Raw genomic sequence first — 144179 nt, 5'->3', positions numbered from 1 at the left:
TCCTGGTCCCTTACCAGACATATTGACTGAATTACTCATGAATAGATGGAGAGGTTCAGGTACTAAGCTAATTAAAGAAATTCTAGAATCAAGAAAGCAGTATATTCTTTTTGTATGTTCAGAACATGTCTCATTGCCCATCAAGGAAAGAACCACGTATTACATGGATAGACAGAATCCCTTACGAGAAGTGCACCCAATAAAAGGCGAGGACAATGAGTTTAAACGCGTATTTGTATATACGCCCATATCAAAAATAGAATTGTTAGAAATGAAGAAAGTGGTACCCAGTCATGACAAAGACCCAGCGGGTTTCCACCGAGAAATTAAAGACATGTTACTCATGGGAGAGTATACCTATCCCGACATTATGACCATATTAAAGGTATTGATGCCTGCTGGCATTTATGAAAAACTCAAGGAAAAAGAATGGGAGGTGGGAGACCAAAAGATAGATTGGACAGCATTAGAAAATGAAGAAAAGGCCCGAGGTCCAGGTTCGGGGCTTGGGGACAAAACTAAAGCACTACCAGGTTTACTAGTACAGGTACTGCCACGTTTATTAACTACGAAAAAGGAAGATTGGGGTACAATTTCAGCCTGTAAACAGAAGCAAGATGAAGACACTAGCGATTACTATGCCCGATTTGAAAAATGTTTTGGTATAAACAGTGGCATAAAAGCAAGTAGCGAATCATACCCACATCTGTTTGTGACCAAATTAGTAGAAAATGCCTTGCCTCAAGTGAAGAATAGAGTATTAAAATTCGAGAGTACCTGGCAAGGTAACACCCCATCACAAATGTTACAAATGTTACAGTACCATCACAATAGAATTAGAGAGGAACAAGAACATGAACATAGACGTATGAAAGACACGAAAATGAAAATGCTAGTTTCCCAGACAGTTCCAGCTGAAGGACATAAAAAGGGTATGACACATTCCAGTGACTCAACAGGACCTATAAAAGGGACATGCAATTATTGTAAAAAGCCAGGTCATTACGTACACGATTGTCCAGTCTTGAAACATAATATCGCCATAGGTAATACAAAAGAAAGACCACGGCCACCTAGACAGGATCAGAATGAACAAGGAGCCCCGCAGCATGCACAGTCCATGCCAGCTCCACCACAGTCTATACAATTTGTGCCAGCTGCACCAGCGCTGCCCGTTGCTGCCACACAAACCACGACAAGACAACTGTACCAGACCGCACAGTACGACTATCCTGATTACCAGCGATACGCATGAACCAGCCTAGAGAGGGAAGTTGACTTACCCCTTATCGAGATCCCTGTAGATCAAGAAGGACCTTATGTACATAGTGAATTATTAGGCCAAGACAGAAAATTTTTACTCGATACAGGGGCAAGTCGAACAACCATAAAACGTAGTGAAGTTCCAGGGGCACCCCTCTCAGGCTCTCAGAATATTTCCCTTGGTTTTTCAGGAAAACCTATTGTTAATGAAGTGTCACAACCTCTTCCACTTACGATAGGACCTTTGACCCGAACTACAGACTTATTGCTTACTAAATCATGTCCAGAAAACCTGTTAGGAATAAAAACACTGAAAGCTCTAGGAGCTATAATATGTTGTTCTCCGGAAGGAGTAAGATTGTTTTTACGTGATTTTAAAGGTCATTATGTGTCTAGAGACATGGATCCCCGATTGCAGACTTTACCTACACATCTATGGGCACAAGGCCCTACTGATGTTGGTTGCATGAATATTACACCATATCGAGTCACACTAAAGGCAGGAGTGGTACTACCACGAATGCGACAATACAAGTTACCACCAGATGCTGTAGTGGCTTTACTGCAAATCATTGACGAACTCATTGCCCAAGGAGTGGTTGTAGAAACAGACTCCAATGTATGTAATTCACCGATAATTCCGATTCTTAAACGAACAGATCCGAAGGCCCCACCAGTATATCGATTGGTTATTGATCTGCGCGAATTGAACAAATGCATTGTGCCACAATTCCCTGTGGTCCCAGATATCTCATCATTACTGACAGCTATTGATTCCGAAGCAACATTCTTTACTGTAATTGATCTCAAGAATGCCTTTTTCAGCGTCCCAATAGATCCGGAAAGCCAATATTTGTTCGGATTTAGTTTAAATGGACGTAGCTTTAAATTCTCACGCGCACCTCAAGGATTTACAGAAAGCCCCAGCATCTATAGCCAAGCACTGAAACGAGAACTCGACAGTATCCACATGCCAGTTAACACTGCTTTGCTTCAATATGTCGATGATCTGCTGATCACCGCTAGAAGCGAACCCGAATGTGAGAAAGCATCACTGACAGTTTTACAATTTCTAGCCGAAAAGGGGCACAAGGTGTCCCCTTCTAAGCTGCAATTCTGTGTCCAGCGAGTTGTTTATCTTGGACACTCGCTGTCCAAGGAGGGAAGGCAGCTTACACCCGACCGCATTCAGTTGATAGCTAACATGCCAATACCCAAGACACAAAAGGAGGTGCGGGCTTTCATAGGCCTCACTTCATATTGTAGGCAGTGGATCCCTCAGTATGCATTTCTAGCAAAACCACTCATTCAGTTGACAACGCAGGAGGCAGCCACATCGACTGTTCTCCCTTGGACTCAGGAACATACACAAGCTTTTGAAAGCTTAAAGAAAGCTTTATGTCAAGCGCCTGTTTTAGCAACGCCATGTTACAGAAAACAGTTTACACTTTTTGTTACAGAACGAGAAGGTACTGCCCAGTCAGTACTCACACAGGAACAAGCAGGAGCACACAAACCATGTGCTTATTTTTCTAGTACATTAGACCCCGTAGCTCAGGCTTTGCCTGCGTGTCTGAAATCAGTGGCAGCGACAGCTTTAGCAATCAGACAAAGCGATGCCATAGTGTTAGGACATCCATTGACAGTTCAAGTACCACATGCAGTAGAGGTTCTTGTAAATAGAACACAAACACAACACTTGACTATAGCACGACTTACAGGGTATGAACTAACATTGTTTCAGCCACATATAGAAATCAGACGCTGTAACACATTGAATCCTGCCACACTTTTACCTGTGATTGGAACAGACCCATTAGCTCATGACTGTATTGAAGTTATTACAATCACGACGAAACCCAGACAAGACTTAACCGATGTCCCATTGTCAGATCCAGACCTGACATTGTATGTAGATGGTTCATGTATGAGAACAAATACAGGAGAGTTAGTGGCTGCTTACGCAGTCACAAAAGATACTGAAGTCATTGAAACAAATCGTATAAATACTTTGTCAGCTCAAGCCGCAGAACTCATCGCTCTGACACAAGCCTGTATTCAAGCCACAAATAAAAAAGTCAACATATACACTGATTCACGTTATGCATTCGGAGTTGTACATGACTTCGGCGTGCTGTGGCGAGAGAGAGGTTATTTAACTTCCCACGGTGCCCACATTCAGCATGGACCCCTCATTCATGCCTGTTAGACCTGGCATCATTGGCATGAGTCTCTCCTCCATTTTTTTCTGTTTGCCTCCTCTGTTTACGATGTTTTTGCTGGATTATTGCTTTGGGCACTGTGCCACTGCTGATCAGTGCCACAGTGCAAGTGCTCCCTATGTTAAATTGTTACATGGATTGGTGTTACCATGATTGGCTTGGTTGACTTACTGTTCAGACCCTAGTCTAGTGCACTGCGTGTGCCAAGGGCGTGTAAGTTAACTGCTGCTGGTGGGCTTGCAGCACTGGTTGTGCCACCCACAGAAGCAGCGTGTAAAATGTGTCTCAGGCCTGCCACCGCAGCGCCTGCATGCAGTCCCTGACTGCCATGTCGACTTGGTAAGGAAACCTACTTACCAGTCTCTAAACCTTCCCTTTGCCACATTTCAGACACCTCTATGGTAGGCCCTAGGGCAGGGTGCATTGTTGGTAAAAGGTAGGTCATGCCCTGATGTGTGTGGCATGACCTAATAGTGAATTACAGCCATTTTCGTTTTTCACTATTGAAGGGCTACCTGCCTCCAATAGGCCAGACTGGGCAGACTGATTATTAACTCCATTATAATCTATCTGACTCAGGGAGCATGGTAGCAAGTCGAGTTTAGTATCCCTGAACTCAGAATTTAATAACACACCCTTTAGGATGGATGGTTTTTAAATTCTATGTTTGAAAATAGCACTTTTAGAAAGTGGCTATTTTCTTGTCCAACTATCTACCGGTCTCTGCTGGTTTGGTGTGTGTGTCAGGGGCTGGGTGGCTCCAGAGGTCTGAGTGAGTCAGTGTGGGGTGAATGGGGCGTTTACACATAGAGGGAGGGAAGAGTAGCCTGCCCTGCCTGACACAATACTGGCTCCGCCTCCTGCTGGGCGACTGATAGCCCTGCTCCTGCCAGTGACAATACTGGCTCCGCCTCCTGCTGGGCGGCTGAGGACTCTGCCCTGCTCAGTGAATAGGCCAGGTGCCTCTGCCTGGCAACACCCACAACAAACCTGAGCTGGTGGGAATCTCCCTGCTTGGACAAAGGGAACAAAGGGAAAAAGGGGTATAAGAGAAGGACCCCTGAACCAAGGACTGAGATCACTTCTGACAAGGAAACCTGTACCAAGGACAAGAAGCCTGCTGATCTAAGGACTTGCCTCCCCTTTCTGCCAGAGTGCTGTTTTGCTGTGGAGGAACCTGAAAGCTGCTTCTTTATTTTTGCCAAGGAACAAGGAGAGAGGAACTTGGTGTGTACTCTCTGAACACTTGCTAGGAAATCTCCAAGGACTGGAAGAGTGCCAGTCTCCTGCTGAAGTCACAGGGCCAAAGGACTTCACCATTTGCTGAATTGCTGGAAAGTGTTGTTTCCAGTACACAAGGGAAAATCTGCAGTCTCGACGCCGCCGACGCCGCCGAATCCAGCTCGACATCGTGAGTAACGGCTCCAGTGTCCCGAGCCTTCGACGCCGGCCGCCGGGCCCGATCGACGCCAGCAGCAACAGCAGTGAGCAGTGGGTATCGGCCCCGGCTCCAAGTGACCCCGTCTCGACGCCGGTATCAACGCCAGTGAGGAGTGAGTATCGGCTCTACCTCCAAGCGACCCCGTCCCGACGCCGCTGCTGATCGCATCGACTCGACGCCCATCTCGACGCCGTGAGCGCTGCTCCGGCCCGACATCCCTCGACACCGCTGCGGATTGACCCGACTCCGAGGCACGATCGACGCCGACCTCGGCGCCGACATCTCGACGCCGTGGAGCATCGTTTTCTTCATTTCTCAAGGTACTGTACTTGTGGGGTCTGTTGCAACTCCAGGCTCGACGTAGCGCTCCTCGCGGTCGACGCCGAACCTTGGGAATCTTGTAGACTCGACGTCGTGTGACTCCTGTGGGGGTTACATTGTTGCCAAAGAACTGTGCTCAGAAGAATACTTTGCTAAAGAACTAATTGCCAAGAAGAAACCTTACTTGAACTATTATTTTTCCTTCCAAAGAGTATTTATTAAGACTGTGGTATATTTTTGTCGTTATTTGGTCTTGTGCTAAGCCTTATATAAAAATACTATTTTTATAATAACTTCTGTGTCGTGTCCATCTGTAGTGTATTCACTTTATTACTGTATGTGGTCATAAATGCTTAACACACTGCCTCTGAGATAAGCCTGTCTGCTCTGCCAAGCTACCAAGGGGGTAGCAGGGGTTATCTGAGTGTGTAATCCCCTCTCCCTGACTAGAGTTGGTTGGTCCCTATTTGTCAGAAGTGTATACCTCTGCCAACTAGAGACCGCCGGTTCTAACATTGGTGGTCAGCGGTGAGGATTTGAACTTTGCATTTATGACTCATGTGCAGTGATTAGTGTACGCTACATAGTGAAAGCAGACCATAACGCAGCCACAGTCTGTTTGGTAGGATATCCTATTTTTGTTCTCCGCTTTCCTGGATCTGATTTTTCTAAACACTGCCAGTTTTGACCATGGAGAATGCCAGAGCTGCTACACCTGTGGAGATTGTTGTGGGGGAATTTGATAAGGAGAAGATAGATTCCTACGTGCTAAAGGATCTAAAAGGATTTTGCAAGCAGTTTAAAGTTCCTACCACAGGTCTCACAAGGAAAGACGACTTCCTCAAAGCGCTGAAGGCCTGGTTAGAGGCCAGAAATCCCTCTGATCCGGTGGTGGTACCGGAAGAGGAAGAAGAGGAGGAAGAGCCCGCAGATGGGCCAGTGTCATCTCCAGGCAGTAGTGCGTCCTCTAGGAGCCTTTCCCCCGAAGAATTAGAAGACAGGGAGAAGGAGAGGGGGTACAAGTTAGAAATGGCAAAACTTAAATTAGGAGGGCAGTTGGAATTAGAGAATGCAAGAAGCAAGAGAGAAGCTGAAATGGAGAGCAAAAGATTAGATTTTGAGAGAGAGAAATTAGCGTTTGAACGTGAGAAGATGGTGAGGGAGATGGAGCTTAAAACTAAGAGTTTAGAGTTGAATCCCTCTGGTGGCAGCACTCCATCTGTGCCTGCAGAAAGTAGGTTTTATTTTCCTAAAGATGTGATCAAGGATTACAGTAAGAATGAAGATATTAGCCAATGGTTTAAAGCATATGAGTTAGCATTGTTGGCCCACCGGGTCCCTGAGAAGGATTGGGGAACGGGGTTGTGGAGCCGCTTTACAAACGAGGGGAGAGATACCTTGTTGAGCCTTCCTGCTGAGGATAGGATGTCTTATACTCATATGAAAGATGCTTTAATGCTGAGATATGGCTTAACTCCAGAAAAGTACAGACAAACCTTTAGAGAATGTAAGAAGTTGCCTGGTACTACGTGGGTTGAATATGTGTCTTTTTTCTGCAGAACCATGGATGGTTGGATAAAGGGTAGCAAGGTTGATAGTTATGATGCTCTTTATGATTTGTTTGCTTGGGAGCACTTGTCTAATAACTGTTTTCCAGAGCTACGCCAGCACCTTGTTGATAGCAAGCTATCTAACCCTAGAAAACTTGCTGAGGAGGCGGACCGCTGGGTCAGTACCAGGGTCCACAAGGGTCCAGTGGGAGACTCAGCCAAAGGTGGGCAGGGTCCCCAGCAGAAGAGTGGGGGGGACAGGGGTAAACAGAGGGAGTTTCAGAAAGGGCCCCAAAGTAGTCCCCAAGGGAACCAAGGGAAGGGTTCCCAGCCTCCCCCTGTAAAGAAGCCAGAGGCCCCGACAGGTAAACCTGTTCACAGGGGCCCCATGACCTGCTATGCCTGTAAGCAGGTGGGACACCGTTATTATGATCCCCAGTGTCCCATGAAGGATTCGAATGCACCGCCGCGTGCACCCCCTCGTCAGGTAGCGAGTGTAGCCCTGGGAGGGGAGGAGATGGGTGCCCCCGGTGGGTGGGGTCCCGCAGAAATGTCCCTGGTCTCTTTAGGAGACGTGGAAATGGTCCCTCCAACCCCTCTGCCTAGTAACACTAAGAAATATAGGCAGTGGGTGACCATTAATGGCCATAGGGTGGAAGCTCTCAGAGACACCGGAGCGAGTGTGACAGCTGTCAAGTGTCACTTGGTGTCCAGAGAGCAGGTGGTCCCTCATGCATTCTACCCCGTTGTAGCTGCCGACAACTCACAGAGTCAGTGTGAGGTAGCTCAAGTTCCCTTTGAGTGGGGGGGGTCTCAGGTACTCTTCAGGTTGCTGTGAGGCCCGCCATGCCTGTTGATTGTCTCTTGGGCAATGATTTGGAGGACTCCCCTTGGGCTAAGGTGGAGAGAAAAGCGCATCTGGAAATGTTGGGTCTGCCTGAGTGGGTGTGTGCGACCACCCGGTCCATGTCAGTCAGTAAGGGTGTTGATGGGGGCCCGGAGACTGAAAGTATGGCCCAGGTCCCAACCGTGAAGAGAAGAGGCAGGGGGCGCGGGAAACCGTCCCCCATCGTTCCCGCGGTCCAGGAGGGAGCAGACCCTGAGGGGGATGCCCTGGAACCGACAGGAGAACAAGTGGCCGAACTGGGAGACCTGCCCGAGCTGACCCATTGGCAGCAGGATGGTGGTCCCTCCAGGGAGGAATTTTGTGCTGAGCAGAAAGTGTGCCCTTCTCTTGTGGGTATGAGGCAGCAGGCCTCAGCCCAAACGACAGGTGATCAGTCAGGATCACATTGGGTCTACTGGGAGAACGATCTCCTGTATAGCGAGCCTAAGGCTGCTGAACCTGGGTCAGCCCGTGTGCTGGTGGTACCCCAGCGCTTCAGAGCCTTCCTACTGGGGTTGGCTCATGACGTTCCGTTAGCTGGACATCTGGGGCAGGACAAGACCTATGACAGGCTTGTCACCCATTTTTATTGGCCCCAGATGAGAAGGGATTCAGATATCCATTGTAGGACCTGTCAAACTTGCCAGGCAAGTGGGAAAAGTGGGCGGAAGCAGAAGGCTCCCCTCCAACCTTTTCCCGTCGTCAGTACCCCCTTTGAGCGAGTGGGAATTGACATTGTGGGGCCACTGGACCCCAAGACAGCCATGGGCAACAGGTTTATCCTGGTCTTGGTGGACCATGCCACCCGGTACCCGGAAGCCATCCCTCTCCGAACAGTGACGGCCCCCGTGGTGGGACGGGCACTGATGGGTGTTTTCTCCCGCATGGGGTTCCCCAGAGAGGTGGTGTCAGACCAGGGCACCAACTTCATTTCGAATTATATGAAGTCTCTGTGGAAGGAGTGTGGGGTAACCTACAAGTTTACCACTCCTTACCACCCTCAAGGTAATGGGCTGGTTGAGAGATTCAACCGGACCCTAAAAGGCATGATCATGGGTCTTGAAGAACCAATGAGGCGTAAATGGGACGTCCTCTTGCCATGCCTGCTGTTTGCTTACCGTGAGGTGCCACAGAAGTCTCTAGGGTTCAGCCCCTTTGAGCTTTTGTATGGTCACCCGGTAAGAGGACCTTTGAGTCTGGTTAAAGAAGGCTGGGAGCAATCTCCCAGGAAACCTCCCCAGGATGTATATAGTTACATGCTGGCCTTTAGGAACCAGACTCGGCGCTTCAGAGATCTTGCTCAGGCAAATCTGGAGGCCAGCCAGGAAGAGATGAAGCGGTGGTACGATCAGAATGCCACTCTGGTTGAGCTTCAACCTGGTCAGAAAGTTTGGGTCATGGCCCCTGTGGAACCTTGTGCGCTCAAGGACAGGTGGACTGGACCATTTGAGGTTGTGGAGAAAAAGAGCGATGTCACCTACTTGGTGGACTTGAAGTCTCCCAGGAACCCCTTAAGGGTCCTGCATGTCAACCGGTTAAAGCCCCACTTAGAAAGGTCCGAAGTGGGCATGCTCCTTGCCACAGATGCTGGGATGGAGGAGGAGAGTGAGCCTCTTCCTGACCTCCTGTGTGCAAAAGAAAAAGATGGGTCAGTGGATGGTGTTGTCCTCTCTGACACACTGACCCCTGAGCAGCAGCAAGATTGTCGCCATCTGTTGGTACAATTCCCTGATCTGTTCTCCTTAATCCCTGGTGTCACTCAGTGGTGTGTCCATGATGTGGACACTGGGGACAGCACTCCTGTGAGGCACATGGCCTACAGAGTGACTGACAAGGTCAGAGCATACATCAAGGAGGAGGTCTCCAAGATGTTTGCCTTAGGGGTGGTTGAGTCCTCTAGCAGTCCTTGGGCCAGCCCAGTGGTCTTGGTCCCAAAGGCTGCAGCGCCCGGTGCTTCACCAGAACTTCGGTTCTGTGTGGATTACCGAGGACTCAATTCGGTCACCAAGACTGACGCGCACCCCATCCCCAGAGCTGATGAGCTCATCGATCGGTTGGGGGCTGCCCGGTACCTTAGTACGTTTGATCTAACGTCTGGGTACTGGCAGATCGCCTTAACTGATGGGGCAAAAGAGAGGTCTGCATTCTCCACACCAGATGGGCACTACCAGTTCCGTGTGATGCCCTTTGGGATGAAGAATGCCCCTGCCACATTCCAGAGGTTGGTTAACCAGGTATTGGCCGGGCTGGAAGATTTCAGCGCCGCCTACCTGGACGATATAGCCGTGTTCAGCGCCAGCTGGGAGGAACACTTGCACCACCTCCAGGAAGTGTTGTTGGCCCTGCGCAGAGCAGGCCTCACAATCAAGGCTAGTAAGTGCCAGATTGGGCAGGGTTCAGTGGTGTACTTGGGGCACCAAGTAGGGAGCGGCAAGGTGGCCCCCCTGCAACCCAAGATAGATACCATCCTGGCTTGGGAACCGCCCAAAACCCAGACTCAGGTGAGAGCCTTCTTGGGTCTCACGGGTTACTACAGGAGGTTTGTCAAGGGGTATGGCAACATTGTGCACCCCTTGACCTCGCTGACTTCCAGGAAGCAGCCGAGACTTGTGATCTGGACTGACGCCTGTCAGAAAGCCTTTGACACCCTGAAAACTGCAATGTGTACAGCACCGGTCCTCCAGGCACCCGACTTTTCAAAAGAATTCATTGTCCAGACGGACGCTTCAGAGCATGGTGTGGGGGCTGTTCTAGCACAGATGAATGAGGAGGGCCGAGACTTACCTGTAGCCTTCATCAGCCGGAGGTTACTTCCCAGGGAACAAAGGTGGAGTGCGATAGAGCGTGAGGCATTTGCTGTGGTCTGGGCGCTGAAGAAGCTAAGACCCTACTTGTTTGGGTCTCACTTCCGGGTTCAGACAGACCACAGGCCCCTCAGATGGTTAATGCAGATGAGGGGTGAGAACCCAAAACTGTTGAGGTGGTCCATTTCCCTACAGGGGATGGACTTTACGGTGGAACACCGCCCTGGTACAGATCACGCCAATGCTGATGGTCTGTCCAGATTTTTCCGCCTTAGTGATGAGGACTCCCTGGGTGAAGGGTAGTTCTCCCCACATTTCAGCTGGAGGGGACACGTGTTAGACCTGGCATCATTGGCATGAGTCTCTCCTCCATTTTTTTCTGTTTGCCTCCTCTGTTTACGATGTTTTTGCTGGATTATTGCTTTGGGCACTGTGCCACTGCTGATCAGTGCCACAGTGCAAGTGCTCCCTATGTTAAATTGTTACATGGATTGGTGTTACCATGATTGGCTTGGTTGACTTACTGTTCAGACCCTAGTCTAGTGCACTGCGTGTGCCAAGGGCGTGTAAGTTAACTGCTGCTGGTGGGCTTGCAGCACTGGTTGTGCCACCCACAGAAGCAGCGTGTAAAATGTGTCTCAGGCCTGCCACCGCAGCGCCTGCATGCAGTCCCTGACTGCCATGTCGACTTGGTAAGGAAACCTACTTACCAGTCTCTAAACCTTCCCTTTGCCACATTTCAGACACCTCTATGGTAGGCCCTAGGGCAGGGTGCATTGTTGGTAAAAGGTAGGTCATGCCCTGATGTGTGTGGCATGACCTAATAGTGAATTACAGCCATTTTCGTTTTTCACTATTGAAGGGCTACCTGCCTCCAATAGGCCAGACTGGGCAGACTGATTATTAACTCCATTATAATCTATCTGACTCAGGGAGCATGGTAGCAAGTCGAGTTTAGTATCCCTGAACTCAGAATTTAATAACACACCCTTTAGGATGGATGGTTTTTAAATTCTATGTTTGAAAATAGCACTTTTAGAAAGTGGCTATTTTCTTGTCCAACTATCTACCGGTCTCTGCTGGTTTGGTGTGTGTGTCAGGGGCTGGGTGGCTCCAGAGGTCTGAGTGAGTCAGTGTGGGGTGAATGGGGCGTTTACACATAGAGGGAGGGAAGAGTAGCCTGCCCTGCCTGACACAATACTGGCTCCGCCTCCTGCTGGGCGACTGATAGCCCTGCTCCTGCCAGTGACAATACTGGCTCCGCCTCCTGCTGGGCGGCTGAGGACTCTGCCCTGCTCAGTGAATAGGCCAGGTGCCTCTGCCTGGCAACACCCACAACAAACCTGAGCTGGTGGGAATCTCCCTGCTTGGACAAAGGGAACAAAGGGAAAAAGGGGTATAAGAGAAGGACCCCTGAACCAAGGACTGAGATCACTTCTGACAAGGAAACCTGTACCAAGGACAAGAAGCCTGCTGATCTAAGGACTTGCCTCCCCTTTCTGCCAGAGTGCTGTTTTGCTGTGGAGGAACCTGAAAGCTGCTTCTTTATTTTTGCCAAGGAACAAGGAGAGAGGAACTTGGTGTGTACTCTCTGAACACTTGCTAGGAAATCTCCAAGGACTGGAAGAGTGCCAGTCTCCTGCTGAAGTCATAGGGCCAAAGGACTTCACCATTTGCTGAATTGCTGGAAAGTGTTGTTTCCAGTACACAAGGGAAAATCTGCAGTCTCGACGCCGCCGACGCCGCCGAATCCAGCTCGACATCGTGAGTAACGGCTCCAGTGTCCCGAGCCTTCGACGCCGGCCGCCGGGCCCGATCGACGCCAGCAGCAACAGCAGTGAGCAGTGGGTATCGGCCCCGGCTCCAAGTGACCCCGTCTCGACGCCGGTATCAACGCCAGTGAGGAGTGAGTATCGGCTCTACCTCCAAGCGACCCCGTCCCGACGCCGCTGCTGATCGCATCGACTCGACGCCCATCTCGACGCCGTGAGCGCTGCTCCGGCCCGACATCCCTCGACACCGCTGCGGATTGACCCGACTCCGAGGCACGATCGACGCCGACCTCGGCGCCGACATCTCGACGCCGTGGAGCATCGTTTTCTTCATTTCTCAAGGTACTGTACTTGTGGGGTCTGTTGCAACTCCAGGCTCGACGTAGCGCTCCTCGCGGTCGACGCCGAACCTTGGGAATCTTGTAGACTCGACGTCGTGTGACTCCTGTGGGGGTTACATTGTTGCCAAAGAACTGTGCTCAGAAGAATACTTTGCTAAAGAACTAATTGCCAAGAAGAAACCTTACTTGAACTATTATTTTTCCTTCCAAAGAGTATTTATTAAGACTGTGGTATATTTTTGTCGTTATTTGGTCTTGTGCTAAGCCTTATATAAAAATACTATTTTTATAATAACTTCTGTGTCGTGTCCATCTGTAGTGTATTCACTTTATTACTGTATGTGGTCATAAATGCTTAACACACTGCCTCTGAGATAAGCCTGTCTGCTCTGCCAAGCTACCAAGGGGGTAGCAGGGGTTATCTGAGTGTGTAATCCCCTCTCCCTGACTAGAGTTGGTTGGTCCCTATTTGTCAGAAGTGTATACCTCTGCCAACTAGAGACCGCCGGTTCTAACAATGCCTTATTAGATGCAATACATCTACCCACTGCAATATCAATCATGAAATGTAAAGCTCATACGAAAGTTACTGATATCATTTCTCAAGGCAATGATCTAGCTGACAGAACAGCTAAACAGACTGCTCAAACTCAAACACCCGACATGACAAAGACAATAGTCCCGCCGCCAACACATTGCATGACAGTTAAAGATCCTACTCTTGACGTAATTGACATACAGACACATGCTACACCAGACGAAATAAAGAAATGGACTGAATTAGGAGGGATCCAAACGGATCAAGGATGGATGATGAAGGAAAAGTCTGTGTGGTTCCTTCCTGATTCAATGGTCCAGGTTATAATTAACACTGTACATAGTCCCGCACATCTAGGAGAAAAAGCTATGCTAGATAGCATTCAACACATTTGGTTCAATAAACATTTACGAGCTGCAGCCAAACAAAAAGTTCGTACCTGTATGATCTGTTGCCAGTTCAACCCAGGAAAAAGCGTTCCCGTAGAACAGGGTGGATTTCATCCTCCTGATCATCCTTTTGAAGTCCTCCAGATGGATTATATCCAGATGGAACGATGTAGAGGATACAAATATGTTCTCGTAGTTGTATGTGCTCTTTCCCGTTGGACGGAGGCATACCCGGTTTCAGATTACACTGCCCCGACTACTGCCAAACAGTTGGTTCGAGAATTCTTCCCACGATACGGTTTACCACGTGTTGTTCACTCAGATAACGGCCAGCCGTTCTCATCCGAATTAATGAAACACGTTTCACTTTTGTTAGGCTATCAGTGGAAATCCCACTGTGTCCGACACCCCGAAGCAGCAGGTCTCGTAGAAAGACATAATCAGACTCTGAAAATAAGATTATCCAAAATATGCAGAGAGAAAGGTGTCGACTGGGTAGTAGCATTACCAGTTGCACTCTTTTACACAAGAATGGTAGCACACTCTCGAACAGGGCTATCCCCGTATGAAGTGATCTTCGGCAGACCACCAAATATGTGGGGGACGCCTATACCACGCAAAATAACTGATATTGACTGTAACATGCTGACAGATTACTTGGCTTCCTTGATGTCTGCACTACAATCTTGTCGTTCACAGGTAGCTGCAGCTTTTCCTGACAACACTGAGGTGAAACCCCATGACGTAGTTCCGGGAGACTTGGTCCTCGTGAGGAACTTTGATCGAAAGACTCAGCTGGAACCTAGGTGGAGGACGCCCCAGCTGGTGTTGCTCACCACAAGAACAGCCGTGAAGATCGAGGGCAGGAAAGGCTGGATTCATTCAAGTCATATCAAGAAATTTCATGGACTAAAATCAGATGTGAATACCACACCTTGTGTGACTTCACCCATTGACTCAAAACTTCCTTTTGTTGAACAAAGTAATTCTGAACATTATAAATTAAAGCTCAGGCCCAATCAGTCGAGCAATTTGATTGTTTAAGTCCTCTCCAAGGTGAAGCGGTTGAATTGTCTCTGACATGTATCCCTTGGACCTGAATAGAGAAAGCACCCGAAAAATGTTGAAACGACAGGCGTACTGTAAATCACTGCGTAGTCATTGCATAGTGACGTTATTAATTTTGTTTTTCTCAAGTCTTTTAATAATTACTGCAAGTATATTGTTGCACATATATTATCCTATTTCTAGACATGTTTACAATGTTACTGCTGAACATTCTTTTAGTGAATTACCTCCGCTTGAGTTGTCTTATAGATTTGCGCTGCGCAATAACACGTTTATTAATATGTTACATCATTCCCATCAGGTCAGTAATGCTACCAATTGTTGGATATGTGGCCGACTCCCTCCCTATCAGAATTATAAAGGAATTCTACCTCTCTTTCCATACCCGTTCACACACAACGGCTCCTGTGGAGCATGGTTTAGTCTACTTAATTCTCTAGATTCGAGTTCTGCAGTTTATCAAGATAACTGGGTATGGGGAAATTTGAACTTAGTTTTGCTTAAAGTCTGCCACCCTAACAAGGAGGGACTTCCTCAGAGAACAGGTACTGATCTAGAAAATGAAGTGTATGGATTAGGTAATTTTACGCTTAATCTTATGATCCTAAATGTCGAATCCGAAGCTACTCCAATTTTGCCCGCTATGTCAATATTTCCAGTAAAAGGTGAATTATGTATAAAAAAGAATGGTTCCATACACATGGGCCATAGTAAATGCACCACTGTAGTAGAATTTAGTGATCAAGGCAAGTCTACATTTAGAACTTCCCGCCATTCCTATTTCATATGTGGTCAGACGGCATATGTACGTTTACCTCTAGATTGGGATGGTACTTGCTACATTGGATTTCTTTTGCCACCTGTTTTTCTAGCTCCTCCTGATTATCACAGAAACACTCATTTAGTATATAATAGAGTAAGGAGAGATCTCCCAATAGTCGATTACACTGAAACAGCATGGGAAAAATACACAGATTTCAATAAAGGTCTCTTTCCCTATATAGGTACCGTTACTAATAGTAAGCTGATACGTAGATTAACTAGAACCCTTGAAGCAGTAGTGAATGAAACTATTTCCGCCTTAGGCAATTTAACAGAAGAACAGTCTGCTATGCGGATTGTTGTGCTTCAAAATCGTCTTGTCCTTGACGTCATCTTGGCCGATAGGGGCGGAGCTTGTAGGGTCATCGGATCAAGCTGTTGCATTTTCATACCAGAAAATTCGCCATCTGTATATAAAGCCATAACTCGCCTTCATAAGATTGTAAGCCAGATACACCAGAATCCAGGCACCTGGACTTGGTCCAGTTGGTTTTGGAGTATATTATCTACCTTTGGATGGAAGGTCCTATCTTTCCTAGGTATTGGCCTTCTCATACTATTCAGTTGCTGTCTATGTCTACAATGTGGACCAGCGATTTGTGGTCTGTGTGCCACATCGTGCATTCCACATCAAGATTGTCATTCAAGATTCCGGAAGAAGAAAGAAGAACAAATGATGCTATATGAACAGATCAATGGATTAATGAAGATTGATATCTCTTGACGGGCAAGTAGGGGACAAGGAGGGAATGTGGAAATATGGATTTTTTCTGATCAGTTATGTCCCCTATCTTGGACCCCAACGGTTCTATGTGCATGTTACAAATACATGTATGTTCCCTCCAGTTCCAGTTATGAAGACGCAAACACATGTGCGTCCACCGTCAACATGTCCTCTGTCAGATCCGCCATGAACAGGCCGGATATTCCATTCTTAAGTATGAAAGGCCACCGGCTTTATATGGTTCACTTATGCCATTTTACAGTCCAGGCAAGTAGGCCCTGATTCTGTCTTCGAACTCTTCTTGCCTTCTGCCTCTGAAAGCTCCAGTCTGAGCCTGCATCTGTGGCCATGAACTTTGTCTCATTCTCTGCGCGGCTCACGAAGCCTGCTGCCTGCCAAAAAAACTGTATTTCACCTTCGAAATTATCTGCTCCGTTCCCTGCCCGATGCATTCCTGTCTAGTAGTTTAAGTAAACATTCTTCTAGCTACCGAGCAAAGGCCCGGCTTCTCTGTCTTTATGCAAGTAATTCATAGCCCTATTACTATGGAAGATTCCGCCCTCGCATCTAGTGTAGACACTTAGACGCTTGTACACGCACTAACAGTCAGTATAGTCAGTATAGAATAAGATTCTACTCTAAGAGACCTCTCTTTTGGATAACATAGTTCGTTAAACATAGGATGTTAGATATGATTTGGGATTAGGTTGACTTGACCCTCCAGACTTCTGTCGCCACATGTAGAGCTAAATGTCAAGTCCCCTTCACCCCCTAGTTGCACGTCAATTACACGTCATACTGCTGCGCGCGCATATCTGCCAAGTATTTCTGCTGACATTGCGAAATTCTTTCATGTAACCACCCTCTTATGACATCACATCTGATGACGTTCTTTCATCATTCCCAGTTACGCCTATTTTTGCTACGTATGAATATATTATCACCACTATCAATTGTTACGCCTCTTGTATTGGCCTCACTGTAATGCCTATTGTATAAAAGTAATTGATTGTCAATAACGTATGTACTTCACTTCCTGAACCTTCGTGGTGATGGAACTTGGAGCAACCGATTATAATCGACCACTGGAATAAAGCCTATTCCGAACCTCTAATACCACGGATTCTGCCTCTTATTTACTGAGCTATTTTATTATGTTTCTGTATCAAATTAAGTCCCGGTAATTAAATTATTTACCACAACACCTCAATTTCGCAGTGAAAAATGACCCTTTTTTGGACAAATGACTAGCTGTAGTTTTTGAACCCTAGCTCTGCGGGCACCTGGGGAAACCTAGCAAACCTATACATTTTTGAAAACTAGACACCCAGGGGAATCCAGGATGGGGTGACTTGACTGCCTCCCACCAGGGTCTGTTACCCAGAATCCCTTGCAAACCTAAACAATTGGCAAAAAAAACACATTTTCCCCACATTTCGGTCGTGGAAAGTTCCGGAATCTGCGTGGATCCACAAATTTCCACCCACCCCGCGTTCCCCAGAGTCTTACGAGAAAAACGGTACCTCACTTGTGTGGCTCGGCCTAGTGCCCGCGACAGGAAACGGCGCAAAACGCAACCTGGTCACACCTCAATTTCGCAGTGAAAAATGACCCTTTTTTGGAAAAATGACTAGCTGTAGTTTTTGAACCCTAGCTCTGCGGGCACCTGGGGAAACCTAGCAAACCTATACATTTTTGAAAACTAGACACCCAGGGGAATCCAGGATGGGGTGACTTGACTGCCTCCCACCAGGGTCTGTTACCCAGAATCCCTTGCAAACCTAAAAAATTGGCAAAAAAAACACATTTTCCCCACATTTCGGTCGTGGAAAGTTCCGGAATCTGTGTGGATCCACAAATTTCCACCCACCCCGCGTTCCCCAAAGTCTTACGAGAAAAACGGTACCTCACTTGTGTGGCTCGGCCTAGTGCCCGCGACAGGAAACGGCGCAAAACGCAACCTGGTCACACCTCAATTTCGCAGTGAAAAATGACCCTTTTTTGGAAAAATGACTAGCTGTAGTTTTTGAACCCTAGCTCTGCGGGCACCTGGGGAAACCTAGCAAACCTATACATTTTTGAAAACTAGACACCCAGGGGAATCCAGGATGGGGTGACTTGACTGCCTCCCACCAGGGTCTGTTACCCAGAATCCCTTGCAAACCTAAAAAATTGGCAAAAAAAACACATTTTCCCCACATTTCGGTCGTGGAAAGTTCCGGAATCTGTGTGGATCCACAAATTTCCACCCACCCCGCGTTCCCCAAAGTCTTACGAGAAAAACGGTACCTCACTTGTGTGGCTCGGCCTAGTGCCTGCAACAGGAAACGGCGCAAAACGCAACCTGGTCACACCTCAATTTCGCAGTGAAAAATGACCCTTTTTTGGAAAAATGACTAGCTGTAGTTTTTGAACCCTAGCTCTGCGGGCACCTGGGGAAACCTAGCAAACCTATACATTTTTGAAAACTAGACACCCAGGGGAATCCAGGATGGGGTGACTTGACTGCCTCCCACCAGGGTCTGTTACCCAGAATCCCTTGCAAACCTAAAAAATTGGCAAAAAAAACACATTTTCCACACATTTCTGTTGTGGAAAGTTCCTGAATCTGCGTGGTTCCACAAATTTCCACCCACCCCGCATTCCCCAAAGTCTTACAAGAAAAACGGTACCTCACTTGTGTGGGTCGGCCTAGTGCCCGCGACAGGAAACGGCGCAAAACGCAACCTGGTCACACCTCAATTTCGCAGTGAAAAATGACCCTTTTTTGGACAAATGACTAGCTGTAGTTTTTGAACCCTAGCTCTGCGGGCACCTGGGGAAACCTAGCAAACCTATACATTTTTGAAAACTAGACACCCAGGGGAATCCAGGATGGGGTGACTTGACTGCCTCCCACCAGGGTCTGTTACCCAGAATCCCTTGCAAACCTAAAAAATTGGCAAAAAAAACACATTTTCCCCACATTTCGGTCGTGGAAAGTTCCGGAATCTGCGTGGATCCACAAATTTCCACCCACCCCGCGTTCCCCAAAGTCTTACGAGAAAAACGGTACCTCACTTGTGTGGATCGGCCTAGTGCCCGCGACAGGAAACGGCGCAAAACGCAACCTGGTCACACCTCAATTTCGCAGTGAAAAATGACCCTTTTTTGGAAAAATGACTAGCTGTAGTTTTTGAACCCTAGCTCTGCGGGCACCTGGGGAAACCTAGCAAACCTATACATTTTTGAAAACTAGACACCCAGGGGAATCCAGGATGGGGTGACTTGACTGCCTCCCACCAGGGTCTGTTACCCAGAATCCCTTGCAAACCTAAAAAATTGGCAAAAAAAACACATTTTCCACACATTTCTGTCGTGGAAAGTTCCGGAATCTGCGTGGTTCCACAAATTTCCACCCACCCCGCATTCCCCAAAGTCTTACGAGAAAAACGGTACCTCACTTGTGTGGATCGGCCTAGTGCCCGCAACAGGAAACGGCGCAAAACGCAACCTGGTCACACCTCAATTTCGCAGTGAAAAATGACCCTTTTTTGGACAAATGACTAGCTGTAGTTTTTGAACCCTAGCTCTGCGGGCACCTGGGGAAACCTAGCAAACCTATACATTTTTGAAAACTAGACACCCAGGGGAATCCAGGATGGGGTGACTTGACTGCCTCCCACCAGGGTCTGTTACCCAGAATCCCTTGCAAACCTAAAAAATTGGCAAAAAAAACACATTTTCCCCACAAATCTGTCGTGGAAAGTTCCGGAATCTGCGTGGATCCACAAATTTCCACCCACCCCGCGTTCCCCAAAGTCTTACTAGAAAAACGGTACCTCACTTGTGTGGATCGGCCTAGTGCCCGCGACAGGAAACGGCGCAAAACGCAACCTGGTCACACCTCAATTTCGCAGTGAAAAATGACCCTTTTTTGGACAAATGACTAGCTGTAGTTTTTGAACCCTAGCTCTGCGGGCACCTGGGGAAACCTAGCAAACCTATACATTTTTGAAAACTAGACACCCAGGGGAATCCAGGATGGGGTGACTTGACTGCCTCCCACCAGGGTCTGTTACCCAGAATCCCTTGCAAACCTAAAAAATTGGCAAAAAAAACACATTTTCCCCACATTTCTGTCGTGGAAAGTTCCGGAATCTGCGTGGATCCACAAATTTCCACCCACCCCGCGTTCCCCAAAGTCTTACGAGAAAAACGGTACCTCTTTTGTGTGGGTCGGCCTAGTGCCCGCAACAGGAAACGGCGCAAAACGCAACCTGGTCACACCTCAATTTCGCAGTGAAAAATGACCCTTTTTTGGACAAATGACTAGCTGTAGTTTTTGAACCCTAGCTCTGCGGGCACCTGGGTAAACCTAGCAAACCTATACATTTTTGAAAACTAGACACCCAGGGGAATCCAGGATGGGGTGACTTGACTGCCTCCCACCAGGGTCTGTTACCCAGAATCCCTTGCAAACCTAAAAAATTGGCAAAAAAACCACATTTTCCCCACATTTCTGTCGTGGAAAGTTCCGGAATCTGCGTGGATCCACAAATTTCCACCCACCCTGCGTTCCCCAAAGTCTTTCGAGAAAAACGGTACCTCACTTGTGTGGCTCGGCCTAGTGCCCGCGACAGGAAACGGCGCAAAACATAGTGAGGTGACATCAAAATTGCCTATCTCAAAACCACCTGGTTTTGCAAGGGGGGTCTCTTGGCTTTTTGGCCCTGGGCACGGCGGCCATCTAGGGAAACCTACCAAACCCATGCATTTCTGAAAACTAGACACCCGGCGGCTTCCAGGGAGGTATGGCTTGCGTGGATCCCCCAACGTTTCCTTACCCAGAATCCCCAGCAAACCTCAATTTTTGCTGAAAAAATCACTTTTTTCACACATTTTGGGGTGGGAAAGTAGTGGCATCACCGGGCTCACACAAATTTACCACCACCCAGCGTTCCCCCAGGTCTCCCGGTAAAAATGGTGCCTCACTTGTGTGGGAGGCCCAAGTACCCGCCGCAGGCAAGGGCCCAAAACGCAGTGAGGCGACATCAAAAGGGCCTGTCGCAAAACCACCTGGTTTTGCAAGGGGGGTCACTTGTGTTTTTGGCCCGGTGCTCGGCGGCCATCTAGGGAAACCTACCAAACCCACACATTTCTGAAAACTAGACACCCGGCGGCTTCCAGGGAGGTATGGCATGCGTGGATCCCCCAACGTTTCCTTACCCAGAATCCCCTGCAAACCTCAATTTTTGCTGGAAAAAGCACTTTTTTCACACATTTTGGGGTGGGAAAGTAGTGGCATCACCGGGCTCACACAAATTTACCACCACCCAGCGTTCCCCCAGGTCTCCCGGTAAAAATGGTGCCTCACTTGTGTGGGAGGCCCAAGTACCCGCCGCAGGCAAGGGCCCAAAACGCAGTGAGGCGACATCAAAAGGGCCTGTCGCAAAACCACCTGGTTTTGCAAGGGGGGTCACTTGGGTTTTTGGCCCGGTGCTCGGCGGCCATCTAGGGAAACCTACCAAACCAACGCATTTTTGAAAACTAGACACCCGGCGGCTTCCAGGGAGGTATGGCTTGCGTGGATCCCCCAACGTTTCCTTACCCAGAATCCCCTGCAAACCTCAATTTTTGCTGGAAAAAGCACTTTTTTCACACATTTTGGGGTGGGAAAGTAGTGGCATCACCGGGCTCACACAAATTTACCACCACCCAGCGTTCCCCCAGGTCTCCCGGTAAAAATGGTGCCTCACTTGTGTGGGAGGCCCAAGTACCCGCCGCAGGCAAGGGCCCAAAACGCAGTGAGGCGACATCAAAAGGGCCTGTCGCAAAACCACCTGGTTTTGCAAGGGGGGTCACTTGTGTTTTTGGCCCGGTGCTCGGCGGCCATCTAGGGAAACCTACCAAACCCACACATTTCTGAAAACTAGACACCCGGCGGCTTCCAGGGAGGTATGGCTTGCGTGGATCCCCCAACGTTTCCTTACCCAGAATCCCCTGCAAACCTCAATTTTTGCTGGAAAAAGCACTTTTTTCAAACATTTTGGGGTGGGAAAGTAGTGGCATCACCGGGCTCACACAAATTTACCACCACCCAGCGTTCCCCCAGGTCTCCCGGTAAAAATGGTGCCTCACTTGTGTGGGAGGCCCAAGTACCCGCCGCAGGCAAGGGCCCAAAACGCAGTGAGGCGACATCAAAAGGGCCTGTCGCAAAACCACCTGGTTTTGCAAGGGGGGTCACTTGGGTTTTTGGCCCGGTGCTCGGCGGCCATCTAGGGAAACCTACCAAACCCACGCATTTCTGAAAACTAGACACCCGGCGGCTTCCAGGGAGGTATGGCTTGCGTGGATCCCCCAACGTTTCCTTACCCAGAATCCCCTGCAAACCTCAATTTTTGCTGGAAAAAGCACTTTTTTCACACATTTTGGGGTGGGAAAGTAGTGGCATCACCGGGCTCACACAAATTTAACACCACCCAGCGTTCCCCCAGGTCTCCCGGTAAAAATGGTGCCTCACTTGTGTGGGAGGCCCAAGTACCCGCCGCAGGCAAGGGCCCAAAACGCAGTGAGGCGACATCAAAAGGGCCTGTCGCAAAACCACCTGGTTTTGCAAGGGGGGTCACTTGGGTTTTTGGCCCAGTGCTCGGCGGCCATCTAGGGAAACCTACCAAACCCACGCATTTCTGAAAACTAGACACCCGGCGGCTTCCAGGGAGGTAGGGCTTGCGTGGATCCCCCAACGTTTCCTTACCCAGAATCCCCTGCAAACCTCAATTTTTGCTGGAAAAAGCACTTTTTTCACACATTTTGGGGTGGGAAAGTAGTGGCATCACCGGGCTCACACAAATTTACCACCACCCAGCGTTCCCCCAGGTCTCCCGGTAAAAATGGTGCCTCACTTGTGTGGGAGGCCCAAGTACCCGCCGCAGGCAAGGGCCCAAAACGCAGTGAGGCGACATCAAAAGGGCCTGTCGCAAAACCACCTGGTTTTGCAAGGGGGGTCACTTGGGTTTTTGGCCCGGTGCTCGGCGGCCATCTAGGGAAACCTACCAAACCCACACATTTCTGAAAACTAGATACCCGGCGGCTTCCAGGGAGGTATGGCTTGCGTGGATCCCCCAACGTTTCCTTACCCAGAATCCCCTGCAAACCTCAATTTTTGCTGGAAAAATTACTTTTTTCACACATTTTAGGGTGGGAAAGTAGTGGCATCACCGGGCTCACACAAATTTACCACCACCCAGCGTTCCCCCAGGTTTCCCGGTAAAAATGGTGCCTCACTTGTGTGGGAGGCCCAAGTACCCGCCGCAGGCAAGGGCCCAAAACGCAGTGAGGCTACATCAAAAGGGCCTGTTGCAAAACCACCTGGTTTTGCAAGGGGGGTCACTTGGGTTTTTGGCCCGGTGCTCGGCGGCCATCTAGGGAAACCTACCAAACCCACACATTTCTGAAAACTAGACACCCGGCGGCTTCCAGGGAGGTATGGCTTGCGTGGATCCCCCAACGTTTCCTTACCCAGAATCCCCTGCAAACCTCAATTTTTGCTGGAAAAATTACTTTTTTCACACATTTTGGGGTGGGAAAGTAGTGGCATCACTGGGCTCACACAAATTTACCACCACCCAGCGTTCCCCCAGGTCTCCCGGTAAAAATGGTGCCTCACTTGTGTGGGAGGCCCAAGTACCCGCGGCAGGCAAGGACAACAAACGTAGTGAGGCGACATTTGGGATAGGCAATGTTGATGTCGCCTCACTACGTTTGTTGTCCTTGCCTGCCGCGGGTACTTGGGCCTCCCACACAAGTGAGGCACCATTTTTACCGGGAGACCTGGGGGAACGCTGGGTGGTGGTAAATTTGTGTGAGCCCGGTGATGCCACTACTTTCCCACCCCAAAATGTGTGAAAAAAGTGATTTTTCCAGCAAAAATTGAGGTTTGCAGGGGATTCTGGGTAAGGAAACGTTGGGGGATCCACGCAAGCCATACCTCCCTGGAAGCCGCCGGGTGTCTAGTTTTCAGAAATGTGTGGGTTTGGTAGGTTTCCCTAGATGGCCGCCGAGCACCGGGCCAAAAACCCAAGTGACCCCCCTTGCAAAACCAGGTGGTTTTGCGACAGGCCCTTTTGATGTCGCCTCACTGCGTTTTGGGCCCTTGCCTGCGGCGGGTACTTGGGCCTCCCACACAAGTGAGGCACCATTTTTACCGGGAGACCTGGGGGAACGCTGGGTGGTGGTAAATTTGTGTGAGCCCGGTGATGCCACTACTTTCCCACCCCAAAATGTGTGAAAAAAGTGATTTTTCCAGCAAAAATTGAGGTTTGCAGGGGCTTCTGGGTAAGGAAACGTTGGGGGATCCACGCAAGCCATACCTCCCTGGAAGCCGCCGGGTGTCTAGTTTTCAGAAATGTGTGGGTTTGGTAGGTTTCCCTAGATGGCCGCCGAGCACCGGGCCAAAAACCCAAGTGACCCCCCTTGCAAAACCAGGTGGTTTTGCGACAGGCCCTTTTGATGTCGCCTCACTGCGTTTTGGGCCCTTGCCTGCGGCGGGTACTTGGGCCTCCCACACAAGTGAGGAACCATTTTTACCGGGAGACCTGGGGGAACGCTGGGTGGTGGTAAATTTGTGTGAGCCCGGTGATGCCACTACTTTCCCACCCCAAAATGTGTGAAAAAAGTAATTTTTCCAGCAAAAATTGAGGTTTGCAGGGGATTCTGGGTAAGGAAACGTTGGGGGATCCACGCAAGCCATACCTCCCTGGAAGCCGCCGGGTGTCTAGTTTTCAGAAATGTGTGGGTTTGGTAGGTTTCCCTAGATGGCCGCCGAGCACCGGGCCAAAAACCCAAGTGACCCCCCTTGCAAAACCAGGTGGTTTTGCGACAGGCCCTTTTGATGTCGCCTCACTGCGTTTTGGGCCCTTGCCTGCGGCGGGTACTTGGGCCTCCCACACAAGTGAGGCACCATTTTTACCGGGAGACCTGGGGGAACGCTGGGTGGTGGTAAATTTGTGTGAGCCCGGTGATGCCACTACTTTCCCACCCCAAAATGTGTGAAAAAAGTGATTTTTCCAGCAAAAATTGAGGTTTGCAGGGGATTCTGGGTAAGGAAACGTTGGGGGATCCACGCAAGCCATACCTCCCTGGAAGCCGCCGGGTGTCTAGTTTTCAGAAATGTTTGGGTTTGGTAGGTTTCCCTAGATGGCCGCCGAGCACCGGGCCAAAAACCCAAGTGACCCCCCTTGCAAAACCAGGTGGTTTTGCGACAGGCCCTTTTGATGTCGCCTCACTGCGTTTTGGGCCCTTGCCTGCGGCGGGTACTTGGGCCTCCCACACAAGTGAGGCACCATTTTTACCGGGAGACCTGGGGGAACGCTGGGTGGTGGTAAATTTGTGTGAGCCCGGTGATGCCACTACTTTCCCACCCCAAAATGTGTGAAAAAAGTGATTTTTCCAGCAAAAATTGAGGTTTGCAGGGGATTCTGGGTAAGGAAACGTTGGGGGATCCACGCAAGCCATACCTCCCTGGAAGCCGCCGGGTGTCTAGTTTTCAGAAATGTGTGGGTTTGGTAGGTTTCCCTAGATGGCCGCCGAGCACCGGGCCAAAAACCCAAGTGACCCCCCTTGCAAAACCAGGTGGTTTTGCGACAGGCCCTTTTGATGTCGCCTCACTGCGTTTTGGGCCCTTGCCTGCGGCGGGTACTTGGGCCTCCCACACAAGTGAGGCACCATTTTTACCGGGAGACCTGGGGGAACGCTGGGTGGTGGTAAATTTGTGTGAGCCCGGTGATGCCACTACTTTCCCACCCCAAAATGTGTGAAAAAAGTGATTTTTCCAGCAAAAATTGAGGTTTGCAGGGGATTCTGGGTAAGGAAACGTTGGGGGATCCACGCAAGCCATACCTCCCTGGAAGCCGCCGGGTGTCTAGTTTTCAGAAATGTGTGGGTTTGGTAGGTTTCCCTAGATGGCCGCCGAGCACCGGGCCAAAAACACAAGTGACCCCCCTTGCAAAACCAGGTGGTTTTGCGACAGGCCCTTTTGATGTCGCCTCACTGCGTTTTGGGCCCTTGCCTGCGGCGGGTACTTGGGCCTCCCACACAAGTGAGGCACCATTTTTACCGGGAGACCTGGGGGAACGCTGGGTGGTGGTAAATTTGTGTGAGCCCGGTGATGCCACTACTTTCCCACCCCAAAATGTGTGAAAAAAGTGATTTTTCCAGCAAAAATTGAGGTTTGCAGGGGATTCTGGGTAAGGAAACGTTGGGGGATCCACGGAAGCCATACCTCCCTGGAAGCCGCCGGGTGTCTAGTTTTCAGAAATGCGTGGGTTTGGTAGGTTTCCCTAGATGGCCGCCGAGCACCGGGCCAAAAACCCAAGTGACCCCCCTTGCAAAACCAGGTGGTTTTGCGACAGGCCCTTTTGATGTCGCCTCACTGCGTTTTGGGCCCTTGCCTGCGGCGGGTACTTGGGCCTCCCACACAAGTGAGGCACCATTTTTACCGGGAGACCTGGGGGAACGCTGGGTGGTGGTAAATTTGTGTGAGCCCGGTGATGCCACTACTTTCCCACCCCAAAATGTGTGAAAAAAGTGCTTTTTCCAGCAAAAATTGAGGTTTGCAGGGGATTCTGGGTAAGGAAACGTTGGGGGATCCACGCAAGCCATACCTCCCTGGAAGCCGCCGGGTGTCTAGTTTTCAGAAATGTGTGGGTTTGGTAGGTTTCCCTAGATGGCCGCCGAGCACCGGGCCAAAAACACAAGTGACCCCCCTTGCAAAACCAGGTGGTTTTGCGACAGGCCCTTTTGATGTCGCCTCACTGCGTTTTAGGCCCTTGCCTGCGGCGGGTACTTGGGCCTCCCACACAAGTGAGGCACCATTTTTACCGGGAGACCTGGGGGAACGCTGGGTGGTGGTAAATTTGTGTGAGCCCGGTGATGCCACTACTTTCCCACCCCAAAATGTGTGAAAAAAGTGATTTTTTCAGCAAAAATTGAGGTTTGCTGGGTATTCAGGGTAAGGAAACGTTGGGGGATCCACGCAAGCCATACCTCCCTGGAAGCCGCCGGGTGTCTAGTTTTCAGAAATGGTGGATTTGGTAGGTTTCCCTAGATGGCCGCCGAGCACGGGCCAAAAAGACAGTTGACCCCCTTGCAAAACAAGAAAGTTTCGACATTGTTTCTACAACGTGAGAATTTTGGAACAAAATTGCATGGACAATGTGATCGATATTTTGAGGTTTGCAGGACATTGAGGATAAAAAACCTTTTTGAAATTCACAAGAGAGACATCACCATGAACTCCCATGGGTTTACCACAATATCTACAGTCGGTGGGTTATTTTTACATGGAACATACACTTTGGCAGAGAAACTAAACAGACAAAGAATCCTGCACAGCCACCTATTCCTCAAACACACACACATACTGGTTGGATTTGGCACGAGGGCGAGTGATGGTTCAGTATATTAAATTTTATTAACAAGAGATTTCACAAAAATGAAATGCACTGTCAATAATTCAATGGAGAAAAAACTGAACCAATGACTCGCAGCTCGTGAGCTGTAAAGCCACGGCAAGGCACCAACCGCTTTACAGGCCATTCACACATCTTTCATACGTGATACACACAAGACCATTCACACCACCAGGCACAAAAAAAACACATTACAAAATTCACAAAAGGGACAAGGTACACCCTGCTTCAGAAAGGCAAATATTACTGCACAGCCATCTAAACCTCAAGCACACACACATACTGGTTGGATTTGGCACGAGAGTGAGTGATGGTTTAGAATATACAATTGTATTAGCAAGTGATTTCACAACAATGAAATGCACTGTTAATAATTGAAAGGGCGAGAAACTGAACCATTGACTCACAGCTCGTGAGCTGTAAAGCCACGACAAGGCACCAACCTCTTTACAGGCCATTCATACACCTTTCATACGCGTGAGACATACAAAACCATTCATACCGCCAGCCGCGGGCCCATCACATAAGAAAACTCCCACCAACACACAGCGCCATTCAAGGGCCCATCACTTTCACACGCCCACATTCCTGAAACAGAAACTACACAAGTAGATGGATTGCGTGGAGTGGCACTCAGCTAGCAGTGTGTGTAGTGACCAGCAGCAAGTCACTACTCACACAGCCAGCCGAGCGCCAGTCCACGCACACCGCTAGCCGAGCACCAGTTCACGCACACCGCCAGCTAAACACCAGTCCACGCACACCGCCAGCCAAGCACCAGTCCACGCACACCGCCAGCCAAGCACCAGTCCACGCACACCACCAGCCAAGCACCAGTCCACGCACACCGCCAGCCAAGCACCAGTCCACGCACACCGCCAGCCAAGCACCAGTCCACGCACACCGCCAGCCAAGCACCAGTCCACGCACACCGCCAGCCAAGCACCAGTCCACGCACACCGCCAGCCAAGCACCAGTCCACACACACCGCCAGCCAAGCACCAGTCCACGCACACCGCCGGCCAAGCACCAGTCCACACACACCGCCAGCCAAGCACCAGGCCACGCACGCCAACAGCCAAGCACCAGTCCACGCACACCGCCAGCCAAGCACCATTCCACGTACACCGCCAAAGAAGTGCCAGTCCACACACACTGCCAACACATTTAGGATTTTTTTAGCCAAAAATAAAAACACAAACAAATCACAAATCACAAATACATAAAAATCTACAAACACAAAATCAGAAACTTAACACATTGCACTAAAGCCAACCTGGAAACAGAATCACATTTTCCAAAGAAAACAAACCAATCAGTTAACTTTACCACTCATGATTGCTCCCAAAACTTCTTTTGGGTATGGTACGCTCTAAAACAAGCAGGGACACACAGCCCAGGTTTAGATGGACAGTCGGAGCAGTACATACGAGTCTCCTTCCGCTTATCTCTTCGCCAACAGACTCTACATCTCCTAGTGGGAAAATCTTTTGCCGGTGTGGGAGGGATGAAATCAGGAAAGTGGCGATCTTTCAATCGAACCACATCCTCCACCACTCCAAATCTAGGAACACTTGCCTGTTCCACAACAACAAGGCTAGCTATCACAGAGTGCTGAAACTGAATAAATGTCAACTTTGACGCAGGAGAACACTCCTTGAACACAATAAAAGCATTGAACATTGCTAATTCGAAGAAATGGATGGCCAACTTCTTATACCAAACATAAGCCTTACGAATAGCAGAGTAAGGTTCCAACCTCTGATCTACTCTGTCAACACCACCCATGTGCTTATTGTAGTCTAGAATGCACACAGGTTTGCGCACTTCAGCAACCTGACCCCAAACAGCCACAGGTGAAGTACTCTCATCATGGATGGTAGTCAGCATGTACACATCCCTCCTGTCCACAAATTTCACAGCTAGTAGTTCATCACTACGCAAGGAACTGCACTGCCCCCTCTGAAGTTTTTTGCAAACAAGCTCTTTCGGATAAGCTTTACGGTTAGAGCGGATTGTGCCACATGCAAAAGTGTCCACTTTATACAATTCCTTAAATAATTGCACAGCAGTATAGAAGTTATCCAGGTACAAATGGTGGCCTCTGTTAAACAGTCTCCTAGCAAGATCCCACATAATTTTCTCTGCAACTCCAAAAGTGGACGGACATCCTGGGGGGTCAATGGCAGAATCTATACCAGTATACACACGAAAATTAAATACATATCCTGTCCTACTCTCAGACAACATATACAGCTTAATTCCATAGCGTGCCCTCTTGCTAGGGATGTACTGCCTAAAAACCAAACGGCCCTTGAACAAGACCAAAGACTCATCAATAGATATTTCTTTCCCGGGAGTATAGATCTCAGAAAACCGATCCACAAAGTGATCAAGAACGGGCCGAATCTTAAAAAGACGGTCACAGTCAGGGTGATCTCGTGGCAACGCCATTGAATTATCAACAAAATGCAGCATACGTAGCAAAAGTAAATACCGATTACGAGTCATAACTGCAGGAAATATGGCAGTTGCCAACAAGGGGCTAGTAGACCAATATGAAGCCAAGGTTGGCTTCCTTACCACACCCATCAATAAAGTCAAACCCAAAAACTTCTTAATCTCTTCCAGATATGTGGGAGTCCACCGGGTAGCTCTAGACTGGGGCCTAAGTTTGTCACTGTTGATCCTCAAAAACTGTTCAGCATACAAATTCGTCTGCTCAACAATCTCACCCAAAAATACATCATCCATAAACAACTGAAAAAACTGAATAGGCAAAAAGTTTTCACAATTCACTGTACACCCTGCAACACCACTAAAGGCAGGCAACACCGGCTGCACCATGTTTGGATCAACCCAAAGTCCAGCACTTCCAGTAGGAAGCCTAGCAGCCTCAGACTGCAATCCAGATGCCTCTTGCACCATCGGCACAGCAGTTTCCTCCTCTAAGACAGGCACTTCATCCGCACTGAGAGTTGCTTCATCCACACCAAGAGTACCTTCATCTGCACTGAGAGTACCTTCATCATCCGATGATTCCATGTTGAGTGAAAACTCACTGCCAGAATCTTCCCCTCCCTCCTCTCCCTCAGACGCACTGTCAGTCTCATAATCATGATCAGAGGAAGATTCAAGAAGCATACCGACCACCTGTTGAGCAGTCATTCTACGGCTAGCCATATTGCTTACTAATAAATGTAACTTGTCAACAACAACAAACTCTTTGTAAAATAAGTAATAAGCAAAAAACACCTTTATCAAAAACTCAAATATACTCCAAAACAATACCACTCACTTGCCAGAGGCAGCAAAACTACTCACCACCACCTACTCTGTACAGACACAGTATGGATCAACAATATCCCACTAAAAAAGAAAGAGAAAAACAATTACACATGAGACTATGCAAAACACATCGCAAAGATTTTCATACTCAAACCACTAACTAAATATGCCGCCATTATGACATCACTTACAAAAAAAAACATTCGGACATTACATTATTACTCATTTGGTGTAAATACAACAACAAAAAAGTTCTTACCAACACAATGCAACTACACAAAACTGCAGAACAGCCACCGTTGAAAAGCTTTAGTCTAGAAAAAAAAGAGGAAAAAAAACTTTATTGTAACATATACATATAATGCTCTAGACCATCACGTACTGCGCAAAATGTTTTGCTTGGCCCTCCCACTTTCAAAAAGGAAAGATTGATGGCCCAATCCTTTACAAGCAACGCGGCAAGATTCTGGAACTGAGCCTCAGCTCCGGACCACCCCCTCCCTCTTCCCAGTCCTTCAAAACTAACCTCAAATTTCTCCTCCTGCAAAGACACTTCCAAACTTAATTCACACCCTCTCCATTGTGTGAAGTAAGTCTTTAAATTATAGGAAATTCTGTTCTCCATGCCCGTAGAAGTGCCTACCCAGTGTGTTCCTGTGTTTTGCGTGTCTGCCATTTATTGCACTTTTATACCTCTAGTCTTAGCACAAGCAGGTGTAATGTAGTGGTGTCAACTTACAAAGAGTATAAAGTACAACCATGGTGCACATTGTGTTTTCCAATTCACCCATCAACCAGGTATTGCAGTACCTACAGAAATGGTAACCTCTCCCACCCTAGAAACAACAATGCTGTTCAAAGGAAGACGAGAAAATGAAAGTAGCAAAACACTGGCAAACTCTGACGCTGGTGTACTTGGATGCAAATGAAATCAATCTGGCCACTTTGCAACCCCTCTGTCTTACATTATTTCGCCCCCCCTGGAAACAACAATGCTGTTCAAAGTTAGATGAGAAAACGAAAGTAGCAATACACTGGCAAACTCTGAAGCTGGTGTACTTGGATGCAAATAAAAACAATCTGGCAACTTGGCAACCCCTAAGTCTTACTTTATTTCGCCCCCCCTGGGAACAACAATACTGTTCAAAGTTAGGCGAAAAAACTAAAGACGCACTGCACTGGCAAACTCTGATGCTGGTGTGCTTGGATGCAAATAAAATCAATCTGGCCACTTTGCAATCCCTCTGTCTAACTTTACTTCGCCCCCCCTGGGAACAACAATACTGTTCAAAGTTAGGCGAGAAAACTAAAGACGCACTGCACTGGCAATCTCTGATGCTGGTGTGCTTGGATGCAAATAAAATCAATCTGGCAACTTTGCAATCCCTCTGTCTAACTTTATTTCGCCCCCCCTGGGAACAACAATACTGTTCAAAGTTAGGCGAGAAAACTGAAGACGCACTGCACTGGCAAACTCTGATGCTGGTGTGCTTGGATGCAAATAAAATCAATCTGGCCACTTTGCAATCCCTCTGTCTAACTTTATTTCGCCCCCCCTGGGAACAACAATACTGTTCAAAGTTAGGCGAGAAAACTAAAGACGCACTGCACTGGCAAACTCTGATGCTGGTGTGCTTGGATGCAAATAAAATCAATCTGGCCACTTTGCAATCCCTCTGTCTAACTTTTATTTCGCCCCCCCTGGGAACAACAATACTGTTCAAAGTTAGGCGAGAAAACTAAAGACGCACTGCACTGGCAAACTCTGATGCTGGTGTGCTTGGATGCAAATAAAATCAATCTGGCCACTTTGCAATCCCTCTGTCTAACTTTTATTTCGCCCCCCCTGTGAACAACAATACTGTTCAAAGTTAGGCGAGAAAACTAAAGACGCACTGCACTGGCAAACTCTGATGCTGGTGTGCTTGGATGCAAATAAAATCAATCTGGCCACTTTGCAATCCCTCTGTATAACTTTGTTTCGCCCCCCCTGGGAACAACAATACTGTTCAAAGTTAGGCGAGAAAACTAAAGACGCACTGCACTGGCAAACTCTGATGCTGGTGTGCTTGGATGCAAATAAAATCAATCTGGCCACTTTGCAATCCCTCTGTCTAACTTTATTTCGCCCCACCCTGAGAACAACAATACTGTTCAAAGTTAGGCGAAAAAACTATAGACGCACTGCACTGGCAAACTCTGATGCTGGTGTGCTTTGGTAAAAATAAAATAAATCTGGCCACTTTGCAATCCCTCTGTCTAACTTTATTTCACCCCCCCAGGGAACAACAATACTGGTCAAAGTTAGGCGAGAAAACTAAAGACGCACTGCACTGGCAAACTCTGATGCTGGTGTGCTTTGTTGCAAATAAAATCAATCTGGCCACTTTGCAATCCCTCTGTCTAACTTTATTTCGCCCCCCCAGGGAACAACAATACTGGTCAAAGTTAGGCGAGAAAACTAAAGACGCACTGCACTGGCAAACTCTGATGCTGGTGTGCTTTGGTGCAAATAAAATCAATCTGGCCACTTTGCAATCCCTCTGTCTAACTTTATTTCGCCCCCCCTGGGAACAACAATACTGTTCAAAGTTAGGCGAGAAAACTAAAGACGCACTGCACTGGCAAACTCTGATGCTGGTGTGCTTGGATGCAAATAAAATCAATCTGGCCACTTTGCAATCCCTCTGTCTAACTTTATTTTGCCCCCCCCTGGGAACAACAATACTGTTCAAAGTTAGGCGAGAAAACTAAAGACGCACTGCACTGGCAAACTCTGATGCTGGTGTGCTTGGATGCAAATAAAATCAATCTGGCCACTTTGCAATCCCTCTGTCTAACTTTATTTCGCCCCCCCCTGGGAACAACAATACTGTTCAAAGTTAGGCGAAAAAACTAAAGACGCACTGCACTGGCAAACTCTGATGCTGGTGTGCTTTGGTGCAAATAAAATCAATCTGGCCACTTTGCAATCCCTCTGTCTAACTTTATTTCGCCCCCCCCTGGGAACAACAATACTGTTCAAAGTTAGGCGAAAAAACTAAAGACGCACTGCACTGGCAAACTCTGATGCTGGTGTGCTTGGATGCAAATAAAATCAATCTGGCCACTTTGCAATCCCTCTGTCTAATTTTATTTCGCCCCCCCTGGGAACAACAATACTGTTCAAAGTTAGGTGAAAAAACTAAAGACGCACTGCACTGGCAAACTCTGATGCTGGTGTGCTTGGATGCAAATAAAATCAATCTGGCCACTTTGCAATCCCTCTGTCTAACTTTATTTCGTCCCCCCTGGGAACAACAATACTGTTCAAAGTTAGGCGAAAAAACTAAAGACGCACTGCACTGGCAAACTCAGATGCTGGTGTGCTTGGATGCAAATAAAATCAATCTGGCCACTTTGCAATCCCTCTGTCTAACTTTATTTCGCCCCCCCTGGGAACAACAATACTGTTCAAAGTTAGGCGAGAAAACTAAAGACGCACTGCACTGGCAAACTCTGATGCTGGTGTGCTTGGATGCAAATAAAATCAATCTGGCCACTTTGCAATCCCTCTGTCTAACTTTATTTCGCCCCCCCTGGGAACAACAATACTGTTCAAAGTTAGGCGAGAAAACTGAAGACGCACTGCACTGGCAAACTCTGATGCTGGTGTGCTTGGATGCAAATAAAATCAATCTGGCCACTTTGCAATCCCTCTGTCTAACTTTATTTCGCCCCCCCTGGGAACAACAATACTGTTCAAAGTTAGGCGAGAAAACTAAAGACGCACTGCACTGGCAAACTCTGATGCTGGTGTGCTTGGATGCAAATAAAATCAATCTGGCCACTTTGCAATCCCTCTGTCTAACTTTTATTTCGCCCCCCCTGGGAACAACAATACTGTTCAAAGTTAGGCGAGAAAACTAAAGACGCACTGCACTGGCAAACTCTGATGCTGGTGTGCTTGGATGCAAATAAAATCAATCTGGCCACTTTGCAATCCCTCTGTCTAACTTTTATTTCGCCCCCCCTGTGAACAACAATACTGTTCAAAGTTAGGCGAGAAAACTAAAGACGCACTGCACTGGCAAACTCTGATGCTGGTGTGCTTGGATGCAAATAAAATCAATCTGGCCACTTTGCAATCCCTCTGTCTAACTTTATTTCGCCCCCCCTGGGAACAACAATACTGTTCAAAGTTAGGCGAGAAAACTAAAGACGCACTGCACTGGCAAACTCTGATGCTGGTGTGCTTGGATGCAAATAAAATCAATCTGGCCACTTTGCAATCCCTCTGTCTAACTTTTATTTCGCCCCCCCTGGGAACAACAATACTGTTCAAAGTTAGGCGAGAAAACTAAAGACGCACTGCACTGGCAAACTCTGATGCTGGTGTGCTTGGATGCAAATAAAATCAATCTGGCCACTTTGCAATCCCTCTGTCTAACTTTTATTTCGCCCCCCCTGTGAACAACAATACTGTTCAAAGTTAGGCGAGAAAACTAAAGACGCACTGCACTGGCAAACTCTGATGCTGGTGTGCTTGGATGCAAATAAAATCAATCTGGCCACTTTGCAATCCCTCTGTATAACTTTATTTCGCCCCCCCTGGGAACAACAATACTGTTCAAAGTTAGGCGAGAAAACTAAAGACGCACTGCACTGGCAAACTCTGATGCTGGTGTGCTTGGATGCAAATAAAATCAATCTGGCCACTTTGCAATCCCTCTGTCTAACTTTATTTCGCCCCACCCTGAGAACAACAATACTGTTCAAAGTTAGGCGAAAAAACTATAGACGCACTGCACTGGCAAACTCTGATGCTGGTGTGCTTTGGTAAAAATAAAATAAATCTGGCCACTTTGCAATCCCTCTGTCTAACTTTATTTCACCCCCCCAGGGAACAACAATACTGGTCAAAGTTAGGCGAGAAAACTAAAGACGCACTGCACTGGCAAACTCTGATGCTGGTGTGCTTTGTTGCAAATAAAATCAATCTGGCCACTTTGCAATCCCTCTGTCTAACTTTATTTCGCCCCCCCAGGGAACAACAATACTGGTCAAAGTTAGGCGAGAAAACTAAAGACGCACTGCACTGGCAAACTCTGATGCTGGTGTGCTTTGGTGCAAATAAAATCAATCTGGCCACTTTGCAATCCCTCTGTCTAACTTTATTTCGCCCCCCCTGGGAACAACAATACTGTTCAAAGTTAGGCGAGAAAACTAAAGACGCACTGCACTGGCAAACTCTGATGCTGGTGTGCTTGGATGCAAATAAAATCAATCTGGCCACTTTGCAATCCCTCTGTCTAACTTTATTTTGCCCCCCCCTGGGAACAACAATACTGTTCAAAGTTAGGCGAGAAAACTAAAGACGCACTGCACTGGCAAACTCTGATGCTGGTGTGCTTGGATGCAAATAAAATCAATCTGGCCACTTTGCAATCCCTCTGTCTAACTTTATTTCGCCCCCCCCTGGGAACAACAATACTGTTCAAAGTTAGGCGAAAAAACTAAAGACGCACTGCACTGGCAAACTCTGATGCTGGTGTGCTTTGGTGCAAATAAAATCAATCTGGCCACTTTGCAATCCCTCTGTCTAACTTTATTTCGCCCCCCCCTGGGAACAACAATACTGTTCAAAGTTAGGCGAAAAAACTAAAGACGCACTGCACTGGCAAACTCTGATGCTGGTGTGCTTGGATGCAAATAAAATCAATCTGGCCACTTTGCAATCCCTCTGTCTAATTTTATTTCGCCCCCCCTGGGAACAACAATACTGTTCAAAGTTAGGTGAAAAAACTAAAGACGCACTGCACTGGCAAACTCTGATGCTGGTGTGCTTGGATGCAAATAAAATCAATCTGGCCACTTTGCAATCCCTCTGTCTAACTTTATTTCGTCCCCCCTGGGAACAACAATACTGTTCAAAGTTAGGCGAAAAAACTAAAGACGCACTGCACTGGCAAACTCAGATGCTGGTGTGCTTGGATGCAAATAAAATCAATCTGGCCACTTTGCAATCCCTCTGTCTAACTTTATTTCGCCCCCCCTGGGAACAACAATACTGTTCAAAGTTAGGCGAGAAAACTAAAGACGCACTGCACTAGCAAACTCTGATGCTGGTGTGCTTGGATGCAAATAAAATCAATCTGGCCACTTTGCAATCCCTCTGTCTAACTTTATTTCGCCCCCCCTGGGAACAACAATACTGTTCAAAGTTAGGCGAGAAAACTAAAGACGCACTGCACTGGCAAACTCTGATGCTGGTGTGCTTGGATGCAAATAAAATCAATCTGGCCACTTTGCAATCCCTCTGTCTAACTTTATTTCGCCCCCCCTGGGAACAACAATACTGTTCAAAGTTAGGCGAAAAAACTAAAGACGCACTGCACTGGCAAAATCTGATGCTGGTGTGCTTGGATGCAAATAAAATCAATCTGGCCACTTTGCAATCCCTCTGTCTAACTTTATTTCGCCCCCCCCTGGGAACAACAATACTGTTCAAAGTTAGGCGAAAAAACTAAAGACGCACTGCACTGGCAAACTCAGATGCTGGTGTGCTTGGATGCAAATAAAATCAATCTGGGCACTTTGCAATCCCTCTGTCTAACTTTATTTCGCCCCCCCTGGAAACAAAAATACTGTTCAAAGTTAGGCGAGAAAACTAAAGACGCACTGCACTGGCAAACTCTGATGCAGGTGTGCTTGGATGCAAATAAAATCAATCTGGCCACTTTGCAATCCCTCTATCTAACTTTATTTCGCCCCCCCTGGGAACAACAATACTGTTCAAAGTTAGGTGAAAAAACTAAAGACGCACTGCACTGGCAAACTCTGATGCTGGTGTGCTTGGATGCAAATAAAATCAATCTGGCCACTTTGCAATCCCTCTGTCTAACTTTATTTCGCCCCCCCTGGGAATAACAATACTGTTCAAAGTTAGGCGAGAAAACTAAAGACGCACTGCACTGGCAAACTCTGATGCTGGTGTGCTTGGATGCAAATAAAATCAATCTGGCCACTTTGCAATCCCTCTGTCTAACTTTATTTCGCCCCCCCTGGGAACAACAATACTGTTCAAAGCTGGGCGAGAAAACTAAAGACGCACTGCACTGGCAAACTCTGATGCTGGTGTGCTTGGATGCAAATAAAATCAATCTGGCCACTTTGCAATCCCTCTGTCTAACTTTATTTCGCCCCCCCCTGGGAACAACAATACTGTTCAAAGTTAGGCGAGAAAACTAAAGACGCACTGCACTGGCAAACTCTGATGCTGGTGTGCTTGGATGCAAATAAAAGCAATCTGGCCACTTTGCAATCCCTCTGTCTAACTTTATTTCGCCCCCCCTGGGAACAACAATACTGTTCAAAGTTAGGCGAGAAAACTAAAGACGCACTGCACTGGCAAACTCTGATGCTGGTGTGCTTGGATGCAAATAAAATCAATCTGGCCACTTTGCAATCCCTCTGTCTAACTTTATTTCGCCCCCCCTGGGAACAACAATACTGTTCAAAGTTAGGCGAGAAAACTAAAGACGCACTGCACTGGCAAACTCTGATGCTGGTGTGCATGGATGCAAATAAAATCATTCTGGCCACTTTGCAATCCCTCTGTCTAACTTTATTTCGCCCCCCCTGGGAACAACAATACTGGTCAAAGTTAGGCGAAAAAACTAAAGACGCACTGCACTGGCAAACTCTGATGCTGGTGTGCTTGGGTGCAAATAAAATCAATCTGGCCACTTTGCAATCCCTCAGTCTAACTTTATTTCGCCCCCCCCTGGGAACAACAACACTGTTCAAAGGAAGACAAAAAAACGAAAGAAGCACATCACTGGCAAACTCTGATGCTGGTGTACTTGGATGCAAATAAAATCAATCTGGCCACTTTGCAATCCCTCAGTCTAACTTTATTTCGCCCCCCCTGGAAACAACAACAGTGTTCAAAAGAAGACAAAAAAACGAAAGAAGCACATCACTGGCAAACTCTGATGCTGGTGTACTTGGATCCAAATAAAAATAATCTGGCCACTTGGCAACCCCTCTGTCTTACTTTATTTCGCCCACCCAGGGAACAAGAATACTGTTCAAAGTAAGGCTGAGAAAACGAAAGTCGCACTGCACTGGCAAACTCTGATGCTGGTGTGCTTGGATGCAAATGAAATCAATCTGGCCACTTTGCAATCCCTCTGTCTAACTTTACTTTGCCCCCTGGGAACAACAATACAGTTCAAAGGAAGACAAAAAAACGAAAAAAGCACGTCACTGGCAAACTCTGATGCTGATGTACTTGGAAGCAAATAAAATCAATCTGGCCACTTTGCAACCCCTGTCTCACTTTCTTTCGCCCCCCCTTGGTACAACAATGCAGTTCAAAGTTACAGGAGAAAACGAAAGTCACACTGCACTGGCAAACTCGGATGCTGGTGTTTTTATAAGCCAATAAAATCAATCTGGCCACTTTGGAACCCCTAGGACTGACTTTATTACGCCCCCCACCCCCATCCCACGCTAGCAGCACCCCCCAGGTGAAACAGACAAAGAAACGAAAACGAGCGTTTTTTTTTTTTTTCGAAATTCGCATCAAATCGCCTGCGCTTTGACGATCAAAGAGCAGAAACAAAGCAGAGATCTCAAAAACCCACTTACACCCCCCCCAACATTGTGCCCCCACCCTACCTAGCGCACACATCCACTGATACCCCCTCCCCAGCCCCAAAACTGACCTTTACTCTCCGACGCGCAGGAAGCAAATGGCTTCCAGCGCCTCGGAGAGCAAAGGGGAAGCCTCCGGTGACGTCAGCGCGGCTCCCGCGCTGACGTCATTGATGACGCGGGCGGGGGGGCGGGGGGAGGCAGGGGAAGGTCTTCCCCTGCCTCCCAAGCAAAAAAAAAAAAGATCGCGGAATCACGGGGGGAGCGCCAGCGCTTCCCCCAAGGGTGGGTCCCATGACGAGCTGGACTCGTCATGGGCCCAACGCGACTGTGCTCCATGACGAGTCCAGCTCGTCATGGGCACTGAAGGGGTTAATGGGAGTCAGAGAAACAACAAGCAAATTACCAAACTCCTAAAAAGAGAAAACGAAAATTCAGTCAACATGTCATTGAAAAAACCATTGTAAACATTCAAATAGAAGATGCAGGACCAGAAGAATCCATGTCGTTCGGCTTGCAAGAATTGATAAAACTTTGTAAACGCACCGGATCTTCATAAGTGGTGGTTTTGTTATTATATGTGACTTTGAAGAGGCATGGATGAAAAAGACCATATCTGGCCCCTATTGAGCGCAAGTCAGCTCTCATATTCAAAAAGGCTTTGCGCCTGGTGGCAGTAGCTTTAGCATAGTCTTGCGCAAAATACAAGGACGAGCCAGACCATGTGACTTTAGGAGAAGCTCTGACTGCTGAAAGAACCTTTAACAGATCCGTATACTCAAGAAAGTATAAGATGAATCCTCTGGGTCTTGGTGCGGGCACAGTGTGTGCTGGGAGACAACCTAATCGATGTGCTCGTTGAATGTTAAGAATCGTCCCTTCTGGCATATGGAGCAACTTAGGAAGGAATGACTTGAAAAAGCAAGAGAGTCTGTCCCTTCAAGACCTTCCCCCAGGCCATAAATGCGTAGATTGTTACGTCTACTGCGGTTTTCCAAATCTTCAACTTGCTTTTGAAGCGTAGAAACTTGAGAATGTAAATGAGAGACAGTAACACAGGTTTCTTTAAAGGAGGATACATTGTGCTCAACTGACGAGACCCTAGCCTCCAATTGAGACCAATTGTCCGTTAAGACTTGTAGTTTAGTATTGGTTTCTTCCATGAATGGCCGAAGAGCTCTAATTTCCTCCAATAGTAACTCCATTGACACTGGTGAGGCCGATTTAGGCGGCGATGAAGGGTCTTTCTTTAAACGCTTGGTATTGGATTTCGCTGAAACCGTAGGCGATGGCTCCATTATTGTATCCAGACTTTGAAAAGATGAAGTTAAAGAGTCATCCAATTTAGAGAATTCTGAAAAAATCTTCGAATTCTTTATAAAGATGCGTTTTGGTTTGGAAGAAGAAGAATGTGATGTCTTTGTTCTACCCATAAAACGCTGTTCATGTATTCCGAGCCAGTGCTAGTGTATTAGTAATCCAACACGGTGAGCAAGGCACAGAGCGCAAAAGAACACTGTCAAAATGGAGCAAGGAAAACTCTTTTAGTCAAGACATTCGTTGGAAACTAGTCACCATGTCATCTTCAAAGCCCTGGTATGACAGAAACAGAGGTAAAAAAAAAAGCCAGAAGCCAATAAGAGCGCCAAAAGAGGGAGCGCTACAGCCTGTATCACCAGTGTTGAAAGTGGGAAAAAATTAAACTAACTGAAACATTTCAGAGGCTTATTATAATAGGCTTGCCAACAGCAGCCCTCCTTAAAAATTATGCTGAAAATAGAGGAGAGCAATGTTGCTTCGGTTAATTGATTCTACATCCTGAGGGCAAGTTGTGAAAGGTGAGACAGCTCAAACAAAGTAAAAAATGAAAGGCAGCAACACTAAAACGCCTCAGTTTCCCCATGAAAAAGCTGCCAGATAGCTATAATAGTGTGTTAACAATGAGCAAAGTACATTTGGGGGATAAAAATATCATTCCAGCGGCATTCTGAGGAGACGCTCGCTCGCGCGTAGGATTCAAAATGGCGGCCGCGCTGAAAACGGAGCCGTCAGGAAACTAACTTTAGTGAAATTAGTGTCCCAATGCCGCCATGAAAGTCCACGAGGGCCGCAAAACGTGCCCGGAGTCTTCAGAAACCCATTTGTGTGCTCAACCGAGCGGCAGCTGATCTCGGAGCGCCAAGTCTTCTCGACGGACCGCGGCGCTTCACCCAGGTGCCGCCATTCACTCGGGCGCCAAGCCACGCCCCCCATGTTCTATTTATTAATGCACATATACTTCTCTTTCACACTCATTCTATTACTTTTACATCAGTATACTGAAAAAAAAACATTCCAAGGTAACCTCTGCACAAAGTGTCTGGACTACACAAGCGTGGAGGAGGCCTCCATTCTCAGGGCAGAGATCTATGTCTAGCCCTACAAGCAGGAAATTATGTACAGGAACAGGACATCATCCATTGTAACCATTCTCATTCATCCTCTCATCATCCTCCATCCTGCTGTTACTTAGAAACCCAAACTGCCAAAATGGCAGGAGTAGATTGTATAAATGATGCTGAGGATACCCAGCTAATATTATCTGTGGATCCAAATGCACCCTAACCGTACAAAAATTGTCATCAATGTATGCAGGCAGTTACTAAATGGTTGACTTTAAATTCCCTCAAATTTAATTGGGGTAAAGGTAGGGGCTTTGTTGTGCCATGAAGAAGGTTCCACTGGCACTGCCGGAAAACTTTTGGACTCCTCCATGTAATTTCCCTCAAATAACTTTGTTAGAGGTTTGGAACCTGGGCGTTTTCTTTGATAGTGATCTATCGAAACAGTGTGTCATCGACTTGTTGTTCATTAATAAACATTTTGAGGATGCTCTTACACCTTCTCCCAGTGGAAAATAGACCTCTGATTGTTCATAAGTGTACTCTATACTGAGGGCCTCAGGCCCCTTGTGCTGTCCGGAACGTCACTTTTTGTGATGTTCTGTGGCGCAGAAGCCTGCTCCATATTTACGAGGCAGCACTAAGCCATTTTTGGGCTTAATTCTGCCTCATAAGTTCCGTTCCCTTTCACACAGTTTCCTGCATTAAAGGGGCCTGCAATGGGTGTTGCTGGGGGCGTTCCCGCAACATCTATGGCTTTTTGGCACTGCCCCAGATTTGCGAGAAATCGTGACTCTGAGGCAGCGCCAAAACCTTATGCCTCCCCAGGGGAGGCACAAGGGAGACACAGCGAAGGAGAAATATGTTTGTTTCTCCTTGTTTTTCCTCCTTCTATGTGTGGTGCATTCTGTAGCACACATAGAAAGGGGAAAAGCCTCTTCTGGTTGTTATTGTGCAGGAAGGTTTTCCTTCCTGCACAAAAATAATCATCCCTGCACCGCAGGCACCCTTGCACCATGGTGCAAAGATGCCTGCGTTGGCGCACAGCAGCCCATTGTGTGCCGGCGCTGGGGAAAAGGACTGGAATGTGACATATCTGATAGATATGGTGCATTCCTGTCCTTTTCTTTTGCACAGCAGGAAGGCCTGCGGTGCTGCCCTACGGCAAAACCTCATAATGAGGCCCTGGGTTGTTTAGACTATGCAATTCACTGTTTCCGAGTGCCTCAGATCAATTGATTAAATGTTTGGTGTGTAAACAGAATGCTGCAGCTCAGCTGGCTTTGTCATTAAATGAATTAAATCAGTCTCATCAGCGCTAAAGAAATTACACTGGTTACCGGTAGCTAAGAGGATTCTTTTTAAGTCTCTTTGTATTGTACACAGGGCTTTTCACATTACGGAGGCCTGTATCTATCTGAAGAGTAGGGTTAGGAGGTACTGCTATGGCTACCTGTGCATTCAGCAGACGCTAACCTGCTCGCGCAGGGGAACAGCTTTTTTGGTTCAAGCAGTGCATTTATGGAATAGCGTGCCAATCTCTCTGAGAAAGTTGGTAGACTTTGGCAAGGTTAGAAAGGCTCTTAAAACCTGTATATCATGTAATTGCTGGCAAGTAGTGTAATTGCTGGCATGCTGTGATAAGGTACTGTTAAGTCTCAGTGCCAAGGCACCTATTTTTTAAGTAATCGAGCTCTTTAGAAATAAAATTATTTTTAATTTTAATAATAATAACAATGATAAGAATAATAATGTCTCATGGGGCAAGAAGAGAGGATTTTATAGATGAAGAATTAAATATCATTTGTGAGGGGGTGCTCCTGAACTGGTGGAGGCCAGAGACCCAGCAGAGCATTACAGAGTGGGCCCAGATTTGTGGAGACACCTTGTACCCACAATGTACTACAGTAAAGTGAGTGTCCATACTCGCGAAAGGAGTGCGGCAAGCGTTGGGAAAGCCTTTGACACTGGGCCCCGATAAAGGTTCAGGATGTCCTCCAGTCCAACTGCAGGGCACCCCTGAATGACACCACAGGACAAGAAGGTTCTGAGAATAAATGGCCTAGCCAAACCTTCCTGCTCAAGTTTTTGAGTGGCAGAGAGGTATTAAGTATAAGCTATTTTTGGTAATGTAAGTGTGTCTATGCTTTAAATGTAGTGTCCAGCCATGTCTGCAGTCTATTGCTTTCTTATAATGCCCATGTTGTCAGTATCATATGAATATCTTCTTAATCAAAAAGATTAAGTGATTGTTCATTATGTGCATGGCATTTGTTAATACAATCATTTATGATTAAATAGCAATATTATGTTGATACAATTAAAAATAATGAAAAACTAAACATATGGCTGTGTATGTCATCAATTACTACAGTTTAAACAGTGACATTTACATTTCACTTTTGCCAGCATAAATCTGAGGCTGATATCATTTAACTTCTGATGCCAAGAGCAATGTTTGTATTCAAACGCTGGTAACCTTTAACAACATTCTGTACAGGCCTAATATAATTGAAAACACAATTTATATATTCTGAAAATATATACAAACCAAGGTGAAGTAGCATGCTTCATCGCGAAGCCCCTCCTCAATGTGGTATCTTGTAGTTACACAAGGGGGGGGGGCTCCACTAGACCTCTTTTTTGGAGGGGTACATAGTGTGACTAGCTATGCCCTAAAGGGACAAGGAAATGTGTAGAGGGGTGACCTATGAAACCATTTTTTTATCACTTCCTATCACATGATTAAATGCAAAATGATTGGGGAACAGTTTCATGCAGGACCACAGTTAAGTCAACATGTTTTTGTCCACTCTTACTGGGCCAAACAGATCTGCAGCATTTATCAAGGTGGAGTGGTCCTCTAACTCCCTTACCACGAAACCTATCTAGGATGTATGTGAGTTCAACTCTGTCAATCTTGAAAGTGAAGTGCCAATCTTTGCTTGTGTGTTGCTGCATGTATCGGTCTGTTTGACTTGTGGGAAGAACAAATCCATAAGAGATCTTTATTAAGCTATATGAGCTTCTTAATTATGCCGCAGTATTGGGGGTGTGGTCAAGCAAGATGGCCACTTGCTAGAGTGGCTCCCACAATCCACCAGCCCTAACCACAAACATCCAATACACTATCTGTCTGCTGTGCCGGAAAGCCTGTATTTTGAAGGCTCTTGGTTGCTGGGATACCAGATCTCCCTTCATTTGTGCTGATCGACACCTCATTCTCCCAACATGAGGCACACCCGAATGTACGAGGCCGAGATGCAGGCATTATTATGGCTGTGGACAGTGGCGTAGCTAGGGGGAACGGTGGGGGCGGTAAGCCCCAGGAGGCACTATTTTGGGACGGCGCGGCGGCGGTGGCGGCTGCGCCGCACACGTGTTCGAAGTGCAAGCGCAAATGCTTGCGAATACTGCTGCACGCATGTTTCCAGGCTGGCCTGGAGTCTCCTGGAGAGTCGAGGCACGCTGCTTCCAGCAGACTTGGGGGTTGGGTGAAACTGCTCACAGGCAGCTCCAGCTGCTACAGTAACAATTTGACCACCAATCATTAATAGGCCGCTGGACATCCTGCCGCCCGTGGATCGTGCAGAGGTAGGGTCAGTTGCAGTTCATTGGCTGCTAAGCCTGCTGCTAGCAATCACTGTCCTGGGTTGGTCTGGAGCCGTCCTCAAGTCAGTACACTGTACAGTACTGCAGCACCGACCGTCTCAGACTAGTGAAGTCAGACAGCTCAGCATAGTTGTTCTGTGCACGGTGCGCACCTCTACGCCGGGCCTGGCCCTTGCCTGTCCCTGGGCCCTGTGCTGCCGGAAATGGTTAAAGCTTGCTGAGTTGCTTGCGCACTCAGCGCCACTGCCTGCGGCTGCCTGCCTAACTACGACGTAGAGTAGAAGAGCTTGGTGTTATCGGTGAGTGCCACTCCCGGCGCAGCCTGCTCCATCTGAGTGCCCCCGCCCGCCCAGTCTCACACTCCAGTCACTCTCACTCACACGGTGACGTGACTCGACTCGAGAGTTCATTATAGGCTTGTATATTTATTACAACTAATTTAGGTCCTAAAATATTTGAAAACGAATCATTGTACCTTGGCGGAAAAGGGAGGGAGGTGTTGATATTCATCAAGTGGCTTAAATGCACAATTTGTAATTCAAATCACAAATTTACCACTTGACCAAACTGAACCTACACAAATCACTTTACTACGCTGTTGCTCATTTGTGAGTATCAAATCTGAGACCACTTTGAAGGGCTTCAGTTCTGGGTGTGTGCTATTCAACATCCCTTCTTACTGTGGTTTACCAGACAATTATGGCTGCGCGCATGCATCATTCACAGGGGACATCTATAGAGTTCACTTAACAAACTGTCTGAACCCTCTTGGGTCATTCATGACAGTGCTGCCAGGGCATTGGGTGGGTGGCGCGGTGGGTGGCTTAATATTTAAATTCTGTCACTTTAAGCAGATGCCAATCCGGTGATGCAAAATAATGTGTTGAAGCGACACACACAGGTTCAAGAAATAACTTCTCTTTGGTCTGAAAGAGCCTTCGTCTGAGCGCCTCTACTACTATCTGGCACTGGTTGGTTAATCTTCTCACGCACACATGCACTGGGCTGCCTGGTCTGGGCTGCCTGGCCTGTGTCACTCTGTGTGCACTTACTGCACTGTCTGCTGCCACAAGTCGCTTTGCGGCCCCGGCCCCAGCCTTCAATCCTGTGACTCCTTGAGTTAGTAGCTGCCTTATTCAACTTCAGGACGACGCCACGAGTGGACCAGGATGGTTCGGTTGTCTGACTGTATCCTGCCCTAATATAAGTAAATGACATGTAATTTTTTTCCTCTCCCTCCAGGCTACCTATACAGTAGGAGCTTGTCTAGGTTACGATTCATGCCACAGAGGGGTGTGGGTGTGTGTGCACTGACCGATGCTTCGTTCCATTTTTCAATGTATATTTTTATTGTGTCGCCATCCTTTGCCCCCGCACCCCCCCTACCTGCCATGGGCGGCAATCTGGGGGATAGCCCCGGGCTCCAGAAGCTCTAGCTACACCACTGGCTGCAGGGGAGGCTGCGGGCTCCTGGAGTGAGCAGGGGGCCGCGAGCGGCTGAGCGGCTTAGCGGCTGAGCGGCTGAGCGGTGAGCTCTGAACAGGGCTGTGGTGCTTCCTGGCCCACACGGGTTGGTAATAGAGGCACAGTGATTGAGCTTTAGGGCTGACGAGGTGCGATGGTTTTGGGTCCTAGAGACAAAGTGGAGCTCATCCACTGGAGCTACAGACTAACTAATTGACCTTTGGAGATTAGTGGGGACAGCACACCCCTTTCAACAGCAGTGGGGAAGGCTACTCAGTCTATAGAGGGGCTGAGATTGACTACCTTACAGCCTGGAGGTGAAACTGCAGGCCACCTCCTGCACACCTAGGGTATATCCTGACACAGCGACCCTATAGTCCAATGGGGGCTCCCACAAGTGAATCGTCAGCCCTAGGGCTCAGCTGCTCGTACCGCAGTGTGAGGGTTGGGCAGCAGACTTCCCCCTTAGACTGCGATAGATTCCAGTGTTACTGAGTGGGAGAGTCCCCCTCACATGGGAGACATGATGTAGACCATGATCAATATTGAGAAGAGGGTCACTTGTCCTTCACAGCCCCTGTTCAGCCATTGACTGCAAGTAGTGGCAAAGGGGTTTATGAGGGCAAGTGGAGGGAAACCGACAGGCCACAGTGGGACACTTGACTCACCTTGGCCCACTTGGCTGGTAGCGGAAATTACCTCTGCGACTCACCATGAACCCCTCCTGTTTTCCGTTACAATGTACGGGAATTTCTACATGCAGTGAGAATGACTGGAGGTAAAAGTGTTTGGGGTGTTCCAAACATAACTGGATATGTTTACTCTTCCCAATGGCCAAGCTAAGGCTGCAACGGTGGAGGAGCAGCGGACTCCACCTGACCAGACAACATCCGACAGGCTCACAGTCAAAGACATTATGGCAGTGATACTAGGCATTTGCGGCTCCCTGGAGACAAAAATGTATTCCGTCTCCACAGAAAGCACGCTGATAAGAGTAGAACTATGCAACATGGGAGCACGAATGAAGGACACAGAATAGTCACTCTCCACACTTCGAGCCAAAACCATGACACTGAAGACACAAGTAAAAGAATTGCGCATGACTGCTAGTGTACTAGAGGGAGAAGCTAGAGGACTTTGAAGGCCGCTCGAGAAGAAATAATATTTGCATACATGGTGTGCCAGAGTGATTGGAGGGCCAAGCCACGGACCTCTTTGTTGAAGACCTCATACTAAAGCAACTACAACCAATGGGCCACTCGAACTATTTGTCAGCCAAGCGAACTTACGGAGTCTCAGGCACTGCTCCAAAACCCAGGGACCCACCACGTAAGATTATTGCTTCCATCTTCAACTACAGAGATGTGTTCCTGCAGATGGCACATAGTACCCTGCGAGTCAAATTGGACAATGCCATTGTTACCTTCTTCCCTGACTTTACACTCTGAGTCCAAAAGTTATGCAGAAGCTTTGTTGAAGTTAAAAATGCCTTGAGAGAGAGAGAACTTAAATACTCCATGATGTTGCCAGCACAATTGAGAGTGGTAGCGAACGGAAAGACTTGCCACTTTATGTCCCTGAATGAGGCTTGGGACTGACTGAATGGCTGGGAGGGAGGGACAAGGACAAGAAACCCTTCATGACAAAAGCGACATGACAACGGCACACAGACCCGACAACATGAATCCGGCGTTCCTAACTAGCAACACAGCCCGGGCACAACCTGAACGATTGAGTGAGTCAACAGGAGCACCAAAGGGACTCGTTTGAGGGGGACAGGTGATGGCAGTGCCATAATAGTTGGTGCTGAACAATACAAACACCAGCAGTGAGTGATGGTTCACCCTCAAGGCCTGCGATGAGTGACCGCAAGGATTGGTGGCGAGTAATCAATGAATGAAGAAGGAAGACTGATAACAATTGATATTTCAAATTTAGGGGGGTGGTTGGAGGGCATCTCGGGGTTTGCCACTGTCACCTATGGTTTATGGTTTGGGATGACAGGCACTCTGCAATGTTTGGGGGGCAGTTCCAAGTCCGCTATGCAGGGAGGCAGGGTGGAGGGGCTGTTTGGGGTTTTTGTTTGCCTCTATATTTTGCTTTGTTTACGGCAAGCTGTTTGCGATACTTGACAGCAGACACAGGATCGTGAAGGCAAGTGTGGGTTCCTTGCTCACCCTTCGGGAAACACTAACAAAATAGGGACAGGGGAGGCACCCACCCCTACATGCACATATGGCCACTATGATAAACAATGTCCACATCCAACTTATGTCCTGGAATGCCAGGGACCTTGGGGACAAAATTAAAAGAGGAGTGGTACTGCAGTTCATAAAATTACACTCCTCAGATGTCGTCCTCCGCTATGGGACACACCTTATGGGCAATGCCTGCTTGGCTGCTTAAAAGGGGGGATACAAAATGGTTGCTCATGCGGGATACACTACCAGCTCCAGGGGTAGTGGGGATCCCGATCAAAAATCGTTGCCACTTACAATCCACCAAAACTGGCCTAACACACGCAGAAGATATGTGGCCCTAGCAGATACTTGAGGGGGAACAACCATAAATTTCATCTCCACCTAGTCCAGCTGCAACTCCATGAAAGCCTGCTTCCAGACATGAGCGCTGTACTGCTCAACCTGCCAGATGGGGTACTGTTGATGGACAGAGACTTAAACATGACACTCTGTGACGCTAAGGACCTCTGGCCACCTAGACAAGAGGCCACCCTGAGACATTCACTTCCTGGCATCTGGGCCTAATAGAGGCATGGCGTGCACACAGACTTATGACACAGCACTACACATTTCCCTCAGGGGCTCTTGGCGGTCTTTTGTGCATCCACTATATCTTTATTCTGGCAGGCTTGCTCCCTAGATTTCAGGAAGTCCAACAACTTCCAAGGGTATTACTTACCACTTCCTGCTCTAGGCTGACTATGGCCTTGGCAATAGCAATTAACACTGTGAAATCACACTTAATCCATGGTACTTTAAAATTCCAAAATCAGAGGAGGCCTCCTAGAAGCCATGGAACAGTACTTCATGGAAAATTCGGCCTTTGTATACTTGCTGCTAACCCTATGGGAAGCCCACAAAGCAGTGATTTAAGGGCATGGACTCTCCTTAATAGTCGGGCACAAAAAGGGCATTCAGACCAAATTGGAGTCGATTGAGAGGGAATTCCTTGACCTAGAGAACACCTTAACTGACCGGGACCAAGGAGATGCTAGACATACCGTGAGCCTTAAACAAAAAGAATACAGGGATGTAGCATCAGAGGCCGTCAGGGCGAGGCATAGAGCAACATAACACCTCCAATATGAGGTGGAAGATAAAGCTAGGAAACTGAAACAGAAAATGGGAAATGACAGAGGGACAGACAGGAAGTAGCAGATGTCTTTGTGGCATACTACACCCAGAAATATTCCTCAGCTAAGACTGATACGGTGGAAGAATCCTGTGAACTCCTTGTGGACACACAGCTCCCAGTCATCTCCAGTGAGGACATAGAGCTCCTAGAAGCAGAATTCACTGAGGATGAAATTACAAGGGCTGTATAAGACTTAAGTTCCGACAAATTTTTAGGCCCCAATGGAGTACCAATTGAACTCTATAAGCTAGCTGCTCCCAAACTCGCCCCACCTGCTGCGGATGTACAAGAAGAGCCATAATAAGGGCTTACTCCCTAGGGACCAAAGACTGGCCTCCATTGATCTGATAAATAACGAGCGGAACCACCAGAGAGCTGCGCATTATACAGACCCATTTCACTCCTTAATGCCGAAATCAAAATATTATCTAAAGTACTGGCCCCCGCCTCATACAAGTCTTTTTTGCACTGGTCCACCCCGATCAATTGGGCTTTACGTCAGTGCGCAGCACTGCCCGCAAGCTTCAGCGCCCCCATGGGTGCTGCGCCAATCCAACAGACTCCAGCAATACTACTTAGTTCTCACTCTCGATGCCTGAATGACATTCGTCATGATCAAATGGCCATACCTCTTTTTAGTTCTGGATAGGATGGGCTTCAGCCCGTGCTATATAGCATGGATATGCCTCCTCTGCACCAAAGCCTTGGTGCGTGTCACAGTTAATGGGGGGAATCTCACGGGTATTTAGACTCCAATGGGGTACTCAACAGGGGTGCCCCATCTTACCCGTAATTTTCATACTCAATTTAGAACCCCTGGCTGCTGGGATGAGGAGAGATCCACTGATCTGAACCGATTTCAGGTGGTCCACCTAGGCCAAGATAAGAAGCACATGCGGCGTTCCCCATGGATCCTCACTTTCCACTCATCTGTTCAACTTATACCTTCTCCCTCCGATCCACGTCCTGAAGGAAAGGAAAGTTCACACCTTTAACTACGCGGATGACTTCCAACTAGTTTTCGCTATCAATAACTCTCCTACATCTGTCCATGAATTCCAGACTACGATGCTGTTCATCTCTGACTGGATGAACAGCAACCATCTGAAGTTAAATCCAGATAAGACAGAAGTGATTCTTATGGAAGGATCCTTAAACCCCTGGAGTTCCCAGTTCTGGCCTAATGAGCTGGGACAGCCCCAAACTCCTTCCATATCTGCCAAACCTTTGGGAGTCATAATTAACAATGAACTTACAATGAAAACTCACATAGGATCCGTAATTTCAACATGCTTTTTCCAACTAAGAAAACTAAAGAAAATTAGCAGATTCCTTACACATGAAGCAAAAATACAGGCAGTTCTTGCTATGGTGATATCCCATATAGACTACGGCAATTCTCTATACTTCGACATTCCTGCTTATCTCACCCACCGTCTTCAACTAGTACAGAACCAGGCAGCCAGACTTATTTTTCAGGAAAACAGGCGTCAACATGTCACTCCTCTTCTGAGGAAGCTACACTGGCTCCCCATAACCCAGAGATGCGCTTTCAAGGTGGGATGTATGACCTTTAAGTCCCTGAATGGTAGAAACTCTAAATTCATGAACAATCTGATTGAAAGATACATTCCGACCCGTAACCTGCGATCTGCCCATATGCATCTTCTGACTACACCTCCCTTTAAACTGAAATGTTTTGGTGGAACAAGGTTCTCCATACTAAGCCCAGATACTGGAACTCCCTGCCTCTAGAAATTAGATCCTGCACAGACATCATGAGTTTTCATAGACTCCTAAAAACATGGCTATTTAGACAAGCATACGAGTAACATCTCAGATCAACACCACTAGAGTAGCGCCATGAAACCAATCTGGTGTACATGCGCTCTACAAATAAAGTATAACATAACATAACATCCGAGGTCTGTGTTGGGCTGACCACTGGGAGGATAGAATATTGCTTTATGCAGATGAAATTCTGCTTTATGTGGCAGACCCTGCCTTCACCCTTGAGAGAATAACGCAAATTCTTACCCAGTTTGGTTGCTATTCGGGCTACACCATTAATTGGACAAAATCCCTGATCCACATCCTGAGCAGACAGGCGCTGAAAATGCCTCGGGCTGTGAGGTTAGAATCGCTACAGATGAGTTCTGATTCCTCAGAATTCATATCACCACTGACCCAGACCTGCTCTATGCCAAAAATCTGAAGCCACCGCTGGTGCGTCTAAAGCGTGATGTCCAATACAAGATCTTTGCTATTGTCACTCCTAGGTAGAGAGGTACTTTTCAAAATGATGGCCCTGCCCTGCTTTCTCTACGCCTTACATAGCATACCCTATCCAGTCCCAGATTCTTACTTTGAAGCAATAGAGAGCGAAGTCAGATCACTACTTTGGGATGGGGTCCAGCGCGCATAGCCATCAATAAACAAATGAGGTAATGGTATGATGGAAGGGATTATTCTCCCCGACATACAAAAATATTACTGGGCAGCGCATTTTACTACTACTAATCACTGGGTACACATCACAGTGGATGAACCTGCATTTTGAATGGATAGACAGATCATGCAACCCAGGGGACAACTTTGGGCTCTATACACCAGCCCATACCATGTCAACCTCAGGGGTCTTATGGCAGTAACGGTTGACATATGGCACCCAGCACTTTGCACGCTTGGTTGGAGGGGCAAACTCACTTAGGCTACTCCTTTTTGGAACTCGAAATTATTGAGCACTCTTGGGACGCAACCCAGCTTTGATGAATGGGATCTTATCGGCCTCTCCAAGGTGGGAGATCTCTGGGCAAAGGGAGGCAAAAGGCTTTTGTTGACTTGCAGCGAGACTACCAACTATCTGCAACTGAAACCTTTTTCTACCTGCAGGTGCGGCATGCACTCCAGGCTGCACTACCCAGGGGAGAGGAAATTGCTGAGTTATTGCACCTAGAGGACAGGTGCTAGAGCACTCCATGCCCTGCATGCCGACTTCCCACACATTCAAGAAATTGATCAATAATTCACCAGACGCTCACCAGCACTTGTGGGAACAATGGAATCGGGGCCTGGGGAGTCTTCAGGATGACAAATGGCCTGAAGCCCAAGCTTCCCTGAAGGAGGGAGCAATTAAGGCTGGGTGCTACCCAGTTCAACTGAAAATTCTCCACAGGTCCTACTTTGCATGTACCATGATGGTAAAAATGGGGAGGGCAACTGACGCAAGCTAACATAGACAGTGCTGCTGACATAGTACTTTCTCTTCACATAATTTGGAGCTGCCCTATGATACAACACTACTGGGAACTAGCGGATGCATGCATGAATGACCTGTGTGGAAACAATATGGCAATTTCCACTAAATGGTGTCTGTTAAACATATGGAAGGCAACAGCTCAAAAACCATATGGAACAAACCTGGATGTCCCTGGGACTAGCAGTAGCCAAACGTAACATTCCTCAACTATGGGGGGGGGGGGGATTCTAGCACTACTGGTCACGAAGTGGGACATGCAATGCTACAAGCTGACTGAGAAGGTAATATATGAAAGCTGTGGCTGCCCTCAGAAATGGCTGAAAATCGAAAATCACTTGAGCTGGTTTTGGAGCTTTGCCTTCTAACTGCTGCAATCTGCTTGCCACATTTTGAAAAGCAGAGGGGTGGCAATGTTGCAATGTGGCCACTGTGCAGTGATGTGCAATGTGTACTACATGTCTGCTTATTGTTTGCCATGTTTACAACAAATAAATCTTTTACAGAAAAATATGTCACAGCATCACCCTTGCACAAACACTCACATTACCAAAGGGGATCTGTTTCTTATGCAGTGATATGCAGCTCTTTCTTTCTTTTTGTGGAGAACAACCCATCATAAACATATACCACATCAATTAACTGATTGGAAGTGGCTTTGAATGGATGAGGGCTAGAAACTTTCAGTGAAACACTGGGAAAATAGAAATCTTGTTCCACAGATCTCCCTCCCCTTGCTGGCTGGATTGGGCCGACTCTTCACCCCCTCTGACCTCTCTGTCCTGTAATTTAGGTGTCAAGATAGATCTTCTTCTCACCATCCACCCTCAGATCCCTACTGTAGTCGATCAATCAATCGACAATCTTTATTTGGTTTCTTTCACAAAAACCATAAAAGCACACACATAAGATACAAATAAAATAGACCATCATCAAATAAAACAAGTACTAGTTGAGATAGTGTCCAAAAATGTGAATATAAGATAAAATACAGAAAGAACAAGTCTCACACCGGCACGACCAGATTGGAAAAATGACTAGGGTAAAACATCTTATTACGTCAGATATAAACAAATGGTGGACAAATGCAAAACGGGGTTTACATAAGTAGTAGTCAGCTATTGCTTTGTTGTTCTACTAAGTACTTTGAAAAGGGTTTTGGGCTTGCTCCCTTTCCAGGTCCAGACAACAGTGAATCATGAATTGATCACTTCTTTCATTGATTATGCTAACACTCTGTACTTGGGCCTGACACTTTACCTGTTAAAGAGACTGCAGGTTGTTCAAAATACAGCAGCCAGTCTACTCCTGAAGAGCCCCATGCAATTAACAATTTCTCCTCATCTAATAAAGCTCCACTGGCCTCCAGTCATAGAGAGGATTCTTTTTTAAACCTTAGTCCCAAGCACCGCGCATTCCATAGTACAGGTCCACTCTGCCTCTCTGACAGACTGAGGTGTTATCAGCCAACCAGAACCCTTCATCTTCTGATGCTAGTCTGCTCCATGACTCGAGGATCTGATGTAAAAAATGAGATTGGTTCTCATTCTTCTATCTAGCGGCCCAGACTTGGAATCACCTTACGCCATATTGTCAGGAGATTAGTTCGGAAGGTCTATTTAGACAATGTTTGAACCTTGGCTATTTGGCACTGCTTTTGAGCATGGTAATTAATTTCTATGCAGTAGGGGTGGAGTGGCTACACTCTTATTAGTGCCGGTACACTCTATGGAGTAGCTATTGCACTCTACAAATGTCTTGATTGATTGATCTGTCAATTCTGTTGAGTTATTTTATCTTCTTCACGGTCTAAAGCACAGTTAAGGCCACCTGGCTCTAACACATGATAATGCAGCTGAAATAATAGATAGCGGGACCATCTTGAGAAAACAATGATCACTAACAGTCCCTTTGTGGTGGGAAAGGAAGTTGTGGTCCTAGATCTACATGGAGTATTCACTGCTGGAATGGGGTATGCTAGTATAGATATACATTCACAGGTCTGCTGAATGGTAGACAGGCCAGTATTGGTAAGCATTATAAACATACTACCTCCTGCATCACCAACCAGCAATGTGTCAGTGCATTGCATACTGGATCTCAGGACCATGCCCGCTTGTTGCCACATGATCAAGTTATCAGTATGCCTTAGCAAAATGTAGTTTAAAATAATTTGCAAAATTTCAGGAATTTTGTGTTTACTCTTGTTATGTAAAATTCCCAAAATTATGCCATTAGGTCACTTTGCGTAATTTAACACAATCACACAGGAACGGCAGAATGGCAGCGGCTGTTGTTCATGGTGCTTTTATTTAAATACATCCTTCATACTCAGCCGTACGTTCTGGAGCAGCAGAGAGGTTGTAAGTGTAAGATATTTCTTATAATGTAAGTGAGTATATGTTTTAAAAGTGGTGTCCAGTCATATCTCTAGTCTCTACAATGAAAAATGCTAACAGAATCATCACAAGAAAATGCATAATATAGGGGCAATTGAGAATATGTTACACCCTCTGCTATCAAGGATGTTCAAACAAAACAATCCTTCACATTCATAATTTCATTATACTCCTCTAATAAATTTGAATATTCATTCTTTATATAATTACCTAAAGATCTAGCTTTCTGTGTTAACTTAATGTCTACTATATGATTCTGTGTAGTAGTTAATTCAATTTGAGGTGGAGAAACTTATTCATCTTGAAAAATCAAGCACAACACTAGGCCAACTAAAATTATTAATATCATTTTCAACAAAAATACACTAAAAATACTGCAGCCCCAATGTACCCAGGTAGCCATCCTTCTACTAAGCAAAAACAAAAAATAAAACTGAGACCCTATACCCCAACCTCTAAAAGCATACAACATCAGGAATTAATCCTCAGTTGCTTAAAACATTCTGTTCTTTGATTGAGTAAAAAAATATATAAAATCCTTATATCTTAGTCTGGATACTTAGGAAAAAAACACATTTGTTTGGTATACATATGTCTAATTCTAAGCTCAAAACCTCATAAAAACTATTTTTTTGTATTCAGCTCAGGGTGGTTCTTCCTTGAAAATAAGCCAACAGCAAATTGTCAAATCAAAGGGTACCATATCTGATTCATTATCTGCAGATAGGGTAGATGAGTTCATTCAGGTGATGTGTATTTTCTGGTAAGCATTTTCTCTCATGTCATTCTTTTGACTACAGGTGAGTCACTTTAACTATTTGTAGAGTCTTCTTCAATTTTCTCTTGCTCTTCTCTGATCATCTCTGACTTTTGTGTCTTCTATTGCAATCTTGTGCTTTTTCCATAAATTCAGGTAATTTGTTTCCTTAATTAACATTCTCATCTTCAGATTCACCTGTGACTGCTGCTAAATCTTCTTTACTCGCAACTGGATCTGTGCTTTCATCAGGATCAGCAACTTGACTCACTGAAACTTGCTCCACTTGTGTGTGCTTGAAATTCAAACTTTGAGCTTTACTTTCTCACAAACTGCTGTTTTAGCTTCTTCTTCTACTTGTTTGTGATATTGGAATGTTTCTTCTTCTTGATTTTGATTATTGTTTTTGTTTTCTGCACACCTTCTGGTTCTTTTTCTTCACCATTTCTTCATCTGCAGCCTTCACTCTCTTTGTGTGAGCTGCATGGATCTGCAGTGGGATTCCAGTACTCTTCACAGCAGTGTTAGTCATAGGAATCTCCTGATGGGGACCCCACCAACATGCTTCCAAGCAATTCTTCCAAACATGTTTCTTTACCAGTACCCAATCATTAGGTTGAAGTGCATGATACTGGAATTCTTTGTCAACAGTGTTGTCAAATTCACCGGATGAGAGACAGATTACATTACATCAACCAGACCTTTGCTTTCGTCCAATACAATGTCATCAATTGTTGATACAAGTGCTGCTGAAACAATATACAATGGTTCCCATAGGCCTACCCACCAAAACCTCACATGGCAAGAGACCAGCCTTTTTGTTTCAAGCAGAAGGGTATGTGGCCATTTCAAGGTTGTCGAGGCACACATCTTCGCTAGGTTGGATTTTATTATTCCAATGATGTTTTCAACCACTCCTGATGCTTCTGGTCTGTAACTGCAGTGGAACATTTGCTCAGTTTTTAAAGCTGTACATAATAGTTTTAAGATTTTTTTTTTTTTTTAAATGGCTACTTCTGTCTGTCTCAAAGTAGGTGTGCCATACATTGGAATACATTTCCTCAACTTAATTTGGCCACGGTAGTACTATCACATCTCTTAGTAGGATAGGCCTCCACCCATTTTGAAAACAAGCAGACAATTCCTAAAATATAACTAAGTTGGTTGTAAACCAGCATTTCAGTGTGATCTGTCTGAAGCCTAATAAAAAGTCCATCAGACTTGCCTATGTGACTCATAGCCATTAGTGATCCTTGGTTCATTTGTTGAAAAATACTTTATTGAAAGATCCTCCCCATTCCATCTCTCTCCACCTGTGTCTGGCCATAAAGTAACCTAGACGTAGTTAGTAGCAATGATTCAGGACCTACATATTTGTGTTCTGGTGTTACCAATATGTCATTATAGACATTCTTACAGCCAGTTTTTACCTGTATTTTCTTTTCATCCTCTGGTACATCTTCATGAAGCCCTCTGAGTTGTTCCTATTCTTTCTCTTTTTCTTGACCTTTTGATTTTATTAGTAAAAGTTCAAGAGCACAGTGTGAAGCAACCTGCTCTGCATAGCTATTGCCCATGAGTCTGGTGATTACATGGTCCCCACTTTACAACTGATATTTCTAAAGGTTTCCGTAGGGCTCGAACACTTGCAAACCGTATGTTCCATTTATAATTGGAGTACTAGGGGATGTTGTGAAACTCCTTTGTTACTACAGTTGCCCAAAATCAAGAACCACTCCAAAACAATACTGGCCAATACTGCTGTCTGTATAGATTGTCTGTATAGATTGTTCATTAGTCAGACACCACTATGGTATTATCAGGTCAGTTAGTTCTGATACTTGTGCTGAGGTTACATTACACAAGTATGATACTTCAACAATTTTAGAAATAGAACAGACTGCATAAGCTCCTTGATGGTTTTTCAGACAGAAATATCTGCAAATGAATTAGATCAAACTCATCAAGCAGAGTATCTTTTTATGTTTGGTCTCGGTTTGGTACAGAATTCGGTTACATCAATGCAATCATGGTCTGATTCTTCATAATTTTCTTCATTTTTTGGAATCAGCAAAAGCATTGCAGAATTCAAGGTATTACATCTTCTATTTGAGACATTATCAGCTTCTAATATTGTTTGCTCATATTTTGCCAGCTGGCTTTTTATCATGCATGTGCAAGAGTCAGCAAACCTTTGACTGAAGAAGGGACTAACACAATAAGTGCATAACTCATCAAAATTACTTCACTCTGCTCTATCACCAGCTAAACAGCTGCTACATGTTTCAGACAACTAGGAAGAACTACAGCCACTAATGTAGCAGAGAAGTAAGCAACTGGCCTCTTTATCCACCATGCTCTTCCGTGATTTTGCACAAGAACAGGAAGCACACAGCTATCTTTTTCATGACAGTACAGATAATTATCCTTATCTTCAATTCTCATTCCTAGAGCTGGTGCACTGCATAATTTGTCTCTGGGTTCTAAGAGGGCACCTATGGATTAGTCATTGAATGGGACCAGATCCTCTAAGTCGCTGTGAGTACACTTCACTAAAGACTTTGTAATAAGGAAAACGTTTGAAATCTACTGATGATAGTAGCCCCTTTCTCAATGTGATGACCTAAGTATATCACTTCCCTTTGATAATACTGCATTTTTGTAGGTGGAACCACATGTCCATTGTCAGAAAGCTGGCTCAAGGGTGAAATTGTATTAAACTTGCAATCTTCTTTTGTTTTTGAAACAGCCATCAGGTTGTCAATATACTGCACCAGAACTGAGTTATAGGAAAGCTGTAGACTTAGCAATTCTTTCTTTAGGATCTGACTAAAGATTGAGGTACTTTTCGTGTAACCCTGTGGGATTTGACACCAAATGAGGACTTTGTTGAATCAATGACTACATACCATTCTACATCTGCAGGGATGTGAAACAAAGTCCCAACATGCTTTGGTAACTTCAATGGAACTATAATTGTATGTATTATATTTATTTATCTTCTGAATTTCTTGGACCACCCGCCATTTGCCCCTCAGTTTTTTGAGGCCTATTACAGGATAGTTGCCTGGATTACCAAGATCCTTTCCCCGGATTCCCTGTTCTTTTATCTTTTTTATGATAAGCTTAACTCCTTCTTTTGCTTCTCATGAAGGTCTAAATTGATGAATTTGAGGGTAAAGTGTATCTGGTTTTACTGTAATTTTCACTGGCTCTACACTTTTAAATAATCCAATTTCTTTTCCTGTAAAATCCCATATCTCTTTGTTCACAGTGTTCCTTAAGTCAAGAGGCAGGTCATCTTCAGCTGAACTTTTGAATCTTGTGATTTTATTTTAGTCTCTAGATCATCATCTTGTAATTGTAATCCGTTAACTGCTTTGCTTTCATATCGCCTCCAGCTGCCCCATAGACATATATTCTTCCCTTCACAAACTCCCCAACTTCGCTAGGGAGTTTGAGCCTATCACGCAGGAGCAAGTGTTGGAAATGCTGATTTAAGTCAAATCAGGGTCTCATTCAAACCCCTGCCCCTCTATACATTGTTGCAAACCTGCCAACCTTCTGCCTTCCATTACATCTCTGTTCAATCTTTCTCTTACTTCAGCAGCATTGCCATTGGAATGGAAAGTAGCACCCATTTCTTCCATTTTGAAAGAGCCTAATGCTGACCCTCATGAGCTCGCAAATGATCTGCCTATTTTGCTCCTTCCTTTCCTAGATAAGATCTTGGAGGCTCTCCTCCTGGGTTCCTTGCAGTCAGGGTTTAGGGCCTCTTACAGTACAGAAACTGCATTAGTGGCTGTTCTTGATTCCATCAGACTATCTCTAGAAGCAGGACTACCATCAATGCTAGTTTTACTCGACTTGTCAGCCACATTCGATATTGTCTCTCATTCCATCTTGATCCAAAGACTATGAGATAGGCATCTATGAGAAGGCCTATAATTGGCTTAAGGATTTCTTGGATAATAGGACCTAGACTGTCTCTTGTGAGTCTTTCTTATCTTGGACCATGATCTTGGAAAAGGGGATCCCTCTGGGCTCTTCTTTCCACCCTACTCTTTTTAACATCTATGTGACACCCCTTTCCCAAACGGTCAAACATTGCGGCTTTGAAATAATGTCCTATGCAGATGAAACTCAATTAGTCATTTTGTGGCCTTGAAATAATTTCCTATGCAGGTGAAACTAAATTTGTAATTTCTTTTGAGCATAATCCAGAAAATGACAAAAGTAGGTTTATTGACTGTATGAAGAAAGTTGCCACCTGGATGTCTTCAAACTGTTTACAACTCGATGGAGATAAGACTGAGACTCTGTTGTCTGGAGGTGCTCTGGCCTGTTGGTGGGATGACTGGTGACCTCCTGAGTTGGACTCTGATCCTTCCACTTAGAGGGTACTTAAAAATCTCGGCATCCTGGTTGATGAGAAACTTTTCCATGAGAGAACAGAATAAGTTGCTAATAAATTGCTTTTCTCTAAACTGCAAGTTGTCTGAAATATGGTCGTGCGCTTGATCTGTAAGCTTCCCTCTGGTTCTTCATCAGCTCCCATACTGAAAGCTCTACAGTGTAAAAAAACGGTCTTTGTTCACGCTTCTTTGTCTTCTTCATAAATGAATGGCTGGCAAAGGTCTGCTATCTATGTGAGAACCTCTCCTGTTCCTATCCTAGTAGGAATCTTAGATCAAAGAAACAACTATTACTATGCACCCGTCACATTTGCACTGCGAGACATGAAGGAAGGTCATTCTCCTATCTGGCTCCTTATCCCTTGAGCAAACTTCCACTTCATATTCAATCCTGCACAGATCTCTACAGTTTTAAAAACTGTTTAAAGACCTCACTATTCTGATTAACTGTCTTGCCTAGAACCACACAGACTGCCAAGATACTCCCCGGGTAGTGAGTAATTTTGTGCTATACTAAATGCATGTAACATAACTGCTAATACCTATAACTTAAACTTCTTTTCCTGAAAGGGATAGTTGGAACTTCCAGAGATCAAACCATGGAGTAGGTAGCATAAGTATCAATCAGGAATGATACGGCATGGGCATTCACCTTACCATCCACATGTGGAACACTCTGGTCTACCTCGAAGCCTGCACTTAGCATGCAATCCTTTGCCCCTCTCAGGCACCGTCATTCAGAATTAATTGCATCCTGTCTAAATTAGGGAAAGTTACTGTTTAAAATCAAAGGGTTCTGCAGAAAACCTGAATTCTGGTAATGAGGTATTTGGTATTTCAGGCTTTGCAGCAACACTAGAGCTACAGGCATATTCATGTGGAATTTCCCCTGATTTTACACATTCTACATCGGTATCTGTTGGGATGGGGGAGGAAAATGTGTCTGTGCTTGGTTTGAATTCTGCTGCATTTTTGAGGAATAAAATAATTTTGAGTTCGATCTTGATTCACTTTACACTCATGCATCCAATGATCAATTTTCCCCCAGAGATGACAAGCAGTACTCTTTTTTTAAGCATGTTGATGTGTGCATTTGTTACAGAATTGTTCACGAACCATCTTTTCCTGCACTGTAGAACCACATTTCCAACCTGTGCAGACAACATATTATATTCTTACATACGAACTCCTTACTTTCCGAAATTCAAATGCATGCAAAAATTTGTACCATCAACAAACCTATAATCACAACCTGAATTCACCATTTCATTTTTGCCACCTTTCTGACGCTGCTTTACCTGCGCAAACATCAACTTTTCCTTTATCGTTTTCTGCTTACATCAAAGCAATCACTGCAATGTTTGCAATACTTTAGTATTTCATCGCTACTCTTAGTCTGCTAACACAGTACACTGTGCTGAATACGAAAACTGAGCTCTGGCATGAATCCAAAATGAAAGTTGATACAACACTGCTAACTCTTTCTTTTGTTGGATCTTCAAATCCACTGTACTTTCTATAGATCTGCATAAGCCTCTCATAATTTGTATGCACTGAATCTGTCGGCACTTGTGCAGCTCTCATAATATAACTCACCTCTTTTTCTGTCACCTTTTTCTTCAAATAATCTTTCACTACTAAGTATTTTTCCATCACTATGACAGCTGAACCATTATTAGGAGCCACTCTTTCAGGTTCCTTAGTTGGAAGAGAAACAGCGAGAAACAACCTTTACAACGCAGTCATTACATCGCACTACCTTTACATAGCAGTCATTACATCGCAACATCCTTTACATCGCATGTCATTACAACGCAGCCATTACATCGCATGTCACCACAACGCATGTCATTACAACGCATTTCACTACAACGCAGGCATTACATCGCAAGTCATTACAATGCATACCATTACAACGCAGAGTATCCTTACACTATCGAACACTTTTCCTACGGTTGCACTCACTGGAGTTAGAATAGTAATTTTTACCCCTACACTATCCAACACTTACCCTACTGTTGCACTCACTGGAGTAGAATAGTAATTTTTACCCCTACACTATCCAACACTTACTCTACTGTTGCACTTACTGGAGTTAGAATAGTAATTATTACCCCTATACTATCCAACACTTTCCTTAAATAAGATGTAATGGTATGCATTGTAATGGTATGCTTTGTAAAGGTATAATGCGTTGCATAGGTAGTTTCTGAAAATCCGATGTAATGGCATGCGATGTAAAAGAATGCATTGTAAAGGATGTTGTGATGTAAAAACTGCGTTGTAAAGGCATGCTTTGTAAATGTATGCATTTTAACGTCATACATTCAGAAACAGCTGCTTTGCATTTAGCTGACAAATCTATGGCAACAATAATCTCAAAGAATGTGTGCAAATCCACCCAAAGCAGTTTCCAAATGGTCACTAGCCTTTCAACTTCTGTATACCACTTATCTGGTTTCTTTCACAACTTTGGAAAATTTGTCAGAAATGCATAGATATCAGACATAACCCAAGGATCATGCACAAAGCCTCCTCCATGAACGTCTTGCAAAGGGAATTCTCACACAACCATTTCCATTTCAGGCTCACTCAGAACCACATTCACTTTCTTTTCAGTATAAATCTTTTTTCTTGTAATATAACTCATTTTCTTCAATTTTTCTGTCTATTTTGACACCTCTCCCCTCCGTGATGCAATCAATTAACTCTCTAATATGTGCTTGCAGAGACAATAAACCCAAGTTTTTAACTTCCACTTATCTCAAATTCTTCTTTCTTTACATATCTATGCCACACTCTTCTGCTAATTCCTCAAGCCTGTTGTGCTTAATACATCTAGCTCCTTCTTTACTCAAATTTTGTAATTCATCTGAATTGCATACAAGTTGTCTTTCCATATCAATTGCACCCTATAAAATTTCTTCAAACTCAATTTTCAGAATCGCAATATTAGTTGCTCTCCTAACTGGTCCAGTTGGTGAGGTGTAGTAACAACAGCTTTGTTATGTGCCCGGGTTAAGCCCATGTAGAGAAGCTGCTCATTTCTTACATTGTCCTCTTTTTTATCATAACATTTCTACTGTGACCTTTTGCACATATTTACGTGTGTGACTATGTTGGATGAGTTTCACCGAAACTACTTCCATTTACACATCTGGCTTTGCATAACATTATTGTGCTGCCTCAGACACCAAGTACAAGGATTTTAGGCATGAATGTGCAAATGTCGTTCTAGCTTCATCCACAGGGCGACAGGGCTATCTACATATCCATAACATTACTAATCTATACAGACATTGCAAGGATGCCTTTTTTAATAAATAATCATCATCTCATGGGATTAGCAGAGGAGGAACTTCAGCTGACACCCAGGGTCCCTGCATTCTCAGACTTCACCACACAGTAGAAAGTACACAAACTCCAAACCATCCAGAACGCAGCCGCAAGGCTCATCTTAGAGACGCCACGCCACGAAAACATGACCCCCCACCTACGTAGACTCCACTGGCTCCCCGTCGAGTAGAGAATCACTTACAAACTACTCACACACACCTACAAAGCACTCAACAACATCGGGCCTAAGTACCTCAACGACAGATTGAGTTTCCACTCACCCGTGAGGAACCTCCGCTCAGCCAACCTCGCCCTGGCAGAAGTCCCCCGCATCCGCCGAAGCAGAACCGGAGGCAGGGCGTTTCCTACACCGCAGCCTCAGCCTGGAACTCACTCCCGTTGGAAATACGACGCACACCAACTCTGCTGGCTTTCAGAAGATCAATCAAGACCTAGCTGTTTCAACTGACCTGAGCTGCCCTAACCCCCCCCCCCACCTCAGCGCCTTGAGACCCTCACGGGTGAGTAGTGCGCTTCACCAACCCCTGATTGATTAATTTAAAGTTGCCACCTGGATGTCTTTCACTCAGTGGTCTGACATCTCTGCGAGGGGTGTCCAGTTCGTGACCAGGTAGGGGTTATTACATTCTCTTTCACCAGGTAATTAGTTTGGATTGTCCCTTGGGGGATTCTTGGCTTTACACCTACACACACTCTAGGCCCACACACAGAGTAGGGTTCGTATAGTAGGAGTACACCTAATTACAATCTTTTATTATGTGCCTGCATATGTACTCTGTTTTAGCACCATGGTAGAACTGTATCTACTATTTACTCTTTTGGTGCTTTTAATCACTTTCATCTGCTTCTGTAATTGGTTTAATAAATATATTGAAAACGTGCCACTGTATATTCTATCTATATTTCTCTGAGAACAAGAGAGCATGAGTGACTGAAAGAGAGGTTCTGATCTGTTACCACAATCCCTGAGGGATCAGGGTTGTCATGTTCACTGGTGGTTGGAATCCATTTGCTTCCTGGTAGGGTTAGGAGGGATTATGGTGACACTTTGAGATAGCTGATTTCTAGGTCACCAAATCCTGCGGGGTGCTCAGAATCAGTCTAGGCACCTCACTCAAAGTTTATGGTGTCTAACAAACACACCGGTCCTATGCATTAGTGGGAACTACACAACAGCTTTAATATCTAGGGCTACTGTATTAACCATAGTTGTAATTCCACTAGGGTTCTGTAAATCTGGTAAAGCAATCTCGGGTGCTACGCTCGCAGTACCAAGGGCTGTAATTACATGCGTACTCATGCTTGGCTCTTCCACACCATTATCATATGTATCATCAGTGTAAGGAGGAGGTCTAGAATTTAATAGGTAATTTAGGAAATTATCCTCCTCATTTCAGTAATTTTCCCTATCTTTCTTTTATTTTTCATCTTTAGGTTTATCAAATTTATCATCAATTTTCTTTTTTTCTGCCTCACCAACTATTGAAGGAAGTACACTTACACTTTGCATCGTTTCTTCTCTCCATGCCTTTCTCTGCATGGTTCACTCAGTTTCCAACCATTGACTCTTTGTATTTCTAACCTGCTTTCTCATTATTTTACATTTCTTTCCAATGGCGACTCAATACCCCTTTATTTAATGCCTCAAATAGTGTAGGTCTAGTTGCTACTTTCTTTAACACATCACATGCCTCAGGCAGTCAAGCTTTCTGACATTGAAGGTTCCCTCTAAAGAATTGCCAGACTTTTATCCAAACACACATGAAAACCCACGTCCTCTATTATTTCGAATGCAGGTGAATTCTCAGGAGGAATATTTTCACCTTCTAATAGGCATTTCAATCCAGCTCCCATTTTTCCAAATCAAACATTCCCAAAACACACAAAAAGAAAACAAAACTAACAATTAACATTACACACTGCTGCTGCGGCAACTGTTAACTAATCACAGAGTCATCTACAATGGCAACCGACCAATGACAGTGCGACTCTTGGTGAAATCTAACCAACACCTGCGCATCTATCCGATGATGATTAACCAATCGCAGCACGACTTCTGCATGAACAGAAATCAACAAAATGTCTTTAACCACAACCGACCATACACAAAAATAAAATAAATCTTGTCTGCTCAATCTAAATAAAGTGGTAAAAGAAAAATAAATATCTTAAAATAGAATGAATCTGTATTTTTCGGCACAGTCAATACTACAAAGGCAGATTCATAATCAGTAGTAATCCACCCCTGATTAGAATTGGGGTTTTTACTCTTGTGCACTATATACAAACACCAATCTACTTATAGCTAGAACGCATTCAACTCAAATATTCTTATTTTATAAGTTCAGAAATCCCTATATTGGTGTGCATGTGATGACTCACATAACACACAACCACTTGAAGGCAAGTTCAAAAATATATATGCAGAGATCACGTATTATGGCAAATCTGAATAATTCATTAACAATAAAAAAAATTGAATATTTCATTCAAAACAAACACAAATCAGTCTCTTTTCCCTTAAACAAATGCAATTACAAACCTCAGTTCTCTAGCTCACAAATGTGACAAAATAATCAAATTCACAGTAATCAAACCACCTAATGAACCACAGATCAAAAGCACACAACCAAAAATCCCACATGTAGTGGTTTTCATGTCTCCACATCAATTCACACTCTCAACCTACAAATCCCACAATAAACTAGTAATGTGCCACAATCACTGAAAATGCATTTGCCCTACTAATAATCACAAATAATCCACATTTGATCTGGTCATGGAATTAAGAGAATGGGGAAAAATTGCAGAATAAGGAGAAGAATTTTCTTGGGGTCGATCTGTTATCCTATCTTTAATCTTCCTCATGTGGGCCCCCGAAAACTGTGGGCACTATCTCTTAGATGATCTGTATGAAAGGTATATCATTCGTAGTGGGGTTGGGAATGGTGTTGTCCTCAAGAATAAATGTGTCAAAGTGTCTCTAAAAGCAAGATCCTGTATATGCATCAGGCACCAGACTATAGACTCACATGCTTTGATTGGGCAGTCATTCAATTACATAGAATGCATAGTGCTGGTGAAACAGCGGGTCCCAAAGACAGGTTACCAGACATCTTGACTTCTATGCATCTCTTCCAACAGAAACAGCCCATCATGGAGACTGCACATAAGATAGGCTTGATCATGTTTGAGGGAGCACATATATGGCTCTACCAGGATCTGTCAGCAATCACTCTATAAACAAGGTGCCTGCTACTTTTGGCTAACGAGGGGTATCGTTATCAAGGGTTTTGCGAGGCCCTTCCACCTCAAATGGGGTACAGGGTGATGCAAAACCTATAATGAGATTTACAAAGCCACGCAAGGCACCTTGCGTGGCTCTGTGGGGCTTGGTAAATCTTGAGTAATACAAGGCAGTACAAGCACCTGCCTTGGATTTCTCTGCCCCAGGGAGGCGTTCCATGGATGGAGCATAGGTGTTCACACACATTCAACCATTGATTCTGAAGTATTACCAGATTTACTATTACTGGTAGACCTGGGAATGCATTAGAATTGTACACATTCCCCAGGGATGTGTAACGAGGACAAACATCTTTACTTCTCCTACTTTTTCCACTTTCTATGTGTGCTGCATTCTGCAGCACGCTTAGACAAATGAGGATGCCTTAGAGGATTGTTTTTCTGCAGGAAGGTGTCCCTTACTGCAGAAAAGCCATCAAGCCTGTAATGCAGGCACCCTTGCACTATGGTGCAAGGGTGCCTGCGTTGGTGCTATGCAGCAGTTTCTGCGCAAGAGCAGGCAGAGAGCAGGAATGCATCATATCGTCATAGATATGATACACCCCTCCCAGTGCCTAATTTGTAAACAAATATGTGCCCGGGTCTCCGTCAGGAGGCCACTGCAACTTGCACCATCTAAAGACCCTGCCAGCACTACAGTACTAACACAACTACTAAACATCGTACTCCTACAGATGTACAAAGCAGGCTAGTCCAGGCCCCTAGAGCTAAAAAATGGCCTAGGCGGCAGGTAGTAGTAATTTTTAATTCCCATTGAATTAATAAACAAATATTGTTTTGCTCATCTCTAAATTAGACAACCAGCACCACCATGTGGCAAACTAAGAAGTGCCATTGTTGAAAATTAAGTGCTGGTGCTGAGCACCGGAAAACACCAGGTCAACTTATGCACTGATTTCTGCCCTCTCTCTTTCATGCAGTTCAGAGCAGCAAGATGTCTTGCTGTGTTGCATGAAATAATGATAACTTTGGTCCCAAGTTTCTAAAAGAGAAGGAGATACCTTACATTTGGCGGTACCCCTACTATACTGATTTTCACTTAGAATGAGAAAAAGGTCTGCCACTCAAACTGTGTGAAGGTCAGCTTAGTGTTCAGTCTGCCTGAGACTATAGAGAATGGAAGAGATCTGTAATGAGAGATGGTCTCACCAACCTCTGGAGGATGGAACATGATTACTTTCACCAAACAATCTCTTAAACCATCTGAAGAAGAAATAATACATGAAAGAAGTAAGTCTTGGACACATTACTACTGGACAACCCACAGAAAGAGAATGGAGACAATTAACACACCTGATAAAGCACCGACTAACATTGAGTTCTGGACTCTTGAAGAGTGACTTGATGGCTGACTTGTGGACGACAACCCCGTTGTTGTCAAAGCTTCCAGCTAGCTGGGTATCAGGGTGGATGGAAAAGCTGAATATATTTAAAAAAATGACCCACAAGACAATAGACCCAAAGGATTGATACAAGGCTCTTTTCCTGAATTTGGGAAATCCAGTTTGGGGGATTTAGGGGGTTGGATTTGTTTTCCGTTTCTGAATTTACGTTGAGGGGTACTCCGGCAGGACATCATGGTCAATTTATTATTCTATAAAAATGAAACTGTAGCTCTTCATGAGAGCTTAGCGAGGGACCCTCTCAGCCTCCAGGACACAAGATACCCATAGATAGTCTCCAATGTAGGGGTGGGCGGAATTTGAGAAATTCACTTTTGCAAATTATCGCGAAAATGTTAAAAATCTCTGCTAACACGCGGAAATATCGCGAAGATGCGGACGTTTTTTTCCCGCCCGTTCATGGTATTTTCTGCGTGGTCGCGGCACGCCAACTTACCCATGCGGTTGCTCGTGGGCGCGGCCATCTTGTTTTCACTTGTCTCGCGGTGCATGATCGCGAGAAGAAAGACGTGATCGCACGACGCATGACGTTACTGCGGGCGCGAACTGTTGCGAGACAGAGCAAATGGCTACCAACAATCCAACATCTCGTGGAGAACGCGACCGGATCGGGAAAACTTGTCGGCGAACGCAGGGATTCAGGTAAGGCGATCACGCGCATGCGAGAATGTATTATTTTACAGCGCGAGCAAGAAACAAATTATCGCTAAGCTGCGGAATGCGGAAATTTTGACATTTTCGCGTTTTCCGTGGAACGCGAAAATGCCAAATTATCGCAATTTCCGCGAACGGAACGGAATTTTGGCCCAGGCCTACTGCAATGTCCAAGATTAGGAGCCTTAATGTCCAGGAACTGAATGTCCAGCTAAGCGTATATTCTTAATGAACGTATTAAAAGAGTCTATGATATTTGCCTCCTTCAAGAGACTCACTTTATACAACAAGACTGGGGACTGCTCAGGTCACGTTGGCTCTCCCGGGAGTTTAATTCCTCAGGCCTCAACAAGAAAGGGGCAGTAGCTATTTTGTTGCCCAACAGATTTGAAGGGAAAGTCCTGATAACTCATGCTGAAATCCCTGGGTGTATGGTGATGTTGGGGATCTCTATAGGGTTCCATACTATCACTTTATCTTCCCTCTATGCCCCAAATAACAACCAACAATGATTCTTGACAGCTACCCTATCAGAAATCACAACCACTCCTGACTCTGAGATACATGTGGAAGGAGATTTGAATATATTAATGGACTCTACCCTAGATTGGTCTTCTCAATGAGTGGACCAGTCGGGAGCTCTGTGCAAAGCAGGGCAAGAGTGGATGAGGGAATTAGAACTGTCATTAAACCTATGCCAGACTTGACTATTTTTTGAGCAATACACAGATATTAGCGAAGACAATACATATAGATATTGGGGTCTCTACATCTCTGATGACTCACCTATCCTGATAATGTTACAATGGAGCGGAAACTCCGCTGAACTGGGGAATAGAGTGAAGAAACTAAAAGCACACCACAAACCCACAGGCTAAAAGAAAATATGGCATAAACTCACATGTACCAGACAGCTGCTTAAGTTCCTAGATATGGATAGAGGAGGATTACACATTACTGCGCCTCTGCCAAAGCTATTACAAAGTGGGGTACGAGCAAGGAACCTGTTGGCCTGTATATTGAAAGCTAAGATGAGAAAGGGCTTCATAGTTAGTATCACCATTGGCCAAGGGAAAGTGATATATGGAAATCACAGGATTGTTGTGTTGCGTAAGTTACGACTTGGGCATAACTCTACAAGGGTTGCTTTCCCACCCACAGGTGACACTAGTGAACTTGGTTCAATGCACCAGCGATTAATGTGAAAGACAGGTTATTGTAAACCACAAAACACTATTCAATGAGCAATTGAGATTGAGACACTGCTTACTTTACTTACAATTCCATAAAGAAATCAGGGGCACTGTGGACACAGCAGCAAACCTTAGTTCGTTATTCATAGTATCACACACACTGTACTGAGAAGAATGACAATTTTTATGTTAAAATAATTTTTTACTACAGGAACATTCTGCTTCTCAGTACACCTAAAACAACCACACACAATATTATAAAAACAGCAAGAAGGCTTGTTATAAATAATTAGAATAAAATGAACATTTCTAGCATGTTTTAAAATGTCATCTAACAACCTAATGCATATTATGTGCTACACTAAGAGAGTATGGTAGGCAGAGCAACTTGTGCTCTAGAGTTTCTTAGGGAGAAGAGATGCACTGCATACTTTCTTGACAGCAAGGGCTGTCTGTATCAGAATAGGCATGAAGGCAGTGTTCCCCTTGAAGGGCAAACACATGATGATTTCTTCGTCCAGGACTCAGCTTTATTGACTTTGGGCATCAGACGAGATGTAGCATCTGCAAAATCGGAAGTATGCTGGCAGTATGTGAGACTGTCTCTGGCATAATCTCGGTTGTAATCTGATGGATGGACCTCTCCTAACAAGTGGTCGAGTGGTAGTCCTAACGTACTACATTTTATCAGAAACTGGACTTTCTGACAAAAGTTTAGGAATGGATGACATAGTTTATGTGCATCAAGGTTTGCATCCCAGACGTTGCCTTATGAACATATAAGGTAAATTGACATCAATTCAGACTACACTATTTTGATTATATGTCTGTATGTGTTCTTTGAGAACCACACTTATAAGGTAAATTGACATCAATTCAGACTACACTATTTTGATTATATGTCTGTATGTGTTCTTATTGAACCTTGACATTGTGAAAAACAGGCACCTGACCCAGACGAATGTCGCATCAAGTGTTGCATTCATTTCATCAATGGGATGGCTTGATGCTTGCACGGTTCTTAGGAAGATACGGTCAGACAATATCTGCGTCTAATGGCAGACATGACAATGATTCTGCATAAATCAGGAAAGATGGTGGGTTTCATTGTTTATGAGTGAGAAGGTGGTGACCTCCATGAGCCAAGCTTGAGTTGGGCCTACATAAGATGGAGTTGGACCTCAGGGGCTTTATGCCAGTTGAGGCTTTTATTCAATGCTTTACATCTTTACACTCCTCTAAACAAATTCTGTCATCCAATATTACTTCTTACCTAGAAATGATTCGGACCCCCTCACTTTCAGATCAGCAAGCCACTGCACTAGAAAAGATTCCACCTCATATGTATAAAGTAAGTCATCTATGGCATTGGCAAGCTACAGACGGGGGAAAGCCCTGGGTGCATCCAGTTTCACTGCTGCATCTTATAAACTGTTCTGCCCTGTATCAGCATGATTACTAGCTCGCTAATATAACTCCTTTGCTGTGACGGGCACCTTAGCAGCCACTATGCAAAAAGCAATGATTATGATCATACACAAAGCAGGTAAAGAAGACCCTACACAATGTGCTTACTATTGCATCATCTCCCTTCTGAATAGAGCTGTCAAGGGCTTCATTAACAAGAAGGCCAGTCTTTCATATGCAGGGATTAGTGGACCTGAGATACATGTTTGAAATCATGATCATAAGTAAGGCTTCCTGTTTTCCATTTTTAAGGATTTTTACAGATCAATACAGATAGAAAACAATGCGTTTCTGTCTGCATTTATATTTAAAAGTGGATAAATACAGAAAATTGTGCTTCTTTTAAGTGATTCCCCGTGCTGTCTTTCATGAATAATAGGCCAGTAGCTGAGCAGATAGACAGCATGGGAAATTAAAAAACAGGATGAAATTTCTTTAAATAACAGCATATGTCAACATACATTTATGATAATGCTAGTATTTACCAGTAGATGAATTGTTATGTAATATTTGGCAGCTTATAAAGCTAAAGCACGACAGACATCAAAGTATGAGTGCACGTCTATCAGTTAAATAAATATGGAAATGTACAGTTTTACAACTTCATTTATGCACAAAATACAAAATAAATATGGATAAATACAGATAAAATGGGCCAAAAATAAATAAAAAAATACCATAAAACCAGGTGCCCTAATCATAAATTAGCTTTTCACACAGATAATGCAATCTTAATGTTAACTATCCCCCATACTTCTATTCCTTTACTCCTAAATGATCTTGAGACTTTTGGGAGAGTATCTTGGTTCAAAAAGTGCCAGATAAATTTACCACGAGAAACCCAAGAAGTCTTACAGAAATGCTTTCCCTTTAATTTGACACAGCAGTCGATTCAATACCTTGGCATAAAGATGTGTCCCACTATAGGTAAAACAGCCACTCAAAACTGACATGACTTTCTCAAAATCATCCAAGTGGATCCTTAGCATTGTCAGACGGGAAGTCTGTCGTGAATGGGCCACATTGCAGCGATTTAAATTACGCTACTGGCCAAACTTTTATACCAAATGCAAGTCATACCATTATAACCATCCCCGGAGATAGTTGACAAATTCAAGAAACTACTGGATAGCTTCATCTGGGGAGGGAAGAAGGTCACCAATCGAAATAACAAGCCTATTTACCACCAGTAGAGGGAGGCTTGGGTGGCCCACATTTGATGCGCTATAATAACACTGTGCTACTCCGACATATGGTAGAAAGACATACATCTTTCTAAGAGAAACAATGGTGCTTCATGGACCATTCCATTGCTGGGCACCAAATTTGGAAGGTTTTGTGGCTAGTCAAAAACATAAGCCCTGGGGGTATACTAGTCCCCTGTGATAAAAGCTACACTTGAAGCGTGGGCTAGAGTGGGTCAGAGTGATGACACCAAGTGGATTTACTTCTTGGCTCTGACTCCTATCATAGGCAACTTGTTTCCTCAGGCAATGCCTATATAGAATGGGAATTAACAACCTGCAAAGAAATTGAAAAATCTTATGCTTGGGTCAGCACCCAGTCTTTCAGGCAACTGAAGGAGGTCTATGGGATCCTAAGAGTGTTTGCACTATAAGCAAATCAGACACTGGCTTACTTATTCTTCAGTTAATACCCAAGCTAGTAGACCTTTGAACCTTTTTGAGAAGTATCTTATCACCAAATCTGATAATAAACCTCTTATACCTGATATACCTGATTACAAAATGGTTCATAAGGTGGTCCCATAGGATAGATCCTCGTAGAAGGTGAGAGGCTGAACTAGAACACTCTCAGACAATGAATGGGTAGAAATATTTTACAGGGTATGAACTTTGGCAATTGGCAGTGTAGGCAAGGAGTTCTTGACTAAGATCACCCAGTATTGGTATTACACCCTTCCTCAAAACCAGGTTTGTTCCCTGGTGAAAACGTCTGCTTGTTGGAGGAAGTATGGCCAAAGGAGGACATTGACACAGTCCTGACCAGTGTTACAACAACATTATTAGCAGACATTACACAATTCCAGACTTGCCTTCTGTTAGCTATACCCAACAGGCTGACATACACCACACTCCATTCAGTTTGAGGCAAAGCAATCATAATAGTACTCTACAAGCAATGACGGCATTATGGTGGTGAATTGTTGCCCTGGATTACTGAGCATGGATTACACCCCCAATCCATGCACGCTCTGGAAGAAGATTAGCCATCAGCTGGGGCACTATGCTGTTCCGCAGGATGTAGGAGTCGTGGGCCGAGCCTGGGAATTTGGCACACACCGGCGAGATGGTCATATCTGCCAGGCACACCACCTGCACATTGATGGAGTGGTAATGCTTGCGATTGTGGTAAATGTGCTCACTTGCCTGTGGTGGCACAAGAGCGACATGGGTGCAATAAATGGCCCCAACAACATTGGAGATGTGTCCAAGGGGATAGAAGTCTCCCTTCACAGCTGTCAATTCAGCACCCCTGGGAAAATGGATGTATCTGTCCTTGTATAGCATCATGGCGGACAGTACATCACGCAGCACCATGCTGAACATCGGTTGTGACATCCCACCAGCGCTGGCCACAGTCTCCTGGAACGATCCTGTCACAAAAAAATGCAGGGCTGCCATCACCTTATAAGTAGGGGTGAAAGCTGTTGGATATGTCCTGCGTGGCTGCAGGTGGGGCTCCAACAGATCACAAAGGGTTGTCAGGGTGGCTCTGTCCAGGCGGCATTTGCGTATGATCACAACATCCTCCATGTCCTCCAGCACCGTCAAGTGACGAGTCAAATTCGGCCTCCTCCTATTGGAGATGATAGTGGACACATGTCAATACAATACATCATGAGATGTGCACAGCATATCACGTTCTGGATGACACAAAAACAACAATGACTGACATCTATAGTGACTAACAGACCAGCTTACATGGAGGGACACCTTCAGCTACACAAGGGCACACGTGTCAACAAGACAAGTACCTCAAACACCACCTTTGGCTATGTGAATGCACATAGGGATATGGCCACAGTACATATGTGCACGCCTGGGAGTCTAGCATCCAGCATATGTGTAGCTAATCAAAACCACTGTTTCATACCTAGCTGTACCGGTCACACCTTAATGCGTCATTACATACTGGCACACATCCACCACACAATGACCACAGTCGGCGCTGGAATGATGAATGTGTTCATGAGCAGACATGCGAGGCAATGCTAAATAGATCAACATTCATCGAGACGAGCATTGCTGTGATTGTCACTGAACCTCAACACATTGACATGTGTACACATTGTACAGTCCAGGGCTACACTATCCTGCCTACACCAACATCAAATCCTTAAGTGACATCTGAGTGGGTACAGACAAATCTACGTTACACACACACAAACATGGCATATGTAGCCATGAGTGGAGTAAATTGAACATTAGCATTGTGTGCACAATGATGTGCCATTGAACATGTTGGCACTGTGCACTGTTGATGTTTGACAGATGGCCATCGCCATTGTATGGCACCCATATCGCGGTAGCTACCGCCTGGCATCGGCGGTGTGTCACCAGCGCCCCCATTCACACAAGTGCGGTAGTCATAGGCATGGAGATATGTCGAAATGGCGGTTGGCATGCCATGCCACTAAAATCGCGGTAGCGCACACCGGGCCCCTGCGGTGTTACACCACCATGGAGCTCACCCTAGAGCCAAGGCGAAGCTCGATAGCGGTGGCATGATGCAATTTCGAAGATCGCGGTAGGCGTGCTCCGCCAACGCAGAGGCGGTCATTGATTGCATTTGAAAGATGCACCTTCGCGGTAGCGCAACCCGGGCCCCAGCATTGTATCACCGCCATGGAGCATTCCCTTACTGCCAATGGGAGCCATGATTGTGGTGACATAATGCAATTTTGAAGATTGCGGTAGGCGTGCTCCGCCACACCGGAGGCGGTCATTGGCTGCATTCGAAAGATGTGCCATCGCGGTAGCACACCCCGGGCCCCAGCGTTGTATTACCACCATGGAGCATGCCCTTACAGCCAATGGGAGCCATTATTGCGGTGACATAATGCAATTTTGAAGATCGCGGTAGGCGTGCTCCGCCAGTGCGGAGGTGGTCATTGGATGCATTTGAAAGAGGCAGACCTGGACCACCAATTGCTGCAGCTTGGCACCTTTGAAACGACCCCAGGGGGCTATATACATGGGAGTGAGCCTGACATTGCCACTGCTCACAGAGCCTGCTGCCTGAGACCCCTCACCTGCTGCTGCCTCCAGGGACTGCTGCCTGAGACCCCTCACCTGCTGCTGCCTCCAGGGACTGCTGCCTGAGACCCCTCACCTGCTGCTGCCTCCAGGGGCTGCTGCCTGGGATCCCTCTCCACCAAAATCCCCTGCTGTTGTCTCACGTCCACAGTGATGGCAAGGACAGAGAAGATCCGTGCCAGTCCCTTCACAAGCGAGGAGCTGGAGGTCCTGATGGACGAGGTGCTCACACAGTATCCAAGGCTATAAGGTGCCCCAAATGTCATGATAAGTCCTCAACAGTGGTGTGGTAGGGCAGGGGGGCCACACATGTAGTGGACTGATGCAGTATGTGCCTGGGAGTGTGGGGTAGTGTCATGCACTGCCTGACATGCTTTCTCCAGTGGGAGGGTGTGTGTACCCAATGCCCAATGAGTGACCCTTGACCCTCGGGTAGGTCACTTCCCCACCGCTACTGCTCCGCCTGTCTGCCCGCCTTCCTGCCTGCTCTGCTTCCTGGTTAGCGCTCCGACCACTCGCCGCCTGCCTTGAGACCCCTTCTCTCTTCTGTTCCCCGTGTGCCAGGTTTGCCCCATTGTCTCATTTCCACTGTACCCCGTGTGTCTGTATCTCCCTCTCTCTTTTGTACCCCGTGTGCCAGGTTCGCCCCATTGGTTCACTTCCACTGTTCCCCGTGTGCCTGTATCTCCCTCTCTCTTTTGTACCCCGTGTGCCAATTTCGCCCCATTGGTTCATCTCCACTGTACCCCGTGTGCCTGTATCTCCCCCTCTCTTTTGTACCCCGTGTGCCAGTTCGCCCCCTTGCTTCCCCTGCTGTGCCCCGTACGCCTAGCAGACTGCCCCGGCCAGCGCTCGCTGCCTTCGTGCCGTTTTCTCGCCGCTGCTTCCCGTGCGGCCCCGCCCCCCCGCCCCGATTGGTTATTCCCTGCCGCCTCCCAGCTGACCCCTCCTCCCCTCCCTCCCTCTTATGGCAACCGCTGCGCGGCCGCGCCGCTGGGGCGCCGAAGGCGTGCCAAAGGCAAGCGCGCCTGCGCCCGTCCGCGCCTGGACCGCGCCCAGCGCCAGTACCCCTGGTCCCCGAGAACACCAGCCAACACGACGGACGTACGACCCCACCACCCTCAACGCACTCAACCCCGGCCGGAACCCCACCTGCTACCGAGCCACCCCGAGACGCACCCACGGACCTTTCACCTGCCAAGACTGCAAATTCACCTGTCTCCAGACCTGCACCGCTCCCGCCAAGCCAGACACCAGCAACAACCACCTCAAATGCATCCTGCTCAACACCCGCTCCGTCCACCGTCACGCCATCGAACTCTGGAACCTCCTCGACACAACATCGCCGGACGTCGCCTTCCTCACAGAGACCTGGATGAACGCCTCCTCAGTGCCCGACATCGCCATAGCCATCCCGGACGGATACAAGATCACCCAGAGGGATCGCGTCAACCAGACGGGAGGAGGCATCGCCATCGTACACAAGAACACCATCCGCATCTCGACCAACTCCGACGAAACCTTCACCGCCGCCGAACACCTCCACTTCCAGATACACACCAACCCCAAGACCGCCCTCAGAGGCACCCTCGTCTACAGACCCCCAGGACCCCGCAGACAATTCAGCGACGCCATCGCAGTCTTCATCAGCCCGCACGCCCTTCCCTCCGTTGACTACATCCTCCTAGGGGACCTCAACTTCCACCTGGAGGACAACAATGACAGAAACACCACCACCCTGCTGGACAACCTCGCCAACCTCGGACTCAAACAACTGGTTAACACCCCCACCCACCACGCCGGCCACACGCTTGACCCAGTCTTCTCATCCGGCAAGCACATCTCCTTCAGCCACTCCACCGAACTCCACTGGACTGACCACAGCTGCGTCCACTTCAGCTTCAGAAGAACCACGACCCACCACCACCCGCAACAGGTCCCTCGCCGGAGCTGGAGCAAGATCACCGCCGAGCAGCTCACAACCTCCCTCAGCCAGAACCCTCCCACCAGCACAACGGACCCAACGAAGCAGCCAGCAACCTCACCAAATGGCTGACCACATGCGCCGATGACCTCGCACCACTAAAGAACCCTCCCAGCAGATCCGGCAGCAAGAAAACCCCCTGGTTCACCGACGAACTCAAGGGCTCCAAGAAGAACTGCCGCACCCTCGAGAAAGCCTGGCGGCTCGACCAAACTACAGTCAACAGGACAGCCCTCAAGCACGCGACCCGCAAACATCATCAGCTGATCCGCGCCACCAAGAAGACAGCACTCAAAGAGCGACTGGACAACAACGCCCACGACAGCAAGGAACTCTTCAGCATTGTCAAAGAGTTCTCCAACCCCTGCGCCGGAAACAACGACATCACTCCCTCGCAAGACCTCTGCAACTCACTCGCCTCGTTCTTCCACCGCAAGATCGCCAACATACACAACAGCTGTGACGCACAGACCACGCACCCTACCACCGGACCAACGCCTGCCACCAACACCCTCTACAACTGGACCCCAATCAGCACCGAAGACACCACCTGCACTATGAACACCATCCACTCCGGATCCCCTACCGACCCCTGCCCCCACCACGTCTTCAACAAGGCCGACGCCATCATCGCACCCCATCTCCGGGACATCATCAACACCTCCTTCCACACCGCCACCTTCCCAGAGAGCTGGAAGCACGCCGAGCTCAGCGCCCTCCTGAAGAAACCAACGGCGGACCCCACCGCCCCATCTCGCTCCTTCCTTTTCCTGCCAAAGTCATCGAGAAGACCGTCAACAGACAGCTCGCCGCCTTCCTCGAGACGAACGGCTCCCTCGACCCCTCGCAGTCTGGGTTTCGGGCCAACCACAGCACCGAGACCGCCCTGATCGCAGCCACCGACGGCATCAGATCCCTGATCGACAACGGGGAAACAGCGGCCCTCATCCTCCTAGACCTCTCTGCTGCGTTCGACACGGTCTGCCACCGCACCCTAGTACAGCGCCTCAGCAACGTCGGAATCCAAGAGAAGGCACTGGAGTGGATCATCTTGTTCCTCGCCGGAAGAACCCAGAGAGTCCGCCTTCCCCTGTTCTGCTCCGAGGCCACCGAAGTCATCTGCGGCGTACCTCAAGTATCATCACTCAGCCCAACCCTCTTCAACGTCTACATGACCCCCCTCCCAGCCATCGCATGCCAACACAACCTCAACATCATTTCCTACGCCGACGACACCCAACTGATCCTCTCCCTCACCAACGACCCCGCCACCGCCAGAGCCAACCTACACGAAGGAATGAAAGACGTCGCCGAATGGATGAAGAACAGCCGCCTGAAACTGAATTCAGACAAGACGGAAGTCCTCATCCTGGGATCATCCCCCTCCGCCTGGGACGATTCCTGTTGGCCCCCTGCCCTGAGCACCACTCCCAAACCTACGGACCACGCACGCAACCTGGGCTTCATCCTGGACTCCTCCCTCTCGATGACCAGACAAGTCAACGCCGTCTCCACATCATGCTTCAACACCCTGCGTATGCTCCGCAAGATCTTCAGATGGATCCCCACAGGAACCAGGAAGACTGTTACCCAATCACTCGTCACCAGCCGACTAGATTACGGGAACACCCTCTACGCCGGAACCACAGCCAAACTACAAAAAAGACTCCAACGCATCCAGAACGCCTCCGCACGACTCATCCTGGGCATCCCCCGTCATAGCCACATCACCGGACACCTGAAAGACCTGCACTGGCTCCCCGTCAGCAAGAGAATCACGTTCAGACTCCTTACCCACGCACACAAGGCTCTCCACGACCTGGGCCCCAAGTACCTCAACGACCGAATTACCTTCTACACGCCCACCCGCCAGCTACGATCAACCAGCCACGCCCTCGCCACCGTCCCACGCATCTGCAGAGTCACCACCGGAGGAAGATCCTTCTCCTACCTGGCAGCCAAGACTTGGAACTCCCTCCCCATCCACCTGCGGCTAACCCAAGACCACCTCTCCTTCAGGAAGCAGCTCAAGACCTGGCTGTTCGAGCAGTAACGGACCCCTTCCCCCCAGCGCCTTGAGACCCTTCCGGGTGAGTAGCGCGCTTTACAAATGCCGTGATTGATTGATTGATTGAATGCCACATCTTTCTCTCCCTGCATATGTATTTATGAGTGACCTGTGTTGTGTTGTCAGCCATACAGTGACACCGAAGGTTGTTCATGCTGTAGTCAGGACAGTGATTGCTTGGCTGGATGTCTGTGTGTGCCCCTGTAGTCCATCTCAGTGAAAGCCCAGCTGGCCTGCACAGTCCCCGCCTACAAAGACAAGGACAACGCTCTCAACTTACAGAGTATGACATCAGTCTTGTCACATATCACTCCAGCTATGGTCCATCTTAGCACTGTGGTTTGCACACAACTGCCCTTGTGATTGACATATTGGATTTGTGATCTCATGTCCATCCAAGTGACCACCATGACACATTCAAATATTCACAAGACAGGTACATTGATGTCTCGGACACAGTGAGCCCACCCACAAACACAGATTGACATGTGATGTATGTGTTGCTCAAGCAAACAATGGACTGGAGATGTGGGCAGGCTATATGGGTGTTTCAGTGCTGGCATCCTGCATGTGTGTGAGATGTGCAGGGACTGTGTTCCCCCTCACACCTGCATGCTTTAACATCAGCTTTTCCCACACAGGGGTCCCATGTGGGCTGTACTATAGTCTCTGATTGACCTATCGTTGGATATGTGATGATGTTGTATCTTGCTGCCATACTGATAGATGTCGGTACATGGCACTGTGTCCCTGATCATTTCTCCCTCTTGTCTCCCATGCCTGCAGCTCAAGGTACACCAGCGTAAGGCCGTGTGGAGGGCCATTGCAGCGAAGGTGCGATCCCTGGGGGTCTCAAACCGATGGCACACCCACTGCCACAAGAGATAGGACGACATCAGCCGGCTGGCAAAGAATGTGGCAGAGATGACCCTGGGGCTGCTTCCTCGCACTGGGCGTCTGGCACAGCACAGCATGACACCACTAATGGGGCGCATCTTGGCGGTGACACAGCCTGAGCTGGATGCACGTTTGAAGGAGCATCAGCAGCAAGCCAGGGGTGAGCATTTGAGGAGTCTGACTTTGGATGGGATTGGCTGCATGTTTACAGAGTCTGTGCCAGCACTGGCCTCTGTGATGTTGGTAGTGTGATGCTGTGGCATGTAAGTGGATGCTGGCCTGGGTGCCTGTGGCATGCATTTGCCCTACCTGTACTTGCAAAGTAGATTTGGATGCTGTGCCTTCACATTACATTCTGAGTTGTGCTCTTCAGGTTTCTTCTGCATTGATGTAGTCGTGGGAATCCCATGGGAGGGAACGGCAGTGTGCCCAACCTGACTGTGCGTACATCAATGCATCCATTGCATGCACCCATATTGGGGAGGGCTAGACATCTTACAGCAATGTGCAGCATTCTATTGTCCCCAAGGTACGACATGGTGGGTGGCATGGGCTAATGTCCATTGTGGACTGTCATGTTGTAGTCTGGGTCTGTGTTGTCCCCTCCTGTTCCATCCAGTTCTGTCATTGGCAACAAGTACCGTGCCCCCATCATGTTCCTAGATGTGCTCAGAACTAGTTGTGTGTCTGTTTGAACGGAGCCACAAGCAGGGTGTTGTGCTGTGTGGTCATCACATGGCTCACTCATGCCTGAGTTTCCAGTTTCCACACACTGCTTGAGTCTATGTAATGAGTTGGCACGATGTGATTGCACAGGGTGGTGTGCAAACATGTAGATTTGCTCTACTTTTGTCATGCATTGCTTGCATATGTTTGTTCTGTTTTTGCGACTGACCTGACCCTACATCTCTCTCTCCCATGCAGCATCACCTGTGGTTACGGAGGGACAGGAGATGGACACCAGTGGGGGTGAAACTAGCACCACAGCTGCCCAGGAGCCCAGTGACACAGATGTCACCTGCGCATCAGAGGGGGACAGGAGTCTGCTGGAGGAGTCCCAGCCTGAGACGCAAAGCACCACATCATCCGATGCCAGCGGGGATGCATCCATGTTGGAGGGCACAGGGAACGGGGACTCTGCATCGACTTCCACCACACAGCGGCCTTTGCCCACCCTCCCAGCCACTTCCTCTGGTGCTGCCCGTATCCGCCTCAGTAAGAGGGGAAGAGTGTCCTTCACCCCTGGCACCGCTGCCCCTGCCCCCCCTGCTGCCATCAGTGCTGAGTCTGTGGACATTTTGTGCCAGCTGTGTGTAGGTGAGACAGCTCTCCTCAATGCCTTCATTGACCACGACAAGAAATTGGCCCAGGTGGTTGCTTTCATGGAGGGCATACATTCCGACGTGGGTGGGCTGCACCGGACAGTCCAGGCTTTGTCATCAACAGTGACGTCTGCCCTGCAACAGGCACATTCTCACAGTCCAGCTCCAGTCCCTTTGTCCCTCCCTGGGCAGTGGCCACATCTGACGATAGTGACCACAGTCCACATACATCAAAGTCACGATACAGTACATGGAGCACACAGCAGCAGCAACCCAAGCAGTCCCGTGCGCAGACACCATCCCCACAGAAGACCAAAGGCACCCCAGAGTGCAGGGAGAAAAGCCCTTCAGGCGACACCAGTGGACAATTAGCAAAGCAGCAGACCTCAGGCACACATGCCTCAGTGGCATCCCCATCCAAGGACTCTCCTGCCCCTAAAGCATCGTGCAAAGATAATCGTACAGTGTCTGTGCCCACCAAGGAGGTGGTGCATGCCAAGGGTACACCTAGAAGGGCTCAAAGGCAGTATCACTAACCACCTCGACTCCCATTCCAAGCCCAGTGAAGCAGGGGCCGGGGGGGCACTGTAGGGGTAACACCTAGTAAACAGGGGAAGGGGGAAAGAGGCGAAGCGTTCTGCTGGGTCCAGCACATCACCAGAGGGGCTGCCAGCGCCTGCACCTGCACCTGCTGCAGCAGTGGTGGTTTGTGTGCCTGTTGTGCCCACACCAATTCCCATTGATCCCAAGTCAGGCAAGCCATTTATGATCCCCAAGAAGTGGAAGGGCACCCCTCCACAATCTCCCAGCCACACCGTGACTCCCGTCTGCATGACTCCACCTCCACGTGCCACTACACCAACTGGTCCAAACAGCCCTCCAGCTTGCCAAGCCACTGATAGCTCTAACTTAGCTGTTCCGCTCTCTCCCCCTTTAAGGAACCAGACAGTCCCCGAGACACAGCCAGCTCCCAGTCCGCCTGACAGCCAAGTCTGAGTGTTAGTCACCCTAACACACCTGTGTCTCACACAGGTGGGCCTGTACTGCACATTGTTGCCCCCTGACTGTGTTGCTCACCATGGAAAGGTACAGTCGCACACATTCCCTGTGCAGCTTCTCATGGACTCAGTCTGCAGTTTGTCATGCCCACTGGCCTTGCCGTTTACTGCTGTGTTGGACCCTTCCCTGTGCAGCTTCTCATGGACATGTTCTGCACTCTGCCCTGGCCACTGGCCTTGTTATTCACTGCTGTTTTGCCCTTGCCTGTGCATCTTCCCATGGACATGCTCTGCACTCTGCCCTGGCCACTGGCCTTGTTGTTCACTGCTATTTTGCCCTTGCCTGTGCAGCTTCTCATGGACATGCTCTGCACTTTGCCCTGGCCACTGGCCTTGTTGTTTTGCCCTTGCCTGTGCAGCTTCTCATAGACATGCTCTGCACTCTGCCCTGGCCACTGGCCTTGTTGTTCACTGCTGTTTTGCCTTTGCCTGTGCAGCTTCTCATGGACATGCTCTGCACTCTGCCCTGGCCACAGGCCTTGTTGTTCACTGCTGTTTTGCCCCTTGCCTGTGCAGCTTCTCATGGACATGCTCTGCACTCTGCCCTGGCCACTGGCCTTGCTGTTTTGCCCTTGCCTGTGCAGCTTCTCATGGACATGCTGTGCATTTTGTGCCTTACTCTTCTCTTCTCATGGTGACTATCTGTGCAATTTGTGAATAAAGACAGTTGCTCCAGTTGTCTATTTTGTCAGTGTCCTTACTGAATAAAGTTATTTTGCTGTGTGTAAATGGTTTACTGTGCCACATGGTCTGTGTGGCACTTCAACATGGTCAATGTTTGGGCTTACTTGCTCTCTTTTTTTCAGGGGTGACAGGGTCTTCAGTTCTTCTTGCCACAGATGCTTGTGGTGGCAAAGGTGTCCATTTCGAATGGTTTGCAGTTGTCATTTACTTGATTAGTTCATGTTGGCTCTATTGTACACATGTCAGGTTGGGGGGCACTGTCAGCACAGGGTGGGTTTCTGCACAGGGTATTGCAGGCAGGCTGTCCAGGGTCATCATGTGTGTGTACTTCCTATATGTGTGCCCAGTGGTGTATGTGTGTGTTCATCTTGTGATAGCCAGTCACCCTAGTCCCATGGCTTACTTTCCATGTGTGCTCTTGGATAGCCAGGTAGTGTGCGGTGTGAAGGGTGTGAGTTTGTGGGGAGTGTTGATGTGTGCATGCCTATGCAATGTCAACTACACATGTCACCCAGGAGTTGTGTGCCTGTTGTTTTGATTGTTCATCCCTGTGGATGTGGTAGTATGCCCATGTGTGAGTTGTATGTTGTGAACTGTGCAGTGTGTTGGTGTGTCCTTGCAGTTCTGTCTGACTCCTACTTGTTGTTTTTGTCACTTGTGAGTATGCAGAGGGTGTTACTGGCAATTCAGTGTTGTGCTTTGTTGCACATCCATGTGTCTGGTGGCTGTGTGTGGGGTCTGTGCAGACCTGCTGCTCCACACTGCCATTGTGGTTGTGTTTTCTCATGCCTTGCTGTCCCATGGTGCCTTCTTGCCTCCAGTGTGGCATGTTGTGTGTGTTATCATGCCATCCCCTATCTGTGCTTCAGCTGCCTACCCATGGTGGGTCTGCACTCCCTCTCTTTGTGTATGGTACACTCCTGCCATGTCCCCTATTGACATGCAGTACACTTCACTTTGGTGTGAGCTGTCCCCTTGGTTTGTAAGTGTGTGTGCGTCCCCATGACTTCCTTTGTGCCACTGTGCTTTGTGGTGCAGTTCTTTGGCCAGGGTCAATGTGTCACTCAGTGCATTTCCCCAATGGGTCATGTGTGATGTTCTGGTGCTGTTTGTCAGTCATGGTTGATGCCATGCAGTTCAACTGTGTATGCTGCCCAGTCCTGTGGTCGAGCTGTTTCCACCTTGGTGTCCCAGACTTGTGCATCTATTGGGTGTTGTGTTGGATGTATCTGTGTTGTTTGTGTTATTGCTTCACTTCCTGGGTGTGCTGTTGTCTTTGTGCTGTGCTGTATGGTGTTGTGTGGGTTGCTGTTCTGTCACTGATGTCTGTGTGTGCCTGGTATGCTTGGTGTGCACCTACAGCTTGTTGTGCATGCAGAGCTGTGTGTGTATGTTGCCTTGTGATTGCCTGGTGTGCATCCCCTGATGTTGTGCTAAGTTTGGTATGTGATTGTTCTGCCTGTGCATCTGTTGTTTGTTTGCTGTGGCTGTGTTGTTCTGTGATGGTGCACTTCTTGTGTGTGTTGTGGTATGTTGTCTGTGCATTGTTCCTGAGTGATGAGGTTGTGCACTCCTGTTGTGTCTGTTGTTGTTGTGGCTCTGTGTGTGTTTCTGTTGGGTTATGTGTTTGTCTGTTGTATTTGTTTCCACATTTGTGGTGGCGTCCCTGTGTGTGTGTGTGTGATGTTTGTGACTGAGCACATGGTGTGTTGTTGTTTGTGTGTGTATTGCCTGTCAAGTATTGTTAGCCTTCAGTGTGTTTGGCACTGGTGTTGTGTGCTGCTGGTGTGAGGGGGTATGTGTGTAGATTCTTACTGGTGTTTGTCAGTCCTGAGGTGTGTAGATGGTCCCTGTGTGTAGTGCTGCTGGTGTACTCCTGTGAAGCAGGTGTATGGATGTGTGGCTGTTCCCAGTTTGACTTCAGGGCCTTCCTTTCATCCTTTCATCCTTGTGCCTATACATGGTTTGCCTTGCTGTCTCCCTGTGTTGTTGCACTGAGCTGTCTGTGGTTTGATTTCACTGACTGTGCCAGTCATATGTGCTTTGATGATGTGAGGGTGTTGTGCTCTGTTCCTTGTGTTGATGTGATGTACACATGCTTGTTGTGTGTCTCCATGGCCTTCCATTTGTGTGCAGCCCACTTTGTTTTCCCTATTTGTTGTGCTCCATTGCTGTTGGCATGTGGGGTGTGTATGTGTGTGTGTGTGTGTAAGTCTGTGATATGTATGTGTGACTGTGCAGGCTGTGTGTCCATTTGGATGTTGATTCCTTGTGTGTGTTCATTTGTTGCTTGTCCTCATAGCTTTTTCCCTGAGTGTGGTGTAGTGTGTGTTTCCCTGGCCCTGTGCTACTGTGCTGTATGTTGTGTGTTCCTGTGCAGCCACTCCTGCATTGTGTGTCTCCATGATTGTTTGTTGTGTGGTGCAGGGTATGTATTGCCCTGGATCGTTGTTGTGCATGGGGTGCACAGGGGGAGCACATGGCATGTGCCTTCATGGGGTGTGCTAGTGTGTGGTGGGAGTGAGTGTGTCCCTGTGGTCTTTGTGCCCTGCCCATGCCTGGCACTGGCCCTGCTGTCTGCATTGTGTGCATGCATTTGCTTGTGTTCGCCGCTGCGGTGACGTGACTGGGACATTGCTGCATGGTGGCGGTAGCTGTGGGTCCAGGATGTAGCAGGGTGACTTTGTGCCAGGTGGGTGATGTGTGGGTGCCCTTGTGGATGTGTCCCTGTCTTCCCTAGGGTGCCTGATGTGGATTTGGACCCTGTGTCAGGCCGTGGGTTGTGTGCTGTGTGTTGTGTTATTGCATACCTGCGGCATCGTCCGCGGCAGTCCATGAGTTCCTGGTGATGTAGCAGGTACAGCACCGGAAAGACGTGTAGAGCCGGGTCCATTGCGGCGGTGTCCGCGTGGTGTGGACCGGGACTCTGGTTTCGCGCTCCGCTGTCGAGTTTCCGCCGTCTCTGGTTGGGCGGTGTCTCCGCTGCGGTGCGTCTGTTTGCTTGAGTCATCCTAATTTGTGGAGCGGGGAGGACGTCATTCCGCACTGCGGAGGGTCTCCATTGGCTCCCACCGCCGCGGTGGCGGGCGCTCTTTGATGGCGGTGCGCGTCACACCACGGCGGTCGGAAATTGGTCTATGTTTGACCATACTAATACGGTGGGCATGATGTCCGCTGCTAGCGGGCGGAAAAAGGCATTTTTCCGCACCGCCGGCACAGCGGTGGTACCACCGCCCAACACCCTAATGGACCCCATAAAGTTTATAAATGTAACAATTTTAATTTACATACTTGATTAATTTTTATGTCTGTTAAACATGCATTTTCTTGCTTTACAACCAAAGAATAATTTCTTTGTTTATGAAATTTGTTTGTTATTTTTTAATTTAAGGAAACACATTTTGGATTAATAGTTTCAAATTTACATTTCGGTTTTTTTGCATTCGAAACTATGCCATAACAATCAGAAAACCTGTTCATAAATTCTAAACATATAAAACTGCTAACAGCCTCTTAAAACAGTACTCAGTTATAATGTATATGCACACGCTACATCCTCGAACAATGTCCGTACTAAGATAAAGTATTAGTGCTAATCAAAAATGATTCTTAATATAGCAGAGAAATTCAGCAACAAAACTTACGTATTAAAAAATAGAGAGCTGCTGACTGAAATCAGGGTGGCCCAGGAGAGCCATTCCTAATACTGTTCACTCACTACAATATTTTAGTAAGTGTTCAAGAAAGGCAGTTTAGGAGAAATAATTGCTCAAGGCACGGTCACCCTGCAGCCTCAATCGGTGTGGATGTTAATAAGAAGCACAATTGCAAATACAAAATCAGCAGTCAGTAAACGAATGCAGTGAGTACAGATCTTGTATATAAAATAATAAGCTGCTTAGTAGATGACCCACTAAAACCAGCCATGGATTTTGATACTGATCACATTACTACGGAGCACTGGAGAAGGACATCATCCATTGATGAATTCTCATTGAAAGTCCCCCCATTTGATGGCATAGGACCAGTATTAAACAACCTCTACATAGTGATGAATGCAGCTTGGCGTGTGGATGAGGGTGTTAGACTCCAAGAATCAAAATGTCCAACCCCATTTAATGGAAATAAAAACAAACACATTCTGGTTGAGAACATGATTATGGCTGTTAACAATGCCACAGATTTGTGGCTCGTGTGTCAAACTTTGATCCTACTATCAGAAAACCAATCAACTGGCAGATTATATTGAAAAAGCTATTCCATTTGTTCACACTGACAACTTCCAGGCAAAAATAGTTTGCATCCTAAATTGCTGTAGTCGATGATCATACAAATCCTGTTTTACTAACAGGTCTTGTAATATTCAATGGAGCATACATATAGGATGCTACAGCTTGAAAAATGTTCGTCAGATCTATTCTGTCACAAAAAGTTGAAGTGGCCTTGCAGTTCCTCAAGTTATATTTTAAAAACAAAGGGTGAAGGTAGACCCTTTGGAGCAATGAAATTGCATGGAGGAGCATAAAGTGCATGGTTGTTTCAGGGCCACCCACTTAACAACTGCATTATCGGCTCTTGGACCGGAAGTCTTGGACCATGACTTGGTGTAGGATTGAACATGCAGGATTCCTAATCTGAACCTAAGGTACAGAGCCCTTTTCTCAGGAGGAAATATTCGGTCTAGCAATTACTCCCATCGAGATTCCTGCTTCAATGCCAAATAAGTTGTCATAAGGGTCTCAAGGTTTTGTCGCAGAAAGGACCAGTATTTCTTTTTGGCCATTTGTAATGTGGCTTGATTTATCCTATCTGGTTTGAGCCAGAGATCTGGTCAATTTATTGACTTCAAGGTATTCTCAATATGATTGAACCAAGGTAAGCTACAGCAGTTCTAACATCACATAAGGTCCGGCAGGGACTTCCGATAAGCTGTGAGAGCTGGGGTGGTCTAGATTTGAATCCAGTTACGTGTGGGATGGAAGGCGATGACGTCCACCAGAGATGTCATCCCCAATTCCGCTCTGAGCACCACTCAGAGCCAAGATGTATTCAGCATCTCAAGATGGCGTTTTCCAATTTATGTCATGCTTTCACATTTATGTGTCCACCAATTTCAACACAGTAAGAACTAGCCACCACAGCTTTATTTTATATGCAGATAGTGCTGGGTTGATTAGATGGCTTCCACAGAATTTTGCGAATCTCCATATTGTTGTAGCCTGTTGAAACAGTATAATTTTTTATTTAGCAAATTGTGCTCCCCAGCAGAGCTGATCATCAATACAGACTCCCAAATAGTCATAGGTTTTGACCTGTTTGATGAGTTTCCCATAGATCCTAAATGATGACCATGGCTTATATTTCTTTTATTATCATCGATTTGTTTTCTCTGTATTAATGATAAGGTTCCTTGTATTACAATAAGATTCAAACCCTTCCAAAAGCCGGTGCATGGATAATTCAGTGTGGGCCAAAATAACCAGCAAACATTATATAAACTGATTCTCGATCTTGGGTTCATCGAGGCCAAGGTTAATAAGAAACTTTCCTATGCCATTAAAATATTTAGTTTAAATAGGGCTGGAGCAAGAACACAACCCTGCCCAACTCCTGTAAGTATATCAAAGGAATCCGTACATTCACCTTTGCTCCTTCACAGATGCTGTACTGTCATCATGCTGATTCTTTATTAGCTTCAAAAGCTAATTGGAAACTTCATATCCCTCTAGGGTACTACAGATGATTGATCGGTCAACGCTGTCAAAGGCTGTCTTTAGATTGAGAAAGACCAGAAAAAGGGGGGAGTTTTGCAAAACTATGTGCTTCAAGCAAATCATGTATTGTCTCAATACTTGATCGATTGTGCTCTTCCCTTAGCGAAATACAGCCTGAAGGTCTCCAGCTGGGACAGGAGGAGGTTGGCAAAGATCTTACCCACATCTTCATGTCCAGATATTGACTGGTAGTTGATGGGATCATATCTCTTCTCTTTTTTGTGAATCAACGCTGATTGTGGACTTCCAAGAATCTGGGACCACTCCTTCTGCCAATATGGCATTTCATGCTGATGTCAATGGGTTCAGCCAGATGTCAAGGTTGCGTTTGAGCACATCTGCTGGGACCGTTTCTGGGCTTGGAGTTTTCCCTGACTTTTGGTAATCAATGGCTATGGCTACTTCTGTCTTATTACAAGCAATTCTACATGATGGCACTGACGCAGTGGGGATTTGCATGTGTTTTTGATCTTTCAGCTTCCTTGGGCTCCATTTCTGTAGTGCATTTTTCAACCTCAGCAGCCTTTTGATATAGTGAAGCAAAGTGCTTCATCCATCTTGAAGGGCTTACATTGGCCTCCATGTTTTTAGCGAGACCTTTGCAGCCCTTGCAAACAATTTCCCAATACATCTTAGAATCCATCTGTTCAATTGTGGCTTGCAGGGCTTACCAAGCTTTGTATGCTTGTACCTTTTCTTATATCTTATAATGTGTTTATATGCCCTTCTTGCTTCCAACAGCTGTGCCTCACCCCCCACAACTATCATTCGAGATTTGAGGGCTACCATAAGTTCTTAGTTCAATTTGAATCATTCATCAGTTCCACACAAGGTAGGAAAATTGCTCAAATATTTCCCTTGTTCCTTTATTGGTCAATGGCACCTGATTGGTAACTTTAATCAACTTCTCAAAGTGTTTGATCATCATGGGCCCTAATGCTCGGTCCTCGGCGGCCAAAGAAACATGAAATATGCTCCATTAGGGGTTGGAGGAAAAGTTTTTTTTTTCCATTTTGGTACAGCTCTTGAAACGTTTTTCTATTCACATTCAGGATCTTTATGGGGTGGTGTGCATGCTTTGCCTGGGACCATGGCTCATCAAGGACTTTTGAAAAATCAGGTATGAGGTGAAGAGGATCATGGTCACTTTTGATTCTTTCATCAACCTACATATACATGATAAAATGCCAGGTTTCTACATTCATCATGATGTAATCAATTATAGTAGCTTATTTCCCTATATGAAAAGTAGGTATTGTTGGAGTTATCAGACTTAGTTTAACGGTTGAGTGGCGTCAGGTCTGTTCCAAGAAATACTGTGCACAGTAGATCCCCTTTTTAGTAGATGAGAAGCTTTTGGATGGGAGAGATGGCAGACCCCGTTCATGATCATCCTCAATTACTACTTGTTTCCGCAGAATCAGGTAAAGGCTGGTGTTCAAGTCCTCAAATAGGAGGATAATTCTGGCCGAACATTTGGATCCCCTTCCATTCCTACCCGCCTGCAGGAAATAGGTACCTCTTTTCAACCCCAGAGTGGAAAATGACAATTAACATTATTAAACATTTAAATTTGGGAATTAAATTGCCATGTTAGTTTAATGAATATTTTCAGTATTATTATATATACATATATTTTAACATTTATATTACTTTTGTAGGTTTTTTAAAATAATATTATTTTGTTATAGTTTTTATCTTTAATGGGTAATAAACCACTGATATGTGTAACTGTTTTAGTTCTATGTATGTGTTATTATTTTCCTTTTTGTGTTCCATATTTTTTAGTTTGGGGTGGGAATTGTAGATTTGACACCTCCTGAGTCCTACATTTCCCCCAATGTTACTTAGTTTGGAGTAGGAATTATACATTTGACCCTCCTCCCCAGAGACCAATGCTTTCCCATGTTGCTTAGTTTGAAGTGGCAATAGTAAATCAGACCCCTCCATAGTCAATGCAACGATTTCTCCAATGTTGTTTGGTTTTCGAATGGGTGCAGTAAGAATGACTCCCCAAAAATATAAGTTACTTGTTTAACATTTAAATGATTAAATACTTGTTTTATATGTTTGTAGATTTATATGTATTTATTGAAGTTTATTAACCTTTAAAAAAGAAATGTATTTGTCAAGATAATTAATTTTAACTTCATTTTGGGAGAGATTCAACTTTATAAAAAATATTTCATTATTGTAAATCAAATCTTATAATTTAATGATTAATTACAGAATAAATGTATTGTAATTAAATAAAATATATGTTTTATAAATTATTGCGAATTTATCAAATGTAAAGTTAATTTAAATTAAACACCATTTATATTTTAATAATAAATAATCCAGAGTTCTTAACACTATAATTTGTTTCTGATATTTTTGTTGTTTTTAAATTGAATATAATTTTAAATGTAGGTATTGTTGTAAGTCAATGTTTTGAGTCAATATTTTTGGTGTTGTAATTATAAGTATATTGTTATCGATATTTGAGCTATATTGTGACTTTGATATTGTTGCACGTCAATATTTTTGTAGTTGACATGCAATAGTACAATCTATGTTTTAAATGTATTTGTTAAAGAAATAGTTATATCAGCTGAACCAGAACACTATCTCATTGCACAGGACAATCGTATAAGCAGAGAAGATTCAGCAGCGCCATGATCATAAGATACAGAATGTCAAGAAAACATATCTTGTCTATGGTCATAATAATGTGCGATTTGGCCTTTTCATTGTGCTAATAAACATCTAAATATGTATTTATCCCTACATTTGCACCAAATAATATATTTTATAGGGCCACATTTACTTTTACTGGCAGGACATGCATAAATTACAGATATATTTTGGTTCACACTTAATGTACTCAGATTAAATTATGACTGTGTTGTGGTGTAAATTGACTTCATGACAGTCAAAACATTTGCTAATCTTTTCTGTGACAAACAAAGTCCAAACAACAGATAGCAGGTCATTTACTGAGTTTTCTCTTTGTAATTGGTAATTTCTCTAAGAGGTATTGCTTTAAAAACAGCTTCTTTGTGCTCATTGATACAATTTTAGAAACGTCCCTTTGTCAAGATGCTATGGATTTTATCAGTCCTATTTGAATAGTTTTGATGCTGATTGAGGCTGTCTGGTGCTATCAGGACCATGCTGAAAGTCAACAGATAAACACCCTCTCAATACACAGTCTTGGATTAAGGAAAAGATTGGTTATGTGATGTTACTAAAGTCCTTTCAAGAAAACTTTGTGAGTCTCCACATCGAGCATCACTATCCCAAATGACAGGAGCAGCAAATACTTGATTTATCAGTGGTAGGTTCATCAGCCAACATCCAGTGTCATCTCCTACAAGCTTGTCAGTTTTGTGCGGGTTAGGCTTCTGCTAATTACTTTCACTCAGTTGGCTATTTCTGACAGCCCAGAGGAAGAGCTGGCATTGTACCACTTGAGGCACAGCTAATTGGGTGCAGATCTGAGTATTGTCACTAACCTGATGACACAGCAACCCATCACTCTGCGTGAAATCCCTTAGCTGCTGCCACCATCATTGAAATGAAAGCACAGTACCAATCAATACTAAGAAATACCAGACGTGTGAGGATAAAATATGACCATATACCGTCAAATGCTTTAAGTATAATATAAAAAATGTTGGAAGAGACACATAAGTTTTTAAAAATTAGGGAAACTTGAAAAGTGCGATTAGTCTTCCTCCCATTCTGACCCTGATGACACTTTGTCTGTCTACAGGAATAAAAATGATGAAAGGAATAACAAAATAAAAATGCAATATTTTACATTACAAAAATAAAGAAAATTAAAAAGGGGTTCTTCCTCATACAATCAGTACAGATCAACAAAGAATAAATCAGTGAATAATTAATGTGATTCTGTGTAATTAATTACTTACATTAACAATAATTTTACAGTTGAAATAAGAGAAACTTGGCAGGTTGCTCACCATCTGACCAGGAGAGGCTCTGGGCTCCACTCCACTGATGGACATAAATAGAGATTTCCATCTGTCCGAAGGGGATCTCTTTTCTTTTACTGGATCTGGTGATGCGATATTTCCACTGAAAGTACAGGCATTCTGGGAGCTGGAGCGAGTTTTTCCTGGCTCTTGTCTGCAAACTTTTTTTATTTTATTGGAACAAACAATGTGGGAGCAGATTTCAGAAAAACAATCAGTGGACCTGATACACTGAGAGGGGCCAACCATCAATGACAAAGGCTCTGCTGGCATAAACCCAGTAATTGCTAAACCTTTAAATGGATGGGTTGTGTAGCCTCCTCCCCAGCCCTAGGAGTATATAAAGGAATACGCCACACACAGAGCTCTGGACTGAACATCTTTATTCTTCAGCATACAATCACACACTGCTCTCTCATTAAGCTACAAACTTTAATAACCGCAATTTTACATCAAGTTACGTATTCCTTGTTGAGTCTTCCCAGAACTGCAAGGGTCCTAGCGCACATAGTCTTATGACACTACATCTCCCCACTTGTTAAATAAAAAGTATAAACAATAGTCACATTTTATTTCTTCAATGAGGAATCGAGGTACTCGCACTAGTTGGCCAGATTGAGTGGTATGAGATGGTTGAGATGCACTCTGATTTTGCACTGATGGCAAAGGTTCTGATGCTTGATTTGGCCAGTCTGGCGGAGCCACCTCATCCATGATTGCTGGAGCTGGTGACCATTGCGGTAGGTGCCTAATGTGTGACGAGTCCTTGTGATGGACTTTCCGGGACATTGCGCTGTCACCATATGTCCTTTGCATGTCACAACCCCCAAAGGATCGAAAGCAAATGGAATGTCTGTTTTCCACTTTCATTTGTGCTTGACCAGGACCTAGTCACATTCATCAAAGGCTGTTTCCTGAGGTCGTCAATAACGATCATCTGGGACTTCCGAGAAGTGTCCGTGACACAAACCTTATCAGAATTCAAAGATCGGTCTATGGTCTACAGTGGCAGTTTGGTTCCAATAGCTCTCCCTAATAGCAAGGTGGCAGGACTCTCACCAGTTGTGGAGTGTGGAGTTGAACAATAGGCACGGAGGGCTTGACACGAGGCCTAGTTCAACTTGATCCTCTCCATTGATGATCTCTGAATTACCTGTTTGAGAGTACGTGTTAGATCTGGGGGTCTCTAGTTGGCAGAGGTATACACCTTAGACCAAATAGGGACCCTTGCTTCTAGTCAGGGTACAAGGACACACACGGTAGATAACCCCTGCTCACCCTCTAGGTAGCTTGGCTCGAGCAGACAGGCTTATCCCCAAGGCAATGTGTAAGGTATTTGCACGTAGACACCACAATGATCCCCCCTCCGCACACCACAAACTTAGACCACACAGGTGAGTTATATCAAAAATAATATATCTTTATCTAGTTTCCGCAGTTGAAATCAAGCATCACAGGTTTACACTATATTCGCTTTCTTGGTTGGTCGGGATCTTAAGACGATAGTCTCTAGTTTCTTGTGTGATTCGATACTCACTGAGAATGAATCAGTTCGCAGGCTCTTGTTGTTTAGGCAGCTACGTTGCTCCGTCGGCGTCACTGCGCTCGTTGTACAAAGCGCTCCTCTGGCTGTTCGGTGCAAGGTTTCCACAACTCCCTCGACGAGCCCTCAGTGACGATGTCGACGTCACCGGAGTCAGCCACTCACAGCGTGGCTTCGTAGAGCAGGGAAGTACGACTCTTGGTCTGCTTCAGGCCTCCGGGTCGCGGCAAGGCACGTGCCGATGAGCACGTCGGTCTTCTTGATGCGGCAACCGGTGTCAGGCCCGGATCAGCGCGGTACTCTCCAACAAGGCAGAGAGCAGCCCGCCCACTTCACCGGCAGATGTTGAGAAGCTTGGTAGAACAGTCCACGGTCCCTGCAGCACACAGCAGCGCAGGGGGGACACAGCAGAGTCTTGGGTTCGGGGCAACCTTTCTATCCCTGGGTTGCGAAACAGGAGGCCAGCTCTTCTCAGGCCCTTGGAGATTCGGTTTAAGACACAGCACACAGCAAAGTCTTGTTTGGTCAAGTGGGTAGAGTTAGCACACAGCAAGACCCCTTATCCTCCTCATCTTCAGTTGTACAGCAGAACAGGTCAGCCCTTAGAGCACACAGCAAGGCAATCTTCCTTTAGTTCTTCAGCGGTCCGTCTTTCAGCAGAGGTTCCTCTTGATGGTAGAATCTAAACATCTGTTGTCAGGGGTCTTGTACTTATACCCCTAAAAGTCTTTGAAGTCTTTGTGCAAGTGGGTCCTGAGCCCGGTCTGATCCAGTTCTGGGTGTTGCTGGAGCACTTTGTTTTCCTGGCTTCTACATTCTTTTCAGAGTGAGGGGCAGAGTCGTCAGCCGCCCAGCAGGAGGTGGAGCCAGCAGTGTGGCAGGCAGGCACAGCCCTATTCACTCCCAGGTGCTATCTTCTCCCTCCACTCTCCTTGCAAATGTCGCCATTCAGCAGAGGGCTGACTCAGCCAACCTCCTGGGGGATCCCCAGCCCCTGTCACTCTCAAGCCAGACAGTCAATCCACAAGCACGCCCAGGCACACAGAAGGGTCAGACAAGAGAACAGCTACTCTCTAAAAAGTACTATTCTCCAACTCAGGATTTAAAAACAACCTCTCCTAAAAGATGTGTTATTAAATGCTGAGCTCAGGGATATCAAACACTCATGTCTTATCTTGTTCCTATGAGAAGATAGGCGGATAGCCATTGGCACCAGCCTCCCCCATGTTAGCCTATGGAGCAAGATAACCTTGCAGCAGTGAACACACAAAATGGCCGTTGTTCACTACCAGAACATGTTACCTGCACTAGTACATGCTCTACCTTTTACATACACTGCACCCTGCCCAGGGGGGTACCTTGGGCCTTCCATAGGGATGACTAACGTGTATAAAAAGGGAAGGGTTAGGCCCGGTCAGTGTGGACACTGGCCAGGAGGACATGGCAGTCCGGGGACTGCAGGCAGGCTGCGGTGGCAGGCCTGAGACACCATTTTAGGGCTACACAGGTGGGTGGCGCAATCAGCGCTTCAGACCCACTAGTAGCATCTGTCATCACCAGCCCTGGCACACACAGTGCACTTTACTAGGGACTTCATGGTGATACAGAAATGCCAATCAGGTATATCCAATCAATATGATATTTTACACAGGGAGCACTTACACTCTGGCACTGATTAGCAGTGGCAGAGTGTCCAAAGCATCTAAACCAGCAAAAACCGAAATCCATCACAGCATCCAAAATCCAGGTAGCAGAGGCAAAAGATAGGGGAAAAACCCACGCCGAGGATGTCAGGTCTAACAGTGCGCATGAATCGTTCTGCAACACCATTAACTTGGGGCCACAGAGGTGTTCTCTTTTGATGCTTGACCCATAGTCTGGCCAGAAATTCCTTGAATTCTTTGCTATTGAACGGTGGACCATTGTCAGATTCGAGAATTGCAGATATACCCTATGCTGCAAGGATGTCATCCAGCCGATCGATGACCTTGTCATGGGTAGTTGACGATTACTCCTCTACTGAAGGAAAAGGTGAATACTCATTGATGACTACCATGAGATGATGTCTGCTTTCTAAATGCCAAAAGAAATCAACTGCAATTCTTTCCCACACATGTGCAGGAAGGGCAGACATTGTCAATGGGTACTGTGTCACTTTGGGAGAAAAGCGATTGCAAAGATGGTGCTCTTTTAGTTTCCTCTCCACTAACTCATCTAGGCACAGGAACCACACACGGTCTCTCAGGGCTCTTTTGGGGGCTATAATCTCACAGGTATTGACTTCGATGACTTCAATGACTTGTTGTCTTAGACTCTTGGGTATGACGATTTGTGAGCCTCTCAATACAACACCTTCCTTGGAAAAGGATAGTTCATGCTGTACATTTTTGAATTTTTGAATTTCAACTTTGTCAATTAAAGGAGAAGTATGCTTCTTCCACGATTGAGATGAAATACTGTCTTTGAGGGTAAGCATGTTCTGATCCGCATTAGTAGCAGCAATGATCTGTCCAACAGATAGGGCTATTGTTCTGCTGGACCTCACAATGAAGTTGATGTACTACTCAGCCGTTTTAGATGTTGAACTGTGCCGCTAGAACAGTACTCATGAAAAGTAAGCAGCAGAGTTCTGATCTTTACCTGGCTTGTGTACAATTCGATAGTCATACGATAGTCATACTGTTGCAGTCACAACCCCCACCTCTGAATGGGAGGGGCCATCTTGGGTTTCCAAAAATTGTGAGCAGTGCTTGGTGATCTGTAATGATTGTGAAACGTTTTCCATACAGAAGCACATGAATGTTTGCAGGCCCACACAACAGCCAGACATTCTGAATCAGACAGGCTTTGACTGGCATAGGCTCTGAGCTCTGTCTCTGTGCATTCGGATGACCATTATGTTGTGCAAGGATTGCCCCAGCCCAACCGGGCTTGCATCAACTGTGATCTCAGTATGCAACTTGGCAGTCAAAATAGGCCAGCTCAGTTGCATTTTTAATGGCATGTTTTATTATTTTGAAGCTTTGATTGCATTCATCAGACCACTGGAAAAGGACATCTCGTTCGGCAACTCTCATTGGGCCACTCATAGTAGCAAAGTCATGATTGTACCTTGAGAAATAACTGTCCATGCCTAAGAATGATCACACTATGGTGATGTCATGTAGGGGGCAGGTAGCTGACAGTGCTCTCACTTAATCTGTGTCAGGAATCATTCCCCAATCAGAGAATATGTGCCCAAAGAATTTGAGCTTGGTCTTGTGAAACTCGCACTTTGCTGCATTTAGATTAAGACCTGCATTAGCAAGTAATTGGCACATCTGCGTAAGAGCCTTGTCATGCTACTTTTTCTTTGTCTCAAATACCAGTATGTCATCACTGTAATTAAAAGCATGCATTACAGGTTGAATTATTCAAAGTATAACATCCTGAAATATTTCTGCAGCTGATGACACTCCAAAACGTAAGTCGAAAAAGTAGAGATGAACTTGCAGTTGTCTTCCAACTCCAACCAATTCACGTTCTTCATGGCGCCTCGTCCAGGGCATTTCAACTCAGTTTTGCCACCGCTGCTCATGATTTGCAAAATGAAAGAGAAAGTAACTACGCTTTGTGTCTCATTCTCACTATGAATGTCACCATGAATGATCCTTCACTCTGCAATGGTTTAGAAGCAGCCCACATGTATACTTTCGTGTTTGATAGGTTGAGTCGTGGCATAGGAGATAGACTGTTGAACCTTTCAGCTGGCATGCTGGTACTCAATGCACCACTGTCTATGATAAAGGCTATGGAGCAACTATTGACCTTTACTGTAATCTTAGTGGAATGTCCAAAAGGATTCTGTTGTTTTGTGTGGTGGTTCACCTGCGTCTTTTGTTCTTCTTTGCAAGCAGCCATACTGACATGTGCCTGTCTTTCCTTGGTCAATGCCATCATTACGCATCCATCTTCTTCACTGACAATCGATAATGATGTTGACGCACCTTTGCAATATAAACTTGATGACCATCGACTTTGGTTTCTACTTGTCATAATTGCTTTTTGGCTTTGTGCGCATAGCGAGAATGCTTCTGGAACCTTATGGCATCCATCTTCTCTTCTCATTTGTGACATAGTTATTTTCTCTTTTGCTTTGCAAACCATTATGAAGTGTTTTTCTCTACTGGAACCATTGCACGTTTGTCCCGATCTTTTCTCTGCTCTTGCAGCCATTAGTTCTTTCTCTAAGCTGAACGTCTTGCTCAACATGCGTCTTCTGAAAAATTCTGAAAGACAGCCATTGATGACTCAGAGATTTCTTCATCATTAAATTCACAAAAACATGCAGTGTTTGATAAGCACATCAATTCTTTCAACAAACTCATCCATCGTTTTACCACCTTGATGTCTTGCTTGGTTGTAAATGTACCTCTATGAAATCATTGAACATTTCAATCCATGCAGTCCACCTGAAGCCAATAATTTGCTTATTGGCTGTGTCGAATAGCAGTGGTGGTTTCAGGAATGTGGCTGCACTGTACTTCGTATCCCCTTCTGCAGCCATTAAAAAATGTCAGCTTTCCAAAGGCCTTCCGCCACACTGGATGCCACTAACTGCTGTGCATGTATCTGAGGCTCAACTGGGCCAGATCGTCACACCTGATTCGAGGTTGTGTGATACTTCCTTCGCTCTTGCTGGTAAGTACATTTGAACTTTGGTACCTGGTTACCACTGCTTTTAGTGTTTGCTTTGCATGCATACTGTCTCTGTGCAAAATGCAGTGTTTCTTCTTTCAGCCTTCCCAACGGATTCTGGTGGACTTTTCTAATGGTACACAAGACATTTAACTTCTTTGAAGGCCATGTATAGGCTGTAGTGAAGCTTCAACTCCACACACACACCAACGTCAATCTGCTTCTCATTGATTTGGGCACAAGTGGCATGCATGAGCAGTTTGCTGAAGCATTACAAACTCTTAGAAAGAGCAGTCTTGTTTCTTCAGGGCATAGATCCCCTACTCATCACCAGCTGTAGCATCCTCCCTAGCCCCAGGAGCATACAAAGGAATTCACCACACATGGAGCTCTGGATTGTATGTCTTTATTCCTAAGCATACAGTCACACACTGCTCTCCAATTACGTCATAACCATTAATACCCACATCTTAACACCTCCCAGCAAGTTATGTAATTCCTTGTTGAGTCTACCCAGAACCGCAAAGGGCCTAGGGCACATAGTCTCACAACACTACAGGTTGAAGCTTCCTCAAGGTTGGTGGATGGGACATCATCTCTTTCTAAGCAGATACCCTACATCTGTCAACATCTAAATTACCCTCTAAGCTGTGGCATAGTTGTATGGCATAGGACCGGTGGAGTGCTCAGTAATGTCATACAGCTTCACTCATTCCAGCCTCACCGGCTCAACCCAATCTCTTTGCAGCGCTGGGACGCCCCTGGGTAGCCAACGCGCTATACAAATCCTCATTCCATTCCATTCCATTCCATACTTCAACAGCATTTCTAGTTCTTTCTCAACAGTTTCTTGCAAGCGGAAAGCTACACTCTGGTGCTGCTGGGCAACAGGGTGAATGTCCTAATTGCCGTGAAGTTACACTTTCATAGTCTAGGCCATGAAATAACAATGGAAACTGAATCACAACTTCAGATTGAGTGTGGAAGTTTTAGTGGAAAGATATCAGTCCCATGTCAACAGCGGTGTCAAAAGTGAGCAGACATGCAATGGATGAGCTTCAATAAAGAACATGAATTGGTGCTTGCACTGATACTGTTTTGTGTCTCATGTGGCTATGAATTATCCTTGACTCTGTAACGGTTTAGAAGCAGCCTGCATATATACTTTCATGTTCAGTGGGTTGAGACATGGCACAGGAGATAGGCTGTTGAACTTTTCGACCGGCATGATGATAATTGACGCACCACTGTCTATGATAAAGTTTATGGGACAACCGTAGACCTCTACTGTAACCTTGGTTGAATGTCCAAATTAATTCTGTTGTTTCATGTGGTGGTACACCATTGTCTTTTGTTCTTCTTTGCAAACAACTAAACCTACATGTGCCTGTTGTTCCTTGGTCGATGCCATTATCTTACATCTATCCTCTTCACTGGCACTTGATAATTACATTGACGAGGATTTGCAGGATGAACTTGACGACAATCAACTTTCTCTGGTTTCTACTTGTCTTATCTGATGTTGCTTTTTACCTATGTGGGCGTGACGAGAATGCTTTTGGAACCTTCCAGCATCCATTTTCTCTTCTCTCTGTGGCATAATTACTTTCTTTTTCACTTTGCAAATTGTTATGGAGTGGTTTTCTTTACCGCACCTATTGCACATTTGTCCTATGGATGGACATTTGCCTTCATGGGGAAATTAAAACCAACATGAGAAACACAGCTTTTTCTTTTTTGGAGGCGTCAACTTGCATGCATCTACCTTGTACTTGTGCTTGCTTTTCATGACCAACACTGATTCATTTTTAGCTGTTCCAGCTTCCATATCAGTGGCATGTTAATCTGCTCTTTCCTCGGCTCTTGCAGCCATTAGTACTTTCTCTAAGCTGAGTGTCTCTCTCAACATTCGTCTTCTGAATGAACCTGACAGACAGCCATCAATAACTCATTGGCTTCTTCATCAATAAATTCACTAAGCTTTCAGTGTTTGATGAGCGCATCAACTCTTTCAACAAACTCATCAATCATTTCATCAGCTTGCTGTCTTGCGGACTCTGCCCGAGCCGGACGCCAAGATCCATGAATGGAAAGTGGAGCCGCAGCTGAGCGGAGCAGAGCGGGGGCCGAGAACCGCGGGAGCCAAGAACCGCGAATCGGAAGTTGAACCGCGAAGCCGCGTTGGGAGCCGCGGGAGGCTGCAAGAAGCTCTGGCGAGTCGCGGTGTGCCCCAGTGAGCCCCAGTGGGAGCTGAAACAGCGGCAGCAGAGCCGCGGGGGTCAAGAACCGTGCTCCGAAGAACCAGGAAGAGCTGGGCTGGCTGAATCCACACCAGGTTTTCCGGGGACCCAGGTGCTGCTTGCTGACCAGCGCCCGGGACCTGCCTGCAGACGTCGGCTGGTCTTCTGCCGAGCAGAGCTTCAAAGGAAAGGAAAGTGCCCGCCTGCCAGGCAGCCGAGCTAGTGCAGAAGCTCTGCCCTGGTGAGCGGGCTGTGCGGGCGGGCTAGACGCCCCGGCGGATCCCCTCCGAGATCGACGGTCTGCCTAGTGGGCCTGATTGAGGGTGTTGATGAGGATGGTGGCTGAGGACCCAAGCCCTAGGCTGGAGCGGTAGTGAGAGACGCAGCTACCGGGGAACACCCTGCGTCACTCCGTTCATTCGACGACCTGATTGGCAGCCTACAGTCATGGTGAGCAGCGAGCGCCTTTGTATCTACCCAACAAAAGCATCTTTCACCATCCCCCACTGTTAATACCTGTGGCGCAGCAGAGCTTCTCTGGAGCCTCACAGGATAGAGCCCTCCTGAGCATGTGGGATGCACAGTTGCCCTGCATAATACTTTGTATTGCTTACTGGCCTCGTCTACTGGCGAAGTGCGAACTTGGGTGTCCCTGCTGGGAAGAATTGAGCAGACTAAGGTGCACGGATTTGGCCTGAAGCCTGTAGTGCACGCAGGGTGATAGTCGCTGAAGTGTTCCATTACAAGCACAGCAATTGGTCACTACACCTAGTAGCGATCAGAACTGATACCCCCAGGGGGGTTGTTTGTTCTTGCTTGCCACGCCGGTTTGCTGTTGGTAGGGATGCCTGAGAGACCGGGGGTACTCCGCATCTTCTGGAGAACTTGGCACCATCACCGCGGTCTCCCTTTGCTGTTCCCTGTAGCGGCCACACTCTGGTGGGACTCGGTGTCCCAGAGTGTAACACGCCTACTCCGCCAGTCATGTAACCACCCGCAGCTGCTGAGGGCGGAGGCGTCACCATCGCGCTATAAAGCGCTGCCACACACCCTACTGCGCGGGACGTGTCGGGCCAAGGGCCAAGGGTCTGAGACTGATCGAGGCTGGGCTGGGCCACCCCCCTTTTATCTCCCTCTTGTGAGCCTAATGTTTGTGTATTAGTCCCCACGGAGCATTGTTAAACTTGTTAAACTTGGGATAGACTTGGGGGGCCTTTTAGAGTATAACTCCAGATACAAAACTATTTGAAGATTTGCGGGGAGACTGTTTGCCCTATTTTATTGATTAACATTAGCTGGTCCCGTCGGGGTTTGAGGAGGCCTTAATATCTAATAATTATGGGAAAAAGTCCCCCCCACACACAAGGCCGACTACTAGGCAGAAATCCCCAATTCGAACCCCTATTGCTCAACCCATTGCCATCGACAGAATGCTGCAGCAGGCTATTGGAGCAGTCTCCAGTAAAATAGAACGCACTGAGAGACGCCTCTCAATAACACCAATGATCCCAAGTATTTCACAATCTACGGATCCAGAGGCTTTCCATTCACCCCAACCAATAGTTGTTCCTACCATTCTAGACTTGTCGTCTACACAAGAAACCACAGCTGCAGGTAACACTAGTAAGGAGCACCACGGAAGCAAACTGATCGAAAGGGAGGGAAATATGCGAAACACATTACTGGGGTGGCGACAAACCAACAGCAAGGGAGTTATATTGCTGATGAAAGTAGTATCAAATCCTCGGTGCCTCCAGTATGGGTATCGCATTTGGCCACGGAGCTCAAAGCACATCTCGAACAGTTTATAAAATCTGAATTCGAGGATGCATTGAGACGTATCGATAAGTTGAACACACTGATGGAATCATGGGGGACTAAAATCGATACTGTTCTCCATACCATTGAATCTGGTAAACCCCAAAAATGGGTAACTGCTCCCCAACAATTAATGGCATCTCCAGTTGTCCCTTCTCAGCATCCCCTCCCTGAAGAGCAAGCATTGACTGTTCAAACCAACTCGTCCACTAGGACTGATTTTACAGCCCAACAAAATCAGGGCCCAAATATTCTTGAACATAGAGTGCCTCATCTTTTTAATAACGACCAAGATTCTAGGGTTCCGGCAACTACCCCCGGTCTGACAACTAAAAAACAGGTAGAAAGAACTTGTGAAGCAGACATTAGGAATATTTACTATTCTAAGCAAAAGGAAACCAATTCTATACTTCCCTGTGTAAACTTGCCTTATGTCGTTGTACTAGCAGGAGTACCAGAGTTGTCATCAGGTCGAGGGGAGACATATCTTGAACTTAAAAACAAAGTCACTTATTGGTTAAATAAAAACAGACCACTCCCCAACTCAATCTACAGTGAAATTCTATTCACCCATAGGGTTAGTTGGTTGGGGCAGAGGCGAAAAGACATTTTGGGGGATTGTATCTTGATCAACTTTAGGGATAGAAGGGTGGTTAAACACATCCTCGAATGGGGATCCCCCAGGGAGATAGGAGGTATCCAGACACTTCCCGTGGGTTATTTCTATCCCTCTAGTCCCTTGCTAGATAGAGTAGGAAGCGTGTATAAAAAATGGGAATCGAGAGCACAGAGTAGCAATTTGTCAAATTGGGCCAGGGTTGTGAAAACATCATGACATTTAACATCCCTGTCAGCAATAGATTTAGTTCCCTCGACCTGGTCGATTGACTAAATCCTACTTGTAAATATTTGATCCCCACTAACAATCAGCAACCCGCACCCCAAAATTGTGGGAGAATTGAGAAGGGTGTCTGAGAATATCTATGAGGTTATTCCAGCACCAAGTACTCCTAGAGTATATGTTAAGATACTAGGGGACCCAGACTGCATCCCTTGGGATGAGTCTGGGACTCATGATCAGGCTAAAATTCTGTACCAAGGTGTACAACAGGACGGGTGTTCAATACAGAACACTAAGATCCTATCCCGGAATATAGCAGGCCTTAGCTCAAAAATGGATCTCCCAGATTGGTGAGAGTATATAGACACCCATGAGCTATGCCTCTTCCAGGAAACCTGGTCACGGCTAGATATGCACAGAGTGGGTTATGTGGCATATTGTATTCCAGCTGTTCAGGGGCCAAGGGGGAGACCGTCAGGGGGTGTTTGTACCTGGGTCGGTATACATCTGGGTTGTATCATCAAAATGATAGATACCTCTTCTCCTGATATTTTGTGTATCCTTCTCACCTGCCATAATACTTTGAAAATTGCTATTATTAACATCTATTCACGTCCAGTGAGGCAGGGGCAAACTTCACAGACTGTAGATTGTCTGTCTTCCTTTCTTCATACTTTGCCCGAGCTCACATATGTAATTATTGGCGGGGACTTTAATTGTCATTTTGAACGATTAAATGGTCTAACTACCGCCATCACTAGTGAGGAAGATTCGGTTTGGTCAATTCCCGAATGTAACGCTTACCAAGTAAGGGGATGGACCCCATTAGTTCTGCAGATGAGCTCACTCACTTTTAGCCACTTACTTAGGGAATGTAATGGTCGGTTCTCTTCTGATGGTCCGGGTAATTTTACGTTTAATAAGCAGGGTTATGCATCTATAATTGATTACGTTTTGGTAGACGTTGAGTTATGGCATAGAATTAGAGATTTTTCTGTCCAACCTTGCTGCGAAAGCGACCATAACCCGCTGGTGCTAGAAATTGTTTTCCCACAGCCCAACGACCACCAGAATTTACCCACCCAACCTGTCCCAAATTTAATAGCAACTGAAGGTGGTAGAAGAGTACGATGGGGAACATTTATACAGTCAAAGGAAAAAGTGGCCTCCTTGTACAAACAAATTGCTCCCTTCTTAGAATCTGCATTTCGAGTGTCTGTAAATAGTCAAGGTTCTGAATCTCTGTTGGTATTAGGCAAAAATCAAGAGGACATGTTTTCAAAACTGGCAACATTTTTCTATAATGGTGATAATAATAATGGCGTAGACACTAACCCCAAACATCCCTGGTACAACAAAGTGTGCAGGGAAGCTAAACACGCCCTATTTCTGGGGATAAAAAATAATGACACCCCACGTATTAAAGAATTCAGGGCTCAATATAAACAAATGCTAGCTGAAGCTAAATCATCGTGGGAGATAGATAAATGGGAAGCAATTAAAAAAGCTTTAGACAATAGAGACATGAGAGGCTTTTGGAATCTAGTGAAAACTGGAAAAACTGAAGGCAACTCAGCAATTGAGCCAAACTTAGGGGAAGAAGTTTGGAGATCCCATTTTGAAATGTTATATTCGAGGTCCTTAGATGGAGACGTAGTGGCTAGGGAATCTGCAATAAATAAAACCCCCTAAATACTAGTGCACCCCCCTGTACGATGATAGAGGTCACTGCAGCATTGGGCAAATTGCTTCCAGCAAAGGCACCGGGTCTGGATAGAATTTCCGGTGACCTATTTAGGAATGAACAATTAGTGTGGGCACCTTATCTATGGTTATTTTTTAACGCTATCCTCCAAGGTATGATGCTGCCTCCGACTTGGGCAGGAGCACAAATCATTCCCGTTTATAAAAAAGGTTCCCCGCTCAACCCGGCAAATTACCGCCCTATAAGTCTTATTGATGTTACTCAAAAGATATTTGCCCGTGTTCTCCTGGGCCGATTGCAATCATGGATGGATGAAAAGAAAGTCTTAACACCTTTACAAGCTGGTTTTAGGGCCAAAATTTCAACAATTGACCAGATTTTCAGATTGCAACTGATCCATTGGAAAACAGTAATTTTGGAGGGTGGTAGCCTATATCTAACCTTCGTGGACCTTAAATCCGCTTTCGATACAGTGCAGCGCGATCAGCTATGGGGCCTACTCCATGACATGGGAGTACCAACTTATTTATGCCACCAGCTGAAACGCTTACACCAGGATACGTACGCGAGAGTAAGATATGGCAAGAAAGGGGAATTGACAGCTCCTTTCCCTGTAGAGAAAGGGGTGAGACAGGGATGTGTCTTAGCCCCGACCCTGTTCTCCCTCTTTTTAAATGGTCTAATTGAAACCTTATTGGCAGTGAAAGATATAGACTCACCGAGGTTAGCGAACCGCAAAATACCAGCTTTAATGTTTGCGGACGATACACTGCTACTGTCTAAGATTCCTATGGGTATGCAGCGGGTACTGGAGGAGTTCTGCACATTTTGCAGGAATAGGAAACTGGAGATAAACCTCCAGAAAACAAAGTATATGGTTTTCCACGCTAACACTAGCAATTGCCCACACCCTCAAATGGATGGCAGGCCCCTTGAAAGGGTGTCGTTTTTTGACTACTTGGGTCTCACTCTTAATGATAAGATGGATTGGGGAACCCAAGTAAAAAAGCTAATCTAAAACTGACACAGTCTATAGGGGGCATTTTAAAAGTATATAAAAATAGTACTCAAAAAGTGGTAGGCCCACCCGTAGAAATATATAAAATTCAGGCAAGGGGGAGCGTCATTATATGGAGCAGAGCTTTGGGGCCACTGCCCATCTAACACCTTATCTATTATAGAGAACACTTTCCTTAGGCAGCTCTTGGGTCTTCCCAAAAGCTCACCTCTAACACCACTAAGGATGGACCTTGGCGTTGGCCCAATTGCTGATATAATTGCCTCCCTACCACTTTTGTTCTGGCGTCGTTTATGGAGCACGTGCTGGAGCGGGTTATGCAAAATTTTGTATACCCACCCCATTTTGCATGTTATTTTATTAATTAGATTAATTAATTAATTATTTATAATCGAACTAATGGATTGGAGTGATGTGGAAATAACTAATCAACCTTATTAATTAATGAATTACACGTGGGATCTGCATCTGCATGGCTTAATTAATACATGAACTAAATTTCGTACGCATATTAATGATAGATAATTAGAATATTGCATGATATATGTCGCTTTGGTGATGTAATTGTGATTTGTGCTTTATTTAGTAAGTATAAACCGCATTGAGTGTTGCTTTTGGCTAGATAAATACACACACATATGGGTATTAGCGAGGGAATAACATTTAATTAGTCATTTCTATATATTAATTATGTTTTTGTGTTTCTTTGCTTGAGTTGACTATTCTGGCCTATCGAATGATGGCTGCTTTTGGTGCCTAACCCGACTGCCAACGCTGAACCAGGCTTGGGTGAAGTGCGCCTGCGCTAAGATGAGCAACAATGGCCCCGTCCTAACCCCAGGCAAGCTGTACTTATCAAGGCCAGTGGGAATAGTGCCAACGCTATAGACAAAAGACTTTATTAAAGAACCGGAACCAGCAAGTATGCTGACACCATGGACTAAACCTTATGAGAACTTTGTAGGAGGACCCCTGATCAGCCAATCAGAATAGTTTAAAACTCAATTTTGTTACATTTTGGTTTTGAAATTATTATAAAATCCCATAGAATAGAGAGGTCGGTAGTCGCTCCTTCGATTTCCTGATGATATGCTGACGGAGAGGACGGTGACACTGCAGGACAGCTGTTAGCCCGAATCTTTGACGGACTGAATTAATGCCCAATCTCCTGATGAACTGAACCTGCTAAAATTGATGGGCATAGATTTGCGAGACTGCAAAATTTGACATAGAGGACGACTTTAGCCAGAATAGGTAAATAATAATGGCAACTTGATCAAATGAATGATTTAATTTGCAATATTAATATAAATTTGGATTTGAAAATCTACAGAAATGAGTTGGGTTGTTTATTCATTGAAATGTGTTAATGAAAAGGTTAATTAGGGTATTAGAAATTCACTTAAACCTACAACTAACAGATCTGTCCTATATATGAGGGGAATACCAAATGTAAAATCAAAGGGCCTAATGAGTATAAGAAGGTTGTGTAGATTTGTTGCTCATTAGGGTAAAGTGGTATCTTTCCTCCCTCATTATCCAGCGCTTGGAAGGATAATCGCCTCCCACACGGACTGATGGTGAGTGTGTTTTGGTGTTATGGGCCCCACCAGCGAATGTATGGATAGTGAGCGTGTGTGAGATCTTTTGGTCCGTGACGGAAGGGAGGGATTTTGCACTCCGCGCTGCATCAGTTTTTCTGGTAGCAGTATGATGGTTTGTTATTGTTTGGTTTGGTGATTATTGCTTGTACATTGCTTATTGATTTGGTTATTGATTGGTATTGATTTATGTACTAACACTCTATGTTGAGTTACGTTGAGTTCTGTGTTGTATGCACGGCTTCTGGGATCAGGAAGTCGGAAGTTTGTAACGGTTCCGTAGTAGAGCAGAGGTAAGCGCTGCTTTCGGGAAAGACGGAATTGTTGTAGCCCTGTAGGTACACAGGGGAAACGTGTGGCAATTGAAGTTGCACGGCGCATTGTCTGGGTTCGGTTCGGTGACATCGCCGTGTGTTGCCATTAGAGACATTTTCTGTGTGAGAGAAGTGTGTATGATAGCGAAGGTTACCTGTGAAATTCTGGTCTTAGGTACCAGGGATCCAACTGGCATTCCGATAACGCTTATCACTGGAAAGGTAATAGGTACTCTCTGAGCTTGTTAGAAGGACAAAGGAGAGGTAAGCGCTGCTTTGTTAACGTATGTCATAATTCTGTAGTAGGACAGACTGTTCGCTGTTCTCAGGAAAGACAGGATTCTGTGTGAATGTACTACATTTTCTTGTATGAACGAGTGGGAATGTAAAGGCATTCGGGTTGATTGCGAAGCTCTAGGTTTATTTCTTAGGAGCATTGGGTCTCCAACTATGTGTCTTAAATGCTAGAGAAACAATTAGCTAATGCTTGTTAGAAGGGTGAAGTAGAGGGATGTGCTACTTTATCAACGGAAGTAATGATTCCGTAGTAGGGCAGAGGTAAGCGCTGCTCTCGGGAAAGACGGAATTCTCGTGAGAAAGGTCTTTTTGCTGTTCTTTGGTTAGCGAAGCGGACAATGGAGATGTTTCTATGTTGTTACTAACAGAAGTGTACAAATTGAAACAAAAACTTACTGAGCAGATTTGTAAAGGAGGGGTAGACAGAAGCAGTAGATGCCGCAGCGGCTGCTGACGTCAGAATGACCGCGCTGGGATCGGACAGTCGGTCAGTTCTGTGAAACGCCCCGGATTGGTGCGTTAGTGTACGCCGCGCTAGGATTGGAGAAGAAACAGGGTGACGTAGATGCTCCTTATTGGTGCGTTAGTGTGAAGTCGCGCTGTGATTGGATAAATTAGCGGAACAGTTGTAAAGAGGGACTAGCGTTGCACGAAAGACAAGAAAATGTATTACGACCCACCAGAGAAGGAGAAGAAAACCTGGTTAGGGAGAATCAAGAAGTGGTTTAAGAAGGACAAACCAGTTAAAACTAGGGAAGGACAGTTACTTCCTCCACCGAAAACCCCTGCATCCTTTATGATTGCGAAATATGGGTATCATACTTGTATTTGGTTAGATAACTGGGAGAGATACACCAAGGACTATGGAGTATTAGCTTTTCCAGAGCATGGTTCATTCAATTTGGCTGTTTTAAGAAATTCAAGGGAAAAGATGATGAATTTGGAACCAAGACCTAGACCTACACAGTTTAAGGCTTTGACAGAATGGGAAGATGAAATGCATGAACGAGAGTGACAAAGAAGTGGTAGAGGATATAGGTACTGGTTTGGAAGACCATACGGACACGAGACGCATAGCGATCGAATGAAAAGATGGCGAGATGCGAGTATGACCGAGGGTGTGTTCCCTGTAAGAACTGTAGGAGAGAATGAAGGTCGAAAGTGTGCAGAAAAGAGGCATAATTTGGAGTCGAGAGGGTATGGAGCGAATGAGTCTGAGGATGATGTTCTTGATGATATGTTCTATAAAAATCCACCACCGTATCGACCAGAACCAGAAATGTTAACTCCAAGTGCCCCAATGAGAGAATCGATGCGAATTATAAAATCGGAACCAGTATCCCAGATTTTGAGTAAAAACAGTGTTACCAGGGAAGTAGAAAAGAGATCAGAAGGAAGAACAGATGGAGAAAATTCTGCAGAATTAGCGAAAACAACCCTGGAATTAACTGAGAAAATAAGAGAATTGACTAAGAATCTAGAAGCGGTAACTGTTCCATTAACGATAGGTCCAGTAATGCCTGTCTTTGACAAACAGAAGGACAGTGAGCATTGTTTAACAGTACCTTACAGAAATAATAAACCAGTAGAACAACCAAGAGTGAGTCAGAATGAGAATCATGGAGGCAGACTATGAGTGTAATCGAACCAAATTTTACAAATAATCCATTTATAGATCAGAATTGTGCAGAGAAACGTATGACAATGATAGAGACAGTGTCAGAAACACAAAAAGATTTTGGACACGGAAGTATAGAAAAACCAGTAGGACCATCAACAAACGAGTTAAGTGAATGGTTGAGAAGCTTGCAGAGGAAAGACAAAGAATCCCAATCAATTGATGTGGCTAAGTTACGAATGGTATTGGAAGAATTAATCATAGGGACTATCCCAACAGAAAAATTGAAAACCTATCAGGATGAAGAACTTTTATTTTTGTGCAAAAGTGTGACCTGGAGAGCGAAAAATTTGCATGAAAGGTTAGAAGAAGTAGCAAATGAAATGGGTATTGATATTGAAAAGGTAAAAGCCTTACAGAAACCATATTGAGTAGAATTCACTGAAAAGGACATTGAGAATATATACACAACAGGACGAATAGGTCAAATTAAGGACATAATCATTTTACTGAGAAAATGGGGAGACGTGGATAAATGGAGAAGCAGGTGGTATAGAAAATGAGATGATACCTCAGATAAGACATTTTCAGCCTCTCCTGTAAGAGAAAAGGAGAAGGTAGTGACAGAATGTCCTCTGAGAGAGATTCCAGGAGGAGGATATGTACATGTCCCATGGACGAGACAGGATATTTTGTCTTTTATGAATGAGGTCCCTCGACTACGCGAAAAGCCTGTCGAGTGGTACAGACAGGTAGACAGATTTGTGAAATTGTCTTAAGTACTATGGATTGATTGAACAGTCTGTTTGACATAATAGTACCAGCAGATCTATGGTCAGAATGTAAGCTGATGATAAATTGGCCAACCAAGGAATATCCAAGGGATCCTAAAACAGGAGCACCAGATCCCAAGGTAATGAAGAAGTATGAGCAGGTTATGGTATTTCTGAAAAATAAAGTGCCCCCTAAAGAAACAGACTGGGTAAAAATTGATCGAACACACCAGGAAAGTAAAGAGTCAGTACATGCATACTACGAGAGGCTAATACAAGCTTTTAAGCAGTTTAGCGGAGATGAGAATCTGAGTGAAAAGGATTTGAGCCATTTTGTATACAGATTTGTATATGGTCTACGACCAGAAATTGGTGAAATGATTAAGCAGCATAAGGTAGATTGGCAAAACAAGAAAATAGATGAAGTATTGAGACATGCTAAAGGCAATGTGGGCACAGGTAAAGGTAGCGGAGAGACAGGAAGCACAATTGGTGGAACAAGCAGGGACCAAGCCAAAATTTAATAATGGGAAGTACAAAGGGAACATTGAAGAAGCTAAAAAGAAATTTCCGTGTCATAATTGCGGCAGGATAGGGCATTGGAAATCCGAGAGTAAATTTCCCCCGAGTACTAGCAATGAAAATCCATCATTGAACCCACAGGTGCAGCATGAGGTGAGTGGTCAACTGCAGCAACAGCAGCAAGTTGTTCCCCCACAGAATCAGATGCCAGAGCCGCCTTTTCCACACAACAGAAACACACAGAAGTGTAGTAGTGAATCAGGATTCTACAATGAAGAACAGGTAAATAAGCTGCCACGCGCTAGCGCTGTCTCGCAGTATTGGCTGCAACGCGATGAGAGTGACGCAGAAGAGAGCTATTGACGGTGCCGAAGAGAGGAAGAAGAGTGCGTACTTGGCGCAAATCTAGAAGTAGACCAGACAGGACCTTTTGTAGATGGGAGGTTTAATAATGAAAATATTACTTTCCTAGTGGATACAGGTGCTACTCGATCAACTGTTAGATCAGCTGATGTTAAGAATCTTCCTCTCTTTGATGAAACGATCCAAGTAGTTGGTGTGTCCAACCAGCAAATTAAAACCTATCTTACAGAACCAGTGAAAGTAAGCATAGGGACATTTTCAGAAATGCTCCGCTTTGTGGTGTGTGACTCCAGTCCTGTGAATTTATTAGGTAGGGACCTGTTGTGCAAAATGAATTGCACTATATTTTGTACTCCGGATGGAATAGCTTTTGAAACACCAGATGATGATGTATTGGACAAGATGACCATAGCTAACAGAGAAAGTGAAATTACTGAATCATATGGTGTTCAACCCTGATGAATTACCAAAAGAACTGAGAAAATCTGTAAAGGCAGAAGTTTGGGATTTCACTGGAGAAGATGTAGGACTAATGAGAAATGTAGATCCAGTTAAAATAACTGTAAAAGAAGAAGTAACATATCCAAATGTTCCACAGTACAGATTGACACCTGAAATAATTGAAGGTGTAACTCCTGTGATAGAGAAAATGATCAGGCAAGGAATCTTGAGAGAAATAATGAGTAGTCCATGTAATTCACCGATAATGGGACTGAAAAAGCCTAATGGGAAATTCAGGATAGTGCAAGTTCTGAGAAAGGTGAATAAAATTGTGGTATCATGTTGTCCCATTGTACCAAATCCATCAGTGATTTTATATCAGATTCCCCATGATGCAGAATGGTACACAGTAATTGATCTGTGTCATGCTTTCTATTCCATCCCATTGCACCATGACAGTCAGCAAATTTTTGCATTTAGTTTTGGTGAGCGTATTTTGGCATGGTGCCGAATCCCACAGGGGTATACAGAGAGCCCCTCAATATTCAATCAGTTATTAAAGAGATCTTTGGAGAGTCTAGAAATGCCTGAAAGCTCTGTACTGGTCCAATATATTGCTGACCTTTTGGTAGCGTCAAAAACACGTGAAGCCTGTGAGGTAGATACAATACCCTTGCTGAATCATTTGGCAGACGGAGGGCTTAAAGTGTCACCCGCAAAACTACAGTTTTGTAAGAAGGAAGTGCAGTATCTGGGACACAACATTGAGAAAGGACTAAAGAAAATACCCATAGACAGAATCAGAATAATAAAAGGAATGAGAGCCCCCATGACTCAAAGAGAAGTGAGAATGTTTTTGGGAATGGTAGGGTACTGCCGTCAGTGGATTGGTAACTTTTCCTTGATCGCAAAGCCTTTGGTGCGATTGACGAGAAGTGATGTAAAAGATCCCCTTGAATTAAACAAAGAAGAATTGGCAGCATTTAGACAATTGAGAGATGGTTTGTGTGAAGCACCTGCATTAGGCATGCCTGACTATGAAAAAGAAATTGAGTTGTATTGCAGTGAGAGAAATGGATGTGCACTTTCTGTGTTGACCCAGAAACATGGAAAAATGAGAAGACCAATTGCATATTTCTCATCAATGCTAGATCCAGTAGCTGTAGGTTTACCTGGATGTTTGAAAGCGGTGGCTGCAACATGTCGAAGTTTGGAGCAGAGTGAAGGAATTGTGATGGGATATCCATTGAAAGAGTTTGTACCTCATGATGTAATGATTCTGTTGACAAGGAGTCGTACTCAGTATATGACACACAGTCGGCTGACTAAGTATGAGAAGGTCATATTGGGTGCAACTAATGTGAGTCTTGCAAGATGTGTGAATGTGAATCCTGCAACTTTGTTGCCTGATGCTGAGATTGTGGAGGTAAGAGATGAAGTTGATCATGATTGTCTGGATGTACTTGATTTTTGTACCAAACCACGACCAGACATAAAAGATGTACCTTTGCAAGAAAGTGATTTTGTGATGTTCGTTGATGGGTCATGTTTGAGAACAGATGAAGGAGTGCTGAGTGCACCGTATGCAGTATGCACAGTCGCAGCAGTAATTGAAGCATCATATTTGAAAGGAGTGAAATCAGCCCAGGTAGCCGAACTTGTGGCTTTGACTAGAGCATGCAAGATTGGAAAGATTGTGAGAGTGACTGTGATAACTGACAGCCAGTATGACTTTGGAGCCGTACACGACTTCGGCCAACTATGGCTACAAAGAGGTTTCCTGACCTCGAGTGGAACTCCCATTAAGAATGCAGAAGTGGTTGGAAAGTTGCTTGAGGCGATACAGCTGCCTAAACAATTGGCTGTTGTAAAATGTGCTGCACATACTCAGGGTGGTGATTATATTGCCACTGGGAATAGATATGCAAATGACATGGCACAGTATTGTGCACAAAATCATAATTCGGTCAATCGGGCTAAGGAAAGAGAAATGTCTTCTTGCTCATTGATGTTCACTAACATTGTGGGAACTTGGGAAGAGGTAAAACAATTGCAGGATGAGGCAGGAGATGAGGAAATGAGACAGTGGGTAAAAGCAGGATGTGCCCCAAGGGAAAAGGATCATGTGTGGGTCGAGATGGAAGGCCAGTTATGCCTGATAGCATGATGTCTACCATGGCACGGATGTATCATGGCCAAGGACATATTGGGAGAGATGCCATGATCAGGTCATTTAAGCAGACCTGGTACAATGCAAAATTCAGACTTGTAGCAGAAAGTCTTTGTCAGAGATGCATAATATGTCAGCAGTACAATCCTGGAAGGAAGACAGTAGTGAGTCTGGGAACAATAGGTCGAGAAGGAGGGCCTTTCATCAGAATGCAGGTAGATTTCATTGAGATGCCTCCCTGTAACAGACTGAGGTATGTTTTGGTTGTGGTCTGTCTATTCTCCAGGTGGGTGGAAGCATTCCCAACAAGAAGAAATGATGGGTTGACAGTAGCCAAGCTACTGTTGAGAGAATTCATCCCCAGGTTCGGGTTCCCAGTGACAATTGAGTCAGACCAAGGAGGACATTTCCATAATGAGATTGTAGGATTAATTTGTGAAGCATTGAATGTACAACAAAAACTACATTGTGCCTACCGACCAGAGGCTTCTGGTGTGGTTGAACAGATGAATGGTATTATCAAAAATAGAATAGGGAAAATGTGTTTGGCTACAGGTATGAAATGGCCTGATGTCTTGCCTCTAGTACTCATGACAATAAGGGCAATTCCAGACAGAACTACAGGATTGAGTCCTCATGAAATAATCATGGGACGTGCAATGAGACATGTGTTTATACCAGTCAACAAGCTGATGACAATAACTGATGACATGCTGCTGGAATACTGTAAAGGCCTGGCTGTGTTTCATCAGGTTGGACCAGATGCCACCCCACTTGAAAAGAAGCAAGCCCATGATCTGAGCCCAGGTGATTGGGTAAGGATAAAGGTCCACAGAAGAAGAAATTGTCTGGTTCCAAGGTGGGAAAAAACACGACAAGTCATTTTGACCACGACCACAGCTGTGAAGTGTGCTGGACTGAAAAACTGGATCCATGCCAATCACACATTGAGAATTCCAAATCCGGTGGACAGCACAGGAAAAGAATACTTTGATGAATCAGAATCAAGCACCGAATCAGATGACGAAGGGTCAAAGACACGAGGAAACCCTGAAAGGGGGGAAACAGAACAAAGTTCAGCTTTAGTCCCCAGAAGTATCGCTCTGAGAAGAAGATTGCAGATTTCTGAATCTAGCGATTCTGGAAACGAGCAAGAAGCGCAGGGTTCCAAGAAGGAACACGGGAAGAAAAGGGGAAAGAGTACTGAAGACAAAACAAAATAAATTCGTGAAAAGGAAGTACCAGATGAGAGACTGAGAGAAATTCCACCTGAAGTAACAAATCTAAGTGAACAAGGGACAGGTACAGAGAGAGAGGGACAGATTTCTGCGGAAGACCCCCGAAGAGGTGTATGGAACTGCAACATCCAGTTAGGTGAAGGGACAAGTAGCCAGCAGGAAGATTGCGTGTCGGAGATCTGAGGAGGGACAGAAGTAGGGAAAACAAAACAAGTGGTGGAAGAAGAAGTCGCTGAAAAGACAAAGCAAGTTGAGACAGAGTCTGAAGAGAGTGAAAATGAAATACCTGAAGGTCGAGTTCTAAGAAAGAGAGCCTGGAGGAATGAAAAGAATGATAAAGGGAGCAAAGTAAAAAGAGTTGCAAGAGATGATGTTTGGCCCAATAAAATACGGAAACTGAGATACAGACTGACACGAGTGAATTCACCGAGAGCTGAACAGGTGAATGAAGTGACAAGTCAAGAAAAATCAAAAGAAGTCGAATTAACTGAAGACAAAGAGAGTAGAAGAACAAGGAAACCTAACCAGAAGTATAAGTCACCAGAATGGACGTACGTGGCTCTGCCTGAAAAGGGAGAAGAGGCAGATAGTCAAGGAAATCCAGAGGAGGCTGTAATGAAATTGGTTGAGGATGAAATAGAATCGGAAATCCTGAGAGTTCTCTTGTCCGACATTGGAGAAGAAGAAACGGAAGTTCAGGAAAATCCATATTTGGAAGACGAGAGGAGAGTGAAGAACGATGAGATGCCAAACTGAATAAGTTAAGAAAGCTATTGATGAAGAAAACAAGATATTGAATTAAAAGATAGAGATTGGTAGAACCAAATAGGTGTTAGAACCTTAGGTTAGAAAAACTAGTTGTGAAGTAAAAGAGGCTAAGTCAAAAGACACGGTCCATTTTAACAAGATGGCTAACATAGAAAGTAGTAAAGGGAGATGTACATTCATGAAAAGATGGTATAAAATGTGTTGTTGTTGTACAGGATTATTAATGCTTTTATGGAGCATCCTTGCTCTTGTCATTTCCTTTAAGGCTACTATAGATACATTAGAAGGACATAGTGAGAATAAAACTAATATAGGGAAAATTCCAAAGGTAGTTCCAACTAGAACAGATAAAAATTATTTGCATAAAGACAGGTCAATAACAGATTTTTCTAATAATGTGTTTTCAAAATTATTGTATGAATATGTAAAGACAATGGACGTACGGGACTGCTACGTATGTATGCAGTTACCTGCATCTGTTTCTGAGGGAGTGACTTATCATCCCCTTCCGGCAACGTATGGAATAACATGTAGTGTAATAGCTAGTTTATTTTATGATCCAGGGAAATTAGAATATTATTTTTCAGATGAAGATAACATTTTTGCGCAAGTGCCTTCTTATAATAAATTAAACAAAGTAAAACCTGCTAAGGTATTAGGTGAATTTTTCTTAGAAGCGAAGGAACTAACATTAGAGTATATTTTTAGAAACAATCTAACATGCAGTTTGAAGAAGGAGGAAAAGACGTTCCTAGACATGGTCGAGGAAAGAAGATTGAAAATGCAAAGAAAAGCAGCAGAAGGGAAAGTGGAGAAAACAATCTGGGATATAGAGAAAGAAAAACATTTGAAAGGAGAAGCTAGTCCAACTATAGCTTTAGATTGGCATCAGAAAGGGACATTTTGCATTCGAAGGAATCAAACTGCGTATGATAATTATTTTTTAGGTAATAGTGAGTGCCATGATACATATCGAATCATGGGTGGATGGGGATTTAAAGGTGGAAGAGATCCAGTCTTTCCTGGATTATACTTTATTTGTGGGAACAGGGCATATTATCGTTTGCCAGACCATTGGTATGGCACATGTTATGTAGGCCTGGTCTTTCCCCAAAAAATTCATATGGATAGAGGAGAAGATGGTGTACATAGCTTAAGTAATAATTTAGCTAGAACCAAGAGAGAATCTTGGGCAGAAATTGTAGGTGACATTTTTCAGGCATTGATACCAGCAGTGGGAATAACTCTGAATGCAAACAAAATTAGAAAATTGTCAACAGTAGTGGATAGCTTGTCAACAAGCACCGCTGGAGGATTTTTATTGGTTAACACTGAAATGGTTGCCATGCGTGCTATGGTAATGCAAAATCGACTTGCCCTTGATATTTTATTGGCAAAAGAGGGTGGAGTCTGTGGAATGCTGAAAGTTCAACATTGCTGTACTTACATTCCTAACGAAAGCAAAGATCTGAAAACTTATATTAAGAATATTACTGAATTGCATGATGAACTTGCACCACTGGAGGTTGAAAGTGTTTGGGATGCAATTGGAAAGAAAATAGCTGCTATTAAGAATTTCTTAGTGAAAATAGGTAGTACTCTTATAGGTAAAATATTGTTTCCATTAACATGTGTAATCTGCATAATTTTAGTGATAAGATTATGTTGTATGTGCTGTAGAAACAAGAAAAATAAGAAAAGAATAAAAAGTGAAAATTCAAAAAGAAAAGATCAGAAACAAGAAAGAGAAATTGAGGAAATAGAATTGGAGGAGTAGAAGGAGAGTATGTATGAATCAGTAAAAAGAGAAGACATAGGTAAAACTGAATTATGATTAAGAGCAAGAAAACGTTTTAAAGATTCCGTAAAACAGAACAAAATTTTGGGTGGTGTTGTGATAAAATCACCAAAGGGGGGATTGCTGGAGCGGGTTATGCAAAATGTTGTATACCCACCCCATTTTGCATGTTATTTTATTAATTAGATTAATTAATTAATTATAATCGAACTAATGGATTGGAGTGATGTGGAAATAACTAATCAACCGTATTAATGAATGAATTACACATGGGATCTGCATCTGCATGGCTTAATTAATATGTGAACTAAATTTCGTATGCATATTAATGATAGATAATTAGAATATTGCATGATATATGTCGCTTTGGTGATGTAATTGTGATTCGTGCTTTATTTAGTAAGTATAAACCGCATTGAGTGTTGCTTTTGGCTAGATAAATACACACACATATGGGTATTAGCGAGGGAATAACATTTAATTAGTAATTTCTATGTATTAATTACGTTTTTGTGTTTCTTTGCTTAAGTTGACTATTCTGGCCTATCGAATGATGGCTGCTTTTGGTGCCTAACCCGACTGCCAACGCTGAACCAGGCTTGGGTGAAGTGCGCCTGCGCTAAGATGAGCAACAATGGCCCCGTCCTGACCCCAGGCAAGCTGTACTTATCAAGGCCACTGGGAATAGTGCCAACGCTACAGACAAAAGACTTTATTAAAGAACCGGAACCAGCAAGTATGCTGACATCATGGACTAAATCTTATGAGAACTTTGTAGGGCGACCCCTGATCAGCCAATCAGAACAGTTTAAAACTCAATTTTGTTACATTTTGTTATTGAAATTATTATAAAAACCCATAGAATAGAGAGGTCGGTAGCCGCTCCTTCGATTTCCTGATGATATGCTGACGGAGAGGACGGTGACACTGCAGGACAGCTGTTAGCCCGAATCTTTGACGGACTGAATTAATGCCCAAACTCCTGATGAACTGAACCTGCTAAAATTGATGGGCATAGATTTGCGAGACTGCAAAATTTGACATAGAGGACGACTTTAGCCAGAATAGGTAAATATGAATGGCAACTTGATCAAATGAATGATTTAATTTGCAAAATTAATATAAATTTGGATTTGAAAATCTACAGAAATGAGTTGGGTTGTTTATTCATTGAAATGTGTTAATGAAAAGGTTAATTAGGGTATTAGAAATTCACTTAAACCTGCAACTAACAGATCCGTCCCATATATGAGGGGAATACCAAAAGTGAAATCTAGGGCCTAATGAGTATAAGAAGGTTGTGTAGATTTGTTGCTCATTAGGGTAAAGTGGTATCTTTCCTCCCTCATTATCCAGTGCTTGGAAGGATAATCGCCTCCCGCACGGACTGATGGTGAGTGTGTGTTGGTGTTATGGGCCCCACCAGCGAATGTATGGATAGTGAGTGTGTGTGAGATCTTTTGGTGCGTGATGGTAGGGAGGGATTTTGCACTCCGCGCTGCATCATACGCCTGAGCTGGCAAATTATAGGGAGGAACTGAAGGATGTTATGACCATTTTGGAAGCAAGGAATATACCATGGCTGTCCCATATTAGGAATACTTGTCAAGCACTGGGGAGGGCAAACATATGGTTAACACCCGAAGAGACTTGCCCCTCTATTCCTAAAAAGTCCTTGTTCCTCGCCTACAAAGAACATAAATTTGCCCAATTATCGCAGAGCATCAACTCATCAAGTCTGACTTCCAGGTTTCTGGAAGTCAAACAGCAATACAAATTAGAGTTGGCTCTGGATAACATTCAACCCTTTCTCGCAAAGAAATTATTTTTACAATTTAGACACAGGGGGGCTCATTTATGAGCCCCAGCGTCACTTTTGCGCCACCGGTGCGTCACTTTTCGTGACGCACCAGTGGCGTAAAACATGCGCCATGATGCGCCATATTTACAAAGTGACGCATCTACCTAGATGCGTCACTTTGTAAATCCCTGCGCTACATTATACCTGCGTCAGGTATAATGTATGCAGGGTGGGCGTTCCCACGTAAGTAAGCATCGTAGAAGTGACGCAGTGAAATCTACGTGATTTCACTGCACCACTTCTAGGGTGCAAATGCGTCAATATCTTACGCCTGCCTCACAGCAGGCGTAAGACTGACGCAGGCCCTTTCACATGGGGCTTGCCCCATGTGAAAGGACACATTGCTGGAGTTGCGCCACTTTTGTGACACACTCCAGCAATGCGTCACTTTTGCGCCTACAGAAACGTCAGAAATACTGACGTATCTGTGACTCCTTGCGACATGATGCGTCATACTGTAAATATGAGGCATCATTGGAGTCGCAGGGAGGGCGCAGTGAAAAGTGACGCATCACTGTTTTCACGCAGTGATGCGTCACTTTTCATAAATGAGGCCCAGGGTGCTTCCACTCCGTGCACTTACTAACAAATGGAAAGGAGCTACAAAATTAGACAGTCCTGGGTGTACTGAGACCGAAGAAACAGAACTCCATGTCTTTCTCTTCTGTCCTGCCTACAGAAGGTCAAGGTCTAAGTGGGTGCTTCAGCTCTATAGAAATGTGTGGATCAGAGACCACACTGAGGCCTTTAGGTTACTAAAATACGAGATACACCCTTTATTTGTCTTTGCTACCTACAGATTTGTATTTGCGATGTGGAATATACGTAGAGGTATTATAAAGAAAAAAGAGCTCTTGAGAATTCCCATAGAAGCCCATGTTTTGGTGACAATATGGGCTTCTATGGAAATTCTCTGCGGCATATTATCAAGCCCATTATCGCCGTTTTCACTGCAGTTTTCTGCCGCTAAAGCGGCGATAATTTTAACTCTGTTTCTTGATAATATGCCCGAAGCACTTTATTTAAAGACCCTGTGACAAACAAGCAATTAACATTGTCTAAGATGGTGTCACAACCAAACACTGTTATGTTTATTTTTCTTTGTTTTTATATATATACATATATATATTTATTCACAATATTTGTTTATCTTTACATGTATAAATCTGCTACAATAGGTAGATTGGTCCAAATCTCCAATCTTGTTTAACCCCTTCAGTGCCACGCCCTTTCCCCCTCCTGTGCCGGGCGTTGCACTAGTGGGTGGGGTTCATGACGAGATAGTCTCGTCATGGGCACAGCGCAACCGTGCTCCATGACGAGACTATCTCGTCATGGGCACTGAAGAGGTTAAGTTGTTCTGATTAATGTTTATATATATGTTATGATAATCGTGATGGTTTGTCGTTTATATTGTATTTGTTAATAATGTCTGTGCAGATATATTTTAAGCTTTGCACTTTGAGGTAACATTCTGGTCCTGTGCCCCAGGTGCAATAGTATGTTTTGTCTTATATATATATATGTCATGTGGTTTATATTTATATTTGTGTGTGCCTTTGGTCTTATGTATTTAGTGTGTGGTTATTTATGTGCCGTTTCATGTCGATTTCAGCCCTTTAAAAGGAAGGAAATGTGTTGGCTGTTGTCCTGTCATCTTTTATCTTAAAGAAGAATAAAAAATATTGAAAAGACCATATTGACTTACGTGTGACTTCATCCCTGGTGCTGCCTCCATCTTTTCTTCAATTTATGTTTCTGGATTTCCAGTGAGACCCAACTGCGGCAGGTCTTGGAGGCTGTTTGCACAGGACCTTGTTACTATGTGGACATTATGATTGAGGTGCTAAACGTTTAGTCAGCTGCAGTATCCATATCTATTTGTCTAATTGGAATCCTGATGAGGCCAGTAACAGCAGTTACTGGCCTAATGGGAGATAGAAGACCCATGGTAACTCCATGGAGCTGGTGCATTTCACCCAGAGATGTTAGCCACTGATAAAATTTGGAATGACTTGGTGAAATTTTGAAGGAGAAATCGATAATTACCAGGAACAACTTTTCTGAAGATATTGTCAGTCTATGCCTCATAATGCTCAGTAATTGTAACCACCTCCTCTCTCCTCCCCCCTCCAGAGTTACCCATGCCCTGGCCATTGCAATTTCGAAGTGAGGGAAGTAATTGCCATAATTCTGTGAATATACTGAATCCCTCTGATGTGTGTCGGTGTGTAGGAAGTGCAACAAAATAAGATACTGCAGCAGGGTACACCCAAGATGGTGTGGCTGACCTGTTTCCCCAGACCGCAGTGCCTTATGCATACTTCAGGCTTTCTAATTCTTTGAGTTCAATAACCTGTGGGAGCAAGAGCCAATGGAAAGGGTATGAAATGAGAAGCAGAAAGACTAGATTGAGAACGAACCATTTGGAAACATGGGAGAAACGCCATCTTAAGATCGATGAGGAAGTAAGAAGTTTAACCAAGATGTAGTAGGCTGAGTGGAGAGGTGTGATGCCATAGAGAGCGACCAATTGATAAAGGTCCATGTATGAAGCATCTAAATAAAAAGGGAGATTAGTGAGATGTCAAGCAAGAGTAAGCTGAGATGAAAATTCGGAAAGGTAAAGATAAGAGGGGAGTCTTGATGAAGCAGCCTTACAGAGGAAGATGGAACACAGAAGAGAATGTTTGAGGTAGGTATGAGGTAGGTGGGAATGTGGAGGAGATACAGAAGTGAAGGAGATTAGACAGAAGGGTAAACAAAAGAGATAGAGATAAATAGTTGTGAAAGATAGCATTGCAAAATATATGAGATTGATCTGAAAACATTCAGGACATGCTGGTCTAAGAGAAATGGGGATGCAGGTGATAATGAGCGAGGCAGAGTTGGGAGGGAAGCTGTGAAATTTGTAGGTGAATGTGAGACAGGGAAAGAGAAATGTGAGTGAAGTAGATTGTTGAAGTTGGAGGTAAAAGGCAAATTCTTGACCCAAATGAAAGTGAGGGGTCTGCAGAGAAGCCCAGCACGATGATCTCAAGTGGATCGCCTCCTTCCTTACAGGGCACAAACAGAGTATTCGGCTGCCTTCCTTCACCTCCGCACCCAAGAACATCATTTGCGGGGTGGCACATGGATCATCACTCAGCCCCACCTTATTTAACACCTATATGACCTCCCTCTCAGGCGCCGTCTGATCGCACGGCCTCAACATCATCTCTTATGCAGATGACACTCAAATGATTCTCTCGGTCACGAGGACCCCACCAATGTCAAAACCAATTTCTACAGTGCCTTGAACAATGTAGCCAACTGGATGAGAGACAGCCACCTCAAACTGAACTCCGACAAGACAGAATTACTGATTTTCAGGAACAGCACCTTTGTCTGGAACTACAGCTGCTGGCTTACTGAACTTGGACCTACCCCCACACCAACAGACCATGCACGCAACCTGGGGATCATCCTCAACAGCCAACTGACCATGAAAGGACAAGTCAATGCAGTTGTCTCCTCCTGCTTCCACACCTTTCGCATGCTCTGCAGAATCTTCAGATGGATCCCAATCAACACAAGAAAGACCATCACTCAGGCCCCCATCATCAGCTGCCTCGACTACGGCAACACTCTCTATGCCCTGTCATCTCCACACAGCTCCTCAGAAGACCAAACAGAACGCCACAGCCAGACACATCCTGGACCTTCCCAAATCATTGCATATCACCCTCCACCTCAGAGACCTCCACTGGCTGAGTCAGTGCAAGGTCCTTACAGACACCTACCAAGCCCTCCACCATCAAGCACCATCCTACATCAACCATCTTCTAAATTTCCATCAACTGTCCAGACACCTTCGTTCCTCCTCACTTGCCCTCAACCCCCACATCCATTGAAGCCATAGCAGGGTTTGCTCCTTCTCCTATATCACCATCAAGACCTGGAACAACCTGCCCCTCCACCTCCGAACACCACCCTCCCAGGAGGACTTCAGAAAGATACTCAAGACCTAGCTTTTCATCAGAGACAGTGCATAGATTCCCCTAGGAGTGGCAGTGCTGTGGTTTACAAATGTTGATTGACTGATTTATTGAAAGAGGAGAGAGAACTTGTCACATACAGTAAATGAGAGGTATATGTAATGAGAATATGTGAGCAATGATAATGAGAGTTGGAAGTGAGAGGGAAAAGATGACGGACCTCTAAGAATAAGAGAGTTGGATATAACAAGATTACAGAGGTGTGATTAAGAAGTAAACTGGAAAAGAGGAGAGAGAATAACAGGGTGATGATTATGGCATGAAAATCTGGAACTTAGAGGAAAATGTAAAGAAAGGCAGCAAGACGATAGCAACTGTGAAGAGGAGAGGGATCCTGAGGCAGAGCTGTGAGAAATAGAGATGGTGAATTCAAGAAAACTGATATGATATGATAAAGGTAGCTCTATTTTGTTCATTTTTACTAACTGCAGGGTTAATTCTTTTAGTGATGTACTTCCTGTGATATAACCAGGATCAAAGACCACATGGCATCACTTCCTAGAAAATATAAAATATCATTTGCAGCACTTCCTGTGAGGTCATAGGGGTCAAAGGGCTTGTGATGTAATTTTTGATTTCACTGGCATTTCTGATCTTGTCAGTGAACTGCTTCACTTCCCGCTCAACTATGCCTGGTAGCTGCTATCCCTGACCCTTGCAGGTCCATGAGTTCAAGGCCCCCCCTGGTGGTCCAGAGGGGAGCACATTTGCTGGGCTGCTACTCTTCCCTCTGTCTCTCTGCCTTCTGCCTATTCTCTCCTCTGATCTCTTCTTTACCTTCTTTTCTGCTTTTTGTCACTTCCTTTTACTTTTCTCATTTTTTTCTTTTCCTTTCTTCCATCTTTTCTGTTTTTGTCACTTTCTTTCACTCTTGTCACTTTTTGTGCCTTTTTTTATCCGTGTCCTTGCCACTGCTCTTCCTCCGTGCTCCGCCCCCTCAAGAGCCACTTTACAGATTCCCACTTTCCCACCTCCCCGCCGATTTGCATATGGCTGGGTCTAAACTGGAATGGCATGGGGTGCAAAACAAGGATAGATGTAACCCAGATCTGTGCCTGGGGGTGAATCTTTGATTGCTTCAGCATTCCGTCCATCATCTGTTCTTTTTGCAGTTGTCACCCTAAGTGGGAAGGGTATGCCCAGACGTGGGTCCCATGCTCCCTACGCCACCAGATTCAAGCTATCCTGGCTGGAGGGGTAAAGCCACGAAACTGGTCCTCAGATGCTTGCTTCTTGTCCAGGGAGGACCTGGCCTGGCAATTTGGGCTGGACTGTTCTCATGGGGAATATGGTCAAGACTGATTTGCATATGGCTGGGACTAAACTGGAATGGCGTGGTGTGCAAAACAATGGATTTAACCCAGATCTGTGACTTGGGGTGAATGTTTAATTGATTCAGCATTCTGTTCATCAGCTGCTCCTTTTTGCCTTTATCGCCCTAAGTGGGAAGGGTATGCCCAGATGTGGGTCCCGTGCTCGCTACGCCACCAGATTCAAGTGACTGGGGGTGAATGTTCAATTGAATCAGCATTCCGTCCATTCTGTACTTTTTACAAAGCCTTGCACAACGCAGAACCTGTGTACCTCAACCACCTCCTCACATTCTACACTCCCATCAGACATCTCCGCTCCACCCAGCTGGCCGTGTCCACCATCCCATGGATCTGCAAGACCACAGCTGGAGGAAGGTCCTTCAACCTTGCTATGAAGGCCTTGAAAATCCCTGCCTCTGCTATAATTATTATTGTTATTCTTATTATTATACGTAATAATGATAACGATAATTATAATAATAACAATAATAATAATACTTTTTATATAGTGCGAACTGTTACCAAAACAGGCATCCTGGCACTTAGCTATCAGAAACCAGTCCAGACAAGAGCAATTGCCTCAAGGTTGTAAAGGCAGGTGATGGAGCAGAAAGTTTACCTAACAAACTTCATGAAAAAAGAAATGATTATCACAACATTTTACTCAAATGATGACAAAAGTGTTCCACGCTTTTGAAAATGACATATAACCTTGATTCATAGACTGCATTGTAAAAACATGCAGATGGGAAGATAGTTAGAGATACTATGTGTTTAGGTTCAATAGATGTGGTAAATAAGCAAGTATTAATGGATTTGATTTTTTATGATTGTGAATGTAATATTAATAAGACAAATGAAAATAAACGTGTAATGGATCGATTTCCATGTGTAAGATATGAATTCATTATTTCATGTTATAACGTGTGTACTGAAATTGACAAAAGAAAAGTAAGTGCTACACAAGTGTGTTTTAAGGTGTCTTCGTGAAACTTTCTCTAATGTGCATTTTATACATGTAATTCCTGAATAATACTCGTTGAAATTAATAGCAATTTTTCCATCTGTGTAACATTGATACTTACAACATTTTATGAAACCCTATAATTACATGTATCAATTATCATCAGAATTGAAATGTTTATTAATGTCTTCTGGAGTTATATGCTAGTCCCTTATTAATGTGTGATTCACAATGTAACATGTTTATTGTTGCATATTCGCTGAGTTTTATGTAGGCCTCATATTATATTTCCCTTTCCTCCAGTGAAGTCATAGACTCAATATTTCGAAGCGCTTGGGAAATCTCACCAAACTAGGAGATCGTATTTGAAATAACTGTTTCTTTGACATTCTTTGGGCAGACAGGTACGAAACAATTTAGCAACCTCCTAGAACAGCCACTTGGGAAAATGCATTGTCGAACTTTAGCATTGCTCTTCTGAAACATCCCATTGTTCAGCGTGTCTTATGCCTGTCTGACATAAGGAAACTGACTAATCAATTTACTTATTTTTTCCGGATTTGTATCTTCTTTCTTGCTACTTTACTCTTATTCTGAACCGGCCAATAAGAACCAAGTGTTCTGACATTTTCGGTGAAGCCAGTGGGAGTCACCTCAGAAACATATGGAGTATAATTGCTCAAATTTTGGAACAGATGGAGCCCTAACGGCTTGGACATCTGAGGACAAAAGCAACCTATGATGTAACACTGCGATTTGCTGCCGACTTGTGTGCTAGCGCAGATTGAATCTTTTCGGCTGAAGTTTTCACGTCATTGCTGTTGCAGCGACAGACTGAAACAGATTACTTTCTTTAATGAACTGGAACTGGTTACTTGGAACTTACCGAACTTTCCAGAGGGTTTGTATGAGGCTCAACTAATTTTATATCGACATATACGCTGTATGAGTCCAAAATCTGCCTCGGCTGAAAAGATTTTTTCCCCCATCATCCCTGAATCTCGGAGGCTTAGTATTACTTTTTTTTTTTTTGTAATAAACTTTATTGAACTTCAGGACAGTACAATGAAGCAAAGAAATCAGAGACATTCCATTAATAAGTCCATCAGTATAACATATAGTATTACAGTCCAATAAGTGTTATTGGTACACATTTGTGCTACATACATGTCTGCATTGAACCGTATGAGGCCACTGCCTTTATATTACAATACCTTGTGACATCGGAAGTCGTTCCCAATTGCGTATATCCTTTCTCTCAGCCCCTCCCGCTAATCAGGGAGTCCTTTATACCTAGGTCCTGAAATCGTCCCCAGAGCCTCGCTCAACAAACCCAGCTACATTAACAGTTTCACTCTTGCCTACTCCTGCGCAGCATTGGTTGCCCCTTCATCGTTGCTCTCTGTAGAGGCTAAATATGTATGATATAATTCCCAAATAGTTTTGGGGTGACTGCGTGGGGGAAAGAGTTCACTATAGTTTTCAGTCTGCGTGCTACAATATACCATATCTCTTGATCAACTTACAATTGTGGGGGACGGACCACGGGACGACCCCATCGCCACTTTATGTCTAGCTAGCAGCAGCACCAGGTCTACCAGCCGTCTAGTGGGCTTTGGAAGGTGTAGGGACTAACCCAGTAAGGCCAACAATGGGTCAGGTGTCAAGGGCATAGCAACGATGTCCCCCAGGGTCGTAAAGATCAGGTTCCTGTAGCTGGCGACCCCCGGACACAGCCATGCTAGGTGGAAGAAATCAGCCGGTTTACTACCACAGCGCTCACAATCAGCCGTGTCTCACAGTCCATACCTATGCAGCCTCTCAGGGGTGTAATACACTCGGTTTAGGAATTTGAAATGAATTAACCTGCGGCGGCCGTTGAAGGAGATACGTTTCATGCTCTCACTGCAATACTTCCACATTCTATCATCTATGTCTTTGCCTATATCTGCCTGCCATGCCAGTCTAGCCTTAGTGAAGTGGTTGGCCCGATAGCCCTGAGCTAGCTTATACACCTTGGATACCATCTGTGTCGTTGTTTTCATTTTTATCATAAACGTAAGTGCAGCCACCTCCGGTGGCTCAGCTAGGTCACTTCCCAATATCTCCTTTAATGACTGTCTCATTCGGTGATATTGAAACCTATTAAGCAGTGTGTCCTGATGTCCTTGTTTCTCCACTGCGTCCCACCTCTTCATGGCGCCCCCCTCCAACATGTTGCCAATAGTTTTAATGTTTATGGCAGTCAGCGTCCGAGGCTTAGTATTACTTCATTAAATCTTTCACACATTTGATAATAGGGCTGTATACTATTTTATTTTAATAATAATGATCTTTAATAGCTAAACTTTTAAATTTAAACTAAATTCTGCTGATTCTGCCTCATCAATTCCTTATGGGTAAATCATTATGTTTTGAATCATTATAGTTATTATTGAGTATTTCTGAATGTAAGAAGTCACATTTGAAGATTGCAATTATTATATTTCTGGTCCTCATTGGATAATTGCCCATCCTACAAATATCCAGTCCCTTTCAGCACAGAACAAGATCCATCGGAGGTAGTGGCAGCTCCTCCACTAAGGCGGAGGAGTGTCGCCCCACTGCTTTTTTGCAGTGAAACAAAGGGAAAATAAAATTATAATAACTCACGTTATCATCATTTTATTTTTTCCTTCTTCTATAGCTTTGCATCACGAGCGGAGTCAGGGGAGGAGTGGTAGCACCCTACTTATTGCGCAATGACTGCTTGGCCGGCCTTCTCAGGCCGCCCAAAACAGTCTTGCGCACTTCACATGTTCTCCATGCAGGGTGTACTACAGCCTGCATGGAGAACGTGCCCAGTCTACCAGTCAGCGTCTGAGTGCCGAAACATGGAGCTCATAACAATCACAATGTTGCTAAGGCAGCGTTGTGATTGGCTGACTGGGAGCCTGGGTGTGCTTCCTGTTGAGGCTGAGCGAGGAAGGACTGCAGAGGAGAGATGGGGGGAGGAAGCAGTGCGTAGGTAAGCTTTTATTTTTTTTATTTTATTTGTTATACCCGCGTCCTCCCCCCTCGCACCCCTGCCCCTCCACGTCCGATCCTTGCTGGCTACCGCTGATCAGAGTACCAAGTGAGTGTGATATATAGCAATAGGTTAAATGAATAATAATATTAAAAGTGTAAAGTTTTGGCACGGTATAACACTACAACACAGGGTTTCAAAGCTTTCCTGAAAGCATAGAAGTTGCTGATGAAGTGGAGTGAACTCAGCATGCTGTTACAAAGGCTGGCTGCCTGTACAGAGAAAGCTCTGTCACCAATCCGCACTTTCTTAAATGTTAGACGCTTCAGAAAGTTGGCATTAACTGAATGTAGAGATCTTGGTGGAATGTAGCATTGTAGTTTTTGCCGAAGCAGAAAAGATCCAATATAATGAAAAGCTCTGCGCACTAGACACAGTGATCTAAACTGAATCTGCTTGGCTACAGGGAGCATTGAAGGGAATCAAGAGCCACTGAGGCAGAAGAATAAGGTGTCAGAGAAAGAGAGTGTTTTGCAAGTGCTTCCTTTATGTGATGCAGGCACTGAGCAAGTTAACATGGAGCACCAAAATTTAGGCTTTATCTAGTCCAATCTGGTAAGAATAACGTTTTGCACCACATGGGCTAGGAAGCAAGCTGGTAACAAAGGTAACATTTTGTGAAGTTTGTTTATTAGACTAAAGCAAATACAGGAGAGTCTATTAACATGCCTGGGAATAGATACATCATTTTCCACATAGACTCCCGATTTTCAGGGAATTCTTGCTGAAATCAGAGCTCAATTATGCTCATGCGGTAAAAAATGGAATATGTTTGTCTCCACCTCCCAGTATGATTTGTAAAACTTAGAAGCATCAGAACTCTAGTAAACCCCACCCCCGAAGAAATACTTCACCTGCTTAGTAAAGTATTTTTCCCTGGCAGTTTTAGTGCCTGTTCAAAGTTGAAAACATTTTAAGTTACTTGGTTTGAATGCTATTCTTTTCAATGCCTCGTGTTATCACATTTCCTTCAACAAATTGCCGAAACTTTGGGGCCTATCGCCACCACAACGCCACTTATATCGATGTTGTGGTGGCGATAGGGGCTGTGCCTTATTTACAAGGCAACGTTAAGCCAATTAACGTGGCTTAACGCTGGCATGTTTATCTGGCCCCCTTTCACGCTATGGTTAGCGTGAAAGGGGTGGGCAGTGGGTTTTGGGGTAGGCGTTCCACCGCAACACCCATTGTTTTTTACGACGCCCCCTGTGTACAAGAGTAGCATACATAGGAGGTAGCGCCAAAATTAAGACTAGGTAGAATCTGGTCTTATGTTGGCAAAACGAGGTGAAATGCATTACTTCTCCTCCTATTTGCTTTTTCCATGTGTGTTGCACAAGGCAGCACACATGGAAAAAGCAAAATTCCATGGATTATTTATGTACAAGAAGGTGTCCCTTCCTGTAGATAAACAAACTTTTCAAAAAACAATATGCCATTTTGTGACTTTCATGTGTGCTGCATGAAGCAGCACACATGACAGTGACAAAATGGCATTTTAGGACGCAAGGCTGCACCACATTCTTGTAAATATGGTGCAGCCGTGTGCTTCAGAAGTGGCGGAGCGCGGCATAATGCCAAGGAGGCTAACGCCGGGATCCGCTACTTCCCTGTACAGATCCCCCTTTATTTGATTAAACATTTTCGTTTGTCAAAGGTTTGTTTTCTATGAATCCCACTATCTCTCAGCACACATTTAAACAGTGTTGAATCCTGACTCAGCCCCACCTTTGTTTTTTTTTTATACAAGATCTGAGCAATGTTACCTACATCTAAACAAAAAATAGAAATGCAATATAATAAACATCGACATCAGAATTAAACACAGGCAAACGTTCTGTCTCCCTCTCTTATTTCATTTATAAGTACATATATGAGCATATTGATTTACATTTCTTACATACCGCAGCTTCACTGGTTCACAAAGTCACCCAGTATCCTGGTAGATCAATAATGCATTCAACAAGAGAGAGATAAGCAGAGCCTGAAGAAAGAAAGAGTAGAAAAACACTTAATGGTGAGCATTCATTTAAAGGTCTGCACTTTTAGAAAACAAATGTAAATGAAATGCTATCTTGAAAGGAAATTGTCATGGACTACTCTAAGAATGAGTACACAAGCTTACACAACAAAAGAGTAGGAGGCCAATTCAAGATAAATGCAAATAGCATTAAATTGTAGGCCGGTGCCTACGCTTTTCACAATATAAATCATTTTTGAAATACGCAAAACTGGCAGGCTTTTAGATACGGAAATTGCAACATGTACAGCTTTCAATCAATCAATCAGGATTTATAAAGCGTGGCTAATAACCAGATAGGGTATCCAGCGTGAGGGACGTCATCTCTAATGACAGGACTTCTGAAACCGGTCCTAGGATGCTTGATTCCGGTCCGGAGAAGACATGGCTTGGCGGTTCAGGCTGGACTGTTCCCATGAGGCACAGGGTCAAGACTGATTTGCATGTGGCCATGTCTGAACTGGGGTGGCGTGGTGAGCAAAATAACAATGGATTAAACCCAGATCTGTGACTGGGGGTGAATGTTTTGCCAATGTGCAACATTCCGTCCATCATCTTGTGTATTTTGCTGTTAGGACTTCTGCACACAGCATCAATCAAAGTGAATTTAGGTTCCACCTCATTGGTTCTAAAAATGGATGCGCCTCTCAATAGTGTGAGATGACCACATAATGCTATGCCACATTGTCTTAGAGATTTGGCAATAGTGTTACACATTAGTATGGGAACTGTATGATGCTGTGTTCATTCATAAAACGTTTAGAAATGTTGGACATAGGTGTGGAAACACTCATTTTGTGTATGTAATATTTCTCTCTTGGTGCTTAACATATGAATTTAAACCTGTACATGAGAAAAGCATGTGAACTTAAGCTCCAGTTTTAGGCACAGGTCAACCCTGTCAACCAATGGATCACCATCCATGCTTGGACTTCAACATCCAAAACTGTCTCAGTTGGTGTTGCACCATGGGACCTCTATTTTCACACTACTTCTTTGTTTCCCATCTTCTGGCTACTTTTTTCTGACACATCAGCTCACCATGACATACTTCTCTATTCACAGAGGAAATCAAAAAAGTGATGAACGCAATGCTTGAATTAAACCCAGTCACTGGTAATTACATGGGGCCATATCCCAGTCCATCTTTTTTGCCCATCCTACCACTTCAGACAGGAATCGGACAAATGCTAATCAGCCTTGGTCCTGTTCTAATAGGCCATGTCCGTTCTGAATGGGAAAACAAACAACCACGGACTAGTGTTGGCTTATGGGACCTGGTAAATAGGGTGCAGCTTGAGTCCTATGGCACACTTCTCAAATCATTCAAATATGAAAACTCTCACTTTCTGCAGAGTTCTTGTTGCCCTTCCAACCAACCTATTTCATTCACTTCATTAAAATCACCCTCCATGTTATCTTCCCTGGCCAATCCTCTACATACATCTGACCACAGGCACATTGGAAACTGCGCAGAGTGGGTGGTAGGTCATGCATAATGGAAAGTACTTTCAAACCAGGGTGGGTTAGCTTCCTGGTTGACCCAAATGTGTCTTGTACATGGTGTGGAGGACAATCTGTACTGCACGTATGCAGCTGTGATTAACAGTGCGGCACAGGTATGGAAACTGTTTTGGCACTGAGCTCCTGAACACAGACCTAATAGTTAATGGCTGAAAGGAATAAATGCAGTTATAAGCTAGGGGACATATTTACAAGTATTGACACACCTCTGTGCCAAGGCAGTGATGCGTCAACATTTCTTGCGCCTGCGTTAACAGTCTTTACGACGCCATGGATGACATTCTAAATGCTAGGCTCCATGGGGCAAGGTCCCAAGGATGTGTCAGAAATTCTGACATATCCGTGGGGAGGATGCCGCAAGGCATCCAACCCAAAAGTGATACATTGCTGCAGTTGGTCATAAAACTGACTCAACTATAGCAATGTGTCAAAACACAGAGGCAATGCTTCAGTTTTGAATGATGCAAGCATCCTACTGTCTAGGGACCAATGTAATGGAGTGTTCAAGGTGAAAAACTCACCTTGCCCTCTATTACATTGGTCCTGTATGTCACACATACAAGTGGGCATAGTGTTCTTATGTGTATCACTATTCCTACCGATGTGTGACATAAGTCATTAATGGTGTGAAATGTGTATGTGATTTACTGTGTTACCTACATTATGCGTGCACGTACCTGTTGAAGGGATGTGACTTGATTGCAGATTACAGTGTTTCAAGTGACTTCAGCTGGTCGAAGTTCTTTGAAACAGTCAATGTGTCATTCCAATGCCTGAATGTTAGCGGAGTAGGAATTTTGACCTCAAGCTCAGCGGCCCGCCTCCCGAAGATGCGTCACTTTGGGAAAGAGACATAAATACCACTGCCTCAGTTTTATGGGGGATTTTAGGTGGAAACGCCTACCTTGCATATATTAAAACTAATGTGACGCAGCAGATTCCAATGAAGGAAAAAACAACGCAGACCAACGAAAAGTGATGCATCAGCCTAGATGCGTTACTTTGTAAACAAAGACAGCACTGCGGGTGATGCAGATTGGGGTGTACAAAATCTCCCTACTTCCACGGATAGAGTAATTTCACGGTTACACGCACATACACTCACCATACACTAGGGCCCATTTCACTAACATACACTCAAATACTCTACCAGCATTGAACCTGTGGAAGGAACCTTCTAAACTCCTAAACCCCACATCTACACCGAGGTCGATAAGACCTAGCTATTGCAATTGTCATAATCTAAACAATCTATACATTAATAATCAAATAGAGTACTCAATAATTGACAAGAAATAATCACCAACACTATATTTAAAATTATGATTCTTTATCTAAATTAGTCAAAAGAAATTAATCAGAATAAATCATTTTCTCATAATTACCTATTCTAGCTAAATGTCAGAATGGATCATCAGGACAAGTCTCTCAGTAGAAATCTCCCAAGTCACCGTCTTCACAGCATCGATCCTCACCAACGCAGGTTTGGGAAGAAAAATGGCAAAGTGGCAAAACGCAATGGAATCAAAACCCTCTCTAGTCTAGTATATTTATAATAATTCAGACAAAGGAAAGAAACATTTAATATTACTTCATCCGCCGAACCGCTGAGCAGAGCGAGAAGGAAAAGGATGTAGCATCGCTACATTTGGAAAAATCTCCGCTCAGAAAAAGTCACAAAAATAAAAAAACAGAACAGGAACTAAATGTTAAATGTATCTTCTCAACTTCCACACATTTCCTCTGGTGAGCTCAGAGTTTAGAGTCTTTCTTTAAAGCTCCTTTGTTTTCCAAGGCTGCCAAGGCTGTTGTCCCAATGCATCTGGAGACATGCCCAGATCTGCTGCTGTCCTCACGGAAAGTTTTAACCAGGCAAGGACTGTGGACAGATGACTCGCATCCATATTCAGCAAGGCCTTTTCCATCACAAATTCTCACTCGAAACCTGGCTTCAAAAGTCAGCCATCTTTAATTAGGCCACAATAGGCCACAATAGACCATCTTAATTGAAAGAGACAAAAACAACGTTACCACAGCATAGTGATTGAACAGTGTTAACCCCACTAATACCCTTATGTGTATGCAATTATCTAGCTTTAGCAACACAAAAAAAACATTAATTCAAAAGCGTTTCGTGCTTAAAAATAAACAGCACTCAGCAACGTTTATTTAATAAAACATGCACATTATTATTAGTTAGCACACATATGCATTCCCACGTGTATTTCTCTCTTGTTAAAACACACATGTTGATCAGTATAAAAAACACTTACACAAAACAAATAATTAATAATTAGTAGATTAAATTATGACAAATAGACAAACCAGAGCTTCAAAACCCTATAGATTTCATTTAGAAAATCCTGCTCCAGCAATCCCCCCTTTGGTGATTTTATCACCAAATAACCCAAAAAAAAAAATTTTAGTGAAAATTTAGTCCCATTTTAGGAGAAATTTGAAATGTCTTTTTCCTCCATACACAACACTACACACCAGACACTCTTTCATCATCCCTCTTTGTTTCTAAGTAGACACTCTCCCTTAATTCTTCTAATTCAATTTCTTGTGGTTCTCTTTTCAACCTTTTATTTCTCTTTTCAATATTTCTTTTAATTAACTTCTTTTTCCCTCCCCTGTTTTTACAACACAAACACACTAATCTCAATATTAATAAAACAACAATTATACAAGTTAAAGGAAACAATATCTTACCTATAATAGTACTACCTATTTTTGCAATAAAACTCTTAACAGCTATCACCTTATTAGCTATTTTAGTCCAGATACTTTCAGCTTCAAGTGGTACTAATTCTTCATGCAAATCAGTAATATTTTTGATATAGACCTTCAGGTCTTTGCTTTCGTCTGGAATGTAAGTGCAACAATGTTGAACTTTCAGCATTCCACAAACTCCACCCTCCTTAGCCAATAGAATATCAAGAGCAAGTCTATTTTGCATAGACATCGCACGCACGGCAATTACTTCCGTATTCACCAAAAGAAACCCTCCAGCGGTATTTGTCGATAAGCGATCCACCACTGTTGACAGTTTCCGAATCCCATTAGCATTTAAAGAAATTCCCACTGCTGGACTTAAAGCTCCAAAAATGTCACCCACAATTTCAAACCAAGTTTCCCTCTTGAAGCGCATTAGTAAATTAATATGTTCTACATCTTCTATTCTATCTATATGAAAAATCTTTGGGAAAACCAGGCCCACATAACACGTGCCATACCAATGGTCAGGCAACTTGTAATAAGCCTTGTTCCCACAAACATAATACACTCCTGGAAAAATTGTATCTTCTCCACCTCTGAAACCCCATCCTGTTGCAATGAAGTATGTATCATGACATTCACTAGTCCCAACAAAATATGTATCATATTGGGATTTCCCTCTTGTAATGCACAGCTTACCCTTCTGTGGTGCATCTAAAGCTAAAGTTGGACTAGCTGCATTTCTCAATTCTTTTCCCATCTCAATGTCCCAAATTGTCTCACTCACTTTATATTTCCCTGCCTTTTCATACATACTCAATCTCCTTTCCTCCACCATGTTCAGGAAAGCTTTCTCCTCTTCTTCCAAACTACAAGTTAAATTATTCTTAAAAATGTAATCTAATGTTAATTCTTCTTTTTCAATAAAAATCTCACCAAAAATGTTAGCTTCTTTAGCTGGATTCAACTCTTTGTTCATTGGCAAGTGCCCAAAAATACTATCTTTGTTAGACATCTTATAATCTATTTTCCCTAACAAATAAAAAACACTACTTAATACACTACAAGAAATTCCATACGTAGCTGGTAAATGGTGATAAGTAACACCCTCTGAAACGGATGCAGGTAATTGCATACAAACGTAGCAATCCCTTACTTCCATTGTTTTCACATATTCGTATAACAACTTTGAAAAAACATTACTAGAAAAATCATTAATTGACCTATCTTTATGCATGTAAGTATTACTAATGCTAGTTGGAACTACTTTTTGCGAATTCTTCTCTACATTAGTCTCATTCTCAGTATGTATTTCAAATGTACCTATTGAAACTCTAAATGTAACTAATAAAGCTAAAATACCCCATAGTAGCATTAATAATCCAGTACAGCAGCAGCACATTCTACACCATCTTTTTAAGAAGGCACATCTACTTTGATTATTCTCTATGTTAGCCATTTTACTACTTTGACCTTGTCTTTTGACTTAGCCTCTACTACTCCACTACTGTAATTTCTCAAACTTTGGATTACTTCAGACAGCTGAATTTCAGACTTTCTCCTTTTCACTTTTTCCAAGTGATTTCTTCAGTTCACTCAATTTGGATATTCATCACTTTTCACTCCTTCTTCTTCAGCAACATCAAATTGTATCAGATCATCAACAACATCCTGTGCATCTGACTCTTCTCCAATGTCAGTCAGGATAACTTTTAAGATTCCAACAGATTCTTCCTTTTCCTCAACCACTTTTCTCAAGATCCCTTCCGGATTATCTCGAGTCACTGTTTCTTCTTCTCCTTCTTCAGACAGTGCCACATAAGACCATTCCGGTGATCTGTACTTTTGGTTGGGTCTTCTAATTCTCTTTATTTCCTCAGGTTCTCTTGACTCCTTTTGCTCCTTCCTTTTGACTTCATTTTGACTCGATACTTCATTCACTTGTTCAGCTTTCGATGTATTTCCTCTTATCAGTCTGTATCTCAGCCTCTTTACTCTGTTGTTAGGCCAAAAATCTCCTCTTATGACCTTTTTCGGTCTTATTTCTGTATTATTTCTTTCTCCAATCCAAGTTCTCTTTCTCAGAACTCGACCCTTTGATTTTTCACTTTCACTTTCATCCGATTCTGTTTCAAATGCCTCTTGTTCTTCAGCAGTTTTCTTTCGCTCTTGTTCTTCAGCAGTTTTCTTTCGCTCCACAGTCTTTTTCACCACTATTTGAGACTTCCCTACTTCTTTCCCTCCTCGGGTCTCCGACACGCAATCTTCTTGCTGTCTACTTGTCCCTTCACCTAGCTTATTAGAAGTGTTCCCTACACCTCCTCGGGGGTCTTCCGCAATCTGTCCCTCTCTATCTTCTTCTGACCCTACTTCTTCAGAAATAATCTCAAGTGGTTCTTCAATCTCCTCCTCTTCTGATTCAGGAGTAATTTCTGTGGAACTGCTCTTTTCTTTTCTTTTTCCTCCACTGCTTTTTGGAACTTCAGGCTCTCTTTCAGAATCAGATCTCCTTTCTGAAATTCTCAATGGTTCTCTTGAACTTGAAGAAAAGGCTTCTTTTCCTGAACCTTGATTCTTTCTCACTGGTTCTGGGTCTTCATCATCACTGGAATCTGACTCTTCAAAATACTCTCTACCAGTCCCATCCTTTGGGTTTGGAACTCTCAGAGTATGACTCGCATGCACCCATTTTTTCACACCAGCACACTTCACTGCAGTCGTCGTAGTTAGAATGACTTGTCTTGGTCTTCCCCACCTTGGAACCAAGCAATTTCTTCTTCTGTGCACTTTAATCCTCACCCAGTCTCCTGGACTCAGATCATGAGCTTGCTTCTTCTCAAGTGTAGTAGCTTCTTCTCCAATCTGGTGAAACACAGAATGAACTGCGTCAGCCAGGCCTTTACAGTAATCCAAAATCATGTCATTTAAAACCTCATCCTCATATTCATTAACTCCATATCTTCTCACTTCTGCCTCAGGAACTCTTTCTGCTCCCTCTTCAACTGTTCTCACAGGATATAATCCCTCTGACATACTAGCATCTCGCCATCTCGTCATTCGATCATGATGAGTTTCACGACCATGTCTCCTCCCAAACATATACCTATAGTTGCCTCCAGACCTCTGTTTCTCTCGCTCATGTACTTCCTCTTCCCATTCCACTAAAGCCTCGAACTGCGTCGGCCTTGGTCTTGGGTCAAGACATAACATCTTTTCCCGTAAATTTTTCAACACGGCCAGATTAAATGAACCATGTTCTGGAAATGCTAAAACTCCATCTTCTTTGGTATACCTAACCCAATTCTCCAACCATATACAGGTATGATACCCATATCTCGCAGCCATGAAGGATGCAGGCGTTTTCGATGGAGGTAACAATTCACCCTCTCTCGTTTTAACATCTTTATCCTTGTCGAACCAATTTTTAATCTTTCTGAACAAAGATTTTTTCTTTTTCTCCTCTTGGTAATACATTTTAACGCTTACCAAAACTTTCTAATCCCTTCCGTAATACAACTACACAATAAGATTTTTCAACCAATAACAGCGCGACTCACACTAACACACCAATCCTGGAACGTTACGTCACTAGAATAGCTCCACCAATCCTTGCGCGGCTCACACCAACGCACCAATCTCAGCGCGAGCACTATTCTGATCTAATATCCAATGAGAGCGCGGTCTGTTTGACGTCAGCAGTCGCTGCAGTTTCTCGCTCCTGTCTCCTGTCAGTCGTCTACCCCTCCTTTACAAAATTTCTCAGTAGACTTCGTGTCGAATTTCTACAAAATCTATTAGTTACAACATATAAACATCTCCATTGTCTGCTTCGCTAACCAAAGAATAATAAAGAAAATCTATTTCACAAGAAACCTCTCATTGACACAGTAGCACATCCCTCTACTCTGCCCTTCTAACATACATTCATTAACTGTTTCCTCTAGGACTTGTCCAAAGAGTCTTACAATCAACTAAATGTATACAAACATTCACGCACATTCATACAAGAAAATATAGTACATACACACAGAATCCTGCTTTTCCCGAGAACAGCGAACAATCTGCTCCACTACAGAATTATAACACACATCAACCAAGCAGCTTACTTCTACCCAGTTTCTCAAACAAGCTCAGAGAATACCTATTACTTCTCCCGCGATAAGCTTTAACGGCGAACCTTACGGATCCCTGGGACTTAAAACCAGAGTTTCATAGATAACCTTCACTACCATACGCACTCCTTATATACCAGAAATATCTCTAATAGTAACATATAACAATGTCACTGATTCCGAATCCAGACAATGTGAATTTTCCTGCATACGTACAGGACCAACAATCCCGTCTTTCCCGAGAGCAGCATATACTTCCCTCTGCCCTACTACGGAACTGCTACTAGCTCCCAAATTCCAGAAGCACTACATATAACTCAACATGACGACTCCAACATATAGTATTAGTACATATACCAACATCAATCAATAATCAATAATCAATAAGCTAATGTACAAGCAATCTAATCAGATCAAGACAATCATCAATAACCATCATCACTCTGCTACCAGGAACTTGATGCAGATTGGGGTGTACAAAATCTCCCTACTTCCACGGATAGAGTAATTTCACGGTTACACGCACATACACTCACCATACACTAGGGCCCATTTCACTAACATACACTCAAATACTCTACCAGCATTGAACCTGTGGAAGGAACCTTCTAAACTCCTAAACCCCACATGTACACCGAGGTCGATAAGACCTAGCTATTGCAATTGTCATAATCTAAACAATCTATACATTAATAATCAAATAGAGTACTCAATAATTGACAAGAAATAATCACCAACACTATATTTAAAATTATGATTCTTTATCTAAATTAGTCAAAAGAAATTAATCAGAATAAATCATTTTCTCATAATTACCTATTCTAGCTAAATGTCAGAATGGATCATCAGGACAAGTCTCTCAGTAGAAATCTCCCAAGTCACCGTCTTCACAGCATCGATCCTCACCAACGCAGGTTTGGGAAGAAAAATGGCAAAGTGGCAAAACGCAATGGAATCAAAACCCTCTCTAGTCTAGTATATTTATAATAATTCAGACAAAGGAAAGAAACATTTAATATTACTTCATCCGCCGAACCGCTGAGCAGAGCGAGAAGGAAAAGGATGTAGCATCGCTACATTTGGAAAAATCTCCGCTCAGAAAAAGTCACAAAAATGAAAAAACAGAACAGGAACTAAATGTTAAATGTATCTTCTCAACTTCCACACATTTCCTCTGGTGAGCTCAGAGTTTAGAGTCTTTCTTTAAAGCTCCTTTGTTTTCCAAGGCTGCCAAGGGTGTTGTCCCAATGCATCTGGAGACATGCCCAGATCTGCTGCTGTCCTCACGGAAAGTTTTAACCAGGCAAGGACTGTGGACAGATGACTCGCATCCATATTCAGCAAGGCCTTTTCCATCACAAATTCTCACTCGAAACCTGGCTTCAAAAGTCAGCCATCTTTAATTAGGCCACAATATGCCACAATAGACCATCTTAATTGAAAGAGACAAAAACAACGTTACCACAGCATAGTGATTGAACAGTGTTAACCCCACTAATACCCTTATGTGTATGCAATTATCTAGCTTTAGCAACACAAAAAAAACATTAATTCAAAAGCGTTTCGTGCTTAAAAATAAACAGCACTCAGCAAAGTTTATTTAATAAAACATGCACATTATTATTAGTTAGCACACATATGCATTCCCACGTGTATTTCTCTCTTGTTAAAACACACATGTTGATCAGTATAAAAACACTTACACAAAACAAATAATTAATAATTAATAATTAGTAGATTAAATTATGACAAATAGACAAACCAGAGCTTCAAAACCCTATAGATTTCATTTAGAAAATCCTGCTCCAGCACGGGCACGTAAAAAAAAAATGACTCAGCAGCAGTGCAATGCTCCTTGTAAATATGCTCCTAGTTGCACATCTTTATATATAAAGAATAAATCATTCTGCATCCCTCTGTGTGGACCACCACCTGTGAGGTAGATACAGCTCCAGTGTCTGTGGTGTTCCCAATCGCATTAAACATCTCTGGGTAGTGAAGTGTGACAGAAGTAGACACAAAAGTACATTGCCATTTGCACATCGATTTCAAGGATTTCTTGACTCCACTTTACCTACAGCAGTATCTTGCAACAATGAACATCTGTATATAAGACGTACCAAGTATTACATTGTCAATGGATGTATGAAAGCAGATGCAAGCTTTAAGTGCAGTGCCAACACTCCTCATAGCATGGATACACTCATGGGCAA

Source organism: Triturus cristatus, chromosome 8 (genome assembly GCF_964204655.1).
Source record: "Triturus cristatus chromosome 8, aTriCri1.1, whole genome shotgun sequence".
Classification (NCBI taxonomy): domain Eukaryota; kingdom Metazoa; phylum Chordata; class Amphibia; order Caudata; family Salamandridae; genus Triturus; species Triturus cristatus.
Note: the sequence above shows the minus strand (reverse complement) of the source record.